This window comes from Tasmannia lanceolata, unplaced genomic scaffold (genome assembly GCF_043159265.1).
Source record: "Tasmannia lanceolata isolate RefF3 unplaced genomic scaffold, GAP_Taslan_0.1 ptg000005l, whole genome shotgun sequence".
NCBI classification, from domain to species: domain Eukaryota; kingdom Viridiplantae; phylum Streptophyta; class Magnoliopsida; order Canellales; family Winteraceae; genus Tasmannia; species Tasmannia lanceolata.
Window position 1 is genome coordinate 5,387,588 of NW_027518682.1, and position 114,354 is coordinate 5,501,941.

At 38.7% G+C, this 114,354-nt stretch overlaps 6 protein-coding genes and 1 pseudogene across 15 annotated transcripts; 4 read left to right on the plus strand and 3 right to left on the minus strand.

The window, feature by feature from the left end:
- The first annotated feature begins 2,450 nt into the window (after positions 1–2,450).
- Positions 2,451–31,046, plus strand: LOC143876946 (uncharacterized; annotated as a pseudogene).
- A 3,616-nt stretch (positions 31,047–34,662) lies between these two features.
- On the plus strand, positions 34,663–45,606 carry LOC143877215 (uncharacterized). Of its 5 annotated transcripts, XR_013250574.1 has the most exons (5): positions 34,682–35,266; positions 39,724–41,369; positions 42,298–42,316; positions 45,298–45,395; positions 45,470–45,606. XR_013250574.1 is itself a non-coding variant. In XM_077379132.1 (2 exons), the coding sequence occupies exon 2, from the start codon at positions 40,254–40,256 to the stop codon at positions 41,124–41,126; it is 873 nt and encodes a 290-aa protein (XP_077235247.1). In that variant the 5' UTR covers positions 34,682–35,266; positions 39,724–40,253; the 3' UTR covers positions 41,127–42,289. The 5 variants fall into 5 exon arrangements, 1 of the variants encoding a protein (XP_077235247.1); XR_013250576.1 differs by lacking the exons at positions 39,724–41,369; positions 42,298–42,316 and adding an exon at positions 35,391–36,308 and having other exon boundaries at positions 34,663–35,266; XR_013250577.1 differs by lacking the exon at positions 39,724–41,369 and having other exon boundaries at positions 34,733–35,266.
- A 5,892-nt stretch (positions 45,607–51,498) lies between these two features.
- LOC143877217 (type I inositol polyphosphate 5-phosphatase 2-like) lies at positions 51,499–59,452 on the plus strand. 4 transcript variants are annotated; one of them, XM_077379134.1, is made up of 12 exons: positions 51,499–51,680; positions 52,307–52,529; positions 52,650–52,761; positions 52,877–52,951; positions 53,637–53,724; positions 53,805–53,909; positions 54,310–55,141; positions 55,255–55,439; positions 57,600–57,708; positions 57,812–57,960; positions 58,314–58,550; positions 58,933–59,452. In XM_077379134.1, exons 2-12 carry the CDS (start codon positions 52,500–52,502, stop codon positions 58,946–58,948), a joined length of 1,938 nt encoding a protein of 645 aa, XP_077235249.1. In that variant the 5' UTR covers positions 51,499–51,680; positions 52,307–52,499; the 3' UTR covers positions 58,949–59,452. The 4 variants fall into 4 exon arrangements, with proteins under 4 accessions (XP_077235249.1, XP_077235248.1, XP_077235250.1 ...); XM_077379133.1 differs by lacking the exon at positions 51,499–51,680 and adding an exon at positions 51,723–51,922; XM_077379135.1 differs by lacking the exons at positions 51,499–51,680; positions 57,600–57,708; positions 57,812–57,960 and having other exon boundaries at positions 51,959–52,529.
- Positions 59,453–65,164: 5,712 nt separating this feature from the next.
- LOC143876508 (Peroxidase superfamily protein) lies at positions 65,165–68,571 on the plus strand. The gene is made up of 4 exons (XM_077378210.1): positions 65,165–65,380; positions 65,833–66,024; positions 66,339–66,504; positions 67,928–68,571. Exons 1-4 carry the CDS (start codon positions 65,165–65,167, stop codon positions 68,344–68,346), a joined length of 993 nt encoding a protein of 330 aa, XP_077234325.1. The 3' UTR covers positions 68,347–68,571.
- A 2,843-nt stretch (positions 68,572–71,414) lies between these two features.
- On the minus strand, positions 71,415–82,631 carry LOC143877218 (4-hydroxy-tetrahydrodipicolinate synthase, chloroplastic-like). 3 transcript variants are annotated; one of them, XM_077379140.1, is made up of 5 exons: positions 82,445–82,631; positions 82,182–82,274; positions 75,124–75,204; positions 71,818–72,787; positions 71,415–71,712 (listed from the first exon to the last, which is right to left on the minus strand). In XM_077379140.1, exons 2-4 carry the CDS (start codon positions 82,265–82,267, stop codon positions 71,860–71,862), a joined length of 1,095 nt encoding a protein of 364 aa, XP_077235255.1. In that variant the 5' UTR covers positions 82,268–82,274; positions 82,445–82,631; the 3' UTR covers positions 71,415–71,712; positions 71,818–71,859. The 3 variants fall into 3 exon arrangements, with proteins under 3 accessions (XP_077235255.1, XP_077235254.1, XP_077235253.1); XM_077379139.1 differs by having other exon boundaries at positions 71,415–72,787; positions 82,182–82,343; XM_077379138.1 differs by having other exon boundaries at positions 71,415–72,787; positions 82,445–82,630.
- Positions 82,632–88,090: 5,459 nt separating this feature from the next.
- LOC143877219 (ribose-phosphate pyrophosphokinase 1-like) lies at positions 88,091–94,834 on the minus strand. Its single transcript, XM_077379141.1, has 9 exons — positions 94,512–94,834; positions 93,958–94,125; positions 93,567–93,815; positions 93,031–93,174; positions 92,698–92,865; positions 90,969–91,038; positions 90,707–90,788; positions 89,962–90,121; positions 88,091–88,611 (listed from the first exon to the last, which is right to left on the minus strand). The coding sequence occupies exons 1-9, from the start codon at positions 94,623–94,625 to the stop codon at positions 88,573–88,575; spliced, it is 1,194 nt and encodes a 397-aa protein (XP_077235256.1). The 5' UTR covers positions 94,626–94,834; the 3' UTR covers positions 88,091–88,572.
- A 6,900-nt stretch (positions 94,835–101,734) lies between these two features.
- On the minus strand, positions 101,735–110,973 carry LOC143877221 (NADH dehydrogenase ubiquinone 1 alpha subcomplex assembly factor-like protein (DUF498/DUF598)). Its single transcript, XM_077379143.1, has 7 exons — positions 110,666–110,973; positions 110,434–110,505; positions 105,835–105,951; positions 103,769–103,803; positions 102,485–102,585; positions 102,081–102,184; positions 101,735–101,998 (listed from the first exon to the last, which is right to left on the minus strand). The coding sequence occupies exons 1-6, from the start codon at positions 110,767–110,769 to the stop codon at positions 102,098–102,100; spliced, it is 516 nt and encodes a 171-aa protein (XP_077235258.1). The 5' UTR covers positions 110,770–110,973; the 3' UTR covers positions 101,735–101,998; positions 102,081–102,097.
- Positions 110,974–114,354: the final 3,381 nt, after the last annotated feature.

Below are 114,354 nucleotides of genomic sequence, written 5' to 3' on the forward strand. Positions count from 1 at the left end.
CTCTATTTCTATGAGAACAATAAGAAAATCCCAAATGAACTTCTCTTGAGACAATTAGATCAATTGATCTGAATTTTATTTTTAAAAATATAGGCAACGCAATCATAACAATTGTGATCTTTTTGTTTAGACCAAGATTAAATCATACTTTCTTTTTTTTTAATTTATAAAAAATTAATTATTTTTTAAATGCAAGAAAAGTGACTTATTTTTTTACTATTTTTATAAAGCGACTTATTTACTAGTGTGATTTTTACGATTTTTTATTTTTTAATTTTAGTTCCTTTGCTGATTATTTCAATCCAATACAGAGGTTTTTAAGATTTTAATTTTTATATTTTATAGTTGAGAATATATAATTGTAAAAATATATATTTTTTCAAAAATAGGTCTTTAGCGCCGGACATGACCGCTGATAAAGACAAAAAAACCCAAATATACATTCAATGACTGCTCAAATTTTGGAAACCCAAAGTAATCCAGCATAAGAATGTAGGTGGCTGGAGAATGAAATTCAATTTGAAGAATGAAATTAAAAAAAGGAAATTAAATACCCAATTTCCAATTCAATTAAAACATGCAAACTACAGTAAACAAATCCACGAAATGAATGTTGGGTTTATGAATGTAGGTACCTGGACAGTAAAATATGCCGAATATAAATTCGCTAATGATAAAGAGAAAAATACCGAAATATATATTCAGTAAAACATTTTTAGAATCCACAATGAAATTCATTTAAAGAATCAAATTAAAGAAAAGAAATTTCTCAGAAGGAAAAGAACAATGAAATTATAAAAACATATTCTGGTAAAACTACATAAGACAGACCATGGTTTTAAATTTCGGTTTGGGCAACAATTTCGGCCTTGGCAGAAACCGATAAGCAAATTATATATATATATATATGAGGAAAGTGTTGGTGAGCTTAAGCGCCCCAATCACATGGGTCCCATATTTTCTGTGGTGTATATATATATATATATATATAAAAGGTAATTTTGGCAAAAATTTCCGAGATTTCAAAATTTTCGGATTTTGGTCGAAATTTAAAACCATGGTACAGACAACATCATTATAGAAGTTGCTTCAAACAACAACAAATATCACCAGAGAACAAAGTACATTGATTTAAGTTAACAAAAACTGAGAAGAAAAAGAACATATCAAGAACCCTTGCAAAACTATATAGTACACACAACAATTTTTGGGCATAATTGCTCAATGATAGAAATTGAATTCCAATGGCAAACAACAAATAAAAAGAGAATGGTAGTGGAGAAAAGTGGAAAACATTTGAAGAATTCACAATAAAATTCAATTTAAAGAATCTTTCTGGTAGAAATTTTTACAAGATGATTGAGACGTTGAAAACAATCAGTAGACAGAAAAGAAGAGGCTGTCTTACTCATTCAAAGCTTCATTTTGCTTGAAAACACACTCATCAGTCCCCCTATAAATCCTCCCAGAGCGGATCCCTCTTAGGCCATGTAGGACTGTCGGGTGCTTCACCTGGCAATAACACCACATAGATATATCATATATGGGTAATTAAATAAAAACGAAAGTTTCAATATATCTCTGAAAGAAGAGGTAGGCTTAGGCATGTAATAGATGCATGGAATTTATTTGGGTGTGGGCTCAGCTGTGTGATCATTCTTCTATAAGTGGTTTTGTATTTTACTTATATTACTACTAATCCTAGTCCCCGCAATGGCAAGAGCCTCGTGCACTGGGCTGCCCTTTTTTACTACTAATCCTAGAGGTTCTATAATTCTGTGATCATGCGGCACCAGAAAATGGTTGATTTACTGGAGGCTAATAAAACCATGTTTGTGGGATTTATTTGCTTATAACTTTAGATGCATATATGTGGCTTTCTTTTTCCTCTAATTTGGCTTTTTGTTTAATTCATTCTTTTGATTGGTCTGAATATTGCACATGATTAGAATGAAAAAGCCAGATCCTTAAACTAAGGTAAGGTAGTTTAGGTCCTGTCCATTAATTTTTTCGGATCCTATGATCAGGATCCGACATATGGCCATGTATCCTAGTAGTGTGTCTAGGTCTTGTCCATTAAACTTCGGACTCGCATAGTCCATCGGATTATCTGGATCCATTGGCACCCCTATACAAGCATCATACTATACTTATGGGACGAAACTCCGCAACAAAAGATGCCCCTTTAACTTTTGGTATTCTCGCAATCTTACTTAGATGTTTTTGTTCAACGAAAAGCCTTGGTTTTGCAGCATGAAATGACGTCTGCCTTTAAATGAAAAAATGACATTTTTATTTTATGTTCTGCAGATTTCTAACTGGGTTTGTCGTACAGTGGTGCTTGAACTTGTATGTTTTACTTTTATTATATGTTCTGGAGATTTCTAGCTGGATTTCTGAAAAAAGTGACATTTTTATTTTATGTTCTTAAGGAATAAAGTTGTTTAAAAATGGATTGGGCGGAAACTATTAGGTTGGGTTTGAATAAACAGACCCCTCAAAAGCTTTTATGCAACACTTCAACCGCCAAGGCTTACTTGGGTCTAAAGGTGCAAAGAAGCACCAAAATAAACTAAGGATTTCTTTTAAAAGTTACGCTTATGAGATTTTCAACAATATAATGAAATGTTAATGATAAAACCATACCAGCGCTGTCCCAAGCCCTTTGCTGCCCCTCCTCGATAACCTGAAGAAGAAAACTATTAGTATTAGAAAGCCAAACAACGGTTTACTAAAGTGCATGATTATTTATTAGCTACGGTCTGTACTTGCCTCCAGATGCGAAACTAGTTCTCGAATAGCCTGTCGTCCTGCAACATGAATTATTGCTCTCCGCTTGTATTCAAAATCAAATTGGTCTAGTGAAAGAAATTATGACAGTGGCTAGTTTAGATAAGTTAGAGAAAGCAGACTTCTGATTGATTGATGTTAAATGACTATATATTAAAGACAAACCTCAAATCTTTCTTGTAATTTTTTAAGTCTGCAGGCTGTTGGTTGATCAACTTTATTAACAAGTCTGAGAATTATGTCCTTTACTGTGTACATTTTCAGTGGAAACTGTCGATCATTCAACATCAGTAGTTAATACATTTATGGGCATTAAACATAATCTATATTAGAAAAGCCTAACCTTTTTAGAAATTTTCACCTCAATTGGTAATTGAGAGATATCTCTTTCAGGAAATTCCTCACCTAGTACGCCTGCATGGAAATTGAGAAAGTAGAGAACATCTAGTTTATATGTAGGAGAGAGGGAGATTGACTCGGAACAGATTACTCTCCTGATCAATAGGTGTGTGATCTGGACAATTAATCTGATGGACACATTCAATTTCTTTAACAGAATTCAATAGAAATTGCATCTGTAACATCAGGACAATTTTTCTGACTGGATTTGTCGTACTGTGGTGCTGTCTTACTCATGCAGAGCTTCATTTCGCTTGAAAACACACTCATCAGTCCCCCAAAAAATCCTCCCAGAACGGATCCCTCGTAGGCCATGTAGAACTTGTTAGTGATTTTGCATTTTCAAAATCATGTATATTACATGTTTTAGTGTTTTGGAAAATGTTTTATCAAAAGCGTTTGGGAAAAAGAAAAAGTTTTCTTGGAAATATTTGCTTTTACAAAAGGATGTAGAAGTGTAGTTGAAAAAGATAGTTCCACATCGGATGAGAGAAAAGAAAGAGAAGGGCTTATAAAGCACTACCTTTTCTAACTCTTGTTGATTGCACATTGGGTTGAACCCATGGTTGGACCCGCGGGACGGTGCAACGCACCGTTTGCACACGCGCACGCGCACGCGCGCGCGCGGCGTGGGCAATGGGCTATAGGGCGCATAGTGGCGCTTTATTGGCGCTTTTTTAGGCGCACTTTGCACTTCGCACGTACGCAACGTCGCGAGGAGCGATTGGAGCCTTTAATTTTTCCAGATTTGATCTGCACCGTTGGATCAAGATGAAGATGGACCGGTCGGATGGGTGGGTCAAATGGTTCGCAGGCCCATCAAGCCGAATGGTTCAGTTGGGTTGGGCTTCGGTTCGGGCCTAACGGTGGGCCCGTTTCGGTTCGGGCCTAACAGTCGGCCCAACGGGCCCATGACTCCAACGGTCAAAGGGTGTGATCAAATGGGTTGTGTCCCTTTCCCCAACGGTCATGTGCCAAGGGGGTGCGATCCACACCATAGATGGTTGATCTAACGATGACTGGGTTGGAAAGAGGTTTTACTCAAGCCAACAGTCACATCTAGGATCGATCAGGACCGTTCAATATCAATGGGTGCTATCTAACGGTCAGATTTCAAACATTCTGGAAAGGTGCCCTGTAGAGGTGTTTTTCACACTGAAAAGACACCAGATGGTCTATAAAAAATGTGCAAACTTCTTATTTCAAATAGAAATCGAATTGGCAATTCTGACTGACTTTACACTCTCTTCTACACTCCTACAAAAATCCCCAAGTATTTCTACATACTGTTTTTCTTTTGTTTACTGTTCTAGATACTGTTTTTCTGCAGAAACAGAATCTAGAGATTTCTCTAAGGCTTGAAATTTCGGAAGGGCATTTCGGGTTTGATTCCGCTAGTGCTACGCGTCATCAAACATTAGTAGGGCTTCCCTTCTAGGCTTCATTGTATCTTGGAGGCAATTCGCGGATCCCCTTTGCACACTACTAGTGGGGGCGAATCTTGTCTTAAGGAAAGTGATATCACGCCTTGAAGCAACAAGTTTCTGTTTTCTATCATCAACAGTACCCTCAACAAATTTTCCAACAATCTTAAGACAAGATTTTTCTACTGTTGTTTCATTGGCACTTTATTCAGTTCGTCAAATGACCCAAGACTTTGTCAAACTCGAACGTTTCGACAAAGGAAATTTCAAGCGCTGGCAGAAGAAGTTGCACTTCATTTTGACATCACTCAAAGTGGTCCATGTTCTCACTACTCTAAAGCCGTCAGCAAATGAAAATGAAACTTTGGCGGAGGCTCGTGCAAGGATGAAGTGGGAACAGGATGACTATATTTGCAAAGGGCACATCCTAAATGCTATGTCAGATACACTATTTGACATATATCAAGGCATGAGATCAGCAAGTGAAATCTGGAATGCACTTGAAGCCAAATACTTGGCGGAAGATGCCAGTAGCAAGAAATTCACTGTGAGTCAATTTTTAAATTTTAAAATGGTAGATGATAAGTCTGTTATTGATCAATTACATGAAATACAACATGTAATTAATCAAATTCATTTGCAAGGCATCATTCTTGATGATTCCTTCATTGTCCCGTCAATTATTGACAAACTTCCACCAAATTGGAAAGACTTTAGAAAAAGTCTAAAACACAAGAAAGAGGAAATGTCTATTGAAGACTTGGCTCAATGCCTCAGGATTGAGGAAGAGTCAAGAATCAGAGACAAGAAAGAAAATGAAACTGTATCCTCTAAGATCCATTTGGTGGAAAATGTCAAGAATTCGAACCAACAAAGAAAAGGCAATTAGAAGAGAAACAAACACCCTGAAAAGAATACTAATAAGAATAAGAAAAGAAAGGGTGCTTGTTTCAACTGTGGCAAACCAGGCCATTACAAGAGTGGGTGCCGACTTCTTAAGGATAAGAAGTCGGGTGCACCAACAGACAAAGAAAAGTTTGTCGCCATGATTTCAGAGGCAAATATGCTTGAAGATGGCAATGATTGGTGGATTGACTCTGGTGCGACGATGCATGTCTGTAAAGACAGGAACCTGTTTTCAACTTATGAAACAGTTGAAGATGGAAGCGTGTTATACATGGGAAATTCGTCGACAGCAGAAGTCAAAGGGAAGGGCAAGGTGGAACTTGAGTTCACATCCGGCAAGCGACTCACTCTAACCGATGTCTACCATGTACCAGAAGTTAGAAAGAACTTAGTGTCTGGAAGCATTCTCAACAAGAATGGCTTCAAACTTGTATTTGAATCTGACAAGTTCATTCTTTCTAAGGGGGGTACTTTTGTTGGGAAGGGATATATGTATGAAGGGATGTTCAAACTTAATATCAATAAAGTGAATGTCTTTGCTTATGTTTTGGATTCTTCTTTATCTTTATGGCATAATCGTTTAGGACATGTAAATACTAGGAAAATGAATGATATGGTTAAGTTAACCTTAATTCCTAAATATGAAAATGACTTAGTAGATAGATGTAAAACATGCATGCAAACCAAGATAATCACTAAGTCATTTCCTAAAGTAGATAGAACTTCTAACTTGTTAGATTTAATTCATAGTGATGTATGTGACATACATAGTGTTCCCACAAAGGGAGGTAAAAAGTACTTTGTTACATTTATTGATGATTATTCTAAGTACTGTTATGTTTATCTACTTAGTCATAAAGATGAGGTTTTAGAAAAATTTAAGATTTATAAAACTGAAGTAGAAAACCAATGTATAACAAGCATTAAATGTCTTAGATCAGATAGAGGTGGTGAATATCACTTTCCTCATTTCTGTGAATCAGTAGGCATAGTCCATGAAACTTCTGCCCCTTATACACCACAACAAAATGGTGTAGCAGAAAGGAAGAATAGGACACTTACTGAAATGATTAATGCTATGCTTGTTAATTCTGGTTTAAATAAAAGTTTTTGGGGTGAAGCCTTACTTACAGCTTGTCACATTTTGAATAGGGTACCAAGTAAGAAATCTGATATAACCCCTTATGAATTGTGGAAGAAAAGGAAACCAAACTTAAGTTACCTTAAAGTTTGGGGTTGTAGATCTATAGTTAAAGTCCCTAAACCTAAGTTAAGAAAATTAGGTGAAAGGGGTATTGAGTGTATCTTTTTGGGATATGCTAGTCACAGTAAGGCCTATAGGTTCTTAGTTATAGAACCTAATGATTTCATAGATGTCAATACCATAATTGAATCTAGAGATGCCTTTTTCTATGAAAATAGGTTCACTGCAATTCCTAAAGAAATTAAACCTACAACTTCTGTAGATCATCCTTTAGAATCACAAACAGAAGTTGGTGAACCTAGTGTACAACCTAGTAAAATAAGAAGAAGTTCAAGAGATAGAAGGGATAGGAGTTTTGGCCCTGACTTTGTAACCTACCTGGTAGAAGGGACAAGGGAAAAACTCCAAGGTTCTGTCTTGTTAAACTTAAGCATAGAAAGTGACCCTCAAACCTATGGAGAAGCCATAAAGTCACAAGATGCTGCTTTTTGGAAAGAAGCAATTAATGACGAAATGGATTCTATCATGGGTAATAAAACTTGGATTTTGGTTGATCTACCACCTGGGTCTAAACCTATAGGATGTAAATGGATCTTCAAGAAGAAGATCAAAGTAGATGGGACCATAGAAAAGTTTAAGGCAAGGTTAGTTGCCAAAGGGTTTACTCAAAAACCCGGTATTGATTACTTTGACACATATGCACCTGTTGCTAGGATTTCTACCATTAGAGTGTTGATTGCCCTTGCTTCCATATACAAACTTCACATTCACCAGATGGATGTTAAAACCGCATTCTTAAATGGCGAACTTGATGAAGAAGTGTATATGGAACAACCTGAGGGATTTATTCTGCCAGGCCAAGAGCATAAAGTATGTAAGCTTATCAAATCTTTGTATGGGCTTAAGCAAGCCCCTAAACAATGGCATGAAAGATTTGATAAAGTCTTAGTGTCAAATGGTTATAAGATACATGAATCAGATAAATGTATATACAGTAAATTTAAGGGCGGCAAAGGTGTTGTTATTTGTTTATATGTTGATGACATGTTAATTTTTGGTACTGATATTGCAAGCATTCAAAGTACTAAATCATATCTTTCTCAAAACTTTGATATGAAAGATGTGGGTGAAGCTGATGTGATTCTGGGTATTAGAATCATAAGACAGGACAATGGTCTTATTCTAACACAATCACATTATATTGAGAAAGTTCTTAAAAAGTTTAACCATTTTGAATGTTCACCCATTTCAACACATTTTGACCCAAATATAAAGTTGTATCTTAATACTGGCAGGACTATCTCTCAACTAGGGTATGCTAGTATAATTGGTAGTCTTATGTATGCTATGACTTGTACTAGGGCAGACATAGCATATGCTGTAGGTAAACTTAGTAGGTTTACCAGTAATCCTAGTTTTTTCTCATTGGAATGCAGTCTATAGAGTTTTAAAATATTTAAAGAAAACTATAGACTATGGTTTATGTTATAGTGGGTATCCAACTGTAATAGAAGGATACTCTGATGCTAGTTGGATAACTGAGCGTATAGACCATTTATCAACCAGTGGGTGGATTTTCACCCTTGGTGGGGGAGCAGTCTCCTGGGCCTCTAAGAAACAGACATGCATAACAACTTCAACTATGGAAGCAGAGTTTATAGCTCTGGCAGCATGCTGTAAAGAGGCGGAATGGCTTCGGAATTTGTTATTGGAAATTCCGTTATGGTCTAAACCAATGCCATCGATTTATGTCCATTGTGATAGTCAGGCCACACTATCAAGGGCATATAATCATGTTTATAATGGTAAGTCCAGACATATAGGACTTAGACATAGTGCTATAAGAGAGTTACTTACTAATGGAGTAGTAACTATTGATTTTGTGAGATCGAGCCAAAACTTGGCCGATCCATTCACTAAAGCTCTTGCAAGAGATCTGGTGTGTAAAACATCATTAGGGATGGGGTTAAAGCCATTAACCAATAGTCACCAATGATGGAACATCAACTCAACACTTGAATAAACATCAAGTCTTGAGTTCAATGAGTCCAAGTACATCATATGGAGTGACTGCAAGCACTATAATCTGTATTATTTGCCATCCCAAGGTAAAGTGCTTGGTACCTGTAATGTTTAAAAGGAGAAGGCTGAGTATTTAAACTCTTAATAGGCTTATAACATAGTGTTGGAGTGTTTTAGTTACAGGGGCACTCTTGATAAGCCTACCTATGTGAGTGTGGAAGTGGTGCCGCTTCCTATGAGACCTGGCTAGTCTCTAGAGCGCTCATGAAACCAAGATATAGACACAAGGCCAGTACATGTGTCGGTTTTAGAAATTGCCCAAAGAGGTGAAATCTTGTGTGTGAGACGTATCCGGTTAACCAAATAGAATAGCTAGTTCAAAGATACGTCTACTATGCAATTCTGGTTAACTTTGATATGTCCTCACTAAGTGAAGGTTCAAATCGAGAGATACCTTCATCTATGCATAAGATTTCCAAGCCTGATGAGAAAATTTTCTTTGATTTTGAAAATGGTGGGGGATTGTTAGTGATTTTGCATTTTCAAAATCATGTATATTACATGTTTTAGTGTTTTGGAAAATGTTTTATCAAAAGCGTTTGGGAAAAAGAAAAAGTTTTCTTAGAAATATTTGCTTTTACAAAAGGATGTAGAAGTGTAGTTGAAAAAGATAGTTCCACATCGGATGAGAGAAAAGAAAGAGAAGGGCTTATAAAGCACTACCTTTTCTAACTCTTGTTGATTGCACATTGGGTTGAACCCATGGTTGGACCCGCGGGACGGTGCAACGCACCGTTTGCACACGCGCACGCGCACGCGCGCGCGCGGCGTGGGCAATGGGCTATAGGGCGCATAGTGGCGCTTTATTGGCGCTTTTTTAGGCGCACTTTGCACTTCGCACGTACGCAACGTCGCGAGGAGCGATTGGAGCCTTTAATTTTTCCAGATTTGATCTGCACCGTTGGATCAAGATGAAGATGGACCGGTCGGATGGGTGGGTCAAATGGTTCGCAGGCCCATCAAGCCGAATGGTTCAGTTGGGTTGGGCTTCGGTTCGGGCCTAACGGTGGGCCCGTTTCGGTTCGGGCCTAACAGTCGGCCCAACGGGCCCATGACTCCAACGGTCAAAGGGTGTGATCAAATGGGTTGTGTCCCTTTCCCCAACGGTCATGTGCCAAGGGGGTGCGATCCACACCATAGATGGTTGATCTAACGATGACTGGGTTGGAAAGAGGTTTTACTCAAGCCAACAGTCACATCTAGGATCGATCAGGACCGTTCAATATCAATGGGTGCTATCTAACGGTCAGATTTCAAACATTCTGGAAAGGTGCCCTGTAGAGGTGTTTTTCACACTGAAAAGACACCAGATGGTCTATAAAAAATGTGCAAACTTCTTATTTCAAATAGAAATCGAATTGGCAATTCTGACTGACTTTACACTCTCTTCTACACTCCTACAAAAATCCCCAAGTATTTCTACATACTGTTTTTCTTTTGTTTACTGTTCTAGATACTGTTTTTCTGCAGAAACAGAATCTAGAGATTTCTCTAAGGCTTGAAATTTCGGAAGGGCATTTCGGGTTTGATTCCGCTAGTGCTACGCGTCATCAAACATTAGTAGGGCTTCCCTTCTAGGCTTCATTGTATCTTGGAGGCAATTCGCGGATCCCCTTTGCACACTACTAGTGGGGGCGAATCTTGTCTTAAGGAAAGTGATATCACGCCTTGAAGCAACAAGTTTCTGTTTTCTATCATCAACAGTACCCTCAACAAATTTTCCAACAATCTTAAGACAAGATTTTTCTACTGTTGTTTCATTGGCACTTTATTCAGTTCGTCAAATGACCCAAGACTTTGTCAAACTCGAACGTTTCGACAAAGGAAATTTCAAGCGCTGGCAGAAGAAGTTGCACTTCATTTTGACATCACTCAAAGTGGTCCATGTTCTCACTACTCTAAAGCCGTCAGCAAATGAAAATGAAACTTTGGCGGAGGCTCGTGCAAGGATGAAGTGGGAACAGGATGACTATATTTGCAAAGGGCACATCCTAAATGCTATGTCAGATACACTATTTGACATATATCAAGGCATGAGATCAGCAAGTGAAATCTGGAATGCACTTGAAGCCAAATACTTGGCGGAAGATGCCAGTAGCAAGAAATTCACTGTGAGTCAATTTTTAAATTTTAAAATGGTAGATGATAAGTCTGTTATTGATCAATTACATGAAATACAACATGTAATTAATCAAATTCATTTGCAAGGCATCATTCTTGATGATTCCTTCATTGTCCCGTCAATTATTGACAAACTTCCACCAAATTGGAAAGACTTTAGAAAAAGTCTAAAACACAAGAAAGAGGAAATGTCTATTGAAGACTTGGCTCAATGCCTCAGGATTGAGGAAGAGTCAAGAATCAGAGACAAGAAAGAAAATGAAACTGTATCCTCTAAGATCCATTTGGTGGAAAATGTCAAGAATTCGAACCAACAAAGAAAAGGCAATTAGAAGAGAAACAAACACCCTGAAAAGAATACTAATAAGAATAAGAAAAGAAAGGGTGCTTGTTTCAACTGTGGCAAACCAGGCCATTACAAGAGTGAGTGCCGACTTCTTAAGGATAAGAAGTCGGGTGCACCAACAGACAAAGAAAAGTTTGTCGCCATGATTTCAGAGGCAAATATGCTTGAAGATGGCAATGATTGGTGGATTGACTCTGGTGCGACGATGCATGTCTGTAAAGACAGGAACCTGTTTTCAACTTATGAAACAGTTGAAGATGGAAGCGTGTTATACATGGGAAATTCGTCGACAGCAGAAGTCAAAGGGAAGGGCAAGGTGGAACTTGAGTTCACATCCGGCAAGCGACTCACTCTAACCGATGTCTACCATGTACCAGAAGTTAGAAAGAACTTAGTGTCTGGAAGCATTCTCAACAAGAATGGCTTCAAACTTGTATTTGAATCTGACAAGTTCATTCTTTCTAAGGGGGGTACTTTTGTTGGGAAGGGATATATGTATGAAGGGATGTTCAAACTTAATATCAATAAAGTGAATGTCTTTGCTTATGTTTTGGATTCTTCTTTATCTTTATGGCATAATCGTTTAGGACATGTAAATACTAGGAAAATGAATGATATGGTTAAGTTAACCTTAATTCCTAAATATGAAAATGACTTAGTAGATAGATGTAAAACATGCATGCAAACCAAGATAATCACTAAGTCATTTCCTAAAGTAGATAGAACTTCTAACTTGTTAGATTTAATTCATAGTGATGTATGTGACATACATAGTGTTCCCACAAAGGGAGGTAAAAAGTACTTTGTTACATTTATTGATGATTATTCTAAGTACTGTTATGTTTATCTACTTAGTCATAAAGATGAGGTTTTAGAAAAATTTAAGATTTATAAAACTGAAGTAGAAAACCAATGTATAACAAGCATTAAATGTCTTAGATCAGATAGAGGTGGTGAATATCACTTTCCTCATTTCTGTGAATCAGTAGGCATAGTCCATGAAACTTCTGCCCCTTATACACCACAACAAAATGGTGTAGCAGAAAGGAAGAATAGGACACTTACTGAAATGATTAATGCTATGCTTGTTAATTCTGGTTTAAATAAAAGTTTTTGGGGTGAAGCCTTACTTACAGCTTGTCACATTTTGAATAGGGTACCAAGTAAGAAATCTGATATAACCCCTTATGAATTGTGGAAGAAAAGGAAACCAAACTTAAGTTACCTTAAAGTTTGGGGTTGTAGATCTATAGTTAAAGTCCCTAAACCTAAGTTAAGAAAATTAGGTGAAAGGGGTATTGAGTGTATCTTTTTGGGATATGCTAGTCACAGTAAGGCCTATAGGTTCTTAGTTATAGAACCTAATGATTTCATAGATGTCAATACCATAATTGAATCTAGAGATGCCTTTTTCTATGAAAATAGGTTCACTGCAATTCCTAAAGAAATTAAACCTACAACTTCTGTAGATCATCCTTTAGAATCACAAACAGAAGTTGGTGAACCTAGTGTACAACCTAGTAAAATAAGAAGAAGTTCAAGAGATAGAAGGGATAGGAGTTTTGGCCCTGACTTTGTAACCTACCTGGTAGAAGGGACAAGGGAAAAACTCCAAGGTTCTGTCTTGTTAAACTTAAGCATAGAAAGTGACCCTCAAACCTATGGAGAAGCCATAAAGTCACAAGATGCTGCTTTTTGGAAAGAAGCAATTAATGACGAAATGGATTCTATCATGGGTAATAAAACTTGGATTTTGGTTGATCTACCACCTGGGTCTAAACCTATAGGATGTAAATGGATCTTCAAGAAGAAGATCAAAGTAGATGGGACCATAGAAAAGTTTAAGGCAAGGTTAGTTGCCAAAGGGTTTACTCAAAAACCCGGTATTGATTACTTTGACACATATGCACCTGTTGCTAGGATTTCTACCATTAGAGTGTTGATTGCCCTTGCTTCCATATACAAACTTCACATTCACCAGATGGATGTTAAAACCGCATTCTTAAATGGCGAACTTGATGAAGAAGTGTATATGGAACAACCTGAGGGATTTATTCTGCCAGGCCAAGAGCATAAAGTATGTAAGCTTATCAAATCTTTGTATGGGCTTAAGCAAGCCCCTAAACAATGGCATGAAAGATTTGATAAAGTCTTAGTGTCAAATGGTTATAAGATACATGAATCAGATAAATGTATATACAGTAAATTTAAGGGCGGCAAAGGTGTTGTTATTTGTTTATATGTTGATGACATGTTAATTTTTGGTACTGATATTGCAAGCATTCAAAGTACTAAATCATATCTTTCTCAAAACTTTGATATGAAAGATGTGGGTGAAGCTGATGTGATTCTGGGTATTAGAATCATAAGACAGGACAATGGTCTTATTCTAACACAATCACATTATATTGAGAAAGTTCTTAAAAAGTTTAACCATTTTGAATGTTCACCCATTTCAACACATTTTGACCCAAATATAAAGTTGTATCTTAATACTGGCAGGACTATCTCTCAACTAGGGTATGCTAGTATAATTGGTAGTCTTATGTATGCTATGACTTGTACTAGGGCAGACATAGCATATGCTGTAGGTAAACTTAGTAGGTTTACCAGTAATCCTAGTTTTTTCTCATTGGAATGCAGTCTATAGAGTTTTAAAATATTTAAAGAAAACTATAGACTATGGTTTATGTTATAGTGGGTATCCAACTGTAATAGAAGGATACTCTGATGCTAGTTGGATAACTGAGCGTATAGACCATTTATCAACCAGTGGGTGGATTTTCACCCTTGGTGGGGGAGCAGTCTCCTGGGCCTCTAAGAAACAGACATGCATAACAACTTCAACTATGGAAGCAGAGTTTATAGCTCTGGCAGCATGCTGTAAAGAGGCGGAATGGCTTCGGAATTTGTTATTGGAAATTCCGTTATGGTCTAAACCAATGCCATCGATTTATGTCCATTGTGATAGTCAGGCCACACTATCAAGGGCATATAATCATGTTTATAATGGTAAGTCCAGACATATAGGACTTAGACATAGTGCTATAAGAGAGTTACTTACTAATGGAGTAGTAACTATTGATTTTGTGAGATCGAGCCAAAACTTGGCCGATCCATTCACTAAAGCTCTTGCAAGAGATCTGGTGTGTAAAACATCATTAGGGATGGGGTTAAAGCCATTAACCAATAGTCACCAATGATGGAACATCAACTCAACACTTGAATAAACATCAAGTCTTGAGTTCAATGAGTCCAAGTACATCATATGGAGTGACTGCAAGCACTATAATCTGTATTATTTGCCATCCCAAGGTAAAGTGCTTGGTACCTGTAATGTTTAAAAGGAGAAGGCTGAGTATTTAAACTCTTAATAGGCTTATAACATAGTGTTGGAGTGTTTTAGTTACAGGGGCACTCTTGATAAGCCTACCTATGTGAGTGTGGAAGTGGTGCCGCTTCCTATGAGACCTGGCTAGTCTCTAGAGCGCTCATGAAACCAAGATATAGACACAAGGCCAGTACATGTGTCGGTTTTAGAAATTGCCCAAAGAGGTGAAATCTTGTGTGTGAGACGTATCCGGTTAACCAAATAGAATAGCTAGTTCAAAGATACGTCTACTATGCAATTCTGGTTAACTTTGATATGTCCTCACTAAGTGAAGGTTCAAATCGAGAGATACCTTCATCTATGCATAAGATTTCCAAGCCTGATGAGAAAATTTTCTTTGATTTTGAAAATGGTGGGGGATTGTTAGTGATTTTGCATTTTCAAAATCATGTATATTACATGTTTTAGTGTTTTGGAAAATGTTTTATCAAAAGCGTTTGGGAAAAAGAAAAAGTTTTCTTGGAAATATTTGCTTTTACAAAAGGATGTAGAAGTGTAGTTGAAAAAGATAGTTCCACATCGGATGAGAGAAAAGAAAGAGAAGGGCTTATAAAGCACTACCTTTTCTAACTCTTGTTGATTGCACATTGGGTTGAACCCATGGTTGGACCCGCGGGACGGTGCAACGCACCGTTTGCACACGCGCACGCGCACGCGCGCCCGCGGCGTGGGCAATGGGCTATAGGGCGCATAGTGGCGCTTTATTGGCGCTTTTTTAGGCGCACTTTGCACTTCGCACGTACGCAACGTCGCGAGGAGCGATTGGAGCCTTTAATTTTTCCAGATTTGATCTGCACCGTTGGATCAAGATGAAGATGGACCGGTCGGATGGGTGGGTCAAATGGTTCGCAGGCCCATCAAGCCGAATGGTTCAGTTGGGTTGGGCTTCGGTTCGGGCCTAACGGTGGGCCCGTTTCGGTTCGGGCCTAACAGTCGGCCCAACGGGCCCATGACTCCAACGGTCAAAGGGTGTGATCAAATGGGTTGTGTCCCTTTCCCCAACGGTCATGTGCCAAGGGGGTGCGATCCACACCATAGATGGTTGATCTAACGATGACTGGGTTGGAAAGAGGTTTTACTCAAGCCAACAGTCACATCTAGGATCGATCAGGACCGTTCAATATCAATGGGTGCTATCTAACGGTCAGATTTCAAACATTCTGGAAAGGTGCCCTGTAGAGGTGTTTTTCACACTGAAAAGACACCAGATGGTCTATAAAAAATGTGCAAACTTCTTATTTCAAATAGAAATCGAATTGGCAATTCTGACTGACTTTACACTCTCTTCTACACTCCTACAAAAATCCCCAAGTATTTCTACATACTGTTTTTCTTTTGTTTACTGTTCTAGATACTGTTTTTCTGCAGAAACAGAATCTAGAGATTTCTCTAAGGCTTGAAATTTCGGAAGGGCATTTCGGGTTTGATTCCGCTAGTGCTACGCGTCATCAAACATTAGTAGGGCTTCCCTTCTAGGCTTCATTGTATCTTGGAGGCAATTCGCGGATCCCCTTTGCACACTACTAGTGGGGGCGAATCTTGTCTTAAGGAAAGTGATATCACGCCTTGAAGCAACAAGTTTCTGTTTTCTATCATCAACAGTACCCTCAACAAATTTTCCAACAATCTTAAGACAAGATTTTTCTACTGTTGTTTCATTGGCACTTTATTCAGTTCGTCAAATGACCCAAGACTTTGTCAAACTCGAACGTTTCGACAAAGGAAATTTCAAGCGCTGGCAGAAGAAGTTGCACTTCATTTTGACATCACTCAAAGTGGTCCATGTTCTCACTACTCTAAAGCCGTCAGCAAATGAAAATGAAACTTTGGCGGAGGCTCGTGCAAGGATGAAGTGGGAACAGGATGACTATATTTGCAAAGGGCACATCCTAAATGCTATGTCAGATACACTATTTGACATATATCAAGGCATGAGATCAGCAAGTGAAATCTGGAATGCACTTGAAGCCAAATACTTGGCGGAAGATGCCAGTAGCAAGAAATTCACTGTGAGTCAATTTTTAAATTTTAAAATGGTAGATGATAAGTCTGTTATTGATCAATTACATGAAATACAACATGTAATTAATCAAATTCATTTGCAAGGCATCATTCTTGATGATTCCTTCATTGTCCCGTCAATTATTGACAAACTTCCACCAAATTGGAAAGACTTTAGAAAAAGTCTAAAACACAAGAAAGAGGAAATGTCTATTGAAGACTTGGCTCAATGCCTCAGGATTGAGGAAGAGTCAAGAATCAGAGACAAGAAAGAAAATGAAACTGTATCCTCTAAGATCCATTTGGTGGAAAATGTCAAGAATTCGAACCAACAAAGAAAAGGCAATTAGAAGAGAAACAAACACCCTGAAAAGAATACTAATAAGAATAAGAAAAGAAAGGGTGCTTGTTTCAACTGTGGCAAACCAGGCCATTACAAGAGTGAGTGCCGACTTCTTAAGGATAAGAAGTCGGGTGCACCAACAGACAAAGAAAAGTTTGTCGCCATGATTTCAGAGGCAAATATGCTTGAAGATGGCAATGATTGGTGGATTGACTCTGGTGCGACGATGCATGTCTGTAAAGACAGGAACCTGTTTTCAACTTATGAAACAGTTGAAGATGGAAGCGTGTTATACATGGGAAATTCGTCGACAGCAGAAGTCAAAGGGAAGGGCAAGGTGGAACTTGAGTTCACATCCGGCAAGCGACTCACTCTAACCGATGTCTACCATGTACCAGAAGTTAGAAAGAACTTAGTGTCTGGAAGCATTCTCAACAAGAATGGCTTCAAACTTGTATTTGAATCTGACAAGTTCATTCTTTCTAAGGGGGGTACTTTTGTTGGGAAGGGATATATGTATGAAGGGATGTTCAAACTTAATATCAATAAAGTGAATGTCTTTGCTTATGTTTTGGATTCTTCTTTATCTTTATGGCATAATCGTTTAGGACATGTAAATACTAGGAAAATGAATGATATGGTTAAGTTAACCTTAATTCCTAAATATGAAAATGACTTAGTAGATAGATGTAAAACATGCATGCAAACCAAGATAATCACTAAGTCATTTCCTAAAGTAGATAGAACTTCTAACTTGTTAGATTTAATTCATAGTGATGTATGTGACATACATAGTGTTCCCACAAAGGGAGGTAAAAAGTACTTTGTTACATTTATTGATGATTATTCTAAGTACTGTTATGTTTATCTACTTAGTCATAAAGATGAGGTTTTAGAAAAATTTAAGATTTATAAAACTGAAGTAGAAAACCAATGTATAACAAGCATTAAATGTCTTAGATCAGATAGAGGTGGTGAATATCACTTTCCTCATTTCTGTGAATCAGTAGGCATAGTCCATGAAACTTCTGCCCCTTATACACCACAACAAAATGGTGTAGCAGAAAGGAAGAATAGGACACTTACTGAAATGATTAATGCTATGCTTGTTAATTCTGGTTTAAATAAAAGTTTTTGGGGTGAAGCCTTACTTACAGCTTGTCACATTTTGAATAGGGTACCAAGTAAGAAATCTGATATAACCCCTTATGAATTGTGGAAGAAAAGGAAACCAAACTTAAGTTACCTTAAAGTTTGGGGTTGTAGATCTATAGTTAAAGTCCCTAAACCTAAGTTAAGAAAATTAGGTGAAAGGGGTATTGAGTGTATCTTTTTGGGATATGCTAGTCACAGTAAGGCCTATAGGTTCTTAGTTATAGAACCTAATGATTTCATAGATGTCAATACCATAATTGAATCTAGAGATGCCTTTTTCTATGAAAATAGGTTCACTGCAATTCCTAAAGAAATTAAACCTACAACTTCTGTAGATCATCCTTTAGAATCACAAACAGAAGTTGGTGAACCTAGTGTACAACCTAGTAAAATAAGAAGAAGTTCAAGAGATAGAAGGGATAGGAGTTTTGGCCCTGACTTTGTAACCTACCTGGTAGAAGGGACAAGGGAAAAACTCCAAGGTTCTGTCTTGTTAAACTTAAGCATAGAAAGTGACCCTCAAACCTATGGAGAAGCCATAAAGTCACAAGATGCTGCTTTTTGGAAAGAAGCAATTAATGACGAAATGGATTCTATCATGGGTAATAAAACTTGGATTTTGGTTGATCTACCACCTGGGTCTAAACCTATAGGATGTAAATGGATCTTCAAGAAGAAGATCAAAGTAGATGGGACCATAGAAAAGTTTAAGGCAAGGTTAGTTGCCAAAGGGTTTACTCAAAAACCCGGTATTGATTACTTTGACACATATGCACCTGTTGCTAGGATTTCTACCATTAGAGTGTTGATTGCCCTTGCTTCCATATACAAACTTCACATTCACCAGATGGATGTTAAAACCGCATTCTTAAATGGCGAACTTGATGAAGAAGTGTATATGGAACAACCTGAGGGATTTATTCTGCCAGGCCAAGAGCATAAAGTATGTAAGCTTATCAAATCTTTGTATGGGCTTAAGCAAGCCCCTAAACAATGGCATGAAAGATTTGATAAAGTCTTAGTGTCAAATGGTTATAAGATACATGAATCAGATAAATGTATATACAGTAAATTTAAGGGCGGCAAAGGTGTTGTTATTTGTTTATATGTTGATGACATGTTAATTTTTGGTACTGATATTGCAAGCATTCAAAGTACTAAATCATATCTTTCTCAAAACTTTGATATGAAAGATGTGGGTGAAGCTGATGTGATTCTGGGTATTAGAATCATAAGACAGGACAATGGTCTTATTCTAACACAATCACATTATATTGAGAAAGTTCTTAAAAAGTTTAACCATTTTGAATGTTCACCCATTTCAACACATTTTGACCCAAATATAAAGTTGTATCTTAATACTGGCAGGACTATCTCTCAACTAGGGTATGCTAGTATAATTGGTAGTCTTATGTATGCTATGACTTGTACTAGGGCAGACATAGCATATGCTGTAGGTAAACTTAGTAGGTTTACCAGTAATCCTAGTTTTTTCTCATTGGAATGCAGTCTATAGAGTTTTAAAATATTTAAAGAAAACTATAGACTATGGTTTATGTTATAGTGGGTATCCAACTGTAATAGAAGGATACTCTGATGCTAGTTGGATAACTGAGCGTATAGACCATTTATCAACCAGTGGGTGGATTTTCACCCTTGGTGGGGGAGCAGTCTCCTGGGCCTCTAAGAAACAGACATGCATAACAACTTCAACTATGGAAGCAGAGTTTATAGCTCTGGCAGCATGCTGTAAAGAGGCGGAATGGCTTCGGAATTTGTTATTGGAAATTCCGTTATGGTCTAAACCAATGCCATCGATTTATGTCCATTGTGATAGTCAGGCCACACTATCAAGGGCATATAATCATGTTTATAATGGTAAGTCCAGACATATAGGACTTAGACATAGTGCTATAAGAGAGTTACTTACTAATGGAGTAGTAACTATTGATTTTGTGAGATCGAGCCAAAACTTGGCCGATCCATTCACTAAAGCTCTTGCAAGAGATCTGGTGTGTAAAACATCATTAGGGATGGGGTTAAAGCCATTAACCAATAGTCACCAATGATGGAACATCAACTCAACACTTGAATAAACATCAAGTCTTGAGTTCAATGAGTCCAAGTACATCATATGGAGTGACTGCAAGCACTATAATCTGTATTATTTGCCATCCCAAGGTAAAGTGCTTGGTACCTGTAATGTTTAAAAGGAGAAGGCTGAGTATTTAAACTCTTAATAGGCTTATAACATAGTGTTGGAGTGTTTTAGTTACAGGGGCACTCTTGATAAGCCTACCTATGTGAGTGTGGAAGTGGTGCCGCTTCCTATGAGACCTGGCTAGTCTCTAGAGCGCTCATGAAACCAAGATATAGACACAAGGCCAGTACATGTGTCGGTTTTAGAAATTGCCCAAAGAGGTGAAATCTTGTGTGTGAGACGTATCCGGTTAACCAAATAGAATAGCTAGTTCAAAGATACGTCTACTATGCAATTCTGGTTAACTTTGATATGTCCTCACTAAGTGAAGGTTCAAATCGAGAGATACCTTCATCTATGCATAAGATTTCCAAGCCTGATGAGAAAATTTTCTTTGATTTTGAAAATGGTGGGGGATTGTTAGTGATTTTGCATTTTCAAAATCATGTATATTACATGTTTTAGTGTTTTGGAAAATGTTTTATCAAAAGCGTTTGGGAAAAAGAAAAAGTTTTCTTGGAAATATTTGCTTTTACAAAAGGATGTAGAAGTGTAGTTGAAAAAGATAGTTCCACATCGGATGAGAGAAAAGAAAGAGAAGGGCTTATAAAGCACTACCTTTTCTAACTCTTGTTGATTGCACATTGGGTTGAACCCATGGTTGGACCCGCGGGACGGTGCAACGCACCGTTTGCACACGCGCACGCGCACGCGCGCGCGCGGCGTGGGCAATGGGCTATAGGGCGCATAGTGGCGCTTTATTGGCGCTTTTTTAGGCGCACTTTGCACTTCGCACGTACGCAACGTCGCGAGGAGCGATTGGAGCCTTTAATTTTTCCAGATTTGATCTGCACCGTTGGATCAAGATGAAGATGGACCGGTCGGATGGGTGGGTCAAATGGTTCGCAGGCCCATCAAGCCGAATGGTTCAGTTGGGTTGGGCTTCGGTTCGGGCCTAACGGTGGGCCCGTTTCGGTTCGGGCCTAACAGTCGGCCCAACGGGCCCATGACTCCAACGGTCAAAGGGTGTGATCAAATGGGTTGTGTCCCTTTCCCCAACGGTCATGTGCCAAGGGGGTGCGATCCACACCATAGATGGTTGATCTAACGATGACTGGGTTGGAAAGAGGTTTTACTCAAGCCAACAGTCACATCTAGGATCGATCAGGACCGTTCAATATCAATGGGTGCTATCTAACGGTCAGATTTCAAACATTCTGGAAAGGTGCCCTGTAGAGGTGTTTTTCACACTGAAAAGACACCAGATGGTCTATAAAAAATGTGCAAACTTCTTATTTCAAATAGAAATCGAATTGGCAATTCTGACTGACTTTACACTCTCTTCTACACTCCTACAAAAATCCCCAAGTATTTCTACATACTGTTTTTCTTTTGTTTACTGTTCTAGATACTGTTTTTCTGCAGAAACAGAATCTAGAGATTTCTCTAAGGCTTGAAATTTCGGAAGGGCATTTCGGGTTTGATTCCGCTAGTGCTACGCGTCATCAAACATTAGTAGGGCTTCCCTTCTAGGCTTCATTGTATCTTGGAGGCAATTCGCGGATCCCCTTTGCACACTACTAGTGGGGGCGAATCTTGTCTTAAGGAAAGTGATATCACGCCTTGAAGCAACAAGTTTCTGTTTTCTATCATCAACAGTACCCTCAACAAATTTTCCAACAGAACTATTGGGTGTTTCGCCTGGCAATAACACTACATGTGGAGCAAAGACGATTCTAGAATAGAGCCCGGCACCATTTTGAGGATAGGCTCGTGTGAGCTTTAGAGGGATCGAGAGACCGGGACATTAGATTAGACGTAGGGGATTTTAAGGGTCACCTCCACCTTGGCGAGCTCCTTTAGTGGGTAGATATCATTGATTACTTCTTTCAGTGGAAAGATCTCACAAAAGATAAATAGGTTATATCTATTACCATGGAACTCAAGGGTGCTGCCCTTGTTTGGTGGAAACTAGTCCAAACGAGAACTCAATGAGGAAACACCAAGATTCAGTCGTTGAGCCAAAAATGAATGGAATTATGAAAGGTAAATAACTACAAGTTAATTTTAAGGCGACACTTTACTAGGGACTTTTCGGCCTTAATCAAGGAGCTCTATCCATGACAGAGTATAGAAGAGTTCCCTGTCTTGACAAACCGTAATGCATTGGCTGGAGATGATGAACATTCTACTGCTTGTTACATCATTTGGTTGAGAGGGAAGAGAATTTACCGTGCTCATCTCCTCGTACATCTCCTATGAGCGTGTTTACACTCATTATGAACCCTGGATTTTCCCAATCTATTTAAGGAAAAGAAAGAGTCAGACTTCAAATTATCTTCATTTATTCTTCTACCAACAGTTCTAAGATGCCCATTAGCTACATAAAAAAACACAAAAACACAAATCATTAACAGAATAACAAAATCAACAGGTACATCAATAGTAATGCGCCCATTGACAAAAAAAAATTAACCAGTACCTCAACTCACGTAAATTGGGTGTTTTTTAAATATTTATAGCATTCTTTGATATATTTTTCTGGATTATATTGGCTGTGGCGAGCTCAACTGCGACGGATCCAAACACCCTTCAACATGTGTTAGAATATGTGTGTGAGATCCAACGGTTGGATTGGGTTAAGATCTCACCGTTGGATCATCTTAGAGGTAGATTGGGTAAGTTGGCTAAATGAAGCAACTAGATAAATTAGCCAAGTGGATTAGAAGAGGCAAGCAAGAGAGAATAGGAAAGTAGATTTGATTAGGATTATTTCCTTCTATAATTATCTTAATTCCATTCTATGTTTATCATGTAAGTGCTCTATATAAGCACACCTTGAGATTATTGTAAAGCATCCAAGAAATCCAAGATTAGTGAAAATCTCCAAAATTCTTCATGGTATCAGAGCAAGCGATCCCCTTGGCCTGAGCAAAACCCTAGAAATTCTGTTCTCTGGCGGACGGCAGATCTAGCCGTCCGCCCGGCCCCATTAGATCTAGGAAACCATTGTTTCCTCCTGCAAACTTCAACCTCTTTTCCATGTGTACATCTTTCTTAGACCCGCCTACAAATACCTTGTGGCGTCTCACGCCAATCTCTTCTCTTCCTCCCAGACCAAGCTCCCTTTGTCTTCACTTTGTTTCCCTGTTCTTCTTGTAAAACTGTAGCAACGAGGCACGTTAGGCTGCAGCCCATCCTTCCTGGTGGTGCTATCTTTGTTGGCTTTGGTATTGTGGGCATGAGAACTCACCATCGACATTACTATTGCCGGCTATGGAATCCGGCATAGGTTTCGGAGTGCCGTTCCTGGTCATGCCCAAACCTTTCCTAACCGAGGAAAAGAAAGTAAATGAGCCATTTGGTCAAGAAGGCATTTAATGCCTTTGAAGCAGAGAAGTGTTGGTTGTTGACTTGTTTGCCAAAAGATTAAAAAAAAAAAGGTGTAAAATTTATCATCCCTCATTTTTAGTCCATACATCCCCTTCTCTTTTAAAGAGCCTTCTGGTATTTGCACTCTCTTAGCTTCATTGTTTTCCATTCAAGTTATTTTTTTATTACCACAAAATGCCAAGTGCTTTCTTACACGTGGAAAGAGGAAATTGGAATTTGCACTCCATTGTTTGCCTTTTACAAATTATCTACCCTTGAATTGATATCAACACTCATCTTTCCATTTTTAGATTTTCCCTTTCAAGCTTTAGAGGAATCACATCTCTTGGTATTGTTATTGGCACCCCTCTTCATTTCATCACCCCATTATTGATACTAACACCCCTACATTTTGCACACTAATCTAATTTCTCAAGGTCTCATTCGATGCTTGCCACTAATTGTTGTCCTTAAGCCGCTGGTTGCCGTTCTTCTCTATCTTATTTTTCTTCCATTTTTTTTTCTAACTATTTCAGTTGAGGTGCTTCAGTCCATTAAGGTATATGCCTCGGACCCTTGGGGTGCGTGCCTGAAATAGTGTTGTACTCGGTTGAGGTGCCTCGGTTTGAGGTGCGTGCCCGGGAGTAGTTTCAAATTCCCATGAGGATCGGTATTCTAAAACCGACCCATGTTGTCTTGCCCATTGTGGCCATTTCTTGCCCATTCCGGCATCGGTCCATAGTGACCCATATCTACTCGCCCATCAAGGCTTGAGTATCCTCTAGCCCCATCGAGGCTATGATCTAATGACTTTTAAGCCATCTTCGTGACAAAATGTCAAGCGGCATCTTCTTTGGCAACCATCATCAATCATCATTGGCAGCAACATCAATCTTTATCAGAGGATCTTTGTCATCGACTTCTGGAAGTGTGCATCAAATCGGTTGATTTTGATTACATTTGTAATTTGGGGAATTCTATTGTATTGGGATTTTTTTATATTGTCAAACGTATATCGATTTTCAATCCATATACGTTTGAGGGGGCATGTTAGAATATGTGTGTGAGATCCAACGGTTGGATTGGGTTAAGATCTCACCGTTGGATCATCTTAGAGGTAGATTGGGTAAGTTGGCTAAATGAAGCAACTAGATAAATTAGCCAAGTGGATTAGAAGAGGCAAGCAAGAGAGAATAGGAAAGTAGATTTGATTAGGATTATTTCCTTCTATAATTATCTTAATTCCATTCTATGTTTATCATGTAAGTGCTCTATATAAGCACACCTTGAGATTATTGTAAAGCATCCAAGAAATCCAAGATTAGTGAAAATCTCCAAAATTCTTCAACATGGGTCACTGTAATTTTCCTAGAGCGGTTTATCATCATTGGACAACCCCTAATTTATTTGTTCATCATTGGACAACCTCTAATTCATTTGTTCATTTCTTTTTGCTTGGAAATTTCAGTTTGATTGTTTTAACTTTTGAAATAAAATTACAATATCACACAACATGCAACAGAATTCAAGGTTAAAATCTGTATGATTTCTGCGAATTATGTAGCTGAAATCTAAAAAAATTCAAGAAATGAACTTTGAAATTCAGAAAGATATAAATGAAGTATGAAGTAGGTATTATAAGACCATCTCAAATAGAAGAAATCCCAAAGATGTAAATCTGCTTGGTAAAGCCTTTAAATTAGACTAATTGAGTAAGTTACATGTTTAGATTAATGTCAATCACATAGCCTTTTCTAATTGAACACATCAGCAAATATTCATTACAAAGACTAAAATCATGAGGCATTCCAATTAGAAGCAACTACGCATTACGAAGCATTTGCAACTTTTGGAAACAATCATTGTGTTACGGTCCTAAGTGGGGGGCCGCCTAGGTATGGGACTGGGTGGGACCCAGCCTGATATGGGACAGGTTTAAAGGGCCTTGCCTAACGCGTTTCATCAGCACTGGAGCTTTTGGTGTATCGGTAAGGTACCTAACATTTGGTCTCAGAGCAGCCACCACGTCCTGTGTTCAAGTCACAGAAGGGGCGACCCGTGAAAATGGCTACCTGGAAAAAAGGCCAGAGTGAAACCTGTCACAGAGTGGGCCGCCGAGGACGACGGATTCGGAAGCGTGGTGGTATGTTACGTTCTTAAGTGGGGGACCGCCTAGGTATGGGACTGGGTGAGACCCAGCCTGGTATGGGACAGGTTTAAAGGGCCTTGCCTAACGCGTTCCCTCAGCTCTAGAGCTTTTGGCGTATCGATAAGGTACCTAGCACATGGAAATTTTTGCTTGAGTAGTTTTTATCATTTTTGTTGAAAACATGGGAATTTTTAATTTTGACAACAATGGAAAATGTGGAAAGGTCATTTTACATGATTTTTTATATGAGGAAAATGATTGTGAGCTTAAAGCTCATATAGCTTATATGAGCTTGAGGGCCCAAACACATGTGGGCCCACATTGTTAGGATGATCCAAAGCATTCATTTGAAAGGCCCTTACATAGATAGGATGTGTACAAAAAATTCCTAACTCATCCAAATGTGGAGGGCAAAATGGACAGACACCGTTTGCCACAAATTTGCCCATTTTTGCCCTCCGCTTTTGGAAGGGTTAGGATGATCTAATGGATCTGATTTTTGGTACACACCCTATCTATGATGGGGCCTTGCAAATGAATGGTTTGGATCACCACAAAAATGTGAGACCCATGTGTTTGGACCCTCAAGCTCACAATCTTATTCCTCTTTTTATATTGTGTGTACTGTTTTTTCAAAATTCACTGTGGGATCCATTCCGTAGAATGATCCTAACACTGATCTATAGGGGCAGTACCTCTACAGGTTGGAGGGTCAGGATCATCCTTGTAAAAGATTGACGGGTTCAACATATTTAAGTTGTTGCCCAACAAGTGAACGGTTTGGATCATCCTACGAAGTGGGTTATTTGATCATCCTATGACGCTCACAATCTTAGAATTTTCCTCGAAATTTGGAAATTATTTGATTTTTGAAAATAATGTTTGGAAAGAATTCCAAAATTCTATATTTAAAAAGGAACTTACAAATAGGGGTGGCAAAATTGGCCGAGCCGAAACGGAAACCGAACCGAAAATTACCAAACCGATTCAAATGTCGATTTGGGGATCAAACCGAACCAAAACCCAATATTTCCAATGATTATGACTTATGAGTAAGAGGTGGCAAAATTGGCGGAACCGAACCATTGCCACCCCTACTTACAAACTACCAGAGATCAAACCCGTCGTTTCCTAATGTAAAGACACATGCATAGTTCCAAAGTTGTTTCATATTTATTTGTTCGAAGCGCAGTTTCCAAGTTCATTCATATTATGTTCAATTCCTATTTTATATTCCCGAAATCAGACCTATTTCATCTTTCAAGGGTGTCTGTCAGCGTTCACGTAAAGAAATAGAACTGTTTTGATCTAGGCACTTGGTTGCAATGTGATCATCGATTGTATACAGTATCTAACGAGATTTCTTTTAATTTATCGATTGGGAGCTTCTGGCCTGTTCATTTTGTGACCACCCGGCTAATTTTTCTACACCATGTCCTTAAGTAGTGGGACACATACGTACTCAGTCAATACTCAGTAGTGGGGATCTTTCTTAACTAACCTATTTAGTTGATTAAGCTTGCCCTCTCATTCACAAGTAATTATCTACACATCAAGCTCGAGTGTGGAGAGCCTTGTAGAATTCCAAGAAAAGAAAGTCAGACGGACACAGATCGGCTCTGTTTTTTATGAATTTTTCCCCTAATCTACAAATAAATTGTTTCAGCAAACCAGTCACTCTTTCCTTGTTGTTTAAGAATTTTGACCAAAGGAAAGTTTAATTACTAAACTACTATCTAATACTTATTAGAGATAAGGAGGCGAAATCATCAAGGTAAGTAGCCTTTTTAACGCTTCTTTTTTTGTTAGAATTTCGGAAACGGATTCAGCTTAGGATGCGTTTGAAACCTGATAAATCTAATTACTAAACTTCAATCTAATACTAATACTTATAAGAGAGAAAAGGATAAAAGATAGGGAACGAAATCATCAAGGTAAGTAGCTTTCTTAACGCTCTTTTTTGGCTAGAATTTTGGAAACGGATTCAGCTTAGGATGCCTCTGCATGACTGCATCGAATGTTCTATGAACGATCAGATCTGGAAGAAAGAACTTCCAGATCAGATCCATTACTACTAAGCTCCAAGAATTCAATAAAATGTGAAATTATAATGTTTAAAGCTTTCTCCAGACATGAAATTCGAAATTTGAAACAATACACATAGAAAGCAGTGAAGAGTACGCACAAAGGCTTGATTATTCCTACAGAATTCTTGATTTAGGGAAAAAAACACAAGTTCTTAATTCATAACACTATCAGAATCTTGGATAACAAAATCATGCTTCATTATAATTCTTGAAAATATAATGTTCTTTCTCCAGTCCGAACATGAAATGAAAATTTACAAAAATTGTTGTTGTTTAAAAATTTTGACAGATCTGAAAGAAAGAACTTCTAGATCAGATCCATTACTACTAAGCTCCAAGAATTCAATAAAATGTGAAATTATAATGTTTAAAGCTTTCTCCAGACATGAAATTCGAAATTTGAAACAATACACAAAGAAAGCAGTGAAGAGTACGCACAAAGGCTTGATTATTCCTACAGAATTCTTGATTTAGGGAAAAAAACACAAGTACTTAATTCATAACACTATCAGAATCTTGGATAACGAAATCATGCTTCATTATAATTCTTGAAAGTATAATGTTCTTTCTCCAGTCCGAACATGAAATGAAAATTTACAAAAATTGTTGTTGTTTAAGAATTTTGACAGATCTGGAATAAAGAACTTCCAGATCAGATCCATTACTACTAAGCTCCAAGAATTCAATAAAATGTGAAATTATAATGTTTAAAGCTTTCTCCAGACATGAAATTCGAAATTTGAAACAATACACATAGAAAGCAGTGAAGAGTACGCATAAAGGCTTGATTATTCCTACAGAATTCTTGATTTAGGGAAAAAAACACAAGTTCTTAATTCATAACACTATCAGAATCTTGGATAACAAAATCATGCTTCATTATAATTCTTGAAAGTATAATGTTCTTTCTCCAGTCCGAACATGAAATGAAAATTTACAAAAATTGTTGTTGTTTAAGAATTTTGACAGATCTGGAAGAAAGAACTTCCAGATCAGATCCATTACTACTAAGCTCCAAGAATTCAATAAAATGTGAAATTATAATGTTTAAAGCTTTCTCCAAACATGAAATTCGAAATTTGAAACAATACACATAGAAAGCAGTGAAGAGTACGCACAAAGGCTTAATTATTCCTACAGAAATCTTGATTTAGGGAAAAAAACACAAGTTCTTAATTCATAACACTATCATAATCTTGGATAACAAAATCATGCTTCATTATAATTCTTGAAAGTATAATGTTCTTTCTCTAGTCCGAACATGAAATGAAAATTTACAAAAATTGTTGTTGTTTAAGAATTTTGACAGATCTGGAAGAAAGAACTTCCAGATCAGATCCATTACTACTAAGCTCCAAGAATTCAATAAAATGTGAAATTATAATATTTAAAGCTTTCTCCAGACATGAAATTCGAAATTTGAAACAATACACATAGAAAGCAGTGAAGAGTACGCACAAAGGCTTGATTATTCCTACAGAATTCTTGATTTAGGGAAAAAAACACAAGTTCTTAATTCATAACACTATCAGAATCTTGGATAACAAAATCATGCTTCATTATAATTCTTGAAAGTATAATGTTCTTTCTCCAGTCCGAACATGAAATGAAAATTTACAAAAATTGTTGTTGTTTAAGAATTTTGACAGATCTGGAAGAAAGAACTTCCAGATCAGATCCATTACTACTAAGCTCCAAGAATTCAATAAAATGTGAAATTATAATGTTTAAAGCTTTCTCCAGACATGAAATTCGAAATTTGAAACAATACACATAGAAAGCAGTGAAGAGTACGCACAAAGGCTTGATTATTCCTACAGAATTCTTGATTTAGGGAAAAAAACACGAGTTCTTAATTCATAACACTATCAGAATCTTGCATAACAAAATCATGCTTCATTATAATTCTTGAAAGTATAATGTTCTTTCTCCAGTCCGAACATGAAATGAAAATTTACAAAAATTGTTGTTGTTTAAGAATTTTGACAGATCTGGAAGAAAGAACTTCCAGATCAGATCCATTACTACTAAGCTCCAAGAATACAATAAAATGTGAAATTATAATGTTTAAAGCTTTCTCCAGACATGAAATTCGAAATTTGAAACAATACACATAGAAAGCAGTGAAGAGTACGCACAAAGGCTTGATTATTCCTACAGAATTCTTGATTTAGGGAAAAAAACACAAGTTCTTAATTCATAACACTATCAGAATCTTGGATAACAAAATCATGCTTCATTATAATTCTTGAAAGTATAATGTTCTTTCTCCAGTCCGAACATGAAATGAAAATTTACAAAAATTGTTGATGTTTAAGAATTTTGACAGATCTGGAAGAAAGAACTTCCAGATCAGATCCATTACTACTAAGCTCCAAGAATACAATAAAATGTGAAATTATAATGTTTAAAGCTTTCTCCAGACATGAAATTCAAAATTTGAAACAATACACATAGAAAGCAGTGAAGAGTACGCACAAAGGCTTGATTATTCCTACAGAATTCTTGATTTAGGGAAAAAAACACAAGTTCTTAATTCATAACACTATCAGAATCTTGGATAACAAAATCATGCTTCATTATAATTCTTGAAAGTATAATGTTCTTTCTCCAGTCCGAACATGAAATGAAAATTTACAAAAATTGTTGTTGTTTAAGAATTTTGACAGATCTGGAAGAAAGAACTTCCAGATCAGATCCATTACTACTAAGCTCCAAGAATTCAATAAAATGTGAAATTATAATGTTTAAAGCTTTCTCCAGACTTGAAATTCAAAATTTGAAACAATACACATAGAAAGCAGTGAAGAGTACGCACAAAGGCTTGATTATTGATACAGAATTCTTGATTTAGGGAAAAAAACACAAGTTCTTAATTCATAACACTATCAGAATCTTGGATAACAAAATCATGCTTCATTATAATTCTTGAAAGTATAATGTTCTTTCTCCAGTCCGAACATGAAATGAAAATTAACAAAAATTGTTGTTATTTAAGAATTTTGACAGATCTGGAAGAAAGAACTTCCAGATCAGATCCATTACTACTAAGCTCGAAGAATTCAATAAAATGTGAAGTTATAATGTTTAAAGCTTTCTCCAGACATGAAATTCGAAATTTGAAACAATACACATAGAAAGCAGTGAAGAGTACGCACAAAGGCTTGATTATTCCTACAGAATTCTTGATTTAGGGAAAAAAACACAAGTTCTTAATTCATAACACTATCAGAATCTTGGATAACAAAATCATGCTTCATTATAATTCTTGAAAGTATAATGTTCTTTCTCCAGTCCGAACATGAAATGAAAATTTACAAAAATTGTTGTTATTTAAGAATTTTGACAGATCTGGAAGAAAGAACTTCGAGATCAGATCCATTACTACTAACCTCCAAGAATTCAATAAAATGTGAAATTATAATTTTTAAAGCTTTCTCGAGACTTGAAATTCGAAATTTGAAACAATACACATAGAAAGCAGTGAAGAGTACGCACAAAGGCTTGATTATTCCTACAGAATTCTTGATTTAGGGAAAAAAAACACAAGTTCTTAATTCATAACACTATCAGAATCTTGGATAACAAAATCATGCTTCAGTATAATTCTTGAAAGTATAATGTTCTTTCTCCAGTCCGAACATGAAATGAATATTAACAAAAATTGTTGTTATTTAAGAATTTTGACAGATCTGGAAGAAAGAACTTCCAGATCAGATCCATTACTACTAAGCTCCAAGAATTCAATAAAATGTGAAATTATAATGTTTAAAGCTTTCTCCAGACTTGTAATTCGAAATTTGAAACAATACACATAGAAAGCAGTGAAGAGTACGCACAAAGGCTTGATTATTCCTACAGAATTCTTGATTTAGGGAAAAAAACACAAGTTCTTAATTAATAACACTATCAGAATCTTGGATAACAAAATCATGCTTCATTATAATTCTTGAAAGTATAATGTTCTTTCTCCAGTCCGAACATGAAATGAAAATTTACAAAAATTGTTGTTGTTTAAGAATTTTGACAGATCTGGAAGAAAGAACTTCCAGATCAGATCCATTACTACTAAGCTCCAAGAATTCAATAAAATGTGAAATTATAATGTTTAAAGCTTTCTCCAGACTTGTAATTCGAAATTTGAAACAATACACATAGAAAGCAGTGAAGAGTACGCACAAAGGCTTGATTATTCCTACAAAATTCTTGATTTAGGGAAAAAAACACAAGTTTTTAATTCATAACACTATCAGAATCTTGGATAACAAAATCATGCTTCATTATAATTCTTGAAAGTATAATGTTCTTTCTCTAGTCCGAACATGAAATGAAAATTTACAAAAATTGTTGTTGTTTAAGAATTTTGACAGATCTGGAAGAAAGAACTTCCAGATCAGATCCATTACTACTAAGCTCCAAGAATTCAATAAAATGTGAAATTATAATGTTTAAAGCTTTCTCCAGACTTGAAATTCGAAATTTGAAACAATACACATAGAAAGCAGTGAAGAGTACGCACAAAGGCTTGATTATTCCTACAGAATTCTTGATTTAGGGAAAAAAACACAAGTTCTTAATTCATAACACTATCAGAATCTTGGATAACAAAATCATGCTTCATTATAATTCTTGAAAGTATAATGTTCTTTCTCCAGTCCGAACATGAAATGAAAATTTACAAAAATTGTAGTTGTTTAAGAATTTTGACAGATCTGGAAGAATGAACTTCCAGATCAGATCCATTACTACTAAGCTCCAAGAATTCAATAAAATGTGAAATTATAATGTTTAAAGCTTTCTCCAGACATGAAATTCAAAATTTGAAACAATACACATAGAAAGCAGTGAAGAGTACGCACAAAGGCTTGATTATTCCTACAGAATTCTTGATTTAGGGAAAAAAACACAAGTTCTTAATTCATAACACTATCAGAATCTTGGATAACAAAATCATGTTTCATTATAATTCTTGAAAGTATAATGTTCTTTTTCCAGTCCGAACATGAAATGAAAATTTACAAAAATTGTTGTTGTTTAAGAATTTTGACAGATCTGGAAGAAAGAACTTCCAGATCAGATCCATTACTACTAAGCTCCAAGAATTCAATAAAATGTGAAATTATAATGTTTAAAGCTTTCTCCAGACTTGAAATTCGAAATTTGAAACAATACACATAGAAAGCAGTGAAGAGTACGCACAAAGGCTTGATTATTCCTACAGAATTCTTGATTTAGGGGAAAAAACACAAGTTCTTAATTCATAACACTATCAGAATCTTGGATAACAAAATCATGTTTCATTATAATTCTTGAAAGTATAATGTTCTTTATAATGTTTAAAGCTTTCTCGAGACTTGAAATTTGAAATTTGAAACAATACACATAGAAAGCAGTGAAGAGTACGCACAAAGGCTTGATTATTCCTACAGAATTCTTGATTTAGAGAAAAAAACACAAGTTCTTAATTCATAACACTATCAGAATCTTGGATAACAAAATCATGCTTCATTATAATTCTTGAAAGTATAATGTTCTTTCTCCAGTCCGAACATGAAATGAAAATTAACAAAAATTGTTGTTATTTAAGAATTTTGACAGATCTGAAAGAAAGAACTTCCAGATCAGATCCATTACTACTAAGCTCCAAGAATTCAATAAAATGTGAAATTATAATGTTTAAAGCTTTCTCCAGACTTGTAATTCGAAATTTGAAACAATACACATAGAAAGCAGTGAAGAGTACGCACAAAGGCTTGATTATTCCTACAGAATTCTTGATTTAGGGAAAAAAACACAAGTTCTTAATTCATAACACTATCAGAATCTTGGATAACAAAATCATGCTTCATTATAATTCTTGAAAGTATAATGTTCTTTTTCCAGTCCGAACATGAAATGAAAATTTACAAAAATTGTTGTTGTTTAAGAATTTTGACAGATCTGGAAGAAAGAACTTCCAGATCAGATCCATTACTACTAAGCTCCAAGAATTCAATAAAATGTGAAATTATAATGTTTAAAGCTTTCTCCAGACTTGTAATTCGAAATTTGAAACAATACACATAAAAAGCAGTGAAGAGTACGCACAAAGGCTTGATTATTCCTACAGAATTCTTGATTTAGGGAAAAAAACATAAGTTCTTAATTCATAACACTATCAGAATCTTGGATAACAAAATCATGCTTCATTATAATTCTTGAAAGTATAATGTTCTTTCTCCAGTCCGAACATGAAATGAAAATTTACAAAAATTGTTGTTGTTTAAGAATTTTGACAGATCTGGAAGAAAGAACTTCCAGATCAGATCCATTACTACTAAGCTCTAAGAATTCAATAAAATGTGAAATTATAATGTTTAAAGCTTTCTCGAGACTTGAAATTAGAAATTTGAAAAAATACAAAGCAGTGAAAGAGTACGCACAAAGGCTCAAGTTCTAAATCTCATATCATTATCAGAATCTTGAATAACAAAATCTTCCTTCTGAAACGGAATTGGGGGCTCGTCCATTTCAGCTGAAAAAGTTTGCTAAAGACTCAGAACTGAAATGGCGCGTATTTGAGAATTGAGATTATAAATAGTTTGAAATGGGGTATTTTAGTCATTTTATCGTTGTCCCTCGGCTGGTTTTCTGAGGCGTATGTTCGAAATGAAAGTAAACGTATTTTAAGGTAGTAAAACATTTTCCCCAGTAAAACCAAATTGGGATTTTCTAGGGACCGTCGTAAAAGGCCTTTCGCGGATGGCCTGTTGTTGCATGTGAGAGCAGCGCAGCCACCTAACAAATGAAGACAAAAACTGCTGTAAAGTGAGCCTGGGTGGCTGCTCTCACATGCAACAACCCATCTATGCGATGGACGCTAGCAAATCCCAACAAAATTACAATGGTAAAATATTAGGTCGCGCTGTCTCTTCTCTCTTTCTCCCTTCCCCATCTTGCTTCATGGCTTCATCTCCAACGTCCATCACTCTATTTCCATTTTTTGGATGGATACCGGGTGCTGCTAACCCAAATTCTCTGAATCTCTGAAGAACTGAACGGGAGGAGAGAACTGTTGTGGAGGAAGAGTTCCCTTGGATTTAGGAGAAGGAGATTCCGGGTTTAGGGTCGTCGGCCAGAGCTCACTGCCTTGTATTCTTGGCTTAATTGGGTGCCTCTTTTGATGAATTCAATTTGCCCAAAAAGGAGAGAAATCAGTGAGAGATTATCACGATTAATTCAATTTGTCCAGAGGAAAGATTTCTAAGAGAAATTTTCACGATAAAGTCAATATCCCCGGCCAGAAGAGAGAAATCGGTGAGAGATTAATTGTTTGCTTATAGCTTTAGTATAGCTGTTAATTTTTTGCTTTATTTGCTTTTAATTGTTTGCTTATAACTGTTAATCGTTTCCTTTATTTGCTGTTACTTGTTTGCTTTAGGAATCGGTAAGAGATTTTCTCTTGTGGTAATGACGCAGATGCATCTCATCCGAGCATGTAGATCAACGGCCTACACTGATCCCAAATTTTAATCAACTTTATTTAGAGTTTTTTTTTTCTTCTTCTAAAATTAGTCGGGCGAATTGGTCTAGAGTTGGCCGTTCAAAAAAAAGTTATCAAGTTATTGGAGTTTGAGTTATTTTAGGACTTTTTAGAGATATTGTAGGAAAAGATAGTATAGAAGTTTATCTTTTCTTTTGTTTCCTAAATTTAGTAGATTTAGGAGATCCAAACAAAAGGCAAATGTTTTGGATGGCTGATTTTATGAATAAAGTTTGAGTTTTTTTAGGCATTTCATTCCTTGTTTACGTTCATCTTTTTCTTAGATTGAATTTGCAAAACAAGAACCAAGATTCTTGTTTCATCTTCTTCCCCACCAATCCTCCCTTGCTTGCTTGGATTCCAACAGCACCCTTCTCCATTGAAGTAGCCTTTTCTACTTCAACCATCAAATTCCGCCACAAGATCCATCCGTAGAAGATCCAAAGGTCCATCGTAAACTGCAGCCCTTTACTAACCCTGGAACAAATAAAAGCACTTCCTAATCCATCCTACTACTACCCCATTGCAGCCCTTAATTCCATGTTCTTCTTCACCCAACTATATTTGACCGAACCCAACTCCCTTAATTAGAGTTCTTGAAACCCAACTCCAACACCCATATTTCCATCCTTCCTTTATCTTAACTTCTACCCTTCTAACTGTAGCCGAAACCTACCCACCTTCTCTTGCCAAACTATTGCTTGAATAAGCATTCAACCTCCTTATCCTGTAATTCCCTATAGACAGAGACACGGAAATTATCCTTCCTTCCCCGCATTAGTCATATAAGAGTATCCGCTATCCGCCCTGCGTCAGGTAAGGTTGTAGAATGTTACGTATCCCACGTGGTTACTTAGTATAGTTGTTAATCGTTTCCTTTATTTGCTGTTAATTGTTTGCTTATAGCTGTTAATTGTTTGCTTTAGTCCAGCATCCACTATTAGGTAAGTAAATTTGTTTCATTTAAGTTAGCAAATGTTTTTTTTAAGAGAAAAGCGTTCCTGCGCTAGCGGGTCCACGAGAAAGGAACCAATGGGAGGCTTTATAAACCACTTAAGCGCAGTTAAGCTCCCTGCGCTGCAGCGCCTGAACGCTTTTCTCTTTTTTTAATGATAATTTAGCAAATGTTATGGGAATCACACGTGTCAAAAACATTTTAGTAGACTTCCATCTCGAATAGGTATGCAATGTAGGGAATCTAACCGGGTCGAACTCACCCCTAAAAGCTAGCCGTTAGAGGGAGGGTGCCCATTCCCTTATAACCCATCCACATCCATTTCACATGTCCGATGTGGGATTATTGCTTTTGCGTGGAACCCCAACATGCAATTCCATCTTTTTATCTTGTTTTTCACTTTTTCCCTGTTGAAGAAAGAAGCAACACGACTTTAATTCGCGGAGTCGTACCATTTGGTATCAGAGCTATAGCGAATGATGTCATGGCACCCAAAACATCGCTCAAGGAAGGCCACAAAGCTCATGGACGTATTGTCAAAGATATTCTAAAGATATTGACGGTCGAAGATATTCTAAAGATATTGACAGTCTTAGATGCAACATGCCAAAGTTAAGCCACATCAAAAGTACAAGACGAAGTGGATGATGCTTCATCATAGGTAAATCAAGGTAATCTCAGAGATGTGCGGACACATCTCTGTACCATCCGTCTAGAATTTCCAAGATTTGACGGATCCGATCTAGCCGGGTGGGTTTTTAGTGCCGAACAATTTTAAAGGTTCAATAAAATACAGATGAGCATATGGGAGATTCGGGATCGATCCACTTACCGGGATGTGATACCATGGTTTTGTTGGATGGAGAAGACCATGGGTGTAATGACATGGTCACAATTCACACATGCTTTATGTGCTCGATTTGGGCCGCCCGAAAGCGAAGAACCAGGAGGAGAGCTATCAAAATTACAACAAACAGGATCCATTCGGGAATATCAGTCTCAGTTTGAGCGATTGGTTAACCGAACCATACGATTACCTGACTCATTCTTGATCAAATGTTTTGTTTTGAGCCTTCATGACAATATCCGGGCCGGCGTCAAAATGTTTCTACTGACATGCTTCCCAGTTAGCTTCGTTACATGAGGAATCAGCTCTAGTTAGTTGTCGATACTTGTGATCTGCACTACCAAAACCATCAATGTCTACTCCTATGTCCGCTACCTTCATGAAAGAAGGGCATTCATCGGCAAAAAATTAATACCGAGTGATATGGTTGAGAGGCGCAAGAAAGGGTTATGCTATAATTGCAATGAGAAGTATAGCCCACTCCGTCAATATCAAGGGCAGTTGGCGATATTAAAAGGGTTTGGATTCGAGAATGACGAAGAAGAAATAGTACAAGTAAAAGAAGAAGAATTTTAGTCCATGAGGACAAGGACTCTTAAGAAGGAGGGGATCATACGTATCCCTCACGGTTACTAAGTATAGGTGTTAATCATTTCCTTTCTTAGCTGTTAATTGTTTCCTTTAGTCTAGCATCCACTATCAAGTAAGTATATCTGTTTACTTTAATTTAGCAAATGCTATTAGAATCACACGTATCAATTTTTATATGTAGATCCTCTCCAAAATAGTAGGCATGATTCATTTTAATAAAATTGTAATTGCTCTAATTGGGAATTATGAATGGAGTATTACCTATAAAAAAAGGAATGAAGTATCAAGAACGTGGGACTTGGCCAACTCGAATAGGTCTGCAATTCCATCTTTTTGTCTTGCTTTTCACTCTTTCTCTATTGAAGAAAGAAGCAACACGACCATAATTCGGGGAGTCATACCATTGAAGCTCATCTTCAGTAGGAAACCTATCGACTTGGTATTAGGTATTGGTGTTGAGCTCTCCTTCATGAACTACGCCACTTTGATGAATTAAAGAAAGCAATCATAGTTGTCAACCCGTGTTAATTTTTTGACTCGTGACTCATAAGAGTTTTTGACAATAACATAAATTTAGTTGGAAAAAATATATTTACATATCAAAGATGAAGCATGTAAAAAATATAACCCAATAGCACATAAATAAAGCACTAAGGTAAAAGTACAAATAGCTATTTGCTTGTAACTTGCATGCACAAAAAAAAAAAAAGTTCTTCTTGGTTAATCATGGGTGAAAACCCTTGCTTTAGATTTGTATCCACCCATGATTTATGGTATGGTTGTAAGGAGATTTGTGGTGGTTCTGGCCAAGAACCCAAGATTGTCCAAGATTGGGAGCCTCTCGCACATGGTTTTTTGAAGCTAAACTTTGACGGGTCTAGCATAGGGAACTCTGGTCGTGTGTAATGTTCCCTTTTAGGAACATAGATCGAGTGTTGTGGATCGAATGACAGTTCAAGGATTGGGCCGTGTGGGGTTCCTTTTATGTGTCTTGGCATCATCCGTGGGGCTGGATCGGGAATAGTTGGCCCACTTGTGGGGAGTTTGGAGTGGGTGTCCTTCTTTAGGGCATGAGGCCAAGGGACCATCTAGCATCCAAAAATGATATCAACACCCTCTTTTTTGTACTATTTCTCCTTGGGCCAAAATTGATATGAGCACCCTCTCTTTTGAGAATATGAAATGGCTAGGACTATTGATGATATGAGTAGTCCAAAACTGATATGAGCACCCTCTCTTTTGAGATTGCGAGATAGCCATACTTTTGGAATGTTTTGCCTTGGAGTGGAACTGATATGGGCACCCCCTTTTCTTAATATAAGTCCTTTACTTATAATGAGAGAGGCATGCTTGATTACTCTTATCTGTGTGTTGAAGATAATTAGGCTAGTGTAGATGATCGACCATGGTAGTGAGATAGTGCATCTCCTACATGGTGAAGGTGCAGTGAGCACCCCATCTTTACTCCATCCTCCATGTTGTGTATGTTTCATTTTTTTCATTTATCCTTTTGTTTTCTTTTTTGAATGTTGAAGAGTCCCGTATGTTTAGGGGTTTGTTAGTAGTGGAGTCCCATGTGCTTAGGACTTTATTAGCTAGATGTGGATTTGTTTGTTGGTTATGCTATTTTGTTGGGATCTTATCTATCTGGAGTCATGTGGATAATAAGGGACTATTTTTCTATGGAAGAAGAATGAAAATCCAATTTTAAGAAACTTGTGTGAAGAGGGCTTCCCCCTATACGTGGGAAATCTTATTTCTTGGCTTTTCTGTTTTCTTCTCTCACAATAACCATATCATCTGGTATCAAAGCAACGGTCCTGCTTGCCTGATTTCAGTTGAGATGGCAGACGGGACTAGAGGGCAGGATTCCAAGCGACAGGATGCAGAGATCGCTAAACTTCGTGATAGTTCCTCGAAGCAGGAAGACGACATTAAGGAGATCAAGAACATGATCTTAGCCCTGAACTTAAAGTATGATCAGTTGGCAAACTCAGTGACTTGTGTTCAACAGGAGCCACAGGGATTGAATCACAGTTCTCCTCGATGACTGGCTGGACCGCAGGGACCAATACAGACTAAGTTTGGGAAGGTGGAGTTTCCAAGGTTCGACGGAGAAGATCCATTGGGATGGGTCTACAGGGTAGAACAGTTCTTCGACTACAATCTTATCACTGAAGAACAAAAGGTTCCGCTTGCATCTATCCATCTAGAACGAAGAGCCCTACAGTGGTTTAGATGGTTTGAGCAAACCCAAAGACGTGTGAGTTGGTCAGCGCTTGTGAAGGCTTTATGTACACGATTTGGGCCCAATGCCTTTGAAGACTTTACTGGCTCCCTGACAAAACTGCAACAACATACCTCTTCGATGAAGGAATACCAAGAAAAGTTCGAAGAGTATGCCACAAGAACAACAGGGTTAAGTGAAGAGTTCTTCGTCAGTTGCTTCATTAGCGGATTGAAGGAAGAAATTCGAATGACGGTGCAGATGTTCAAACCAATTACAATCAGCCAAGCACTTGGCCTTGCTCGATTGCAGGAAGAGAATATCCTAGCAATGGCGAAGCGCAACCGGTTCAACACTATTAGACAAGATCAATTCAAGCCGGTGACACTTGAGAAGACCCAATCGAAACCTAATGAAGGGGCTGGTCCTACTACTATCAAATGGCTGACGCTATCTGAGATGGATGAACGTAGGTCCAAAGGACTTTGCTTCAATTGTGATGAGCAATTCAAGCCAGGACATCGATGCAAGAGGAGGCAATTGTACTTGATCGAAGCGGACAATTCCGATCATGAAAATGAGGAATTATCGGAGGAGGACCAAGAGGCCGCAGATGAAGACGTGAAGATATCTGTCAATTCTATTACCGGAACGCTAGCTCCAAAAGCAATGAGGGTTAAGGGGTATATTAAGCACCGGCAAGTTTCGATCCTCATAGACTCGGGCAGCACCCACAATTTTGTGGATCCCGGGGTTGCCAAACGAACGGGCTGCAAGTTGGAGACGACGCTACCCTTCAAGGTTACAGTGGCTAATGGACACGAGATGAGGAGTGATGCAATCTGCAAGAAATTTTGTTGGGTCATGCATGGATCTGAATTTTTTACGGATGTCAGGCTCTTACCATTGCGCGGTTATGATGTAGTCTTGGGAACTACATGGTTGGAGACACTTGGAGACATCGTCTGGAACTTTGCCAAGCTACGCATGGAGTTCTACCTCAATGATAAGTGACATGTCTTGCGAGGAGCGAAAACTGGAAATATAATTTCAGTTGGACGAGAGAAAATGAGGAAATTTTTGAAAAAACAAGGGCATGGTGCCCTCGCTCAACTATATGCTGTGTGGAACTTCAAGAACCTGAGCCTATGGAACCTGAAATATCTGAGCTTTTGCATGAGTTTCAAGGTCTGTTCAGTGAGCCAACTACCCTTACGCCAGTACGACCGCAAGATCACAGGATCCCCTTACAAACAGGTACATTGCCCATCAACGTTAGACCATATCGATAACCGTACATGCAGAAAAATGAAATAGAAAAATTAGTCCGTGAAATGTTACATACGGGGGTTGTGCGGCCTAGCACTAGCCCTTTTTCCTCACCAGTAATTTTGGTAAGAAAAAAAGATACTCCTGGCGGTTCTGTGTTGAATATAGAGCGTTGAATCAGGTAACAATCAAGGATAAGTTTCCAATTCCAACCATCGACGAACTGCTAGATGAGTTGCATGGTTCACGGTTTTTTCTTTTCAATAATTTTTTCAATAATTATTTAGAATCAGGTAACAATCAAGTAACAATCAAGGATAATCTACTTTCCTTTTCAATAATTTTTTCTTTTCTTTTATGTTTAAAAAAAATTCTAAAATATAATTTTTCATGTTACTCCGTGCACCGCACGCGCCCGCGGGGGGGGGGGGGGGGGTTACTGTTCACCGCTGATGTGGCGGCCCTCCCCTTCCTCCCTTCAATCTACGTGTCAAATAATTTCCCACGTGGCATAGAGCATGAATTAGAAACGACTGTTCTCCTGTGCATCGTATCAAGCCGACGATTTGGTTCCATAACCACCTATTTATTCATGGCCAATGAGAATTCATAAATAAATAATAAAACAAAACGTTTCTGCTTATAAGACTCTCTCTCTCTCTCTCTCTCTCTCTCTCTCTCTCTCTCTCTCTCCTCTTCTAACTTCCAAAAAAACTCTCCCATATTTTATAGATTCACTAAAAACGAAAGCATTCATGACAAACTAAATATTTTATTCCCATCCCCTGTTTCTCTCTGCTTCTGGTTCTCCTTCTCTCTTTCTCAAACTTCTTTTATTTTTCTATTTTTTTTCCTTTTTTTCTTTGACTGATGATCTCTTTTCTTGGTGATCTTCTTTTGTGATGCTCCTTTGCAGGTTTTGTTGCTGATTTTGGGTAAGTTATATGGCTCCTTTTTCTTTCAGAAATTTGCCTCTAATTTGTGCAAATGGGTGTTGGTTTATCAGTGGCATGGTTGATTTGGATCGAGGTGCTGCATTTTGTTTTTCATGATTTTTTAAATGGAAGAGTTTTGAACTCTAAAGAAAACCCTGTTGGGACCCTTATCTCTTCCTGCATGGCACGGAGACAAAGAGGCAGGAAGCCTGGAATGGAGGTGGTCCAGTGGTTTTTATCAATTCCTTTATTTTTCTATGTACCGCTGGAATTATTTTGTTTTTCACGATCATCTCTATTGCGGAAGGGATAGATAAGATCATGACAGACAATCTGATCTTTCTTATGAAACAAGAGATGGTGGATTGCAACACCACTTACAACTAGGGATGCATTGGATGTCCTGTGAATTTTTTCCAAAGAAAAAATAAGTGAATGTGTGAGAAAATAGGCTAAACATAAATTTAAATGGGACCAGCCATTTACACCTCATGTTTTGATGAGGTGGGCTCCATCATCTCCGCCTATACCCATGCATGCATAGGGCTCACCATTTAACAGTTCATGTTTTAATGGGTGCATTGGGCCACCATTTTACACTAATGGTTGGGGCCCACCATTTTACACAACACGTTTGGATGGATGGGTTCCACCATCTCCACCCGAACCCATTACTAATGTCGGGCCTACTATTTTACACCTCATGTTATGATATAGAATGGACCCACTATTTTACTTCATTCATAGAGCTATAGCCGTTTCTCTGGTAGTGTCTTCTTTTTTTCTCTTCCCCTCGGGTTTTATATGATGTAAGCCTTTATAGTCGTACTGCCATTGGATGATCCTAGCCCTCAGATCTATCGAGGAATTGGAAACCTCTATAAATCAGAGGGTTTTTTTATTCCTTCTCTATTTTTTTTATTGCTTTCCTATAGAAAACCTTCTCTATTTTTTTACTCCAAAGCATCGCACAGGGTTGCATACTAGTATATATATATATATATATATATATATATATATAGACACACACACACTAGTAAAAACCCCCGTGCGATGCACGGGCCGACAAAGAACTGTACAGACCACATCATAGGTTGATCCAAACCGTCCATGTGATGGAACACAACATAAATAGGTTGTGCCCGTAAAATCATTTCCATAGGCTGATCCTAGCCCTCCAATCTATAGAGGTTTCCATAATTGTTGTTCCTCTTAAGGTTCCCGGAATTTGTCAATATTTTTAAAGGTGTCCTGAATTCGTAATATCATGTAATTACTACAAACTTTCCATAATTTTGCATATAGAAAGGCTGCCAATGTTGACTTTCGTGACACATTCATATTAAAAAGGTAGGGGGGAAATAATAAAATGACTTGTTTACCCTCACATAGTTAGCTTGGACATACATATGGCAACGGCATTAAACAGTAAAAAATCACCATGTTGATGTGTTAAATTGACAGAATTTTGAAATAAATCAAAAAATTATTTTCTTTTCTCTTCTGCTATATATATATATATTTTAAGTAAGATCATCTTTTGTGTGAGTTAAAAAAGAATATTATCTTTCCCTTATTTATTGTGCTTTTCTTATTCGTTTCAAATTAGTTGCTCTAAATGTTTTCTTTGATGCTGCTTTAGACAGTATAACTCTTTACCCCATGTGAGCAAGGCCTGTGGCACGCTCTTCCTATTCATTAGCTCCTGTTATATGATCCTCAAGATATCTTTTTAACTGAAACATTCCAGGTATCTTCCCACTAGAGCTGAATAAATTAGTTGATTTAGAACGTATCATATCTTTTAAGATCTGATCATTAGATGGTAGATTAGGCATTATGATTTAAACAACTAGGATTGATTTGGATACTAGTCATTATTAGGTTAATCTTTATTTAGTTATTTCCATGTTCATCATAAGATTAAGGCCTTGACCATTTTCAGGAATCTTCTTAAGGCCTCTTAGGATACCTCTGAAATCTATTTGCATATGATATGATATGCTGATGATCTTGAAGAATACGTTTAGTCCATGTTTGTTTTGTTTTTTAGAACCGATTATTAGCCCACAACTTATTATTGGACTCGGAATTACTCACAACCGGTTTACTCACAATCGGTTCTCAAAATCCAAAACTATCATGGCCTTAATAATTTAAAAATAATGATTATAATAGTCTTACAAGTGGTATAGTTAATGTCTTCCAAAGAGCCCAAATGGTCCCATTTTCAAATAAGAATAAAATAAAATAATCCAAAAATTGCAGAGACAGAATAATTTTGGTGAGAGGTAAGAGATCTTTAAGCACCAGAATAACTGTGTCATTCACCTGGAAGTAGTACTCTGCCATAGTTATTATGTGTTTAGTAGAGATGTACTGCAGACAAGACAAGGGCAAAGATAATTTTCCAACAAAAGTACAAAACATCTCCAATTGGAGTGGAATCGATATTACTTATGCTTGAATAGACATTATGTGTTGATAGACATGATATGTAGAAACTTATATTAATGTAAGGGTGTTATCCCTCTTTTCCTTTCCATGCTTAAATTACTTCCCTTTATTCCTTTTTACTACTAACACTTTATAGGTAGATACAAGATGAATTTGTTGTACCATCTTTAGATCACTTTTGTAATCTCCATTTTTTTAGAGATTTGTAAATAAAAAATTCTAATTTGATGATCTTTATTTTTTTTATCGCCTTGTGCATCGCACGGGGTTTTCTACTAGTGTGACAAGGTTTTCCTGTTTATTCCAACGGTTCATCTGCTAAGGGCATAAGCTTTCGAGTGATTTCTGTTGTACAATTTATGTTTTAGATAGAGATTGAGTACAATTGAGGATAAATCATAAATCCGTGTTAATAAGAAAAATAGTTGGCTTTCTTTTCTTAATTCAATAGAACTTACATAAACACTCTTTTATTAATTAATTGGCTTCGAATCGATTTTAACATCTCAATTTTGTCTAAATAGGTGGAAAGTAACAAACCAAACAAGAAGAGAGAAGAGAAAAAGGAAAGATAGAAGGTAGCATGGAAGATGATAAAGGAGCAGAGTCAAGTATAAAAAAGGCAAGTCTTCCTCAGGATATCATTATTGATATCCTCTCAAGAATTCCTGCTAAAATTTTAATAGAAACATTCAGGTACGTATGCAAGTCCTGGTACTCATTGATCCACGATCCGACTTTTGCCAATCAACATCTACAATATGCAAACCAACACTCTTTTGGTTGCGTTGTGTTCAATAGTGGTAAGGTGACAAGAATTTCTCTCTGGCCACTTTGGTTGATCAACCTCTACAATATGCAAAAGAACTCTCTTTTGGTTGCATGTTGTTGGATAGTGGCAGACGTGACAAGTTTTTCTATCTAAACAGGCTGCACAAATCTACCGTGTTTAAAAAGAAACACTGTGGAGAATATATTTACTCTATAGATTCTTGCAACGGTTTGTTGTGTCTCCGCGGACTAAGAGAAGTTCACCTTTGCAATCCTACAACTTGAGAATTTCTAACTTTGCCCGGAATGAAGGTAGAAGAAGGAGAGCAAAAATTTCAACATATATGTAGCTTTGGGTTTCACCCATTAACGAAGGAATATAAAGTAATCCGATTTGTCTATCCTAGTTTATTAACAAGTAACTTAGGTCCTATCCGAAGCGAGGCCTTTACTCTAGGATCCAAGTCATGGAGAGAAATCCATGATCAAAGCCTCCTTCACAAAATCAAGACGCAGCATCCGGTACATTTAAATGGAGTTTTACACTGGAAGTCTGATGAAGGACGCAGCATCATCACATTTGACATCGGATATGAAAAATTTGGGGAATTTTCAGCGCCAATACTGGAAAATCCATCAGAGGGAGAAACTATCTTTTTGACAGAGCATCGAGGGAGTCTCTATTGTGTGCGTAGGCATGCTTGGCACTTGGAGATATGGATGTTGAAGGACTACAACAGTCATGTTTGGATCAAAGAACACCGTTTTGATTTCAAAGTTTTTGGACTTGGTTATTTTCTTCCTATGTGCTTCTTTTTGGAAGAGGGACTTAGACAGGAGATGGACTTATTATCTTATGATGAGTTCTTGCGGCTGGACTCATTTGCAGCAAAATTTGAAGCTTCCTTTCATTTGGAAAGCCTGGTCTCATTGGGAATTAGATGTGATTCCCTTGGTAACAAGTTGATTGTTTAAACTAATTCTTGAATTCCTTAATAAATACTCTATCTTCTCTATATATTTTGCTTTAGACATGTATCAGTTTGCATGGGTAAACTTATTTTCCTGTCTTTATTTATCATCTTCTCACAGCTTTTTGTTTATTTTCCTTTCTTTATTTATCATGTTCCACATAGGTAAACTTATCATAAAATAACTAAAATCACATCCACATCTGCTGCTAGATGGGGTTCCTTTGTTCCATGCCAACGTTGAGGTTGAGCTTATGAAAGAAGGTTGATAAAACCAAATGCGCAGAACCAGGTGCCCGATCATGTGAAGGCTAGCTTTATCATGCCAATGTTATTTGATGCAGAACATGAAATATGCTTAAATCACATCACGGTCTATTGAGACTAAACTATTTGCTATAGTACACAAGTAGATGATCCAAATTATAAAATGAAGGCTAATCTTCTGAAAGCCTATTAGTGAACAAAAATTATGCTAAGCTAAACTAAGCAAACATGATTTGGTTCTCTAAAAGTCTAAATGATTATTAGCCCAGTGCTAAACAATCATTTCCAGATTGCTAGATTGTTCAGAAGCTATATTATTTTTTATGACAGGGTATCCCCGCCCCAATTTTTAGGGCGGGACTATTCCCTACGGATGGGTGCAATCACCTGTAAGCCACTCGAGTTGGGTAAGCCCCGGGTGAGCCGGGTGATTTGAACGAACTCGTGTCAACTGGGAGCATATCCATGACTTTAAGCCAAACTGCCACACGCGTACAGGTTTATGTTAATCTATACTGATCATGCTTAAGTGAGTAGCATCTCAGACCATAAAGTTGCATTGACCATGCCTTTGGCAACCTAATGGTGCTTAAATAACAACCAAGAACACGCAGATGCCTTGTAAATCATGACTAATATGAGGTGACTCAACGTGCCAGTCCCACTTACACTTCACTCCAAGTAAGCCGGATGGCCACACCAGCCTGTTCCATTTTCATTTTTAGAATTTTTACACAAATCCCAAGGCAGACATTCGGGGGGGGGGGGGGGGGGGGGGGGGGGGGTGGGGTGTGGGTGGGGGTGCGAAGGGGTGGTTAATCGCGCTAGACTCTTTTGGACTCGGTTGGACTCTAGGAGTGCCGAGTTAGTCGGGCGCGATTTTCCCCTCCCACTCTCAAATACAGTGTTAGTTGGATGGGTAGGGATTTTGTGTAAAGAATCCCCTAAATACCCTAGCGCTTAGTAAAATCGTTATATGGAAATCCGTCTGGAATCTTGAAACATCGACGGAATCTCTCTCTTTTCTCAACCCTTGCAGCCTCTCTCTTCTTCCACCGAGCAAATAACTCTCCTTTCTCAACCCTTGCAGCCTCTCTTTTCTTCCCCCGAGCAAATCACTCTCCTTCCTCAACCCACCACGAACAACACTCAAGGCAGTGGAAGAAGCCTCTCTCTCTCTCTCTCTCTCTCTCTCTCTCTCTCTCTGTTTTTTGCACCATTTTGGGGGCTTTTTAGAGCGAAATACATATGGTTTTTGGGCCTTTTTCTGTCATCGATCGTTTTGCAAAAAGAATACACAGATGACCCATATGCTATTTGCTGAGGAATTTGCGCTCTTGTTTGTTGAATGGGTTCTCTGTTTTTTGGTATTTTTTCTCCTTTGTTTTGAGTGCTTGTAAATGACGGTTTTGGCTTGATGTTTTAATAATTTGAAAAAAACATTATCCATGTTGCATTGATGTTTAATAATATGGAAAAATATTACATCAATAGTTCTGTGGGAAGTTGTGGCCTTATCTTTTTTATTGGAGATCAGTAGGGGAAGATACCCACTAGCCGTTTGATGAAATGTCTCAGGGTATTTTAACTCTGAAACAATCTTTTGGCATTAGAGTAACCATCAAGGCTTACACTTTGCTCAACCAAGTACACTGCCTGGCTGTTGCCTTATGTGGATTCTCTTCAGATACTAATTTAGTCAATACAAGAGATTTTGATTGAATTAAATGCAAGAAGATAGGAAACTGGTCATGCACTGTAATTGTTGGATGGTAGCTAGCATCTGTCTTCAATATTATTGAATATTTTCTCCCAATATTTCTATTTGGTCCCCTAATTGGGTCCACAAACTCCGAACCTCCCTATGGTAGTAGTGACAAATTAGAATGTAAAACTGTTTTTAGGACAGAATCCTCATTTCTTCATGACTAAGGCAAAACTTGAAAGATTGGATCACTCTGAAATCCCTGTTGAAATCCCTGTTAGAGGAGTCCTGGGCATTCCCAAAGTGACCAACAATCCGCCGGACTTTCCTAGAATGACTTGGAGTCCCAGGTATTCCCAGCGTGACCAACAATCGCGCACGACTAACCCCCTCAATGTATCATCTGGGTCGTTAGGTCATTTTATAGGCCGTAAATCTTGAGATGTGGGATCTTTCAACCTCGAGTTGCTTTTTTACCATGGTGCTTTTTACTGGGCAAACGTGCTTGTGATATCTATGAGATCGTGAAGGATGAGTTTGGGTGTTTTTGAAAGTGTGTTGAAAGGTTTTTTGCGCTGATAAATTTCCAGTCTAAAATCTCCTCTATCATCTCAGAGACTATCCAAGGGTGCGGGTGTCTACCATCTAGCCACTTACACCATTGAGGGATTCACCCCCCACAATGAGCTTCTTCAAATCTTTTGTAGCTGTTAATCGTATGCTCTGAAGAATGGCTCTAACTTCTGTCTCATTGGATTACTTGATTCCAATAGGACCTGAAAACACCCATTTAGTTGACTCGTCTCTGAGGAGACCTCCAATGCCCGCTCAGACTAGGGTTGCCCAAGCTGGATCAATCTAGGAGCTGAAACCACATCTCACTCCTTGCTCGCACAAATCCCCCTCCCGCAACGCCTGATATTAGTAGCCAAAATATATATCTTGAAGCAAGGGTTGATCCTCGGCCAAGATATCACCAAAGATAGACTTTTGAAAAGGAAGTGGGACGTAATTTTCGGCGTCATGGATAGGTTGCAGCACAAGATAACATTGGCCCTGTGTGCCATGGGGAAATGATGGCGTCCATTGATCAGTCTGGCCAATTCCATTCCCCATGTAGGATGTGGCCCCACCCCCATCGAAACCTGAGATATAAAATAGTGGCCCACCCAAGCTATGTACGAGGTGAAAAATGGTGCCCCTTGGCCCTTGCTATATGCATGGGTTCAGGTAGATGGTGGCCCCACACCATCAAACGCTGAGGTGTAACGGCTGGTCCCACACATTCTATACTTGGGTTGGGTATAAGTGGGTGGGCCCCACCAAATCAAAACATGGAAAGTGATAAATTGGCCCTTCTTTCTTACCTGGACTGCCCCCTCCGGTGTATTTATGACCTACTCATTTAGAGGGAGCTGTGCCAAGTAAAAAAAAGGGGGTGAATAATATTATTTCCCCCAAAACATGTGTAAAAGTAAAACGTCAAAATTCGGTGCACTTCAAAGGCAGACGGAACGAGGAAACACATATTTTAGGCAGAGACGGATCCGAAAAGAATCTTGAAAGATTAGGACTCTTCAAATGACGAAATTTTAAACCTATTAAACTCATGTTTTCATTTTAGCTGGTGATGGTAAATGGTAAGAGGGCCCACATTCCATCATCGTCTGATCCATGATCTGTTGGTGATGGAAATTTGAACGGCGGATCATTCTCCTATCTGAGAGGATTAGTGATATTCTCTTCAGAAGGGTGCGTCCGTGTTCATTTGGTAGGCCTTGCTTTGGATCTCGAATGGCCAAATCAGAGAGCCAAAGGTGAGACTCTGGCATAGTGAGGAATGCTGGTTGTTACCTCATCGTAATACAAAGGGGCACGCCCACTTTTGATTAATCTGAACCGTTCATTTAATAGGCCTTGCTTTAGATCTCCCATGGCCCAACTTCACACCACTCATACAAATCAAATAATACTTATTTTTTGTCCTTTTAACCGTTGCATGTAGTTTTTGGCATCCATGTCAACTACAAAAATACAAGTTATTAGATGTGAGAAGTGAATGGCCTAACTTTTCGCTATATTAGATTGAAAGCCAAGCCTATCAAATAGACGGTTTAGATTAATTAAATTGGACAATCCTTCAATGCATGATGGCTATCTTTTGGCTCAACTTTATCCTAATTTTGCCCAAGGAGGAACCCATTTGACACCTTGAATTGGTCAAAATATGCAGAATTTCTAACACTTGGAGGAATATTAGATCCCATAACAAGGGGTCTATGAAAGACCATACCAACTGGGGCGTTGGGCATGGCCTCAAAGGTATTTTAGAGGCTCAACAAGGTCTATTTACGTACCAAGGTTATAAAGGCCTGTATGAGATCCTAACAACGTCATGACATGCTCAGTCTCTTAACGTAGCTAGCTCATCGATCCGTGTTCCATTGATTCCTCCTAAAGATTTTATTTCAACTTGAATTTGGATCTCTTTCATTATCTCTCGGAAGACCCAAGATTTGAAAAAGATGGTATCCGAATAGTCTTACCTTTTCTATAGACCACAAATAGGCCTGGTTCTGGAAGAGGGGGATCCGAATTTTCTGACCTTTTCTATAGGCCACAAATAGGCCATTGGCAAAGGGCATGGGCGTCACAATGGGGGCCAGCTGCGAACAACTGGAGATTATTTGGATAGGGTGATGTAACGCACCCTTTTTTCCGATACTAATTAAAACAAAATTTCTAAAACAGGAGGCACACGAATAGTACACACCACCTGCTGCTGCCTCTTACCCGTAGCAATAGAGAGACACCTTCGTTCCAATTTCCTGATTCCATTTCTCTGGCTATCATTAAAACTTGTGAGTCATGAATTTAAGGTCCGAATTCTTCCTCCACATAGTGCGCATGGCCCACAACTGAGCTTCCAAGTACTCAAAATTTATACTCTTCTGTATGTCCTTTCCAATTATTCGATGGGCTTTTTACCCTTTCTCAATCAAACCAATGTGATCTTTTGTATTTCCATAAAATGCAGATTCACCATTCTCCCTGTAGAGACTCTCTACAGCTTTCGTAACTTGAATATAAATTATCTTTTCAGTTCTGTCATTATCCATTGACCAAACTATTTAATTTCGGAAATGCACTGATTTGTTCCAGAAATGTACTGTGTCTGTGGCAGTTTGTGCAGGTGGGTCATAGAAATCTAAATAGAGACTAAATGAACAGTGAAATAAATTTATGTGATGGTTTCGATTTCTTTGTTTTTTTATTGATCAGAACGAACAACTTTTCTTTGCACTTTTTTATTGGCTTTAAGCCTGACTCAGATTCTGCTGTATGTTTTGTCTCTGAATGATCATTCTCTATTCTGTTATAACTTTTGGCTCTGCATGATCTTTCTTGAATTATTGTTTTTCCTTACTCAATAAGGTAATTTATTCTTTTAGCTTGTATAAATTGTTTTTTTGATTCTCTCTCAATGGTCTAGTTTTGATGAAATTTGTACTGTTGATGGGTGTGAAGAGGTGATTTTTTTTCATGTGCATTAGTTGAGAGAGAGAGAGAGAGAGAGAGAGAGAGAGAGAGAGAGAGAGAGAGAGAGAGAGAGATTCTAATATTAAAATAGGGTATATTTTGCTTGAAGTTTCAATTATTTAAGGTTCTATTTTCAAAGCCTAACATGGAGGAATATTGAATAGTCTGCATCTGGATTTCTGTTCAACTTGACCACCCAGTTTTCTCTACTTGTAATTCCTACAACAAATTTATCTGTCTTGGGCACACCTTAATCTTCTTTCTTTGCTCTCAAATTAGCCTTCCTTCTACCTTCAAGTCTTGTAAAGTCCTAATGGTTGGAAAGCCTTACAAGTGACTATAGATACCATCCAATTTGACTGGAAAGTAGAAGGGATTAGGTGTTTCTGCCTGCCCTTATAATTTGGAACAGTGTTCTTCATTTCTGGTGTGTGGGTTTCTGATATCAACTTCTCAATTTTATTGGGAGACCATGAGAACCAGGAGAGCAAAGCGTTCTGAGGTACGTCCACAGCCTTCTAGTAGTTCTTGATTACCTGTTTTCTTTTCTTTTTTTTCTTTTTCAATTTCACCGAATGTGGGATAGATATTGATTTAATGGGACATCATTTTCTATATGCAGTCCTTTTGGCCTTCCATTGTAATGAAGAAATGGCTAAACATAAAGCCTAAGGTTCACGAATTCAGCGAAGATGAGGTTGACACTGAGACTGAGACTGAGAGTGAGGACGATGGTATGACAATAAATCTTCTTTTGTTTTGAGAATTTTTTACAGACAACAGTTAAGTGGGTTGTCTCTATAATTGATCTTATTATTTTTAAGTTCTGTTCTTTATATCTGTTTAAAGACGCAAAAAGGATGGACCGGAATCCGGTCACCAGAACTCAGGGGAACCAATCTGCATGTCCAACTCAAACTTCAGGTAACAGTGAATTAGCATCTCAAATACTTTTTCCTGTAGGATCGTTTTCCAACTCTTAATTCATATGATTCATGGTAGTTTATAACATGGGCCTAACCATTAGATCTATTACCTCCATTTTCAGGCATATGGTTTGAACCATAGTTACCAGGGTGGGAAACAAATTCGGGAAACAAAACGTGAAACGGAAACGGGAACGCATGAAAAAAATACAGGGGAAATGAGAAACGAGAAACAATAGAAATCGTACGAGAAACATCTTAGGAAATGATGTGTTTTTTCCAAAATGATTTTCATAAGTTCCATACTTGTTTCCTACACGTTTCATATGCGTTTTCTACGAGTGTTGCATACGTTTATCACATGTTTACACATTATTTACATAAGTTTTCCATATGTTTCCATGTGTTTCAGAAACATTTCTTCAATTTTGTATCATATTTTGGAAACGTTTCCGAAACATGTTTCCCTAATTTTAGGGGAAACGAGTTTCCCAACCGCGAGAAACGGATTTCCCACCCGCCCAAGGAGTTTCCAGCAACTATGGTTTGAACACTGTGCACTAGAGGGCCTCATTTCAGTCATAAATTTGTCAACCATATCAATTTTTTTCGTTCTTTTCCTAGTCGTCTCTTCTGTACATTATGGATTCGATCTGCCTAAATTTCTAACTCGAATTGCCCAGGTCCTCCATCAAAGGGTTATATGTTGAGGCACAGGAGGGGGAAATCAGAAACACTGCGCGTTCAGTATATAACTACAAAGGATGTGAGGTTTGGCTGTTTCCTATGCAAATAGAATTTGCTTATGAAATCCAAAACCATTTCTTATTTATTTTTTTATTACGATCTAGGGTAACAATAGGCACATGGAATGTTGGCGGGAGAGTTCCTTATGATGATCTTCAGATTGATGAGTGGCTCTGTACAGAAGAACCGGCAGACGTGTACATTCTTGGGTGAGTACTTTCTTACTTTATTTTATGTTTTAGACTACTTTCTTATTTTAGCTTATTTTTTAATTTGCTCTGAATCCCATGAAAGGTGAAGTTCCACAGATGGCTGTATTAATTAAATCAGTTGCACCAGCCGAGTGCCAGTTATCTTGGCCCTTCAAGCATGTATTAATATGTCTCATATAAATAGATAATTTAATTCGTGAAACTAAATGATCACAGAACAATTCATGTACTCGCCATGGTGATTATTTTATTCAAGATGCCAGTTTATGTAATATTTGTTTCTATAATTTGCTTTTCCATTATGAATACAAATTGTATACATTTTCATTCTCTTGAAGATGGGAAGTTTGATTTTTAATTGTAATGATGGCACTGTAATTATGTCCTGGTTTTGTAGTTTCCAAGAGGTAGTCGCTTTAAATGCTGGGAATGTACTGGGAGCAGAGGACACCAGGCCAATCCCAAAATGGGAGGCAATCATCCGTAGAACACTTAACAAGTCATTGCAACCTGAAAGAAAATTCAAATGTCACAGCGCTCCATCCTCTCCGATAATGAGGACATCCTCTGCTCCTGATCCACCTGCAGATGAGATAGGTGTTCCTGAAGTAGAGATGGGGAGAAATTTGCCTTCTGGGATCGGTGATAGTGTTGCCTTTAAAAGACAAGAATTATCTGAGGTAACCAGTTTGGGAAAGAAGATTCAGCTGAAGAGAATCTATGGCATTGACAGTGACAGTAGACTAGACTGGCCAGAACATTCATTAGATAAACCACCACAATTTTTGTCATCTAGCACAAAATTAAGGAAAGTTTTTAGCAGTTCTGCAAGAATGGGCTTTGATTGGATGGAGAAGCCCCTAATCCTCACTTCTCAAAGTTTAGCACTGGGTTGTGGACTGAACCGAGTATACCGCAGCTCAGGGAATCTTGGATTGATCTGGCCAGAGCAGCAAGAGGAGTCTGAAGTGATCGATTCATTATCTGACGCTTCTGATGAATTATCTGATGAGGAAGAGGATCCTTCTTCTGAAATATTAGAAGGGACATGTGAAAATGGAGTCAGTAGAGAATGTTTGAAGGCCCGTGCTAGATATGTACGTATTGTCAGCAAGCAGATGGTGGGGATCTATGTATCAGTTTGGGTTCGTAAAGCATTAAGGAGGCATATAAACAATTTGAAGGTTTCTCCTGTTGGAGTTGGAATTATGGGTTACATGGGAAACAAGGTCTTGTCCTCTCTTTCACATTAAAAAATTCAATGAATTATTGAAGCAATTTATGAACACATTTTGCACGAATGCTACTAGTTATTTAATTAATATTATATGCAATAATGCAGGGTTCTGTTTCTGTCAGCATGACTCTTTTCCAGACACGGTTATGCTTTGTTTGCTCTCATCTTACATCTGGTCAAAAGGAGGGTGATCAACAGAGGCGTAATTCTGATGTGTGTGAAATCTTACGACGAACGCGATTCTCTTCAGTCTTTGATGCTGGTCAGCCACAGACAATTCCCTCACATGAGTAAGCATTTCCATGCCATTATCATTTCCATCTCATGTCAGTTTACACTTCTAATGTTTTCTCGTTTATGTCTTTCACGGGCATGTTATCTTGTACAGATTGTGTAAGAAAATGGGTGAAATCTTTTAAAAATGTTTGTAGAACTTTCTGTTATGCTTGATTGCTTTAAGGTTTGTTTGAGTAATACCGTCATAAAAAATGGGCTGTTTAAATTTGTTACTCTGCTTTTTCCTTTTATGTACTTCAAAACAATGAAAACATCCACCTGATATGAAGGGAGAATAACTAATGAGCTAAAGACAATCACAGTTTTATTGCGCAATCCTTCTAAGACAAATCCTTTGGCATAATTCCTATAAATCCAGAAATCGAGAACTTGATAAGCTGATGATTAGAATATTCGTGGGCTACATATACATGGTTAACTGCTTAATTCTCATGAGAATTGGAGTTATTATCTGTTTCTTTCATCAGACAAACTTCAGGAAAAATCCTCGAAGCAGCCATATGCAGCTGTGCTGATGCCTGAAGGGAAAAGCATGCCTTTCTTCATCAAAGAAGCCATCAGAGAATACATGCAAGTAAAGATACTATGGGTATTGTATCCAAAAATTTAAGCTAGACATAAAGTTAATTTTCTCTATTTCTCACAATAAAGTTAAACTAGACAGATCCAAAAAGGCATATACTTAGTTCTTAGTGATCTTAGTTGTAATATATCTCGTATATGAAGGAAAGAAGATGAGGCTAAGGAAAGCACCCAAAAAACAAGAACAAAAGGCCAAAAAGAACAAAAAAAAAGCGTACAGATTTGTCTTCTCCTGGTACACAACCAAATTTGAGAAAGATACTCCATAATTGTCTAAAGATCCACTTGACTGCTTCCTTCACGATGAATGTGAGAGAAGCGACACTCAAACTTGTATAGAATACCCTAATTTCCATGGAGTCTAAACCACCAAGGAGGGAGGGATTTTCCCTTAAGCCAACGGATGCTGATAAGGGAGTCACCTTCAATCCATATCTTAGGCAGGTCAAACTTAGATACGAGTGTAAAACCATTCCACACTGCCATAACTTCCACTGCATCAGCATTTGCATCACTGCATAAGCTAAAAGTCCATGAAGACTCTGCACTGATAGAAATGTCCGGATACAACGGTATTGTTGGCATTTGATGTTTGATGCCATTCTTTGTATACTATACAATGCAAAAAGTGGGATTATGTAAAAAAAATTGGGTTTTCAATGCTTTGTCTAGATAATGTTACCCAAGAAGACCTTAAGACAATGCCAATCATGTGGATAACACCACAGAAATTCCATTATGTATAGAAATATGTAAAATATATGTGAATAATCGTAGTAGTGGCACATGTTCACTCTAATTGCCCCCGCCCCCCCTTTGAAGTTGAATCATAGAGGTCAAAGGAAGACAATTTTTCAAACAAGTGACACTGATGCCTAATAAAGTGAGAAGGATTGCAAGATGTTGGTTGTGAGAGACACACCGGAGGCAAAAAAAAAGCCTCATTGAACTATCAGTATTGTGGAAAGCTTTGTTGTTGCAGTTTGATCACAAACCTTCCCTGGGATGGTAAAAGAAAAAGGGCTATCCTTATAGCTTATTTGTGATAAGGTGAGAAAATAGTTTCATGCAAACAATTGGCTCTTCAAGCACAGTTGTTTCCTTTTTTTTTTCAAAAAATGCATGGATTCACCCGCCTTTGATCTACTCAGTGCCACTAGTTTATATAAGTGATTCAATGGCTCTACTAAAGCTAAATCACACCTATTTCCCCATGGTTCAGTTGATGGGCACCCTTCAACCAATTCCCCTGTCAATTTATTGGATGTGCAAATTACTTCCTGAGTTAATTGGGTGTTAGAAACATTAGAAGCAACTATTTGGAATCTAAATTGAAGCTGCTGGAAGATTATATAAATTCAAAATTCGTGAGAAGCATGTAGATGTTCCCAATAGGTCAAGAAAAAACTTATAAATTAATTACGCAAAAAGATTTTAACTTAAAATGATTGTCATAGGGGACTCATTTTAGTTTATTATCCACAAGCACATTTTTCCTTTAATTTTTCCTATGTGTGCTAATACTTTGGCGTGGAGTAAATTTTTCATTTTCTTTCTCTGAATATGAACAGTCAGATTTTTTGGTTTGGGGATTTGAATTATCGCCTCAATATGTTGGACATTGACGTAAGGAAGCTTGTTGAGGGGAAAAAATGGAATGAACTTAAAAACAGTGATCAGGTAAGATTTCTGGTACTTTATATGCTATCTGATATAAGATAATAAAATTTATTTGTACCGGCGATAGTAAAATTTGTTGGATTGTATCTGAGGGATGTTGCAGCTATGCATAGAGCTTCGAAGTGGGAACATATTTGACGGGTGGAAGGAAGGGGTGATTGAATTCCCTCCAACTTACAAGTATGAAATCAACTCCCATAGATATGTTGGAGAAAATCCAAAAGAAGGGGAGAAGAAAAGATCTCCAGCCTGGTAAGCTTGAATATGCAGCACCCAGGATTCTTGCAGATGAAAGTGCATTTTTAAAAAGTACCAATACAAAGTAATTCTAGTTTGTTATATGAAATTTTCTTATGAAAAATTCTAGTGGTTGCTGAATGGAAATGCAAATAGTACCAAGAAAACTCAAGGAGTGCTAAAGTAGTGCCTTTTGTGTCACAAACTGCATACAACACCTGTCCTTGACCATTAAACTATCATAACTACCCGATACACACACACACACACACACACACACACACAGAGATATATGCCTGATGATACATCAGCTCCTCAACTGACTGCGTATTTTCATACTTTTGACTATGTTTTTTGTCATTGTGCAGGTGTGATCGCATACTATGGTTAGGAAAGGGCGTCAAACAACTTTCTTACAAGAGAGCCGAAATTAGGCTCTCAGATCATCGCCCCGTTAACTCAATTTTCTTGATTGAAGTCGAAGTTTTTGACCATAGGAAACTCCAAAGGGCACTGAACTTCAAAAATGATGGAGTGCTCTTTGAAGATTTCCTTGAGGAGGAGAGTGACAGTGACATGCGAGTGGAAAGCTTTACAGATATCAGGTAACGAATAGTGTCTAGTATCATAAATTCATGGTCGAGCAAGAAGTCAAATGAAAATGATGGGAGAATGTAATAACCTCTCTACCTAGTAAAATGATTGTGCCCAAGTCGAAAATATCCTATGACCCAGAATCTCCACCTTTGAGATTGTGTGTTCGATCGCAGCTTACTCGTAAAAGACAATTTCAGAATGGAGTGAAGTAAGAGTCAATCCTTACACAGTCTACTGAACGGAGTAGAGTGACCAGAAAGTAGCACCAACCGGAACCATGACTGTTGCTTCGGTCTCAGATTTCTTTTTTTTATAGAGTTACTTAATCAGTGACATTTACAACAGAAGCACGAAGATTTGTATTAATGTGAATTTGTTCATCTCTTGCAGGGAAAGCTTGTTTTAGAAGGACCCTTGGATGCTTTAACTGCTATTCTCATTTGCAGACAGATATTAATGGAAATCCTTGCAAGCAACAGTTGTCGAGTTGAATTCCAGTGGAAAATTAACAGAATTCAAGCAATTTAAAGAGTTTGAAGTTTGTTGGAGTTGGTTATAGGTAACTGAGTGTTGCTACAAAAAATTGCAAAGAAAACAGCAAACTGATTTTTTTTTTATTGGGTGAATGTTAGGGAGCATATCAGTTGCATTTATGCACTAGAACTTACTTGGAAATCATTAGGATTGACAAAAACTTATGACCCTTTGTTATTATTTAGAGGGCAAGTCAGATGAGTATAGGCTGTTTATTATGGAAGAAACATTATGTCAGAGGCTAGTCTAGATTCTTTGTTGAAACTGCTTTGTATATTGTGTTATTCTTGTGGAACTTTATTGTAATTACCTGGTATAATTAGACTATTCCAGAAAAAAAAAAAAAGGAATAAAAAGGGTGAATTGGTGACTGAAAGTCTGAAATTTATGCTAATGAAAGAAGAGTTTATTTGCTACAGTTAACTAGTTGATTATCATTCGAAATTTGAAATCTAGAACAGGGATTTTAGGTGTCGCCATCTGATTGACGGTGTGGATGGGCTTAATGACAACACAAGTGAGTGACCCAGTTCATGTCAGCTTGGTCTCTTTACTCCAACCAATCCAATGGGCAGAGAACCAACTAAATTGTCTTAGCTCTGATAAGTGTGGATGAGAAAAAAATTCTGTTCAGATGATTAAAAAGAAGTAGAAAAAATCCCCTTAGCCCTGTTTCTGTTCTGTTCTTTTGTCATGGGAAATGGTATATAGGTAGCCAGTCTCCTAGAAGCCAATGTAGGACTTTCATAAGATATAATGATGATGGAAAAGTTGAATTTCAATGATACTCAATCACACTGACATTTAATATGTGTGATCTATTAGGAACCACTTCTCATTAATGCATGATCATGAGGGATACTGAGTAGAATCTTCTATATTTACATTTTTGTTTAGGGGGATTTACTTAAAAACCCCCGATTCACAAAAAAATAAATAAATTCAATTATTCAATGAGAACCATGAATGGGAAAAGGTTACTTAAGAACTATTGTATCCCCTTTGTTTTTTTGGTTTTACCTTATGCTACCATAAATAGCAAAAGGTTACTTATTGGTTAAAATAATTTTCTAAAAGTTTTTTTTTTTAAAGGCTAACTAATAATTTTCATACAATTTGTAGGAGAAATGCTAAACTGAAGGCTGACCTCACATAAACCCAGCCACAAGGGCACCCCATTGATAAATTCGGTTTGGGTGACGTGGATCCATTGGGACGCCCTTCCGGCTGGGTTTTTCCAAGTGCACCCTTAGTTAAGCATTCCTTAGTTATAGATTACAAATAGGATTTATACCTAAAACTCCCTTTTGTTTAAGAGGTGGTATATAATCTCAGTATAATCATAGATTTGTTGCACCAAAATTAGTTGTTCAAATTTTCAAGGGCTGAGATTAAAAACCAAAGGGAAACAAGCTGATCTCAACCGTTGTAAACTACTTTTGTTTTTTGTGAGATCACCTCGGGCCTAACAGAGTTTTGAAGACTTCTTCTCTTTGTTTAAGCAAAACATTAGTAAAATACTCAAGTCTTGTACGGGAACGACAGTTATGAATGTGTGGGAAGAGGGGAATTTTTGGATTTTGGAAAAAAAATTCCATTAAACGTGTGATATAGCCAAACAATATACACCTTATTTCCATGGAAAAACATTTCCGAAAATAAATTTTCCTAGCATCCAAACAGCCCCTTGAAAATTTTCAGTCTCTATTTCTTTCAACATGAAGTGTGTGTTCGGCAGTCATTATAAAATGGTTTTTACCAAGTCTGTAGGTGCGGAGAATGAGCAAATGCACGGCGTGCAAAGCCCAATTCGGCGTATTCTCCTTTTTATGTGTATAAACGATGAGATAATGTGAATCAACTCGGAGTCGACTCGTTTTTGCTGAATCGTTTCTTGGTTATGCCTGCTCAGAATGAGAATCAATGCTGAACAAAATGGGCACACTAAAATTCATTTTATTTTTGACGAGATAGGGGTACTTTTGTTATTTTCCATAATTTGGGCATTTTGGACATTTTACAGGATATGAGGGTAGTTTGGCCATTTCCATAAGATACGGGTTTTTGAGGGAAGTGATAAATCGGCTCCTTTTGATTAACTTGGGACAACCTGCAGCAGTGATCAATGACTGCAGAAAGGCTGATGTACTTCACGTTAGAAGGATTCAATGGACCTGATTGCCACATACACCGCTAGATATGGCTAATTTACATGAATGGAAGGTGTTAGGCATCAAGTCAATGAATGATGCAATGAGCTTTTTATTAACTCTGGAGATTCATCATCGGAGTTTTGATAGACTTTGTAGGACAAGAATAGACTCGGAAAAGAAATCAGCCAAGGTAAAAAGGGCGTAGAGTCAGACGAATTGGTGGTTGACTCAGAGTTTTTAAAACAGTGATCCAGAGTGCCCAAATCCATTCATTGGTTAGTGGCAAACTTACAAGTTGCAACAAAATTGAGATGGATTCATCTCACATCCAACTAACCATGGAATAGAAGGCCCTCGTAGATGGTGGGGTAGAGTTCAAAATTGAACTAATTGATCCATATGCAATCATCAACTTCTCTCAAAAGCCAGGAAACCTTCATAAGCTCTAAAGATACTCATCTAAAACCACAAATCTCATCTAAATTCTTAGAAAGAGACAACTTTCAGAACATGTTTGCAATCAGATAATTATCGCAGGCGTGTCAGGACAATGATCTGTAACCTAAATAGAAAAACAAAAATATTATTTAACTCTCAGTGCAAATCATCAAGCTTTTACAAATATGTAAATAAGTAGCAATTCGAAGATGAAGAGTCATATCTTGCACATGTAATACCAACCAAGAAACACAACTCTTGATTTTTTTACACAAATCCTAAGTTTGAGATGAGATCAATTGCTCTATGCTAATGATCACAGTTAGGAAAAGAGAAAATGCACCAACACTGGAAAAAGACTGTCAGAGTCAAAATCACTTGTTAGCATTGCAACACAGGGTTTCCCTTTTTTGGCTATTAGCGACAGCCAATTAGCAAAAGAAGAAGACTACTCTCATGAAGCAACATCATAAATTACAATCTTGCAATTCATCTTTGGGTTTTAAACAAGAATATCACGTATATCTAGTTAAGGAAGGCGGCACAAGCAGACTTCAGTTACATAGAAAGGTTGAACAGGAGCTCAATCCAAGCATCTGAGCTGCCTGATCAGAATGGATCAAGATATCACTCCTTTCAAATCCGACTGAAACCTCAAAAAATTTGCCTCTGATCTAATCAACACATGGCAAATGTCATTTTGCCTTCTTTCACACCCCCACACCCACCCACAAAAAAAAAAAGACATGGCAAACATCTGAAATCTAAATCAATGTATCATCTGCAATCCGAACTGTGCATAACGATACCTAATAGAGAAATCAAGGTCCACTTAGCCCAATCTTTGGGTCGGATCCCCAACAAAACACTGCAGATAGTTTTTTTAAGCACAGGTTAATGACCTCGGTTTGTCCCTCCGATTGAGGATGGTATGCTGAACTAAGTTTCAATTTGGTTCCCTGCAACTTAAAAAACTCTGGCCAAAGGAGTTTTTTGGCAAGAGTAAATGTCGGGTCTCTGTCACTTACAATTGATATCGGCATTCCATGGAGCTTAAAAATATGGTCTAAAAAGAGTTGCGTAATACTAGAGGTAGTGTGAGGATGTGATAAAGGAATGAAATGAGCAAACCTATCAACTACAGCCATAATCACATCCTTACCATTAGACGGCGGCAACCCTTCAAAGAAGTCCATGGATATTTCTGTCCAAATCCGAGTTGGGATAGGCAGAAGCTGTAGTAGCCCGGCAGGGGAAGCATTTTTATTCGTAGTGCGTTGACAAGTATCACATTCGCTGATGTGACGACGGATGTTCCCTGGCATTCTCTTCCAATAGAAATCAGATTTAACCCGACGAAGGGTTTTATGATAACTTGCATGTTCCCCACTTGGACTACTATGAAGAATCTGAGATGGCATGGGAGATTGGGACCCAATGTAGAGTCGACCCTTGTAGAACAAGAGCTCACCATGGCTAGTATAACGTGTTGGATCCAAGGACCCTTCTTGAAACTGTTGCCGCTTCTCTTGTAACTCTGGATCTGTCTCATATTCATGTTTGATGGCATCCATCCATGAAGGAACTGCCATGGCTTGACTAGATTCATTGCCTCTGGATAGAGGATCTGCTATCTTGTTTTCTCGACCAGCCTTGTAACCCGATCCCGATCCCGATCGGAGACCGAGTTTTGAAAAGATTGTAGCTCCATGTATTTCTTCGAAGAGTTCATCTATGACAAGCATAGGGAATTTATCCTCGGTAGGGACGTTATTCAGAGCCCTATAATCAACACAAAATCTCCAATTTCCATCCGGTTTGTGCACCAATAAGGCAGGGGAAGAGGAAGGACTTTGACTTGATCTAATTATTCCCAAAGTCAACATTTCCTTCACAACTTTTTCAAGTTCCTGTTTTCGATAGTGTGGGTATCGGTAAGGGCGCACAATTACACGTCGAGAGCTATTTGCAAGAGGAATCCGATGGTCTTGTGGTCGTGGTGGAGGTAATCCACATAGCTCTGAAAAAATATCAGTAAAATCTTGGAGTAAGAGTTCCATTTGAGGACTTGTCTTGGGCTTGGCCGAAGGCCCCTCCAACTTGTAGGGTTGCAATAAAACTCCTTGGTGTTTGACGGCGCTGATCTTTTTAAGTTTGTCTTCTTCCATAAAAGCGAGCTCCTGAGTAGTCAGTAATATGCAGCCCCCTGATAGACAACGTGGTTACCAGACATCGTCTTTGACCGGGTAATTTTTCTCCACTGGCCACCAATACTTTGAATTGCTTGCATGGAAGAATAGGTAGATCACTCTTTTGTGCTGCAATCGGATCCAGCAAGTTGTGAGTGCACCCAGTGTCGATGAGCACCACCACTTTCTGCTGGCCAATAGTTCCAAAGACTCATAGTTTGGGGGGGTCTAATACGCCTACTTCTAGAATCTCAGAGCCAAGAAGAAGAAGAAGAAGAAGAAGATAATGGCAAGAATGGGGCTACAGAAAAAGATATCTTCTTTACGTTATTGATTTCCATAACGTATGCGTTATATTTAGGCCATTGTGGCCACTTACCATAACACTACTCACAATTCCAACCTTAAACAAACTCTATCAACTCCTATTTTCTCTCAACCTGTATCACACGTAACGTCAATATCGTTCATTCTTCTGTTTTTGGCCAAGATTCCCCAAATCAGATTAAACCTAAATTTCTAACCAAAACCCAAAGAAATCCCGAGAAATAATAAAAAAGAAAGGTGTAATTTAAATCCGCCAGTAATGAAAGAAGAAAAAAAGCTAGAAAAAAAGGGTTTCCGTCTAACCACGGCATTGTTTCGGACCGATATTTTGTTTCGGGAGTCGATCGATAAGAAACTTCCACTGGCCGGGGAGGAGCGAGAGAGATCACAGAAGAAATAGACAAGATTGAGGAGGCCATCTCGATTCGAATGAGACAAATGTATTCAAGAGCTAAGGTTTCCTCGTGTTCTCTCTCTTCTTTTTTTTCTCCTCAAGAGAGACAGATCTCTGTGTTCTTGGGGGTGTCTATACAAAAGCCCCCCCTTGTATAAACAAAGGCGTGGAGTGGCCACCGTTAACTTCAAAAGGCCTAAAAGCTAACGTTTACTGTATTGGGTTATCACTGACCTATTTATATGTAGAGAAAGACAAAGGAAGAGGGTTTTTTTAGAGAAATGCAATTATAAAACAGGAAAGTACAATTATAGAAAAAGGAAGTGCATTTCTTATTTCTTAAGTACTGATCTTCCTAATAGAATATTTAATAAGTAGGTTGAAGTAGTTCCATCTACTTTGATTTACAGTTCGGGAAATTTCTTTGTGATGGTGTATGTTGGAAACAAAAATGGAATTGAAACTAGTGAAATATCAGTGCTTTCATTTAGAGACATCGGTGTATAAATCCCTCCCTAGAACTAGTAATTTTCATGCCATTTCATCTCCTCAGCCCCTTAGTTTGAGTTTCTAAGGGTTTCTCACTAATGGGGTTGATTAAGATATTGTTAACAGCAATTACTTTGTTATTTTTGCATGCCTTTGAAGCTAATGTTCATGGCCTTCTAGTCCCCGATTACTACAGAGAATCGTGTCCAATTTTAGAGGAGATTGTGAGGGAACAGGTTGAGATTGCAGTGCTCAAAGATCCTCGAATGGCGGCCTCGCTCCTCCGTCTCCATTTCCACGATTGCTTTGTCATGGTCAGGCTCGTCCCAGATCGCCTGCTTTCATCTTTTCTTGATAATTTAGATATCATTTAATCTATCATAATTCACAACCAAAAGATGATCGTAGTTCGTCATAATAAAGGTTTAAAACTAGTCTATACAGAGTGCACTCCATATATATATATATATATATATATATATATATATATATATATGCATGCTATTCATCACCGTCCGATCATAATCTGATAGTGCCGATGAGTCGAGATCAATGCCTGTTCAGGTAGGTGTGAAAATTGGGTCAATTTTTTGGAGGATTTCAGATCAGCATTATACCTATAAATCGGGTCAGGATCCAATGGGACCCAAGTTGCACCTTTATCTCAGGGAGTGGGTCAGTTCGGGTGGGCCCTCCGATCTCGTAACATGTGGTGGGTCCCCTTAAGATAAAAAGTTTCCAATGTGTTTATTAATCTTTGGTGCAGGGGTGTGATGGATCAGTTCTTTTGGACAGCAGCGGTGAGATGGTGAGTGAGAAGGAAGCAGGGCCCAACATAAACTCATTAAGAGGGTTCGAAATCGTAGACAAAATTAAAGGCCTTTTGGAAGAGGCATGCCCGTTTACGGTCTCATGTGCTGATCTTCTAGCAATAACTGCTCGAGATGCTGTCGAATTGGTAAGAAACATCCACATTTTCCCTTCTCTCATTCTCTTTACCCTCTCATTTTTGTGCTAATCACTTTTTGAGTATTAAGCACACTAATCTGATACATGAGATGATTTTAAACCATTCATCCGGTCCAGTAGGCCCATTTGTGGGTCTACAACAATCCTAATATCACATTCATCAAACGGTCCTAATTACACAATTGATGGACTTTTGAGGATTGCAAATAAACAATTATGAAAACACTTGATCAATGATATCTTTGTGGGTGTGGAACATCCACAATTGGGCCCACCTAATGAATGTGTTTGTTATTTTGATAGAGAGGTGGGCCGAGGTGGGAGGTTGAGTTGGGGAGAAGAGATTCTTTGAAGGCCAGCCTAAGTGGTGCTAATCAATTCCTTCCTGCGCCAAATTCCTCTCTAGAAATTCTTGTTTCCAAATTTAAGGCTCAAGGTCTCACCATATATGATTTGGTCGCTCTATCTGGTACATCCTTTTAGCTTTCTCTTCAATGCAAAGGGAAGTGATATTTCCACCCCCTTTACAGTTTTTTTTTTTTTTTTTGAATGGCAATTGAATTAAATTAAGGGAAAAATACACTTAGACCCCGTGTGGTTTCTGACACATTCAACCTTACCCCAAAAGTTTAAAAAGTTACAAGTAGATCCCCTGTGGTTTCATTGGTTTTTTTCAACCGGACGGAGCTGACCGCGTAGGGGAAAAGACCAAAATGCCCTCATCTTCCCTAACTGAAAATTAGGGTTTCCATACTTGAAAATTAAAAATTAGGGTTTGATTCGAACCCTTGTTGATTTATCAATATACACCCTCAATTTATGAGTTTTATTTGTCTCCATTCACATCATTATAATGATTTGCACAAAAACCCTAAGGTTTTAGGGCTTTATTTTTTGTTTTTATCAAAGTTTTTTTCTTAAAATGTGGGTTTGATGTAGCCATGGGGTGGGGTTCGATTGTCGGTGGTGAAGGCGACGGCGGTGGCCGGAGAAGGCGGCGGCGGCGGTGGCCGAAGGGGGGGACGAAGGCGGTGGCCAGATGGGCGACGGCAGCGGTGGGAAATGGCGTAACCCTAATCCCTCTGCTAATGAGGGTATTTCTGTCCTCAAAATATTAACCATGGTTAGCTTTAGTCTTTCCGTCAGGTTAAACTGACGGACAATTGACGGAAGGGGTGTACTTGTCACGTTTTGAAACCACAGGAGGTCTACTTGTAACTTTTTAAACTTTTGGGGTCAAGTTGAATGTGTCAGAGACCACAGGGGGTCTAAGTGTATTTTTCCCTTAAATTAATGATGAGAGAGAACAGGAATATCGAGATGATGAAGACAAAACAAACCACAAGCAAGTAAACAAAACCAGACTCCTCCATTTGTTTTGTTCTGCTTTTCAAGAAAAGACGAACAAAAGTAGGTGGAAATGATAGAAAGGGAGTGGAAATGTCATTTCTCCAAGGCAAATCTTTTATGGTTGTTCTAAATTCACCACACATGCTGTGCATTATTTTGTCATGGTTCATTTGGAAAACAAAACAGAAAAGTGATATTAGCACCCATATTTTGACTGGTGTTATACTTAAGCACACACATAATTCTTTGGAAACAAGTGAACGGTTTTGATAATGGAAAACGTGATCCCCACATGTACTTTTGCTAATGTATTTTTTAAGGAAATGCATGCAGACTTTCATGTAACAACACTACTTTAAGATGGGAACTTAAAGCTTATTTCTCCCATTGGCTGCTCTTAAAATTCCACATAATTAAGCAGTCAAGTGTCAATTAATTATAGAGGTTCAAAAAATGGGAGAAGGGTGGCAATATCAAATTAGTAAAGCAAATGGTAGCTGAGTAATAGTAACAATAGTACTTAACATTGCAACCCCGGACAGGTAGCCACACCATTGGGAAATCTAGATGCCTGAGCTTCAAACAAAGGATTTACGACGGAGAAGACGAACCAGATTATTACAAGAGAAACACTATCTTCCAACAAATATTACGGTCCATATGTCCGATATCTAAGAGAGATGATGCCTTAGTCCCTTTGGACTTCATGACTTCAGCGAGATTTGACAACAGATATTACCGCAACCTTCTTGAAGGAAAAGGGCTGTTGGAATCTGATAATGTACTCATTTCTCAGGACACCGGAGGCGAGATAGCAAGGCTAGTGTGGGAGTTTGCTTCTGATCAACAATTGTTCTTTAGAGAATTTGCGACGTCTATGTTGAATATGGGGAGTATCAACCCGCTCACCGGAGAGCAGGGAGAAATACGGCGGAACTGCCGGGTTTTGAATTCATGGTGACAGAAAGTTAGAGGGACAACTAATCTACATTTCAGTACTTTGTCTAAGAATTATTAGGTGCCTCAGGTAGCCTTTTTTTTCTTTTTATGTTGATGATATGTATTTTTTGGAACACTACTGAAATGTACATTAGTTGTCACAAGTAGTGCATGTATAATTATACAAACTGATTGCTGAGTCCAAAGCTGATTATTAGATAAAAATTATGTTCAGGCCCTGTTTGTTTTGGATTATGAGAAACGATTGTGAGTCCTAAACTGACTATTGGACTCAAAATTAAATGATCGTTGGTACAAGATAATCAATAGTTATCTACAATTTAGTTGTTTTATTGGGAAATGATATCCACACCCTTTGTTTCTGTAATGGCACCCCTCTCTTCACTTTATACTTTTCTAATTGGCTTTTAAAGGGTGTTACAGACCCTAGAAAGAAAACAAGGGAATACAAATGCCATTTCCCTACTTTGTTTTGCCAACATCTTGGTCTTTCACTATTCTTAGAAGAGTTGGTTCCTTTTCCAAACTTAACTTTCTCATGGAATTCCTTGAAATCTGCTAATAAGTCTTCTATTATTTCATCCCAAAAAGTATGGTAAATGCCATTTAAAAACCATTAGGCCCCGGTACTTTGTCTTTCTTCATGGTAAATACTAAATACCACATTTTTTGTTTCTCCTTCAAAATTTATTTCCAATGAGATCTTCATGTAAAATGAAAGAGGTTTGAAAGCAAAATCATCCACTCTTGGTCTCCATACTTTATCTTTCGTATGTAAGTTATGGAAGTAATAACCATTCAAAAAAAGTTGTAGAAGTAATAGATAATGGCTTGCTCGATTTTCTCCTTATCTTCTGCAAATCTTCCCTCATTTTGAATGGAGTTGATACGGTTATTTCTTCTTCTGGTGCTGACCATTCTATGAAAAAAAAATATACTTTTATCATCCTCTTCTCTAGACCTCAGTCTCCAATCAACAATTCCTTCTCAATATCTTTTTTTTAATGGTAAAGATTTCATTAAAAGAACCTACATGGTCAAAAAAATACAACGATAGAAAATAAAATAATAGGAGATACACTTCCCAACCCTCAAGGCGTAAGAAAATCATATTTCTCTAAAGACTCAAAGCCAACTCCTCTTTTTGCTAGCTTGTCTGCCACCTCATTCCTGCTCGATATCATCCTCTTCTTTTACAATAGTAATCTGGGATTAAGGCATTTCGCAGATGGTCTGTTGCATGTGAGAGCAGCCACACAGGCTCACTTTTCAGCAGATTTTGTCTTCATTCACAAGGTGGCTGGTCTCACATGCAACAGACCCTTTGCAAAATGCCTTTTGCGATGAACGCTAGCAAATCCCTATTAATCTCTTTGATGCGCTCTAAAGCTCTCTTTGCTGTATTTTCGGTAGTTATGTCTTCATTTTCATGTACTTGAGTTTGCTGCAGAATTGAAAGTCTTTTTGCGGCCAACTGCATGAGACTACCCGATTCTTGATGAATTCTTGTGATTCTAACCAGGTTAAATCAATTGACAGGATACGAATTTCTAGAGCACCTATTCAGTTCCAAAAAAGAAAAAGAGGGCGATGATAAGATGTTGGTTTTGGTAAATCAGTTTGTAAAATTTGCGTCATTTTCCACCCAATCTTTACAGATTAAGAAATGGTCCAATCTAATTGCAATAAGAGGTGATTGCTTATTAGACCAGGCATGTCTGTATCTCTGTGTCCCAATAATGGCAAATCAATCAACTGCTGAATGAAAATGAAATCAGAGAATCGTCTCATATTTGTAATGGTGCTACCTACGTAATTTTTTTCATGAGGAAAATGAATTGTGTTAAATGTCACCTCCAGTTACCAAAGAGCCTTGCCAAGGGTAGTCTCCCTATTCCTTGGAGATTTGCTCATTGGTTCGATGAAATTTAGGAAAAAGTGGAAAGATCGGCGACTTCATTCAATCATGTTAAGAGATCAGCTAATAGGGATGCAGATCGGTTAGCCAAGGAAGGCGCATCAAAGGATAGCCTTGCGGTTTATGGTTTTTGGCCGCCTTGAGAGGGCTTGAGGCTATTTTTCTCATCGTCTTCATTTGTATAGCATATTGGCACGTATCTCTTCTCCGTTTGTATTCTTGAACTTCTTGGTCGCAGGCTTCCCCACTCTTTCTCCAATTAATATATTTACTATTCAAAAAAATACCAAAGAGCCTTTCTAGGTATTCTACATGGAGTTTAAATGTTTAATTCCTTCCATAGTCTTCCTCTATTTCTCGAAAAAATGGTTAGTTAAACCTTCTTTAGACATTTGGAATTTTGATTCCAAAATCGCCATCACTTCCTGTTGTCAGCTGCTAACTAAATCTCGAATTGTCCTGCATTTTTGGATCAATCCCAGACCCTTCATATTCCAAAATATGATTTTCGTCATGGGAGATTCGGTGATAATACCCTTTCTCCAACTCCCTCCACATTCACCTCCAAGCCTCCACAAGAATTTGGAGAGATGTCTATTAGCAAACCAATAAAAAACTGTCCTTTACCTTGGCCCTTGGATTTTGCTTTGGATAAATTCTGTTTGCTGTGCTTATGCCTCGGTCGGGGCGTGAAATAAGATGTAATTGATCAAGTGTTACAATTTCCTTTTATCATCATCCAACCATTTTGATCCTCACCATTGGTACATATACCCAGTTCATTCCTAACTGAAGCATTTCAAATTTCCTTATCTTTGATATCTGCACTTCTATGTTTCAATATTGGCACTTCTCTTTAGTTTTACACCTCTCATTGCCTCTTAAAGTTCCCAACAAGCAGTTAACAGTCCATCAGACAAATTACAACAGCAAGAGTACATATAACAAAACAAGGGAGTTTACTCCATATTTTATACTCCTTTATATTACTTAAATTTATTCCTGAAATGACATCACATATTAGATACCAAATTCATAACCGAATTAATACAACTTGTCATGTTCTTCATACATGCATTGCACGTGGAGTTTTACTAAACATAAAATACTAACAGCTTCCTAGTAGTACCATTCAAAACTTCCCAGCAGAGTTAGAATAGAACATGCAATCAATTATGTATGCTGAGCCTGAGCGCAAAGTAATCATAACAAAAGTGTTTACCTTCTGTTTTCAGGAATGCTAAAGGCAGCATATCTTAAGCATATACGCATACCAATAGATCACAATGTCAGACGAATATAAAATCACAACAACAATTACAAGGAAGAAATGAGTACATACCTTGCGCAAAAGCATGCATAAAATCGAAGTAATTTGCTTTGCTGGTACACATTCCTCATAACTTAATCAACTTTATTCCCTCAAGCCACATGTTTCTTCTGTATTTGCTAATGAGAATAAAAACGTAAATTTGTCACAGTCACTCAACGCCTAGGAGCTGCCAAGAAAAACATTTCTGGGCAGGAAAGTATTGAATATTACAGCTACCTCACCTTATTTATCCATAACCAAGCTACCAAACATGGGGTTGTAGACTAATACCGACCCACGAAAACAAAGTCGTCATCATCAAGAATTTGTACATCCTTTTCTCCCACAAAATACTCTCGCCCGATTTCCTTTACTATATTGACAAATTCCACTCTCCTGACAAGAGGAAGAGGGACGTAGGGCAACCGGAAAACCGGCCTCGCCACTCCCAACTGTGCAAGAGCTGTGTTAAGACCAATGGGGTTTGGCTCACGAAATAACCATTTAATCAGGGGCATGAGCTTCAAATTTAAATAATTGTTCTTCCCCTCAAACATGAGCTCATGCATCAACCTTGGAACAAGATTACTAGCAACAGATATTACTCCACGAGCCCCATATGCCCACCTGGCATCGTGGCACTCATCGTCATTACCGCTCCATATCACTAGCCCTTTCTCAGTATACTCTTTGATCCGATCGTTCCCTACACACTCCTTCACACCTGCCAGGTTAACATTCTGCGCCAGTGTGTGAATCACTGTGGGAGGAATATCTTGAGCTGTTCTCGACGGCACATTGTAAATGATGGTGGGACCCATCGGAAGGACAGTCTCAAAATGAGAAACCAGACCTTCCAAGGATGTCTTTCCATAATAAGGATTGATGTGAAGAGCCGCATGCATCCCAACAGCAAAACCCTGTTCGGTGGCATGGATTGCTTCCCTAGTTGAGTTGCTTCCAGTGTTCCCAATGACCTTGATAGTTCCACCAAAGCAATTAACAGTGTGTCCGATAAGCATGATGTGTTCATCCCAGCTCATAAGTTGCCCTTCACCTGTTGTGCCTCCTACTATCACACCTTCCGCGCCATTTACAATCTGCATGTGCATTAGGGCATCAAAAGCCTCAAGGTCAAATCTCCCACAAGGTAAATATGGTGTCTTGATGGCTGTGATCAATCGAAGCTTTTTTATATCCTCTACCAATGTCCTGCAATGGTGAGCATCAAGAGAAACATTAACAGCAGTTGCAACAGCTATTGAGATTTTAAACCCTTCAATTTCTTCCTTCTGAGGCAAGCTTGACTAGAACATGCACCCTTGGGGCACAAAATCAATTCCAACTGAGCTAATAAATGAATACAGATCTCATAATAATGTGCATTTTGGTGGATTTAACAGGTGTTGGACCTATGACTGGTCCAAGCAAGCATTAGTTACACCATTAAACAAACATATGCAGACACGTTGAAGCATTCTTGATGGAATGCACTATAACTCAAGGAGAAATTGCCTGATAGCACATGTATCAATCATGTGGAAGGAAAAAGGATTAATCTTTTTAACCGTTCAAACCTTTAAACAAAATGCCTTCAAGAAAACAAGCATGGAAAGAAATAGCTCATTACGTTTGATAAAATAGATGTGCCTAGAGTCAATAACCACTTGCTGCATAGTAATATTTTTTTATGTATGCAAGTTTAACAAAAAATGACAATTAGATGTAAAATTTGGGCATCAAGCATACCACACTGTGGATGCAACTTGCAAAAAGAAGAAACCATTATCGAGCTAAGGTGACGTGATTAAGCAATAACGGTGATTAATAGACTATCACAATAGGTTGCTTTACCCATATCTAAGGGCCAGTGATAAATTGACCCCCTAATCTCTCTCTCTCTCTCTCTCTCTCTCTCTCTCTCTCTCTCTCTCTCTCTCTCTCTCTCAGCACTGCCCTATATGGGGGTTGATTTAAGATATATGGAAGTCGATTTATCACTGCCCTATCTAAAGTCCCATAAAGCTAAGGAATAATTTTCGAGCAATTTCCTTGTCTGGATTTGGAATTTTGAATTTTATTTTGTGGACCATTCTCAGGCTGGAGTAACTGTCACCATATCTTCATCCGCTATACATTGAGGTGACGTGCTTAAGGGTGCTTTACAATTCAAAAAAAAAGTATAAAAAAGCATAAAAATAAATTTTGAGACCTATGCAATTACCATCTTTCAATTTGGTATTTTCAATTTTATTTTTTGTCTTCCATTCTCAGGCTGGAGTATCTGTGTAAGGATCTCTCGGCAGTTATACATTGAGGTGAGGTGGCTAATGTGATCACTTGGTCATCTCAAAAAAGCCAGAGCTCGTGGCATTTTACAAACACTATTTGCAAGGCCCTCTTGCCCTACCTCAAGTCCATGAGGGCCAGCAATGAGATTGACCTGTTTGCTCATGAAGATTTAGAGAAGACTGGGCTTTTGTTGGCGCGAGAGTTGCCCCTAGTGTAGATCCTCTTTTTGGCCATTTCTTTTGAAAAAGAGCATTCCTAAAAATCCAAGGCAGTAGATCATACCTAGAAATTCAAACCAGTCTGGTCATTTAAGAGTTTTCCTGTTGTTAGTGTAGTCAATTTGGTTGGATGGAAAATCTAAATTTCAATGTCTGAATTTTCCTAAGGAAATTTTCTTAATTCTTTGTTGCAAGTGTAAGAAAAACGTCGGTCAGTTTAGTTACAAGTCCTCAAAATTGCAGTCAAAATTCAAACCAGTCTGGTCATTTAAGAGTTTTCCTGCTGCTAGTTCAGTCAACTGGGTTGGATGGAAAATCTAAATTTCAATGTTTGAATTTTCCTAGGGAAATTTTCTTAATTCTTTGTTGCATGTGTAAGAAAAGCGTCAGTCAATTAAGTCACAAGTTCTCAAAATTGCAGTAGAGCGCACCCCAACGCCATCACCACCACCAAACCAACCTGAAAACCCAAATCCAAGCACAAACCCACATGCTTGTGCACACGCACATGCACACGTAGACATGCTAAAGGCGCACACAGGATTATTAACTTTCATCTATCACTAAATCTTTCTATACAGAACTGAATGTTGAATTCTAAAACAGAAATCAAAATTCAAAAGCTGTGTAGTTGGTTAGTTAAGTTGGATTTATAGGAATTACTTTAATAATGGACTAGTCCTCAGCATTTTTTCTCTTATCTTTTGTTCTTAAGCTCTCATAGCATAGAATATAGACGCAGAGTTCAATTTTTGTTCATCTTCATTTGGAGTAGGGAACATTTTTTAAATTAAAATTGTTTGAGGGATCGGCAAGGTTGCACAAATGTATAGTAACTTTTGAGGTAGTTAAATCGAACTCTAATAGTAAATAGCACATAACATTAATAGGACTACTAGAGGAAAAGGCACAAGCAAGAGAGAGAAGGGGTGGGGGTTGTGTGTGTGTGTTGGAAGGGAAATATATGCCAAGATATCAATTCTACACTTTAAACACTAGTTCTGAGGGATGTATAAATTCTTACAGTCCAAAACCAACCTATTCTTGACTTCAAAACTTCGCATTGGAAGATGAAAATTAGGGATAATGGCTGCTTCAGGAGACCTCCATCTTCCATTCCTATTTGTTCCAAGAGAGCAATATCAGAACAGATAAAGCCACTCAAGAAATAATACCAGAACAGATAAATAAGAATGTTGTGATACATGCAGCAAAAGTTGTTGAGTAGCATGGTCAGTATTGTGTAAAGGAAGCATTTGGTGGTGATAATGCCATTCCATTGGAAGGCGATAAATTTATAGTTAATGCTTCAAATAGGAAACCAGAGTTGTTCACTTGAATTTATAGAAATAAACTATGGTGAACGACACTATAATGCTGCTGAATGACAAGCAAAATTCGTGTATCAATGGTGGGTGGTGTAGCACAGAGTAGTGTGGAATTTCTTGTAATAAGCGGCAATGGCAGTTAAAATCAACATTAGGGAGTACCAAGATTGTATACCAGCCAAATATAATCAACATGCATAACACAGTCAGTGGCTATGTATAAACCAAAATAAGCTACCCGCATGGTAGAAGAGTACCCTAAATAATAAGGGCAAAGGGTGCAATTTGCGTTACTTCACTTCCAAACTGAAAAATAATTATCCACAGTGAAAAGCAATGGAGAGATTCCCACACCAAATGGTTGGAGGCTTATCGGCTTATCCCAGTTGAAATCAAGGTTTGAAGGTCCTGATATATCGGCTATATCGGACACCCTACGATTCCGATATATGGGCCGATATGAACCAATATATTGGGAAAATTCCACAGTATTCCGGAATATTAACATAGGGGTGCCGATACTAATACCAATGGATATATTGAACGATAATTAGCGATAGTTAAAGCCATGGTTGAAACCACCATCATTCAAATAACAGATATCTAGGTTTTAGCTTGTTGTGTACTTGTAGGCAAGGTCCCAACTTCAAAAACTCAGACTTAGGGGAAACCTACACAGAGGTAAAAGGGAGTCGACTTGAGCAAGTCAACGGCTCATGCGACCAATTTTTTATTAACTCGGGAAAGTCAACAAAGTTTTGAATTTTGATTGATTTGGTAAAGCAAAACTTGGAGTCTGGCGAGAAATTGTCCATCAACAAAGTTTTGAATTTTGATTAACTTGGTAAAGCCAAAACTTGGACTCTGGCGAGAAATTGTCCAAGGTATAGGGAGTCGGCATAGGTGAGTCAACAGCTGAATTGGGGAGTTTTTAAATAGTGCTTTTATGACATCGTTTTTTTTTAATGGTGCAAGTTTTCATTAAAAGCAAGCAAAGACCAAGGAGGTGTGAACAAGCAAAATAAACAAAGAAATGACACAGACAAAATACAATGGCAGACCCTTCAAGGGGAGAAAAGAAAAGAAGATAATCAAGAAGGGAGGAACAGTTCCAAGCCCTCTCTAGCTAGCCTATCAGCCTCTCCGTTAGCCGATCGCCTATCATGATGGTAGGATATGTTTGATTCGACCACCATATCTTGAATCTCATCGAAAAATGTAGCAATGTGCTTTTATGACATCCTAGTTGTCCCCCTTGTAGGCAAGGTTTTAAATTTCAGTTTTGGTTCCGGCCATCAGCGAAACCGAAACATTTAGGTTTCAGTACGAAATTTCAGCCGAAATATTGTAAAATCATGGAAATATTTCGGTCCGAAATCACAGTCAAAATCCAGGTAAGATTGTTGATCACTGTTTTTTCTTTTTTCTTTTTTGTCGTTTTTTTAGAAATATCTTAAAGGAATCTCGTTGTTCTTCTCTTTTCAGCAAATGGAGTTGATTTTTGGCAAGGTTTTGTTGAAATGTCGACATTTTGACAGAAACTTTGCTTTTTTATTTGAAAAGTTGCATATTTTGATCAAAATTTCGGGTGAAATACCAAAATGTACGGCGAAATCTTGTATTTTCCGAATACAGGCGGATTTCATTTTGGCCGCAACAGAAATCGAGATATTTCGGCCATAACATTGTATTATTCTGTTTTTTCCACCTTTTATGTTCTTGCTTTTGACCATCTCGGTCTCTTTTTTAATGAAAACTTTTACCATTCAAAAAAAAAAATTCGTTTCGGCCAAAATTTAAAACCATGCTTTTAGGTACTAATATGAAATTTCATGTAGACAAAACGTATTAATCATTTCCAATATTATTGATGCATTTTGGAAAATGCAGCTACATAGGACATTGCATAAAACACATTCCTTTTTGCCATATCATATTCCACATGGAATCCAATGAGAAATGGATAACTTAAACGAAGTTGATCATGTCTTCTTGAAGACACCACACAAGGGACCTAGCTGAATGCTTTGTAGAGCAAAAACAGCGTGAGATAAGGGGCTGGCTCTAGTGCTTGAGATAGGCAACAAGGTCCATCAGAAACTTAGAATAAAGTCAATTCCGACCTATGCTAAACCACTAATCTGGATTATTATTTACTTAACACTAGAGCTATTTTATCCCATGAAATATGTAATTTAATATTTCTTGTAAAACATATTTAGACACTTTGAATCATAAAAAATTATCTATCTAGAGTACTTTGTATTCACTTCATTATGTTTTACTCTCACAATACCCTAGAAGTTATATTTACCCAAGAGAACTTGTGTGTACCTAAAAGAATCCCTGGAGGAGCGCTAGCAGGATCACTTTACCTGATAACCAACTAATTGCATTAGTAGAATCTACCTTAGTTTCTTTGAGGAGATCTCTGATCTCGTTTCTGATTCGTCTATGTTGTTTAAATTTGTTAGAAGATCAGCCAATGGTGAAGCAGACTCCCTTGCTAGATCGGGTGTCCATAGAAAGGGTTTGGAGTGGTTTGATTATCTTCCTCCGTGAGAGATTTTTATAGTGTTTCTGTTGTATCTTGATTTTTTTTCCTTTTTGTATTCTTGTGGACCATCTCAGTTCCCTTTTCAATATATTGCCTTTTCAAAAAAAAAAAAAAGGAGCACTAGCAGGATGCCAGAGGTCGATAGCAAGATGCCAGACAACTTACGCAGTCTGGCCCTCACGTACCATGCAAGGAGTGGCAGTCCCAACCCCTCCATCCTCGTTTGTCGTCATCAAATCATTTTCCTCCACAGAGGAACTCACCTCCATCCATACACCCGATATTTTGGCAAACTAACGGCTTTCCCATTTGATGGCCTTTCGAATTCCAAAAGAAAAGACACCCTTGAATATATATATATATATATATATATATATATATATATATATATATATATATATATATATATATATCCTTTGCTTGACCCTGTACCGATGGAAGCGAGTACGCTGCCTAGACCCAGAAGGAGAAACCTTGAACGAAGAACCTGATCTCGAACGAAAAGGAGGGGAAATAAACTAATAAAATACCATTCATGAAGAAAATATTTCAATTTGGTAATCTGTTTTCATTTCAGTACTTTTTCCAATAGGTACCTAAGCCTCTATAATATCTTAACTTAAATTAATTAGTACTTTCTAACTTAAAAGCTTCATAATTTTTAAATGACAACCTTCCTTGTTTAATAACTAGAGGATGAATCAAAGATGTTAAACTATAGAGGCTCTACTTTAATAAACTAGTAATAGATTATAGAACACCTGTATATTTTAAACATCTACATTGTTTATTGGATAAGTCACCATGACCATATGGGAAAAAGACAAGAACCAAGAAGAGAGAGATAAAGTTTATTCGTTAAAATCAAAGGATGAAGAAAAGGTTCCTTATGCCAAGGGAGACAATGATGACAATATCAATTATGTACAGATGCATGATTAAGATGCAAATGCTTACACACCTACATGTCTTATGGCATCAATTATTGACTTTTCATGTGTGTGCATGTGTCAGAGAGAGAGAAAAGAGGGGAGAGTGGGGGTGGAGGGGTGGAGGGGAAGAGATTCTCTATCTTGTTTTCAGTATTTTATTCACAATTTGTCATGACTCCTTCGACTCAGTCAATATCATTGATTGATTCAGCCAATCAAATCAGAATTTCTATAAAAATGATCATTTCAGATTTAGACTTTTTTAGCATTGTGTCAAAAGACATTAGTAAAAGGCATGTGAGAGAGGAGACATGTGACAGTGCAAGAAGTATTGTCACTGCAGGTAGACATTACAACGATGCTTTTTTCATCCCATGGCCAGAAAAAAATATTTGGTACAGTGTCTGGAAGTCAGGAATAAGCCCCAATCCCATTTTATTTTACTTTTTTCTGAAGAAACATAACTGAATTTGTTAGAAAAGAAAACAACGATTGCAATGGAACCTCATCTGACACTATTTTCTTTTTGATGTGGACTACTGAATGCTAGAAAGCACCTGACCCTGTCTAGAGTTGATGCAGGGCTGCCAAGTGACCCAGCTCTTCGATGGACAGTTGCCGGAATCCAGAAGTGCAATCACATTGCATTTTTTTCCTTTCCTTTTATCTATTTTAAATTTTCTTCCTACATCGACTGCACAACATGCCTAATTTGAATCCATATAGGGAGTCCATCCTAGCACAACAGTGTCATGGCATTTGGCCGGCCAACAATGTCCAAACACACCAAAAAAATGGCAAGTGGAACGGATGAAAATACTCCAAAAATCTTTTTAAAAATATTGTGCAGTTTGCCTTTCAGTGGCATTGATGGTGTACAACTCTTAAGGTTTGTTAACAGAGGCCTTCAATAACTTGATCATGAATTTTTTTTTCCAGAAGAAGAAATTCAGAAAAAAAAATCTGAAAAGTTTGTTGTGTCAATGGTTGAATCCGACCGAAACGGAGTGTTCTGGCCAGAATTTTCGAAACTCAGACCGAAAAGTTTTGACAGTGTCTGGAACAGCTTTGCCTGGAGATTCTGAGCAGCATGGAACAGAATTGACAACTAAGTTTGTTAGAATTTCTACATGGCATTGAGATTTGACTCCTGTTTTGAGCACTTATGAAGTGTTTTGCACTAGGATACATGCTATTTCACCTATGCTTCTACCTGATACAGACTCTCATGTGTGGATATGGGCTGTACGAGGTTTCTGTAGATAATTGAGAATTGACCTTTGTTTTGAACACTTACCAAGTGTTTTGCTCTAGGATACTACAAGCAATTTGGCCTATAGTTATCTCTTACTAAGCATTGATCAGACTTTTGGTGTGGAGTAAGAATTCTCTATTCTGGCTTCTAGAAATCCTACCACATTTTGAAATTAATTTCTCTTCATTCATACCTTCCCAATAAATTTCCTATATATCATTTATACATTTTCACAAGACAACCTTATATTAAAGTGTGTCTTCTTCAACTACATTTCTTCTATAATGGTTTGATGTGTAATCCTTGAGCATCTGTTCATCTGTTTAACTATCAAACCAAAAACATACGATTCCTCATCTTAGTTTTTTTCTTGATACATCATTACCTTGCATATCCCCAACCACCCTATTCAGGTTGTCATGTCAAAGTGAACACAACAATATAAACTACAAGTGTCAGTCCCAAGGTGGTGCAAAAAATGGAGCCCTCCCCCTCCGGGTTGGCTAAAGTTTAACTTTGATGGCTCAAGTTTTGGAAATCCCGGCCCGGCGGGTATGTGTGGGCTGTTTCGTAATTCCAGTGTGGAGACTCTATGGGCATTCTCTGGTCCGCTGGGGGTATGTGATTCCAGTGAAGCTGAGGTTAGAGCGGTTTTTGAAGGTATTAAAAAAATTGCTAGTGAGGTATTGGATAATACTATCGTGGAAGGTGATTCTTTGAATGTGGTCAGATGGCTTCGGGGGTCCACGGTGCCGCCTTGGAGATTCTGGTCTTTCTTTGATGAGATCCATGACATTGTTGAGGGCTCATCAATTGCCTTTGCTCATGTTCGTAGATCGGCTAATGGCGAGGCGGATTCATTAGCTAGAGATGGTGTTGTCAGAGCAGGTTTGGAGTTTTTTTATTATCTACCCCCTTGAGGCTCTTGTATTTTTGTGTTTTTAGTTTCCCTTGTTCTTCTCCTCTGGGTGACCTTCTTGGTCTTCCCTTATCTTTTTATATTTTTATTGATTACCTTTTTTAAAAAAAACACAAACTACAAGTGTCAACAATTTGTAGGGTTCATATATAAATGACCTAAGGGCCCGTATGGATACCTCATACTTTGTAATTGGATTTAGAATTGAGCTTTGAATAAAAAATGAATAGATCAGCCAACTCAAGTTGAGGGAGACAAAGAGGGAAGTGGGTACTTCCAACTGGAGGGGAGAGGTTGAGGAGCAAAGAGGGTGAAGGAAACTGCCAGATCTGGGATTTCCAATTACTTATTTCCACAGCATATTTGGAAATCTGATTTTTTTCACTGTCAGTCGCTGATTTGAAAATCCAAGGATTTGATCCGGATCCAAATCCCAACGCAAAAAGGGCTGCAAAATGTGAGAAATCCAAATCAAAATCTTCTCGGAATCCAAACAGGCCCTAATATAATTTTACTGAGATTCTTTAATGTCTTGTTGTTCAGTGGTACAAAGATAGTGACTAGAATCTATTGATTCTATTCAACACTTTTTTTTTCATCAGACTACTCTACAATTTTTATTTTTCAACTCATTTTATTTAATTATCATTTTTTATCTTAGACAAAAAGTATTCAGCATGAAACAAAAACTATAAAATGTATATGTATTAACAGCAAAAGCGCACATTTATTAATGCTACTCATTGATTAAAGTCCTTACAGATGTGATAAACAGCACATATTATCCAAGTTGCAAACAAAATATTTTTTATCACTTCTTAGATTTGTACCACCAAAGTTCATGAGTTGAGTGATGCAATGAATAAGGCCATAAAATGGCCTAAATGGAGCTTAGGAGAGAGAAATGTGTATATTAGTCATTCTGTAGGTTAATACATGAGCCAGTAGCAGAAGAAGCTATGAACAAAATTGATGAGCAGGGCTGGGGTATTTGCAATCACATAATCTTACAAAATCCAACAAACTTAGCAATGAAAGCTACATTGGCTCAATGAAATGGAAACATGGGAAACATTATAAGGTAGGAAATTAGAAAGCATTTAACCTCTTAGATACACTGCCACTTGAAGGCAGAGGAAGGCGGAATGTAGAATCTCCAGAGCAAAGACGATAGTTCCTCAAAGATAACATTTGTAATCTGTAAAGAGAGACGGAATTTCAAAACGCACAGCCACGAGCTTCACTAAGTAGAAAACGATCCAGAATCCTTATACAAATCATCAAAACAAAAGGTTAAAACTGCCCATTAAAACCTGAAGATCCAACGTGTGGCACAAATGAAACCCAGGGATTTTTAATTTCACTCACCATTCACGTTCGATTTGCTATTCTCTTCGTTAGCCCTTCGGGAGAGAAACTGCGGAACCTAGATGTGGGTTTTGGTCCGGGTATAAACCCTAACAATCGAAACGTTGGCTGAAAGGCAAAGTAAACGGACGGCCTAGATTTCGCGCACAAAATGATGGCGATGGCTAATTAGCCTAATTTCGGACTTGGAAGGAAGCCCCAGGAAAGAGCGACCGCGTTTTGATATTTGCAGTGCGTTGGTGCAATTATTAAAACACGGTAGTGCCGACATCAGTAGTCTTTATAGGAAAGTTTTGGTTTTCTGATGTAGATTTGTTTCGTCAAAAAACCTTGAAAAACGAACAACCTACGTTTTATCCAAGGTTTAAAATATATTTTATTCCATATTAAATTTCGGCTAATTTCGGTGAAATATTAAATTAATATTAAAAAAAAGATTTTTTGGGTCAAATTTCGGAAAAAGCGAAATTTCGACCGAAATTCCGGAATTTCGGCCTAAATAAATGACCGTTTAGGTTTTGTTTGATTTCGGTGTCGGTCTCCACCGAAATCTCAGGGATTTCGGTCGAAATTTAAAACCATGGTTGTATCTATGCTCTATTATTTGTGAAAGGTTTTCCCAAAACATTCAAGGGAAAAAATGAACCTAAACAAAAATGCACTTAATTAGATAGTTGAAATTTATATTACATTAACTAGGTCTATCTTTGGGGGGTTTTATAGATAGATTGGAATTCTGGGTTTGCAAAATCTGCAAAGGGAAAACCTAGATCTACGGCCTCATCACTCTCACCATTTTGACCTCATCTTCACAGCCATTTCCCGACCGGAAGCCGCAAAAAGTGGGAGAAGGGAGGATCGAGGGGTGATAGGAAGGGGTGAGAGGTAGCGGCTGATGGTCCACCTTGCCGCGAGATAGGAAAAGAGGGAAAAGAGGAAGGGGAGAAGATAAAAGAGAGAAATGGAGTTTTTAGGGTTTTAGTTTATGGTGCCCTAGTTTTTTGGTAACGATCGAAGGAGCAGATCAGGTTGAGGGATCGGACCTCATAGGAGTGGGATCGGAGGGTTTTTGAATCGCATCTGCACCGACCGAGATCGGTGGATTTGCTGAGTCGTCTCAGGATTTCGATCTCATCGGGTGGAGGGAGATCGTCCATTTTGGAGAGTGAGAGAGATTTGCGCCTCTGTTTTTCTTTAGGTCAAATGGAGGGCTTTGACTCTTCTCATGATGGCTCTGATGAGAATATTCCTCCCCATCCATTTGGGCATCTAAACTTCTGGTCTCCTGGCATCAATGCTATCAAAAATTCTGCTGCAAGCGAATTCCGAGATCGAACCTCTTTCTTTCTCTGATCTGGTCAAGCACAAGATCGACCTGATTCCTAATCCGAATAAGACTTTGCTGGACCTCCGCGCTCTCCGTGATGATGAAGGCTTTAATAGCATTCGGCTATCAGTTGCAGAGAAGATGAGATATCTCAAGCTTATAGAAAAGGAGCTCAGCTCTCCTACTTCGAAAGCTTCTTCATCATCCAAAAAGAGAAAGAATGGGAGAAGAAAACCAAAGGCCCAACCTCAAATCCATATTGAGGGTGAAGAAGATATATACTCCCTTCTCAGCTCAAAGTTGCAATCTCAGAAGGAAGCATTACTCTTATCTGAATCGGATCCGTCCTTCTCTTCGGATGTCCAACCTTGTGAAGCTGAGTTCTCTCTTGGCAACCCCTGCTCTCTGAGTGAAACTGCTGGACATGAAAACCATTCTGATGGAAAAGGTGTAGAGATTCAGATGGGATTTGCTAATACTATGAGGATAAATGCCTCGGTATTGGGGTCTCCTTCTGAACTGCTCCTTTCTAGTCCTCTTCTTGAGAAAAAAGCTTCTCCCCCTGATCTCAAGTGTAGCGACTGCTGGCCTCTCCCAGCTGGTCCTACCCCTTGTACCTTTCGTCTCCCATCCCCCTCTATCAATCAAATTGCTAGTCCAATTCGCTCCTGTCAGATGCTGGCCAACTGTCCTCCCAGCAGCTCCCATAATCCTTCTAGATCTCTCCCTGCTCGAGCTAATGGATCCATGGATTATGCTCCCTGTTTCATTTCTTCCAGACCAGCTCCTTCCATCTCCTCAATTTCAGAGGGCAAATGGAAGGAAGTGTTTGGAAAGAGTCGAACCAAAGCAGCTGATACTTCTGTCCCTTTTTTCAACCCGGTAACTACTGAAGATGGCATAATAAAGGCAGCTTTCAAAGAGGGTGATTTTATTGAAGCAAAGTCTAAATGGGAAAACTGTCTTCTGGGTTATTTTCTTGGTCGGAGGCCCTGCTTCACTGCTCTTAAAAATCACTTATTGAGAATCTGGCAGCTGAAAGGGGACTTTGATCTAATTGCTCTCCCTAATAGCTTTTTCTTGTTCAAGTTCAACCTGGAAGAGGACTGCATTAAAGTCCTGGAATACCCCACCACCTTTGGGGGTCGTGCTCTCATCCTGCAGAAATGGTTTCCAGGCTGTTCTTTGGAGAAGCTGAAACTTTCAACTATCCCAATTTGGATTAAATTCCCTGCATTGCACCTGAAATTCTGGACTCCTACAGGTATTGGAAAGCTATCTAGCATCATTGGCAAAGCTTTATACATGGATTCTCACACTGCTGAGGCCTCAAGATTACAATTTGCTAGAGTTTGTGTCGAAATAACTGCCGAAAGCCCCCTTCCTGATGTTGTCCACATCCAAACTCCTACTGGAGATGAAACTCAGGTTGTAGAATATGAATGGAAGCCCAAACCTTGCAAAACCTGTCTTGATTTTAGTCATTATTCTTCTGAAGGATGCCCTAAGAACCAAATGCCTCCTCCCCTTCTCTCTCAGCCCATCTCGTTTCCTGTTCAATACAGAAAGGAATGGAGGCCAATCACTAAGGATAGTGATAAAGCTGTTCAGCTAAGTTCTGATTCTCCAATTGCTCATAATAGGATCAGCTTGGATCATCCTGAAACCCCTTCTACCAATAGTGCCTTATCTAGAAATAAATTCTCAGTCATTGGCTCTGATATCCCCGAGACATCTACAAAGCAGACCAAGCCTCCGGACCTTTCTCTCTCTTTATCGTCCCCATCGTCTGAAGGTCCTTGGAATTTAGTTCAGAGCAAGAAGAATAAAAAGGGAAAGTCAGCTGCTTCCCTCCTTAAGCCTCCTTCTTCCTGTGTGCTGCCATCCATCTCCCCGATCCCCTCTACTGGAATAAGGTCCCCATTTCGTGGGCTCATTCCGGGAGGCTGATCATGAATTGGGGTCTGCTTTTGGTGCTGGTGTTTTTGGGCCTGCTGTTAGCTCTGGTGCTGTTTGTTTTTGTGGTAGCTGTTCGAATTTTGGCAGTGTTGTGGCTGTTGTTTTCATTTTGCTGAAGCGGTTAGGTTGTTCTCCTTTATTTGTCTTTGCCGTTTTGTTGGGTGGCCTTTGGCTCCCTTTTGATAGTTTGTTTGCCCTTCTTCTGATGTGCGAGGGGCTTGCTTTTCTGTTTTCTTGTAGTATCTTTATTGATCTTTCTTAATATATCTGGTCGGGGTCCGCCTAACCCCAGCTTACCTATTTCAAAAAAAACTAGGTCTATCTTTGCTTGGATTGAGACCATGCCGGTATGAAATCAAAGATTGAAGATCTCTTTCGGGGATTGTTGAATCTCAACCTATACAATAGTTGATTTATTTAATTCATTGATTTTGCATTTCGATTAACTTAATTAATTTGATCACTCTATCGTCGGGCCTACCAATGGTTTTCAAATATATATTTTTTTAAAAAGTTATATGACTAGTTAAATAAAACTATACTAGAACACATGGATTCTAATCGAAATATGATATAAGACATGGGAGAAGCCAAGCGAGAGGAATTCAAGAGTCGAGAAGATTGAGGTCCATCCGCCAAGGTTAGTAAGCTAGTAGAAATATATTGTAAAGTTTGTTTGGACTTGCAGAATTTTCACGATATTTTCATGTAGTTGTGAGAACATTTTCTCTCTTGCCTCAGTCTGAAATGTAATTAGCAACCTAAATGGAGATTTCCAACTCATTCTCGCTTCTATACAACCTTACATGTTCTTTTTAGTTTTGCACTTGTTTTCACCATTGATGCTTAATTAACCGTGGTTGATATTTTTGGGACAAAAATATCCTCGTCTCTCACTTTAGAACAAGAGAAAACAAAGAAGAGGGTTTTATGGGTTTGGTTCAAGCTGTTTGGTGGCCATTAATGGCGGTTTTCACAAAGGGTCAAGAGGCTATGGGAGATAGAGAATGGGTTCGAGTCATGGATAGAGAGGCGAATGGCGATTTTGGGGGTTTGTGTTAGGGTATGTAAAAGGTGGGTTTTTTAGGTTGAAGGAACAAAGGGCATGAGGTTTTGGATCTGATTTGGGGTAAGTTCAATGAGGGTTTTGATCTCTTTATTGGTTGATTGGAATTTGTCAAGGGTTTGGGTTTAATGGCTGTTCTTCTTTTATCTTTTTGTGGGTTTGGTCGTTTGTGGCGAAGGTGGTTTTGTTACAGAGATTTGGGCATGTTTTATGGAGGCTTGAATCTGTGATGAGGCATGGACAAGGGAAAAGAGGGTTAGATTTGGACAATATCTGTGAGTTTGGCTGAAATTTGTTGCAGGGGAATTTGGGTTATAAGGGTTTGAATGGTGTTAGGATGTAGAAAAGAGGGTTGTTGCAGGTTATCTGAAGCTACGGCCACCGCATGGGTCAAAGGGGTTGCTCGAATGGGGTTGTGATGGCTGATTTGTTGCAGGTTAATGGTCAATGGGCTGGGTTTTCATGGTGATGGGCTCGAACAAATTGAGTTTATTAAGGGTTTCAAAGATGAGCAGCATGGGTTTGGAGTCTGTTTTGTTAAAACAACAATATAGGCATTTTCATCTTTTTCCCCCACGCCGTCGGGGTCTTAGTGTATTTTTCCCTTTCTTTTAATGCTAATTCGAGTTTTACATGGTGACAGGTAATGCAGGCAAAATCAGAAAGATACAAAGGCCAAGATTATTGAGTGATCTAAATCCATTTAACACTGTGTGGATGGATTATTTTATGCATAAATCCATTTCAAAGGATAAAAATGGTTTACCAATTTTCAGGGAAATCAATGCAACAAGACAATTATATCCAATGATTTTCATTAGACAAACTTCTCCCTGCTCTCATTTGCTACCTTCTGTTTTTGCTTTCAGTATATCTGGAAGTAAGAATAATCGATTCCTTTTCATGAGCATGGTAAATCGTCAGAAAACTGAAATGGGTTCATATTTGAGACTGTTTTCAATGAATTTTGGATTTTCATGTTTTGGTTCAATGAAGAAGATGAAACCCAATGGATGAATTTATCAAACTTCTGAGATGTGAACACAATGGAAACTTCTGGAAGAACATATCAAAATAAGCATCAACTGCAAACCAAAAGAGGTAAACAAAAGTTGCGATCATCCCATGGAAATGATTGTAGGGACACAACCTATTTACGTTGCGGCCCAATAAGCCGTCTCTTTTTTACCTAAAGCCCATAGCCCAGCACCCTAATCATGGGCCAAGGCCCACACCAAATAACCACTGAGACCATATGAGAGAATCTTAAGAAATTATCAAGGCAGCAAAACAATTCAAGCACAATTAGTACATTATCCTCCCCTATAATCCAAACATATAAACAACGTTTCAAGGATCACTCGAGCTTGGCATTACATATTAATTCAATTCAAGCACAATTATTACATTATCCTTAAACTATAATCCAAACCTATAGACAGCAATTCGAGGATCAATCGAGATGGCATTACATACTAATTCTATTAAGAGGAAAACCACACAACATATTCTACTAAACCTTACCTGTCTAAAAGGTGAGATTGTCTCCATCCTAAATTCCCAGATTTTACAAACACAAAAGAAAAGAAAATGTTAAGGAACAAAAAAAAATTCAAATACAACAAAAACAGAATCTGATGGTTTCCTTGGTGGATTGAAACTACTACGATAAAACTGCCGTGTTCCTGGATATGCTAGACTGAGTGGGACCTGATAATGAGGGATGAGGAAGACGACCCCAAGTACTTTCTTAACAGTTTCCACCAGCAAAGAGATTCAATCAATGCCCAGGCTGGAATACGATTCAAAGGTACCCTGACAATCAGTAAAAAAAAGTACAATACGAAGCTACTCTTAGTGCCATTGATCTTTGAACCATTGATCTGATAAGTTTACATAAAGAAAAACTCAAACCCCGATGAAACAAGATGTTCTTTCTGGAAAAAGGCAGCATATTTGAGGATTGGAAAGGAAGGATAACAGAGAAACAAAATTTCATTAAGGGCCCATTTGGATGCCGAGAAGATTTGGATTTGGATTTCTCACATTTGCAGCCCTTTTGCATTGTAATTTGGATCCAGATCAAATTCTTGGATTTCCAATTCAGCCACTGACAGTGAAAAAAATCAGATTTCCAAATATGGTGTGGAAATAAGTAATTGGAAATCCACAGATCTAGCAGTTTCCTTCACCCTCTTTGCTCCTCAACCTCTCACCTCCACTAGTAAGTACCCCCTTCCCTCTCTCTCTCCCTCCCCCCCCCTCCCCCCCCCCCCCCCCTGAGCTGGTGGATCTATTCATTTTGTATTCAAAACTCAATTCCAATTCCAAATACAAAATATGAGGTATCCAAACGAGCCCTAAGGGCCCGTTTGGATGCAGAGAAGATTTGGATTTGGATTTCTCACATTTGTAGCCCTTTTTGCATTGTAATTTGGATCCGATCAAATTCTTGGATTTCCAATTCAGCAACTGACAGTGAAAAAAATCAGATTTCCAAATAAGCTCTGCAAATAAGAAATTGGAAATCCACGGATCTGGGAGTTTCCTTCACCCTCTTTGCTGCTCAACCTCTCCGGAAGTACCCCCTTCGCTCTCTCTCCCTCAACTTGAGCTGCCGGATCTATTCATTTTGTATTCAAAACTCAATTCCAAATCCAAATAAAATATATGAGGTATCCAAACAGGCCCTAAATGGATTACATTAACACACTCAGAGATGCATATATTCTGTCACATGGGAGGGAAAAATTCAGGATGAACATTTTTGGGAAGAAAGCAATCTTGGACAGCAAATGAAATGAATGAATGGCAGATAGAATGGAGTAGCCAAAAAATGGAAAACGAGGGAGCTAGATAAAGAGTTACAAGTACAACCATTGTGAACATTTTTGGGATTACATTAACACACTCAGAGATGCCCTAAATGGATTACATTAACACACTCAGAGATGCATATATTCTGTCACATGGGAGGGAAAAATTCAGGATGAACATTTTTGGGAAGAAAGCATCTTGGACAGCAAATGAAATGAATGAATGGCAGATAGAATGGAGTAGCCAAAAAATGGAAAACGAGGGAGCTAGATAAAGAGTTACAACCATTGTGAATTGTGCAAATGAATTGATTGCACTATAATCATATCACTGAAAAATGCTACTCACAGAGCAGTCATCATGAACACGCCAAATAGTCTCGCCCAGAAGGTTCGCTACTGATAGAACTGTCAGCTGAGGGAAATAATTCTGCTCCATCACAGGAATGGTGTTCGTGATGATGACTTCTTGAAATAAGCCACTAGATAATCTCTCAATCGCAGGAGGGCTGCCAATGAATGGACATCATCAACAAAAAACACCACTAGTTAGATAGCACGGTGTATATGCGTTATACATTTAAGTCTGTCGCTATATGGTACAGCTGAAAATGAAACCCTTAATTATGAAAATCAAATAGCAAAGACAAACTTAATTTTACTTTCTAGCTTCATCCTTTTACCTTCTTCCCACATATTTTTGAGGGATGATGGGTAATCAATGAGTCATGGATTATGGGCTAACTGCCCAGATAGTTCATCAATTCTATACATGTCAGTTTCATAATTATTCAAGTGCAAGCCAATGTTGTATTTATAAAATTTTGTACAAATAAAAGAATCCAGGTTAAATTTTATCAAGGTGGGCGCTTAATTGCTTCTGCAAACAAAAAGATTTTTGCACTTGAAAAGACAAAACGGGAGAAAAAAAGAAGGAAAGAAGAAGGAAAAAGTATTTTCATAGACTGGGAAGACTGGGAATCATGTGTAATTTTACTAAATAAAGGGCAACTAACACAGTTTCCAGTATTTATAGATGTTTTCACGAACCTATAAACAAGAAGTATATGGGCGTAGTAAAGAGATGTCAATACCTAAAAACAGCATGTGTGCTGCATGCATAGACTTCCCTTGCTCCCTCTTGATGTAATAGAGCAGCGCCTTTTGCAATAGTCCCTGGATTCAATCATCACAAGAGGTGAAATGTGTCGAGCTCATTGTGCAATAACAGATCAAAGGACCAGTACCCAACTACCCACAAGTTCTGCATCAAGCAACACTGGGACACTTCTCATATACTTAGCAACTCTTCATTTAAGCGAACAAGTATATTGGTTTCGGCAAGATTTTACTCACCAGCAGTGTCAATCATGTCATCCACCATGACAGCTACTTTTCCTCTGACGTCCCCTATCAAATTCATGACCTGCATGGTGGCATTAGATTGGAACAGATATTGACAGCAACAACTTTTTTTGAAAATGGAATATAAAAACATGAAATTATTGTCGTACATCATACAATCAATAATGGAAAGTGCTTTTGATGCTCTTGTATCCGTCCAGAATAATAATACCCATAAACTTATATACCTAATAAAATAAGAACCACCTCCAAAGGAGAAAAGATGAAAAGTGCACTTGTATTTTGGAAATCTACTCCTGCTATCACAAATTATAGAAAACAAAGTAACTGTATGTTTCCATAGGAATCTTTAAATATAAAACAAATAATGTTACTGGTTTGAGAAGTTATTCTAGTTTACAGTTTGTTAGTTTGTTTTCAGGCAGACATTTTGATTGTCGTAGAGCATCTTCATAGGTTGAGGAACCTTGAAGTTGAGTTCTTCCATCATAGTCTTTAGTGATAGCGGTTTCTCAATATTTTGCTTCTGCATTGGATTGCGCAACTACATTTTGTTTCTTATTACGCAAAGTAACAAGATTTCCTCCAACAAACGTACAACAACCTATTGTTGATCATCTATATGAAGGTAATCCTGCCCAATCTTCAGGGATACACTTTCAACATTTAAGTGATTGGTTCTCTTTAACACAGATCCTTTTTCAGGTGCTCCCTAGAGATACCTCAGAATAGGTCAAACAACTTCCAAATGATGTACAGTAGGATTTTGCAAGAACTGGCTGACAACACTTACGGAAAAGGAGTTCTCTAACCATAGATTCTTGATTCATAGTTTTAGTATAATTTTTATTATAATTTGGCATCAAAGAGTCAATCACAGATTTGCTTTACATTATTTGGTATCAAAACAACAAGAATCAATAGTGGGAAACGATTTCTAACAAGAGTTAGACTTCCTTCCCATATGTTCCACAGCAGGATCAAATCCCATATGTTGCCAGAATCTTAGCTCCTTTAGAGTTTAGACATAGCAGTTAACTGGTTGAGATGGCAAAAGTACAGTATGATTCGTCGAAAATGGCCTGCGGTATTTTATAAGTTCTAACATTTTCTTTAGGCTACTGAACAAAAGCTTTAATAAAAGAATGACCAAAAGCTTACAAAAGGGCTAGACTTTAAGCAACTGATCTTTAAAAGGTCTTGTAGGAAGAGGACTAATTGAAATCAAGATAGTTGAAGAAATGAAGCTCCAAATTAGCTGGCAAACCTAGCAAAATGTTAAAGCCCACATTGGCTGGCAGACCTAGCAAAATATACAGTATTGGATGCTTAGGGACACAAAGAAAGGTATGCCAATGATGTTTACTCCAGATGAAACTGCAAGCAAGATATGCACATTAGTTTCAGATCAACTACAATGAAAGTATCCAGTAATCATTAAAAAACAAAAGTATCCAGTTTTGGATATTTCATCCACAAATGGATAGGAAAGTTGCTTTTCTTATTGACATGGATAAAGGTATTTGCATGATCAAGCCAGAAGGCCTTTTCAAAACATAAATTCTTGTATGAATTCACTACTATTTCTCAGCAACCATCACAACTTCATGCAACGCTTTAGCAGATTAAACTCGAAACAGCCTGCAAAGTCTGCTTGAAAATTGGCTATTGTAACGTAAAATTAAAAACCATTACTACATCAGAAAACAGATTCTGTCACCTCAGCAACATTGTGTCCGTGGCGTCTTTTGTCCACAATGGCCAATGGTGCATCAGATAATTTTTTGGCAAAAGCACGAGCTCGAGCAACACCTCCCACATCCGGTGAGACAACTACCAAATCATTTGAACTGATAATCTTGCTTGCTAGGTAATCAAGGATGACAGGCTACAGGCACACGAAACAAATGGTAACTCACCAATCAGTCAAACTGGCGTGATATTTTTGTCATAAAGCATGGTTAAATTAAACAAAAGTATAAAGAAAGTAAAAATCCATAAACATAAGATATCAATAAAATAATATTACGCCCCTTAAATAGGTCCTGATTACCTGACCGTATACATGATCGACTGGAATATCAAAGTAACCCATAGACTGCCCTGAATGAAGATCGCATGCGAGCACACGGTTTGCGCCTGCTTCAGTAATCAAGTTTGCAACAAGTTTCGCTGCAATGGATTCACGACCTTGTGTCTGAAATCAGAAGAATATATTTTGCAGATTATATACACATTAGTATGGGTTAAAATTCAGAACAAGGATTTGAAGAGACAGGATAAATGATGATGATGAAATTTTTCATATGATGTTATTGTCGATTGCTTTAGTAGCATAATACCACAATAAGTTGATTAAAGGTTTCAATCAAAGGTGATGAAGTTGAATTTAAAGATGATTCCTAGATTGTAAAATAAATAAGATACTCTGATAATTAATTATGACACAAGCATAAAGAGGAAACTCAGCATGTACTACCAAGCTACTTGGTTGTTTCTTCAACATCATTTGTGAATACCAAGTGAAATACTAAACAGATTTGCAGGCAGACTAAATTAACCCTATAGTTTACTTTAGAAGCCAGCTACCTTTCTATCAGCTCTTGCATATCCAAAATATGGAATAACTGCAGTTATATTTTTAGCAGATGCTCTGCGACATGCATCTATCATTATCAAGAGCTCCATAAGATTCTCATTCGCAGGAGGGCAAGTGGGTTGCACTAGATATACATCACAACCTCTTACACTCTCTTGCAATTGAACATAAATCTCGCCATCAGCAAATCGCTTAATCTTGATTTTTCCAAGGTCCAGACCCATGTAGCATGCAATTTCCTAGGTAAATATCAGAACCAAAAATGTAAACAATTAATCAGTAAACCTTAATTCACATGATAATCAGAATTTGCATATATATATATATATATATATCTAATCTGGGTTAACATTTACTAACAAAATTTACATTGCAATTTACCTGAGAAAGTGCAGGATTTGCCGTGCCAGAGAAGATTCGCAGCCTTGTATCGTTTTGACGAACAGTATCTTGTTTCAAAGAGAAGAAATTGGGCAGCATCTGATCATTAAGTACCGGAATACATGGTTTCCCATTATCATACTTCAATGGTTCGACCAATTTACACTTCTGCAACAGATTGCACAAGCAGCATTTCATGAAAAACTTCACCTCTATGCTCCCTAATACCTTTTCGCCACAAAAGACTCTAGAGAAATGTTGGACAAATTTCTTTTTGTATGCATAATGAAATACTAATAAAGATAAGAATAACAACCCTAACAAACTCTATCAACTTCTATTAACATCAATGTCTTTCATTCTTTTGTTTTTGGCCAAGATTCTACAAATCAGATTAAACCTAAATTTCAAATTGATCACGGATTTGAAACCCAAAACCCAAAAAAGCCTGATAAATACTAAAGAAAGGTGTAATTTAAATCTCGCCAATAATGATAGAAAAAAGAAAGAAAGAAAAGTTCGGAAAGAGGGTTTCGTCGACAAGAAGAACTAACCACGGTGTTGTTTCGGACGGATATTTTGTATCGGGAGTCGATCGATACGAAACTTCCGCAGGGCTGGGAGGAAGGAGAGATCACAGAAGAAGTGGAGAAGATCATGGAAGCCATGTCGATTCAAAGGAGACAAATGTATTCAAGATCTAGGGTTTCCTCGTGTTCTCTTTTTTCTTAAGACGGATATTTGTGCTCTTGGGGGTGTACACAAACGGGTTTTGGATATTTAGAACTTAGAAAGACAGAAGAAGAGGGTTTTAGAGAGAGACAGAGAGTTTGAATTCCTCGGCTGCTGTTAGAGCTCCTTGGCGCGCGGAGATTGGATTTCTCGGCAATTAATCGGAAGGGGTCCTTTGAATCTAATTGGGCGATGAGATTTTCGCCCTACTGTAGTATAATGCGCCCTCCTTTTAACGTGATTTGACGTCAATAAGCGTTCGAGTCTGCCCACAATTCACGTTGAAGGGAGGGCGTATTATCCTACAGTGGAGCGAAAAAATCATCTCCCATCGGATTAATATAATAAAATGATATTTCCACCCATTTTCGTTTCTCTTTTTACTTGCGCATGGAAATAAATAAAATGACATCCATTTATCAATGAGAAATTAACCGTTTAAAGTTTAAATCCAAGAGAAGAAATGTATAAAAGATGCTTCCTATCTTTTCTTGCATTAGATATCAATTCAGGCAAATGTATAAAAGATGTTTCCTATCTTTTCTTGCACATTAGATATCAATGCATGCTTTCCAACTTCTTAAAGTACAAAGAGGAGATACATAAGCACATATCTTTCATTTGAAACATGTTGAGCACGTATTTTTCACTTTAAAAAGAAAAAAAAAAAAAAACAAAGAAAGAAGACAACTCTTGTTATTGAAAGGAGGAAAAAGAAGCATTAACTCATAACCAAGAAGCATCCACAACTAATCTAATCACTAATAATCTAATCCACTCTACGAAGTAGGCATCGGTGCAACTCCCTCAGCACGGGCCGGTGGTATTCCCTCAACACCGGTTGGGTGGAGTGGCTGAGGGAGCCAATGGCGTTCCATCAGCACCAGTTGGCGGAGCGGCTGACGGAGCCATTGGTCTTCCCTCAGTACCAGTAGGCGGAGCAGCTGAGGGAGCCATTGGGGTTCCCTCGGTACCAGTAGACGGAGCGGTTAAGGAAGCTGGAGGTGTTCCCTCAATACCGGTGGGCGGAGCGGCCGGTTGTGTTCCCTCAATACCAGTGGGTGGAGCGCCTACGGGAGCCGGTGGTGTTCCCTCACTACCAATGGGTGGAGCGGCTAAGGGAGGCGATGGTGTACCCTCAATACCAGTGGGCTGAGCGGCCGGTGGCGTTCCCTCAATACCAGTGGGTGGAGCGAGTAAGGGAGCCGGTGGTGTTCCCTCAGTACCAGTGGGTGGAGCGGCTACAGGAGTCGGTGGTGTTCCCTCAATACCAGTGGGTGGAGCGGCTAAGGGAGCTAGTGGTGTTCCCTCAACACTTGTGGGCGGAGCGGCCGGTGGTGTTCCCTCAAGACCAGTGGGTGGAGCGGCTAAGGGAGCCGGTGGTGTTCCCTCAATACTGGTGGGCGGAGCGGCCGGTGGTGTTCCCTCAAGACCAGTGGGTGGAGCGGTTAAGGGAGCCGGTGGCGTTCCCTCAATACCGGTGGGCGGAGCGGCCGGTGGTGTTCCCTCAATACCAGTGGGTGGAGCGGCTAAGGGAGCAACTAGCGTTCCCTCAATACTGGTGGGTGGAACGGCCGGTGGTGTTCCCTCAATACCAATGGGTGGAGCGGCTAAGGGGGCAAGTGGCGTTCCCTCAATCCTAGTGGGCGGAGCGGTTGGTGGTGTTCCCTCAATACTAGTGGGTGGAGCGAGTAAGGGAGCCGGTGGTGTTCCCTCAGTACCAGTGGGTGGAGCGGCTAAGGGAGCCGATGGTGTTCCTTCACTACCAGTGGGTGGAACAGCCGGTGGTGTTCCCTCAATACCAGTGGGTGGAGCGAGTAAGGGAGCTGGTGGTGTTTCCTCAGTACCAATGGGTGGAGCGACTAAGGGAGCCAGGGGTGTTCCCTCAATACCAGTGGGTGGAGTGGCTAAGGGAGCCGGTGGTGTTCCCTCAATACCAGTGGGTGGAGCGGCTAAGGGAGCCGGTGGTGTTCCCTCAATACTGGTGGGCGTAGCAACCGGCGGTGTTCCCTCAGTACCAGTGGGTGGAGCGGCTGAAGGAGCTGGTGGCGTTCCCTCAATACTGGTTGGCGGAGCGGCTGGTGGTGTTCCCTCAATACCAGTGGGTGGAGCTAGTAAGGGAGCCGGTGGTGTTCCTTCAATACCAGTGGGTGGAGCGGCTAAGGGAGCCGGTGGTGTTCCTTCAATACCGGTGGGTGGAGCAGCCGGTGGTGTTCCCTCAATACTGCTGGGCGGAGTGGCCGGTTGTGGTCCCTTAATAATAGTGGGTGGAGTGAGCAAGGGAGCCGGAGGTGTTCCCTCAATACCAGTGGGTGGAGCGGCTAAGGGAGCCGGTGGTGTTCCCTCAGTACTAGTAGGTGGAGCAACTAAGGGAGCCGGTGGTGTTCCCTCAGTACTAGTAGGTGGAGCAACTAAGGGAGCCGGTGGTGTTCCCTCAATACCGGTGGGCGGAGTGGACGGTGGTGTTCCCTCAATACTGCTGGGCGGAGTGGCCGGTTGTGGTCCCTCAATAATAGTGGGTGGAGTGAGCAAGGGAGCCGGAGGTGTTCCCTCAATACCAGTGGGTGGAGCGGCTAAGGGAGCCGGTGGTGTTCCCTCAGTACTAGTAGGTGGAGCAACTAAGGGAGCCGGTGGTGTTCCCTCAGTACTAGTAGGTGGAGCAACTAAGGGAGCCGGTGGTGTTCCCTCAATACCGGTGGGCGGAGTGGACGGTGGTGTTCCCTCAATACTGCTGGGCGGAGTGGCCGGTTGTGGTCCCTCAATAATAGTGGGTGGAGTGAGCAAGGGAGCCGGAGGTGTTCCCTCAATACCAGTGGGTGGAGCGGCTAAGGGAGCCGGTGGTGTTCCCTCAGTACTAGTAGGTGGAGCAACTAAGGGAGCCGGTGGTGTTCCCTCAGTACTAGTAGGTGGAGCAACTAAGGGAGCCGGTGGTGTTCCCTCAATACCGGTGGGCGGAGTGGACGGTGGTGTTCCCTCAATACTGCTGGGCGGAGTGGCCGGTTGTGGTCCCTCAATAATAGTGGGTGGAGTGAGCAAGGGAGCCGGAGGTGTTCCCTCGATACCAGTGGGTGGAGCGGCTAAGGGAGCCGGTGGTGTTCCCTCAGTACTAGTAGGTGGAGCAACTAAGGGAGCCGGTGGTGTTCCCTCAGTACTAGTAGGTGGAGCAACTAAGGGAGCCGGTGGTGTTCCCTCAATACCGGTGGGCGGAGTGGCCGGTTGTGGTCCCTCAATAATAGTGGGTGGAGTGAGCAAGGGAGCCGGAGGTGTTCCCTCAATACCAGTGGGTGGAGCGGCTAAGGGAGCCGGTGGTGTTCCCTCAGTACTAGTAGGTGGAGCAACTAAGGGAGCCGGTGGTGTTCCCTCAGTACTAGTAGGTGGAGCAACTAAGGGAGCCGGTGGTGTTCCCTCAGTACTAGTAGGTGGAGCAACTAAGGGAGCCGGTGGTGTTCCCTCAATACCGGTGGGCGGAGTGGACGGTGGTGTTCCCTCAATACCAGTGCGTGGAGCGAGTAAAGGAGCTGGTGGTGTTCCCTCGGTACCAATTGGTGGAGCAGCTAAGGGAGCCGGTGGTGTTCCCTCAATACCGGTGGGCGGAGCGGCTGGTGGTGTTCCCTCAATTCCAATGGGTGGAATGGCTAAGGGAGGTGGTGGTGTTCCCTTAATAGGAGGGGGTGGAGTTCGTGAACCACATAAACTCTTTATAAATGGAGGGATGAGAGGGTGGAAAGGTAGGAACATCTTAGGCCAGCAATTCTCACCAACGTCGTTGATGGCCTTGCAACATGCCGGGCCCAATCGGACCTGGTGATTAATGAAAGCGTTGAAAATCTCGGGCACACACCCTTCTATATTATAGAGAGACGCCCAACATGCTTGGATCCGAGGGTCTAACACTGGAGGCGGCAAGATCCATGGCCATGGCCATCCAAAAGTTTGTTTTTCGTTTTTATCCGGGGCGGATCCGGCCTCTGCCCACGTTGCCATGGCCATGCAGAACAAGATCAAGAGGACCGATATCTGTCTTGCTTTACTCATTCTAGCCATTCTTATAAGAATTGCTAGGATGAGGCTTGGGTTCGTTGGGTGTAGTTCAGACAGTGAGTATATATAGAACTTGGTGTTAGGCAAACCTTTGTAACGTGTTCTTAATTTGATCTTTTCTCACGGGTCTGTTAACAACATTCTTTCGTTTTTTTATGTTTGCTTTCACTTCTTATTTATGGTGTTGGTAACAGTGTAAAGGACAGCTTTTTTTGTAAAGTTTAAAATTTGAAGTTATTAAAGAATACCCCTTTATGTAGTTAACTTAAAAGGGCTGTGGCAACTGGCATGTATAGGACGATCTGAATCAGTCACTTGGTAGGCAGTTTCATGGATTTCTATGCCCAAATTTAACGTTGAATGGGACGGTTTTGTCTTGTAGGGACCATAAATATACAGTTGAACAGTAATTGAGCAGGTTTCCACATTCAAGGGATAACATTTTTCTTATTGCATGGGTTAGGACTGTCTAATTGTTTGAGTTTCGGCTATGGCCTAACATAATGGGATTCATGGACGAGATGCCTAGACGTTGTACAGAAGAAGAGTCATTGGTAGGGAAAAGAAAGAAATAAGGGTTATAATTTTTCAGATGAGGAGAGAATTTGAAATGAGAATTGCCAATATAAAAATATGGTGTACCATCAAGATAGAAGTAACCATTGGTACAGGGTTTTGAAGGGGTGCAACTTGGGTCGAGCTTTCCAAAACCCTACCCTATCCGAGAATTATCTCGGATCGGGTCTGATTTTTTACTGGAAAACCCGAGATTCGTAAACCCGACCTTACGCAAGATAGTTTCTCATGTTGGGTTGGGTCGGGTCGGGTTTTCTTTTCTTTTTTTAGCGTGGGATAGTGACTAATTTTAAAGATTGTAGGAAAAAAAAACAAATCCCCACACCAAAAATCTCTAAATTTATGTCATCTACTATAGGATGGATACTATATTTTCAAATAACAGACATAATCACCTCAATGAAAACAATTGTCTCAATATATTGGAAAATAATTTTCTATATTATCCAAGAGATATTTAAGAAAGTCACAATACACCCATTTGTCGGGTTTCGGCTTTTTTTTCTTTAAACCCGTCCCTACCCAAGATTGAGTCGGGTTTTCCAATTTAAAACCCGACCCTACCCAAGACCCATGATTTCTAAACCCGATCCATGGTACTTTTGGGTCAGTTCGATGCGGGTCAGGTAAAACCCGGCTCAAGTTGCATCCGGTTTCCTTGTAGAGAAAAACTTTGGGTGAATATCCATCCAAACTTAGACCGGAGGAAGTTTATTTGTTACGGCCCTGCTTGTTTTCCCTGCTTGTTTTCGATTTTGAGAACAGAATGTCAGTCAAAAATTGATTATTGGACTCAAATTTACATTTATTATTGGGCGTTGATTTCTAATTATCAACTTTGGAAGAGTGCCCATCCAAACAAACTGAGTCCGGAAGAAACCTGTCTGTTGTGGAATTTGACAACAGAACGTGAGTAAAAACTGATTATTGGACTCAAATTCACCTTTATTTTTTACTCTAATAATCAGTTTTGGACTAACAATCGATTCTCAAAATCTAAAACAAACAGGGCCTGAGTGATGGGACCTGCCTGACATGGCAAGGGATCAATCCAGAGAAGTGTTTCAAGACTCCGAGAACTCAATGATTGATGCAGTTAACTTTTTAGTAAATTAGGAGATTCATAACAAGGATTTTGATCAGCTTCTTAGGACAAAACTGGGACTCGAAAAAGAAATCAGCCAAGGGATTGACTCTTTAAATCAGTGATCCAGAGTTCCCAATTCCATTCACTGATCAGAACAACAAAACCGAGATAGATTCATCTCACATCACAACTAAACGTGGAATGGAAGACCACGGTATATGTTTGCAATCAGATAATTATCCCAGCCAATCAGTGGCATGTCAAGACTCAAAACATTGAACAAAGTTAACTAAGTAGAAAAACAAAAAAATTATTTGAATTCAGTGCAAATCATGAAGCCTTTCAAATTATGTAAATAAGTAGCAATTCAAAGATGAAGAGTCATATCGTAATATCCACCAAGAAACATGAGAACTCTTGATTTGTTCAGTCTGGAAGGGTCAGTGATGATTGCAGAGAAATATCTAGGTTTTTTTTTTATATATGTTCTGCCATTGAGCCAAGCAGCCTAATTTTCTGCTTCATTTTAATGAAAATGCAGGAGGATAGGGGCAAGCTTTGAAAAAGAGAATCCAATAAAAAAGAGGGATTTGGAAAGGAAGGGGAAAAACAGTAGGGTGTGCCCATGATGCAGAGAACAAGTTTTCACCCCTTTTTTTTTTAAGCATTGTAAATTTGATTCCGGTGATTCTCATTCTGTCTCTCCCCGTTTCTACTGCTCTTTCAGCAGGAGAATGAAAACCGTTGCCGAATGGGCCCTAAGCCTTTTAATTAAAGGTGAGGCAGCGAGTTGTGAAGGTGAATTAGCGAGAACAAATCACTACTACAAAGATAATTGATGAAATGTCAACCACCCTCAGAAAGTTACAGATGAGATCTACTGTGCTAGGTAAATTATCACTGTTAGCAAATGAGAACATGCATCAAAACTGGAAAAAGGATTTTCAAAAGTCAAAATCACTTGTTGGCATTTCCCTTTTGTCTTTGGCTATTAGTGACTGTCAATTAGCAAAAGAAGAAGACTACTGTAATGAAGCAACAAAATAAATTACAATCTTGCAATTCATCTTTGGGTTTTAAACAAGAACATCACACCTATATCTAGTTAAGGAAGGTGACATAAGCAGAGACAGCAGTTACATAGAAAGGTTGAGCAGATGCTCAATCCAAGCCTCCGAGCTGCCTGATCAGATTGGATCAACATATCAATCCTTCCATTTGGACAGAAATCTCAAAATTAGTCTCGGGTCCAACACATGGCAAACGTCATTTTGCCTTCTTTCACACCCCCCCCCCCCCCCCCCCCCCCCCCCAACAAAAAAAAAAAAAAAAAAAAAGCCATGCCAAATATCTGAAATCTAAATCAATGTCTCATCTGCAATCTGAACTGTGCATGACCATACCTAACTGAGAAATAAAAATTATTCCATAAAATAGCATGTAGGAAAAAGCATGTTCCCTAATAAGATGTGAACCCAACGGGGGCAAGGGAAAAAGAGAGGGTGATCTTGGAAAACCTATTTTGAAAATAGAAGCCACCATGTCTTTGAATTGAGCCCCTCTACCAGCAGCAATAAGCTATCAGTTTCTTTTACCATAGATTTTCTGTTAAGAAAAATTCAACACAAAAAGCAATCAAACATTTCAAACTGAAAAGCGATTTACAAACAACAACTTGTTTACATACAGGATTTTGGTGCAGTTTCATGAAGAAACTCCATATGGGAGAAGTGCAGCTGCCACCATTCTTCCTTCCTCATTCAATATATTGAAAGTCGATGCAGCATTTCTCTGTCGGTAAAGAATGGAAAACAAAGTAAAACATCACCAGAAGCAGTAGCTGATAGTAATAGTATTAGTACTAGGGAGTTGGGCTTTAGCCCGTATCCGAGTTGGATGGTGCTTTGTGTGGCAAACGTGAGAGTGTGGGTTCAAGCCAGCTTGCCAAGCAAAGAAAACAGTAGTGGCGGCGGCGGCAGTGGGTCATGTGGTAATGATTAGTGATGGCGGTTATGGTTTATGATGATCACAGCAATGACAGGGACGAAATAATGATAATGATATTTAAGAAAGAAAAGCTAAGTAGCTGACCGAATCGACTGCTTCCAATTTCATGCCGGTGGAACGAATGAAGCGTCGAAGCTCAGGATTTACTTGTTCCACGTGTTTTCCACAGCCAATAATTAGAATCTCTGAAAACAATTACAAGAAGTAAATATTTTCCATAAAATTAGTTGCATATGTTTCACCTTGCAGATGGGAATGGGAGGAGTTTAGTACAAAAAGAGAGAAAGCACCACTACAGAAACCCAAAGAGATCATCTACAACAGAAAACAGACTGAAGCAAACAAGGGAAAGGAACAAAAAGGATAGATTTTGGCCTTATCACGTCAAGAAAATATACGGTTTCCGCAGTTAATTCTTCTTATATTACACAGTTGAGGATATGGTTCCTAGGACATGACAATGACGGGTGGCAGCATCTTGAATAACATGTGTCGAACCTCAGAATAATTCGCAAAGGATAGCCCAAAAACTGCTAGGCTCCCCAACAACAAGAGATTACTTTAAACAACAGACAAAAACACAGACAGACTGGCTGGACAGGCTACATGCACCAAACAAATGCTCGTTAACGGTATCTGAACGGATGCCACAAAAATATTAGCAGTGATGCAAACTTGGTTTTCAGCAATTACAATCATAGTTTCAAAACTCCCCCGCTTCATTGTGGAATCTCTTGAGCCGACTCCCTTTTACCTTGGCCGCATTCTTATACGAGTCTGCATTTTGCCCAACAAAGTCAACCAAAACTCCTTTGACTCTCCTGAGTTATGATCACACAACCGCGTCAATCGAGCGCTCAACCGCGTCGTGTCGAGTCGACTAGAATTTTCTTTGGCCACGTTTTGAAGGATAGACATAGCAAAGTGACAGATCAGTGTTTTCCAGTAATCATTTTGGAAAATTTTTATCCAATTTGAACAGAGCAAATATGTTTCCTGGACGAAAAAAAAAGTCTAATCCAAGAAGGCCCTTGCTAACAACAGTCATGACACACTGGTCAGTTAAATCTTTTACAGATGCCACCATATCCTAGGCGACTTTTTACATTTATTTTTAAAATTAATTTTGAATAGACAGGATAGAAGTAAAATTTTCCCATTGTTTTCTCTTTCTACAAGTTACATTCCCGATGTTTTAAGTAGCCTGAAGTGCAACTAGACTCATGAATAGAAGAAGGAGCATGAATGTCGATCAAGTAGCAGAATAATCAACAATGATGTTATGCAAGAATTAGTAAACAGTGCAGCTACTTGGCGGCCAAGGTAATTATGACTTGCTGAGAAAGAAAATGCTGGTTGGATACTCACCCGGTACAGGTCGCAGAAGTTGGAACATGGACAAACTGCAATGTTATTCAGAAAATTCCAAGCATTAGTAATAAAAACCAACATATGCATGACTTCTCACTTAAACACACAACTACAATAGTTCTACCCATCCCAATAGAAATTTTTTTGTATGCAATAAAACATGATATTTGCGTAACACATTACGAATACCATTAATATGATAGAAATTTTTTAAAGGGAATGAAACTGCCACACTCTTTTTTTTATGGGCAAGATGATACTGCCACTCTTAAACATGCAATTGTCTGATATGAATGCTTTTACTTTCTTCACCTCTCCCCCCCCCCCCCACCCTCCCCGAGGAAGATAACAAGAAGCTTCATATTTGCTTTTAATTTTTGACGAATAGGGCAAACATACACGGTGACATGTCTAATTAGATTCACCTTTTCTCAAAAAAGAAGAAGAAAGAATTCCTTAAATTGACTAAAACATACTACAAACCCACAAAATTCTACATTTGGGGATTTGTCGAGTTTTACAATGTTCTAACCGGGTGATATATGCTTGTACCAAGTGCAAAAGTGGCAGTTGTTCTGTGTGCACCAGTGTTGCATGTTTCTGTACCTGGACAGGTGATGCAAAGCACTTTAATTCCTTAGTCATGACAAACATAGCCGTAGCCAAGTGATCCACACCACTAATGACATTGTGATCCTCTGTTTGAGTGGGCCATTTCTTTTGTTTTGGTAGTAAAGGTGGGATGAGTGTCCATCCGAAGGATAGGATGTGAATACCATAAGACAAAAGTCAATGTGTTGAATATATTAGCAATATCAATTCCATACCAAGACGGAACAATGCTTACTAAATACAAGAACACAAACTCTAAATGAACCTTCTGGCGTACATCAAGTGAAGACAAGGAACATCCCAACTTGCAACTAAACCATGTTCAAAGGGTCAATGCAAAATGCCTCATGCCAATGAAACATTGCAATTTCCAAGAGGGTGCCTTTTCATGAACACCACTGATATCGCAATTGCTGACTCAAGAGTGAGATGCAATTAGGAATCTAATCAAAGAGGCTATATACCCATTGTTGAAGACTGAATAGTGAATACTAAATGTATGGGAACCAATCCACATAAACCACCTCAGCTCGACCTACAAAAGTCCATAAAACACCACCCAGTCACATGAAAACAGAAAATAGCCTATTGACATCTGGACCATAGTTTCAAAACTCCCCCAAGTTGACTCTCATTTACCTTGGCAGCATTCTTCTCCGAGTCCGTGTGTTTCCCTATAAAGTCAATCAAAACGCCTTTGACTCTCTCCTGAGTTATGACCGCGTCAACCTAATACTCAGCCGTGTCAACTGAGCACTCGACCGCATCATGCCGAATCAACTAGGAATTGTTTTGGCCGTGTTTTGACCCGCATCCGTGTTTTGAAAGTTGGAGTCGGACAAGAACTCGGTCAAGGTAAGACAGAATTGACTCGGGAGGGTCAATGATTGATGCGGACAAATTTTCATTAGCGTGGAGCGAATCTAAGAGTTATCTATTTACTCAGAAGGGCCAAATTCAGACTTAAAAGAGAACTCAGCCAAGGTAAAACTGAGTGGTCTCAGATGAATCGATCATTGACTGGGAGTTTTTAAACAGTGGTTCGTTCTGAATTTTTTTTAATGTTTTCCAGATTTCTTCTGTTAAATGTGCAAAAGGATTCATGCTAGCACTCCGTATCTTTTTATCTATTTCCCAATCTTCCTTTCTTTCTTTCTTAACTGAAGGACACTGAGCAGAAATCCCAGCTTAGGTCAATGATTTGGATGTTGATCTAGATGGTTGGATTGCAAACTGTTTATTTGTCAGATCTAGATAGCATGACTACGTGCATACTCCCAAGTTCCAACATAAATATTCTTTAAATTTCTGGTTCACATAAAACTACTAGAAGAATGAATTCTACTCAAAGAAAACAAAGGTATCAATAAAATAACAGATGTGACACAACTTTTTCCCACTCAACAATCACCAAAGAAGGCATTAGCATAAAGAAGCAACTTTAAACATACCTGTCTATATTAATCTCTGAAAATGTTTTGGGACTCCACGACATGAGCAATTTGTCAACAATAAGCAAGCTACCTTCATACTTAACACCATTTACTGTAAATCCGGTGTCTGTATACCTAGGAAGAGAGGAACAATGCAAGTGGAAAATGGTAAATAATCTCAAAAGATAATACACTGAAGTAGCACATAGTTAAGGATCTTAGCAAAAGCCAATATTTCTTTACAATATAGTGCAAAACAAGAATTGTACAAGTAAGATGCATCAACTGTTATGGAAAATAATGCAAATGATATAGAAAATAAAAGAGGATCAGAAATGAGGTGTGAAAAAAAAGTCAAAATCACTAGAGTAGAGTGATGAATGAAATAATTACCACATGACAATCAAATGGACATATTCAAGTGGAGCAGGGGTTTTTTTCCCTGCTCCATATAAAAGCAAAATTTCTGAGAAGCAGCATATGAAGTTTTCAATTTTCAATATGGTTAATGATTCTCCTCTATTCTTGAGAAGATGGTGTATGAGCATTTTACAGTTGTAACTAATGTAGGAGACTGGTACCGTCACAACTAATGTAATGCCACCTTTCTACTAAATTTCTTTATATGGTTCCCTATTGCTAGTAATTGCTTAAGTATTCTACAGCTGATAGAATCATATGCTTATTATGCCAGCAACTATTTTATTACCTACAGAAAAGCTCACGTTCCATGGAATCTTTGGCAATGTAAACAAAAAGATCGACTGTTGCCCCCACATTCCTTCACACTTCAGCAGAATGATTGGTGAATCCTCAATGGCTTGGGTATAGGCAACACGATCAGACTGCTTAGATTGCCGCGGTGAAGCGGTCCAGATTCTGGGTGCAACAGTCCAGATTCTGGGTGCATTGCTGGCTCTTGTTGAAGCTGAATTAAAGAAAACATTGAAGGAGCATAGTGAAAATACTGTTGACAGTGTTCTTATTAATAGGAGGAAACCTTGGAAAGGATAGAGAGCATCAATATAACGAAAGAAAGTAGGAGTGTATAAGAGAAACCAGGATGGCAAGTGTCAGTACAAAAACTGAGTCTAGAAATATTCTTAGGAAGGTGGAGGTTAGTTGGAGGCAAAAATCTAGGGGATTTGCCTATTTGGCATCAAGAACGTGAGAAAATCACAGCCTTCTTCCACCGAATGGCCTATGCTATAAGGGGACGGACTTGTATCCAATGTAGGGCTATTTGGCAAAAAGAACGTGAGAAAATCACAGCCTTCTTCCACCAAATGGCCAATGCTATAAGGGGACTGACTTGTATCCAATGTATCAAGGTGGGTGAAACATTGATTGTGAACAAATAATAAGTCAAAAGTGCAACAGCTAATTATTTCAAGTCGGTCTAAATCAAGGAGAGGAACCTGGGGCAAAACCTAGATACATTGTGACAAGGTAAGATGGTGAGAAGTTTCAATGAGGAGAATTGAGAAGTTATACATATTTTTTAATGGAAATAACAGATTTATTAAGAATAAAAAGGGAATTACAGGATGACATCATCGGGCAAAAAGAAAACTACACTTGGCCCTGATCAACAAACGGGATGTGATCATGGATAGCGAGAGATTCTCCATGCACTCCACCACAAGCTAATCCGTCCGCACAACCATTAGCCGACAGATAGACATACTGAATGGAAATCACCTTGCCCTCAATATAGTCCAAAACACCCTCCGATGCATCCAACAACCACAAAGGGAAACCCTTCCCCTCGTGCACTAAAGGGATAACGTTCAAAAAGTCCCTTCGCCCCTATCACAACTAAGGGTTTCTCATACAACAAGAAGCTATATTTATTATGGAGAATGATGCAACACCTTGACCAAATGGTTTCCCAATGGCATACTCAACTCAACTCAACTCAACAAAGCCTTTGTCCCAAACTAGTTGGGGTCAGCTAAATGAATCCTTTAGAAAAATTTCATGAAGAAGGTGAATGGAATCTACCTGACTCTAATCCTGGTTCTAGTTGGGTTCTTCTACGTTGATCATTTTCTTCCATTCTATCATATCCAAGGTCATGTTCTATGTTATGTTCCTAGCTATCAAGTCTTTCCTCACTGTTTCTACCCAAGTTATTTTCGGTCTGCCCCTACCTCTTTTTACTCCATCAATTTGGCACGAGTCACCTCTTCTCACCGGAGCATCCAAAGGCCTACGTTGGATATGTCCAAACCATCTTAAGCGGTGCTATCTCATCTTCTCCTCAACTGGTGCCACCCCCACCTTTTTACGAAAGTCTTCATTTTTAATTCTATCTAACCATGTGTGGCCACACATCCATCAAAGCATTCGCATCTCTACTACACTCATCTTATGCACATGCTGCTTCTTGGTGACCCAACATTCTGAGCCGTACAGCATGGTTGGCCTCACAATTGTCTTATAAAACTTTCCCTTCAACTTGGTAGGGATTTTACAGTCGCACATAAGGGTGTCAATTTTGGCTCGGGCTCGGAAGCTCGCTCGAGCTCGGCTCAGAAAAAGCTCGGCTCGAATCCTTAACGAGCCGAGCCGAGCCCGAGTTAGGCCAGGCTCGGCTCGGCTCGGCTCGTTAAGGCTCGTTAAGAATTTAATATGTTTAAATATATATATTATATATTAATATATACACTAAAAGGGTTGTCTAGGGAGTGAAAGGGGGAGGCAAAATATGTCACTTCTTTTTTGGAACCTCATTTGTTACTTGAACCACCCCCCTAGTGTAAAAAGAGTAGTAAAAAAACACTAGATAGGGCTGTCCGGGGAAAATGAGGGGTGTAAAATTAATATAATTCGAGCTCGATAAGGCTCGAGAGCCTGGCCGAGCCTGACCGAGCCGAGCAGAGCCGAGCCTGGTTCGAGCCCGAGCCCGAGCCAAGCCTGGCTTTTGAGCTTAACGAGCCGAGCCGAGCCTGGCCAAGCTCGGCTCAGCTCGTTTACACCCCTAGTCGAACATAACTCCTGAGGCAAGCTTCCACTTCAACCAACTTGCTCTTATTCTATGGTTAACATCCCCTTCAATCTCTCCTTCCTTATGTAGAATTGAACCAAGATAGCGAAAGATATCCCTCTTAGGTACCTCTTGTCCAGTCATATTTACTACATCCCCGTCCCGCCTCCTTAAATTACTAAAGTTGCATTCCATATATTATGTCTTAGTCCTATTCAGTCTAAAACCTTTGGATTCCAAAGTAGTTCTCCATACTCTAACTTAGCATTTACTCTTGCATTTACATCCTGCTTTGATTTCCCAATGGCATTCGATCAACAATTAGGGACAGTCTAAAAGAGGATAGCATAGAGGTTTTTAATAGATTTCACAAGACATGAGAATTAATATTGAAGAAAACTTTGTGTTCAGAACTCTTATCCCTAGGAAAGAAAAGGCAGTAGAAGTTAATATTCATCAGGCCAACTAGCATGGCATATACTCTTCAAAAAGTTTTGACTAAAATCTTATGGTTATATCACCACTGTGAAGTCCTTTTTATTTAATGAAACACAAAACCTACAGGGAGTATTAATGGATCTTTTGAAATAAAACAACATTCATATATCAAAAAAGATACAAAACCCTCAAGGATGTGATGTCCATAAGAGAAACAGCTAGAACTAGAGATGCAACTGCACTAATCTGGAAGTTAATTTCCGAATAAAACTGGGGTCTGATCCACCCTGCCCTTAGCTAATCTGTCCGCTAGATTGTTGGTTGATCTCGGCGAGTGAGTGAGCAGTGTCTTGATCTCCTGTCATGACCAGCCACTTCCAAAATAAAGGCACCAAGGACCGGGCGAACTATGAAGAACCCAAGAGATAGCACTAGTGGAATCACCTTCCACCACGAGGGAACCGGAAAGGATTATAAGGGAATGTTCATGAATTTCAAAAGGGACTTTCCTAAACTTGTCAATATTCTTGCCGATAGTAGTCAAATCGGTTTTTTCTAAATCTTGAGAGGAATTAGACAAATGGATCCCCATTCCTCCTTCCTATTAATCTTAGTAATGGTTTGAGCCTTCCTTATGTGACGGAGGAGGAAGGGTTTTATGTATAGGAGAAATCTACCCGCCTCACAACTTCTCTTTGCGATGGAGTATTGATTTTGATAATGCTAAAAAAGATGACAAGACCCCGCAATGGCGGGAGCCTCGTGCACTGGGCCGCCCCTTTAAAAAAAAAAAAAAGGATGACAAGAGAAATTTGCCAATAATATTAACATGGTTTGAGGAGGTAACAAGACGTGGGTTTAAAGTGGGTGAATTTCTCTCTCTTGCCATGATCTTTAGGCACAAAGCCATTTGACTCTCAATTACCTATCTTGGTCTCTCACTTGGAATAAGTTGGCCATCACAAGATATAATGATGATGACAGATAAAAAGGAAAGGGTAAAGGAATCTTTTACAATAGTGGATAACATAGTGCAAAATGATTGTATGATAACGAAAATCTCCCGAACCAGGAATAAGTTGGAATTTTTTTTCTTCTTGAAATCCAAACAGGACCTGAGCAGATTTATTGATATTGAAGATTAAAATGCAGAAAGAAATGTGATTAATAAAGGAAGAGAAAGAAATTACCCTTGGAAACGCAATTGGTCTTCGGGAACGCTGTCAATGAGATTGATCTGATCGTAGAGAGAAAAGGCACGCCTTCCGTAACAATGAAAAATCAAACAAAAAATAAGGAAACGAGAAAGAAGAAAAGTTAAAAAGATACATGGAACGAGCATGAAAAGAAAAGAAAAGAAAAGAAAAGAAAAGAAAAGAAAACCCTAGGTCATGAAGAAGAGAGAGAGAGAGAAAGAGAGACCTTAGAGAAGGAAGGGTTTGATTGGAGGGCTTTGGGGATTCTTTCCGGAGGTTTCTAATCAGTAACGGCAATGTCGTCGCTGCCCTGTATCTCGTAGAGCCCATCTCTCTCTCTCTCTCTCTCTCTCTCTCGTTTCTACGTAGCTTATTAAGAGTTTTAGACTAGGGGTGCACCTTGGGTCGGGTTCAACCCGAACCCGACTGGTTCAGCCCGATTTGTTGTTTTAACAAAACAGACTCCAAACCCATGCTGCTCATCTTTGAAACCCTTCATAAACCCAAACCCTTGACAAATTCCAATCAACCAATAAGCAGATCAAAACCCTGAGTTTGGAGAAATTCACCCACTTTAAACCCACGTCTTGTTACCTCCTCAAACCATGTTAATATTATTGGCAGATTTCTCTTGTCATCCTTTTTTTTTTTTTAAAAAAAGGGGCGGCCCAGTGCAGGAGGCTCCCGCCATTGCTGGGTCTTGTCATCTTTTTTAGCATTATCAAAATCAATACTCCATCGCAAAGAGAAGTTGTGAGGCGGGTAGATTTCTCCTAAACATAAAACCCTTCCTCCTCCTCCGTCACATAAGGAAGGCTCAAACCATTACTAAGATTAATAGGAAGGAGGAATGGGGATCCATTTGTCTAATTCCTCTCAAGATTTAGAAAAAACCGATTTGACTACTATCGGCAAGAATATTGACAAGTTTTGAATTTTTTTTTGTTCCTTAACATTTTCTTTTCTTTTGTGTTTGTAAAATCTGGGAATTTAAGATGGAGACAATCTCACCTTTAGACAGGTAAGGTTTAGTAGAATATGTTGTGTGGTTTTCCTCTTAATAGAATTAGTTTGTAATGCCATCTCGATTGATCCTCGAATTGCTGTCTATAGGTTTGGATTATAGTTAAAGGATAATGTAATAATTGTGCTTGACTTGAATTAATATGTAATGCCAAGCTCGAGTGATCCTTGAAACGTTGTTTATATGTTTGGATTATAGGGGAGGATAATGTACTAATTGTGCTTGAATTGTTTTGTTGCCTTGATAATTTCTTAAGATTCTCTCATATGGTCTCAGTGGTTATTTGGTGTGGGCCTTGACCCGTGATTAGGGTGCTGGGCTATGGGCTTTAGGTAAAAAAGAGACGGCTTATTGGGCCACAACGTAAATAGGTTGTGTCCCTACAATCATTTCCATGGGATGATCGCAACTTTTGTTTACCTCTTTTGGTTTGCAGTTGATGCTTATTTTGATATGTTCTTCCAGAAGTTTCCATTGTGTTCACATCTCAGAAGTTTGATAAATTCATCCATTGGGTTTCATCTTCTTCATTGAACCAAAACATAAAAATCCAAAATTCATTGAAAACAGTCTCAAATATGAACCCATTTCAGTTTTCTGACGATTTATCATGCTCATGAAAAGGAATCGATTATTTTTACTTCCAGATATGCTGAAAGCAAAAAAGAAGGTAGCAAATGAGAGCAGGGAGAAGTTTGTCTAATGAAAATCATTGGATATAATTGTCTTGTTGCATTGATTTCCCTGAAAATTGGTAAACCATTTTTATCCTTTGAAATGGATTTTGGCTTGGTTTGGATTGGCATTTTTGCGGGTTGGTTTGGCTTAATTTCGGGTTGGGTTAGGGTTGTGGCCTTGGCAACCCGACCAGACCCGAACCCGATTTCTGTCCTCTAATTGGATCTCTATTTTCTGAGCTATTGCATTTTTCTGTTTGGCCCTAGGTGAACCCGAACCAATTTTGGGTTAGATGGGTTGGGTTAGGGTTGAGGGAATGCAATCTCTGGTTGGGTTAGGGTTGGCCTCAACCTGATTCAACCTGACCAAGTTGCACCCCTAAATTAAGACATGCGCCTGTTCAAAATTTTAGCTAATGTGCGCTTTCCGTAAACATTTCAATGAACCAAGAGAACTTAGTAGTTGTCTGGTTAACCTTTTTGACTGCTAGTAGGGCTGTCAAATGGACCCAGACAGTCCAATGGACCGCCTGAATCCGAACATTAACAAATGAGACTTAGACACATTACCGGGATCCATCATCAATGTACACATTACGGGATCCTATAACTTATTATTGATCGGATCGAGGCAACAAACAAAAATTGATGAGACCGTCATAAAGGGATGTCAGATGATACTACGGTTCTCAAAAACTCTTAAAATCTTTTATATTCCACACGACAAACAAGTGGAGCGCATGTTTAGCAAAACACTAGAGCGCTAAAATCATTTCCCTTATGAAAATGCCCTCTAATTTTGTATGACTGTAAGTGTTATTTTAGGGTTATTTTAGTAGAAATAAGTCATGCATTTTTCAGAACAATTCCTAGTTAGGCTCTCGATTCACCCTCATCTCTTCCTTCTCTCACAATTGACTCGAGTCCATAGCCTATCACGTAACTCCCGCTATGGCTCACCCTCATAGCTAATTGCTTGCCCTCTTCTGAGAGTCTTAACGTGTAAAATGTAAGTAGGACCCAATAGGACACTCCGATTTGAAATGGATAGTGAAAGAGACGGAAGAAGTAAGATCCAAAGAATGAGATTTTATATGGTGTAACCCCTTATAATCCCATATTTTTCAAAAAGTTCTGTAGGGACCACATCGTAGGATGATCCAAACCGTCCATGTGATGGAACACAACCTAAATATGTTGTGCCCCAAAAATCATTTCAATAGGATGATTCTTGCCCTCCGATCTATAGAGGTTTCATAATATGCAGTTCATCTATAGATCGGAAGGTTGGGATCATCCTATGGAAATGATTTTTTGGGCACAACCTATTTACGTTATGGCCCATGGACCCCTTAATTCTGTCTACTTTATCTCCAACCAAAGATCAGTATCTGCACATGGGGGCTTTTTTATGGGTTGACCCACATAACATGGGGCCAGCCGGCCAGGGGCGACAATGGGTTCGTGCGTGGCTACTTGTGGGCCCCAATTTTGTTTTGGTCCACCACAAATGGGGCCCACTTTAGTTGAGACTCCATTACTTTCGGGATCCATATATAGGGGAGGCCCACACAAGTTGTGTGGATGATTACATGTGCGTTCTAAACTATGGGTGGGGTCCACCACATATAGGCCCACCTTAGTTGAGCAACCAATGAATGCTTGCCACATGTGATGTGGTTCTACCATGCGTGGGCCCCACACTGGGTGTTGCAGATGGCCCCACCTTCAACTCAGTTATCATAGTCTTCCAAGGTTTTTTCTATGTAATATTCCGTGTTGTTTATAAACTCTGATAAGAGGTTTCTCGTAGTCTCGCAGCATTCTTCATATTCATGTCCGATTCGGAGTCCGACTCAAATTCTAATTCTTCATAGATATAAAATCTATTAACTCTAAAACTCTTTTCCTTTATTCTTCCGACTCCAACTATTTCTCTACTTAAAACCTACTCTGAAAGAAGCATGGATTTCTACTAGAAGAAGTTAAAGAGGAAGAGAAGGAAAGGAGGAAAAGAATATAATGTTGATGATGAATTCTGAATGTATTGTTAAGTGTTTTGATAGGGAACCCTCTATTGAAATAAATTTCACCAAGTTATACCAATGGCCATATGCAGAAGCAGAGTTCTTGTAGTTAATAATGGAAAAGAAAGACGGTATTGGTTCTACAAGGCCCAATTTTCATGAGAGATACGAGTCAGGCAAAAGTTCT

What these genes read in the sequence shown, in the direction of transcription:
- LOC143877215 (XM_077379132.1), top strand. Translation starts at nt 40,254, where the DNA reads ATGAAGGAATACCAAGAAAAGTTCGAAGAGTATGCCACAAGAACAACA.
- LOC143877217 (XM_077379134.1), top strand. Translation starts at nt 52,500, where the DNA reads ATGAGAACCAGGAGAGCAAAGCGTTCTGAG. An exon ending in ATAACTACAAAGGATGTGAG is followed by an intron (nt 53,725 to 53,804) that starts GTTTGGCTGTTT and finishes ATTACGATCTAG; the next exon opens with GGTAACAATAGGCACATGGA. An exon ending in TGGGTTACATGGGAAACAAG is followed by an intron (nt 55,142 to 55,254) that starts GTCTTGTCCTCT and finishes GCAATAATGCAG; the next exon opens with GGTTCTGTTTCTGTCAGCAT.
- LOC143876508 (XM_077378210.1), top strand. Translation starts at nt 65,165, where the DNA reads ATGGGGTTGATTAAGATATTGTTAACAGCAATTACTTTGTTATTTTTG. An exon ending in TCCACGATTGCTTTGTCATG is followed by an intron (nt 65,381 to 65,832) that starts GTCAGGCTCGTC and finishes TCTTTGGTGCAG; the next exon opens with GGGTGTGATGGATCAGTTCT. An exon ending in TGATTTGGTCGCTCTATCTG is followed by an intron (nt 66,505 to 67,927) that starts GTACATCCTTTT and finishes AACCCCGGACAG; the next exon opens with GTAGCCACACCATTGGGAAA.
- LOC143877218 (XM_077379140.1), bottom strand. Translation starts at nt 82,267, where the DNA reads ATGTTATCTTTGAGGAACTATCGTCTTTGCTCTGGAGATTCTACATTC. An exon ending in AGTGGCAGTGTATCTAAGAG is followed by an intron (nt 75,205 to 82,181) that starts GTTAAATGCTTT and finishes TGGAACAAATAG; the next exon opens with GAATGGAAGATGGAGGTCTC. An exon ending in AGTTTTGAAGTCAAGAATAG is followed by an intron (nt 72,788 to 75,123) that starts GTTGGTTTTGGA and finishes TCACCATTGCAG; the next exon opens with GACATTGGTAGAGGATATAA.
- LOC143877219 (XM_077379141.1), bottom strand. Translation starts at nt 94,625, where the DNA reads ATGGCTTCCATGATCTTCTCCACTTCTTCTGTGATCTCTCCTTCCTCC. An exon ending in ATGCAAGAGCTGATAGAAAG is followed by an intron (nt 93,175 to 93,566) that starts GTAGCTGGCTTC and finishes TTCTGATTTCAG; the next exon opens with ACACAAGGTCGTGAATCCAT. An exon ending in GTGTTCATGATGACTGCTCT is followed by an intron (nt 88,612 to 89,961) that starts GTGAGTAGCATT and finishes ACTGATTGTCAG; the next exon opens with GGTACCTTTGAATCGTATTC.
- LOC143877221 (XM_077379143.1), bottom strand. Translation starts at nt 110,769, where the DNA reads ATGGGCTCTACGAGATACAGGGCAGCGACGACATTGCCGTTACTGATT. An exon ending in GACCAATTGCGTTTCCAAGG is followed by an intron (nt 105,952 to 110,433) that starts GTAATTTCTTTC and finishes CTCTCTTCCTAG; the next exon opens with GTATACAGACACCGGATTTA. An exon ending in ACTTCTGCGACCTGTACCGG is followed by an intron (nt 102,586 to 103,768) that starts GTGAGTATCCAA and finishes AATTGTTTTCAG; the next exon opens with AGATTCTAATTATTGGCTGT.